At 40.3% G+C, this 144,179-nt stretch overlaps 1 protein-coding gene and 1 non-coding gene across 3 annotated transcripts; both read right to left on the reverse strand.

Moving 5' to 3' along the window:
* Nucleotides 1-34,660: 34,660 nt before the first annotated feature.
* Nucleotides 34,661-34,735, reverse strand: Trnas-uga. Its single transcript has one exon. It is a non-coding gene; the product is annotated as a tRNA-Ser (tRNA).
* A 13,508-nt stretch (nt 34,736-48,243) lies between these two features.
* LOC124612840 (DDB1- and CUL4-associated factor 13) lies at nt 48,244-103,589 on the reverse strand. 2 transcript variants are annotated; one of them, XM_047141267.1, is made up of 9 exons: nt 103,432-103,589; nt 99,971-100,170; nt 84,165-84,362; nt 68,255-68,423; nt 68,032-68,179; nt 63,320-63,473; nt 56,294-56,440; nt 48,541-48,704; nt 48,244-48,384 (listed from the first exon to the last, which is right to left on the reverse strand). In XM_047141267.1, exons 1-9 carry the CDS (start codon nt 103,499-103,501, stop codon nt 48,297-48,299), a joined length of 1,338 nt encoding a protein of 445 aa, XP_046997223.1. In that variant the 5' UTR covers nt 103,502-103,589; the 3' UTR covers nt 48,244-48,296. The 2 variants fall into 2 exon arrangements, with proteins under 2 accessions (XP_046997223.1, XP_046997224.1); XM_047141268.1 differs by lacking the exon at nt 103,432-103,589 and adding an exon at nt 100,375-100,448.
* Nucleotides 103,590-144,179: the final 40,590 nt, after the last annotated feature.

Below are 144,179 nucleotides of genomic sequence, written 5' to 3' on the forward strand. Positions count from 1 at the left end.
CGAACAAACGTCCTCCACCTCTCCAGAATATCTAACTGTCTGTGTGCTCTCTTCTAGCATAATTTCCTTTTATTATTCAATTGAAGATGCCTGCACAATATGGTTCCTATTCGTGGGTGATTTTCCTTTACTTTTAAGTCATTAACCAGGTCCAGATTTGCTGTAAGAGATGGTCCGAGGGCGAAAAGAGACTTCGATCGGCTCTTGTATTTTCCATTTTACGTAGGCCTGGTTTTAAAAAATGCATGTAATTTGAAGATATTGTTAGGCCATGTGATGACCAGAACCACACGCCACACGCAAAACAGGTAGTGCATCTACTGTACGCAAAAAAGTGAGTCACTTACAAGATAGTGATCGACAAGTGATGGAAAATATACTGCTACGATTCATAGATTTAATACAAATGATCCGTTACCAGCAAAGGGTCTTAGACCCACCGATCTTAACAGTTCAGTCTATTGGAAACCATTCAGTGTACCATGGTATCTTCAGCCGTTAATGGAGGAATTCACTGGGTAGCAATTAGCATAGGGAATAGTAGAACATAGTGATAGACCACGAGCTGCAGTGGTAGTCTTTCTCCCCATGAAATCAGTAGGGGGCACTAAAACATGCATATTCTATTGCGACTTACGTTCTCGTGAACACAAAAAAAACCATCACTGACGCATGTGCCATCCCAAATATTACTGAGAAATTTGACAACTTAAGTCAACAATGGACCTGATGAGCGGATGTATCAGCTTGCAGTAGTTCCAGAACACTTCTGCATTCACACTCAAGAAAAAGCCTAAGAAATGTATGGTATACATGGACGACATGGAAGGCAAGCTAGCGCCAGTGACGTTAGCGTAGCTTTTGACTCATTATTGATTTCAGTTGGTGGGCGATTTTTAATGTCGCTGGCCACAACCGCTGAACAGTAGTGTTTCGCTTCGATTCGACAATTGCCGACGGCAGAACGCGGAATTAAGCTTTGTTTACATACTGATGGGGCCGAAGGCAACCGATAACACTCGATACTACACAAAATACGCACGTGGGTCGCCATTGTACAGTCACTTTATTGTCAAAGAGCATCACTACTGCTGTGTATTCTTAGTGTCTGCTGAAATGGACAGTGATCGCGCAAATATGCGTTATCGAGGAGTACGCTCAGACAGAAAAGTCTTTATTAAGAATGTAGTTCATTTCTGACAAGAAGAAAAATGGAAAGGTTTGCTAATACCGTTAGACACAACTGTAGAGAGAGCAGCAGCCACAGTAAGGAAGAGTATAAGGACAGTGCATAATGCTGTGAACGATGTTAAGAAAGATACACGGAGTGTTCAGAAAATTGTGACACCAAGGAAGAAGTGACCGAGGAAGGAAACGAAGTGTCTCGACGACTTTGATAAGTGTTTACTGAAAAGAAATTTCTTGGAATATTACGACGTTAAAAGAGAAATACCCACCCTTCGAAAGCTTCACAGTTGGGTGAAGGAGGATAAAGACATTAATTTCACCGAGAAACGAACCACTTTCTGGAAAATTTTGAAGAATATGTGGTTTCGTTTTAAAAAATATAAAAATAGACGAATACTTCTGGTTGAGAGGGAGGGCATTGCAGCATGGCATGTATGGTTTGATAGAACTTTGAGAGAAAACGAGAAAGGTGCGAAGAAAGCCGTCGTGAATACTGATGAAACGTATGCATACACGCTATATTGAGTATAGACTGGCACCACAGTGACGCACCAGGTGTCCAGAAAAATGAAAGTTCTGGACAAGGAGCAATAGTGGTTCGTGCGGGAGGAGAATTGGGGTTCATTGAGGGTGCAGAGCTCATCTATGATTCGAGATCAACATCGGAAGATTATCGCGATGAAATGAACAGTGAAAATTATATAAAATGAATGCAAGACCACCTAATACCAAATATTGCCCGCCCGGTTAGCAATGCGGTCTAACGCACGGCTTTCCGGGCTGGGAAGGAGCGCCTGGTCCCCGGCACGAATCCGTCCGGTGGAGTTGGTCGGGGTCCGGTGAGCCGGCCAGCCTGTGGATGGTATTTTAGGCGATTTTCCATCTGCCTCGGCGAATGCGGGCTGGTTCCCGTTATTCCCCCTCAGCTATACTATGTCGGCGAGTGCTGCACAAACAGGTTCTCCACGTACGCGTACACCACCATTACTCTACCACGCAAACATAAGGGTTGCACTCGTCTGGTGTGAGACTTTCCCTGGAAGGGAGGAGGAGGGGGGGGGGGGGAGGGGTCCACCGGGGGTCGAACCACACAATAGCCCTGAAAGCGTGGTTCGGTGTGGGGCGGCGGAGGGGTGAAGTGGACTGCGGTAGCCGTCGTGGGGTTGTGGACCACTGCGGCTGCGGCGGGGATGGAGCCTCTCCGTCGTTTCTAGGCCCCCGATTAACATACAACAATACCAAATATTCTTGGTGAAAGTATTGTGGTATTAGACAATGCACCCTAGCATTGTGTTCACATAAATAAAGCGCTTAACACATCTTCTCGTAAAGCAGATACACAATCATGGCTGACTAAGCCTAAAATTCTGTTCGGTGCGGATTTAACACGCAACGCGGTTTTAGAAGGTAAAATGTTACAAGTCCGAGCCGGAATAAGCAGTAGATGGAGTACTGAAAGAATCTGAGAAATTACTTAGTGTTCCAATCTTACAACTACGATTTGAACCCTATCGAACTCATATGGAATTTAATGAAACAGAAAGTTTCATCGAATAATGTCAGCAGTGTTACCCTTTTCCAACTTAAACAAATGACTACGGTTGCAATACAGAGCATTACGAAAGATGACTGGAAGAAGGCACGTGATAAAGCGAAAATTATTTTGGACGAATAATGGCATAGAGACGCACTGTTGGACTGAGTAATTAAGAGCGTTATTAATCAACTTCAGCCAGTGACAGTGAAATTTCGTTACGCGGTTCTGAGGATATATCGGACGATGCAGATTCAGGGTCGACAGAGAGAACTGCTTCGAACATCAGCAACAGCGCTACAGTGTCAGCAGATGAGGCAGAATTGAGTGTTCAGCTCTTCCAATTTTTCAATATTTCACGTTTTTTGTTCCTAGCCTTTTTCCATTGGGAATCCTTGTGTATCCGATATTTTAATTATTTTTATTTATCCATCATCATATTTGAATGTTTGAATATGCTGATTTATTGAGTATAGAATAATCTGTTTCTATGGGTTGTGCAGCGCGGTCAAAAATGTATTTTTCGCTACAAGATTTAATAATATATTGATAAAAGTATTTTCGATACAGATATGAAAATAAAAAAAATGTTACAGCACCTGATAAGACTACCCACAACCTCTTGCACAGTAGGCAGACGTGTTATCCAATGCAGTACTCCAGCTGACAGTATGTGCTCTCTATTTTAATGGTATAGATTCTCGCACGAAATTCCGATTTTTTCTTTTCTTTTTTAGTCCATTACTTGCAAACAAGGGCCACTAGGGTGAATCGCTCCAGCATGTTATACATGGAAACCTAACCTAGACCACTGTACATATCTTTTCTAAAGTCGATGCCTCCATTGGGGACTTCTCTTTGTTAGTTATCAAATTGTACGTCAAACTTTATATTTCATTTTCATTTCTTATGCTTTCCTGTAGAATAATGTATTAACACCAAACATATTTTTATCTGCTGCACACCCAGCTCAAGTTATAAGATCCAAAAACCACATTTTTATTTTTATTTCTCTGTAGAAGAATGTGTTGATGGCAAATGCATTACGCTTCCGTTTCAGTTATTAGATCGTAAGACACTTTTTTACTTTCTTACATTTTACTGTAGAAGAATGCGTTAAAAGCGAATGTACCATTGCCTCCTAAACGCACACATTGCTGCATTCTTTGACCATAAAACAACCATTTCATTGTATTATTGTTCATTTCGATTGTTTTTCTGTACAAGAGTGTGTTAACAGGGTGTGTGTATGTCTCATCTGCTGCACTTATACTAGTACATTTCACGAACCGTGTTACATTTTCATTGAGCGCTCGTTCGTACCAGGACTGTTGATATTTTTAAAAATACCGAGAACCCGATATATCAATATTCATAAAAACGTCACTATCGGTGGTCACTATATGTAAGTCCGTTGTCAATATATCGACGGGAGATCATCGACGTAGCGGCCAAAACAAATATATCGGCTGCACACTGTAAATATACTGCCAGTTTTAGACCTGTATATCTAAATATTGATTTATTATTAGATATTCTGTACATCTACAAGCTAGTAACCTGCTTATCCCCCCTCAGAGCGAGAACCGAAAGTAAAACGATGCACGTTCACGCTTGGCGATAACCACTTGTTAACAATGGTAACTGCAGGTAAGTGGCACAATAAAAATGTCTGATGGGTCCGTCGTTCGGTTTCGTCACATATCGGATTTGTCCGGAACATTTCATGTCGACTACTCTGTCTTTTCGTTTCTGCAAACGCAGCGACCTAGCAGTTGTAGCGTCAAAACTGCGTGGTGAACTTAAACGTTACAATTTCTGTTGGTAGCACCGATCGCCGATTACGTCAGCATTTCCCCTCACTCGTCTCTGCCCACCACAAAGACCAATCTTGTCATTTTTCATCAGTTTCAGCAACTATTTCCGAAGAATGCTCTCGCAGGAGAGCTTCTGTAAAGTTTGGAAGGTAGGAGACGAGGTACTGGCAGAAGTAAAGCTGTGAGTACCGGGTGTGAGTCGTGCTTCGGTAGCTCAGTTGGTAGAGCACTTGCCCGCGAAAGGCAAAGGTCCCGAGTTCGAGTCTCGGTCGGGCACACAGTTTTAATCTGCCAGGAAGTTTCAATATATATCGTTATTTTTTGGGGGAACAATACCGATATTCTATCAATAGCCCTAGCTCGTGGGTCATCCAGTAGCAGCACACGTCAATAGTTCGCAGCGCGCCCAGCTAAAGCTGAAATTGCTTTTGTTGTCATTTGTAATCACTCCACATTCAGGCTACTATTCTTTTTAAAACAGTAATCTATCCTATACGTTGACTGGCGTGAAGAAGCTAAGCGGTGCACAACATAGGTGATCTACTATTGTACGAGGAAAAGAACATGTCGATCAAACTAAAAACAAAGGCATTTTTTTTCTAACTGTGAAATTTTCATCCGGACGATCAGTAGTAATATTTACAGTCAAGTCAATTAAACATGTAGCACCGAGAGAGGTGGCGTAGTGGTTGGCACACTGGACTCGCATTTGGGAGGGCGACGGTTCAAACCTGCGTCCGGCCATCTTGATTTAAGTTTTCCATGATCTTCCTAAATCGCTTTAGGCATATGCCGGAATGGTTCCTTTAAAAGAGCAGGGCCCACTTCCTTTCCCAATCCGCTGGTACCGATGACGTCGCTGTTTGTTCCCCTCCCCGAAATCAACCCACCAACCGCATGTTAATATGTGGCTACACACGCTGAGTAGCACTGTTAACTGCAATAGGCAGAAGAAGTGCTTTGTTGGTGCTGCACATCTATTTAAATTTGACTGAGGTAAACCACGCTGCAGTGTTCTTCTTCGGTACGCCAGTGTACAACTTGGCACAGAAACAGCTAGGAAAAAAAAATCGTGTAATTCGCATGTATATTTACATGCAAAAATCCGAATTCGGAATTTTCCTTTGTGTGAGGCTCCGTGTACAAAATTCGTGTGTCGATTTGAAATTCTAGATTTGCGTATTTTACAGTCGCGTCACTCCTGTATCACTTTCATTGACTGTATCAACACCCATTTGTACTATGATAAAGTGAGATTCGGAACACTCGCGAATACCGCGATCAAGTCCTACTGTTATCAATTCTACGCTAAAACTTATTTGTGCCCTTTCCAAATTTTTGAGAACAGTAGGCCTATCCTCGTTCAAAATAATCGTTCTCTAATTTCACAGTGTAATTACATAAGAAATAGGTTATTTTTTTACGTTTTCGAAGGCTTACAAAACTGTATTTTCGTAAGTTACCCGTAATAGCAGTTTTGGATAAATTATTTCGTAGAATATCAGCGTTTTTGGTTCACAGTTACTGCCAAAGAATACATCACCGCGAATTCCATTGTATATCAACACAAATAAACGTGCATTCTTGAGAAGTTTCAGAAGTTACCGTTGTCCTGTGCATAATCTAATTTGTAGTAAATCGGCGTTTGTGATTTAATTATGGCAGCAGATATTCTAACTAACATATTGTTTTACATCTAGTTTTCCCTTAAGAAGGAGTATATAGGGTGAAGCGAAATTCGCACACTCGGTCTTCGAAGCACGATTCCTCACATACCAGCGATAAAAAAATGTCTTTCACAAAATTTCGTCCGGCGAGTACATCAGCAGAAAAAGGACGTTAAAGAGTAGCAATCTGGCAACACTGTAAACTCATGTATGGTAAGTACCTCTGTCAGAAAACACTAGTTTGCTGTACAATTTGTGCAATGGTTAAAGTTTTGAGTTAGCATGCAGGAGGTCGAGGGTTCAATCCTAGATTGAGGTATATGTTTTTTATTTGGTAAATGTAGTTCAGGTGATACGGTACCTAGTATCTTAATCATTAACAGCGATTGCGGCGGGTCCTCTAGAAAACATTTGCACTTACATACTACAAGCATAGAAATGGAAAATTGGTCAGCTTTGAAAGAAGTGAATTTATTCGCACCACTTCATCTACAAGATGCGAAACCTGTTTTCTTTGTACCCTCCTCCAATGGTCCCATAGATTAGTACCAACTATTAATCTTGCCTCGGTCAGGTCCATTATATTTCGTTAGTGTCTTCGTTACCAGTAGGTCTGGGAACGTGCTTTGTGAACAAACTCGGTTACTATTTGTATGTGTTATCAACATGGTCCCACTAATTTTGCCTTTCAACATTGAGACTGGTAACCACATGCTGTTTAGGATGTATCTCAATGTATTATTATTATTATTTATATTGATGGGATTGTGGAAACATCATGTCTGTTACCGTTAGGAAAACAGTGTAATTCGAAACCGAACATTTCACAATTAGTGGTGTCGGGATGAATCATGCAGAGCAACATTTGTCAAAGGTGTAATGCATGTTAGGTGGAACAGCATGCAGGACTGACGGCGTATTTATACTATATACACTGTCCGCCAGACAGGGACTAGTTGCGAGCGAAGTAATGCGCCTGTGACAGATTCCAATGTACACTCTTTGACATAAAACTCGACCGGCGGCCGGCCGCTGCAGAGGCTAAGTCCGCGCCGGTCGCGACATGGGGGCAAATAAACTGGCCAACTCGCTAATTCTCTAAGTCCAGCAATCTGCACAATCTGGCAACGCTGTAGACCGCGGCACTTCCTGGAGGAAGTCTTGTCCCATATAAGAGGAACTGTACACCGTTTACGGCCGTGGTATAGCGGTACCGTGCGTTGTTTCTGCCTAAAATGTCTGTGGATCAAAGCTAGCTGGCGCAAAAAATTTTTATAGCCTCTTCCAACTGAATGCTGAAGACATGAATGTAATGGTAATGCAGATTCAATCTATTTCACTTTCTATCACACCGATAACAAACTTTTATCCAGTAACCATTTTGCGGCAGATTTCTTGCAGAGTGTCCTCCTCTGGACGTCGCATGCGGCAAAGCTCCGGGATCCATTTGCTGGCTACTGGCAGCGGCCGTGGCGACAGCAGCGGCGCAGCACTCCCCCGTTCTTTATCGAAAGCGCCTGCTACCGCTCATCGCTTTTGATAATTTAAAACGCTTTATTGTTATTAAATGTTGCTCCATAGGAGATTTCTACGATTTCCATTCACGCTCGAAAGCAACATAGATCGACGCCCTACTGTATTACACTCAAAAATGTTCAAATGTGTGTGAAATCTTATGGGACTTAGTTGCTACGGTCATGAGTCCCTAAGCTGACACACTACGTAATCTAAATTATCCTAAGGACAAACACCCACACCCATGCCCTAGGGAGGACTCGAACCTCCGCCGGGACCAGCCGCACAGTCCATGACTGTATTACATTAATCGGCAAGAGCTGCGTATGGTCCGAATTTAATTTGACAGACTTAGACGAAATTAAACCACCTCACTACATTTGATGAATTTATAAATGCTTCATACCCTTTCTTTTCCTTTCAAAGTCCATTATTTCTACATCTACATCTACATCCATAGTCCGCAAGCCACCTGACGGTGTGTGGCGGAGGGTACCCTGAGTACCTCTATCGGTTCTCCTTTCTATTCCAGTCTCGTATTGTTCGTGGAAAGAAGGATTGTCGGTATGCTTCTGTGTCGGCTCTAATCTCTCTGATTTTATCCTCATGGTCTCTTCGCGAGATATACATAGGAGGGAGCAATATACTGCTTGACTCCTCTGTGAAGGTATGTTCTCGAAACTTTAACAAAAGCCCGTACCGAGCTACTGAGCGTCTCTCCTGCAGAGTCTTCCACTGGAGTTTATCTATCATCTCCGTAACGCTTTCGCGATTACTAAATGATCCTGTAACGAAGCGCGCTGCTCTCCGTTGGATCTTCTCTATCTCTTCTATCAACCCTATCTGGTACGGATCCCACACTGCTGAGCAGTATTCAAGCAGTGGGAGAACAAGCGTACTGTAACCTACTTCCTTTGTTTTCGGATTCTTCCAATGAATCTCAGTCTGGCATCTGCTTTACCAACGATCAACTTTATATGATCATTCCATTTTAAATCACTCCTAATGCGTACTCCCAGATAATTTATGGAATTAACTGCTTCCAGTTGCTGACCCGCTATTCTGTAGCTAAATGATAAGGGATCTATCTTTCTATGTATTCGCAGCACATTACACTTGTCTACATTGAGATTCAATTCCCATTCCCTGCACCATGCGTCAATTCGCCGCAGATCCTCCTGCATTTCAGTACAATTTTCCATTGTTACAGCCTCTCAATACACCACAGCATCATCTGCAAAAAGCCTCAGTGAACTTCCGATGTCATCCACAAGGTCATTTATGTATATTGTGATAGCATCGGTCCTATGACACTCTCCTGCGGCACACCTGAAATCACTCTTACTTCGGAAGACTTCTCTCCATTGAGAATGACACGCTGCGTTCTGTTATCTAGGAACTCTTCAATCCAATCGCACAACTGGTCTGATAGTCCATATGCTCTTACTTTGTTCATTAAACGACTGTGGGGAACTGTATCGAACGCCTTGCGAAAGTCAAGAAACACGGCATCTACCTCTGAACCCGTGTCTATGGCCCTCTGAGTCTCGTGGACGAATAGCGCGAACTGGGTTTCACACGACCGTCTTTTTCGAAACCCATGCTGATTCCTACAGAGTAGATTTCTAGTCTCCAGAAAAGTCATTATACTCGAACATAATACGTGTTCCAAAATTCTACAACTGATCGACGTTAGAGATATAGGTCTATAGTTCTGCACATCTGTTCGACGTCTCTTCTTGAAAACGGGGATGACCTGTGTTCTTTTCCAATCCTTTGGAACGCTACGCTCTTCTAGAGACTTACGGTACACCGCTGCAAGAAGGGGGGCAAGTTCCTTCGCGTACTCTGTGTAAAATCGAACTGGTATCCCATCAGGTCCAGCGGCCTTTCCTCTTTTGAGCGATTTTAATTGTTTCTCTATCCCTCTGTCGTCTATTTCGATATCTACCATTTTGTCATCTGTGCAACAATCTAGAGAAGGAACTACAGTGCAGTCTTCCTCTGTGAAACAGCTTTGGAAAAAGACATTTAGTATTTCGGCCTTTAGTCTGTCATCCTCTGTTTCAGTACCATTTTGGTCACAGAGTGTCTGGACATTTTGTTTTGATCCATCTACCGCTTTGACATAAGACCAAAATTCCTTAGGATTTACTGCCAAGTCAGTACATAGAACTTTACTTTCGAATTCATTGAACGCCTCTCGCATAGCCCTCCTCACATTACATTTCGCTTCGCGTAATTTTTGTTTGTCTGCAAGGCTTTGGCTATGTTTATATTTTCTGCGAAGTTCCCTTTGCTTCCGCAGCAGTTTCCTAACTCGGTTGTTGTACCACGGTGGCTCTTTTCCATCTCTTACGATCTTGCTTGGCACATACTCATCTAACGCATATTGTACGATGGTTTTGAACTTTGTCCACTGATCCTCAACACTATCTGTACTTGAGACAAAACTTTTGTGTTGAGCCGTCAGGTACTCTGTAATCTGCTTTTTGTCACTTTTGCTACACAAAAAAATGTTCCTACCTTTTTTAATATTTCTATTTACGGCTGAAATCATCAATGCAGTAACCGCTTTATGATCGCTGATTCCCTGTTCTGCGTTAACTGTTTCAAATGTTCGGGTCTGTTTGTCACCAGAAGGTCTAATATGTTATCGCCACGAGTCGGTTCTCTGTTTAACTGCTCAAGGTAGTTTTCAGATAAAGCACTTAAAAAAATTTCACTGGATTCTTTGTCCCTGCCACCCGTTATGAACGTTTGAGTCTCCCAGTCTATATCCGGCAAATTAAAATCTCTACCCAGAACTATAACATGGTGGGGAAATCTACTTGAAATATTTTCCAAATTATCCTTCAGGTGCTCAGCCACAACAGCTGCTGAGCCAGGGGGCCTATAGAGACATCCAACTACTGTGACCTTGACCCAAATTATTTTACATTTCGGATCTCCATCAATTTCCTTCGATACTACTGCACTTCGTATCGCTGTAAACACGCCTCCCCCTTCACTGTCCAGCCTGTCTCTGCGGTATACATTCCAATCTGAGTTCAAGATTTCATTACTGTTTACGTCTGGTTTCATCCAACTTTCTGTCCCTAGTACTATATGGGCATTGTGACCGTTTATTAAATAGAGCAGTTCTGGGACCTTTCTATAGACGCTCCTGCAGTTTACTATTGTTGTTGTTGTTGTTGTTGTTGTTGTGGTCTTCAGTCCTGAGACTGGTTTGATGCAGCTCTCCATGCTACTCTATCCTGTGCAAGCTTCTTCATCTCCCAGTACCTACTGCAACCTACATCCTTCTGAATCTGCTTAGTGTATTCATCTCTTGGTCTCCCCCTATGATTTTTACCCTCCACACTGCCCTCCAATACTAAATTGGTGATCCCTTGATGCCTCAGAACATGTCCTACCAACCGATCCCTTCTTCTGGTCAAGTTGTGCCACAAACTTCTCTTCTCCCCAATCCTATTCAATACTTCCTCATTAGTTATATGATCTACCCATCTAATCTTCAGCATTCTTCTGTAGCACTACATTTCAAAAGCTTCTATTCTCTTCTTGTCCAAACTATTTACCGTCCATGTTTCACTTCCATACATGGCTACACTCCATACAAATACTTTCAGAAATAACTTCCTGACACTTAAATCTATACTCGATGTTAACAAATGTCTCTTCTTCAGAAACGCTTTCCTTGCCATTGCCAGTCTACATTTTATATCCTCTCTACTTCGTCCATCAACAGTTATTTTGCTCCCCAAATAGCAAAACTCCTTTACTACTTTAAGTGTCTCATTTCCTAATCTAATACCCTCAGCATCACCCGACTTAACTCGACTACATTCCATTATCCTCGTTTTGCTTTTGTTGATGTTCATCTTATATCCTCCCTTCAAGACACCATCCATTCCGTTCAACTGCTCTTCCAAGTCCTTTGCTGTCTCTGACAGAATTACAATGTCATCGGCGAACCTCAAAGTTTTTATTTCTTCTCCATGGATTTTAATACCTACTCCAAATTTTTCTTTTGTTTCCTTTACTGCTTGCTCAATATAGAGATTGAATAACATCGGGGAGAGGCTACAACCCTGTCTTACTCCCTTCCCAACCACTGCTTCCCTTTCATGTCCCTCAACTCTTATAACTGCCATCTGGTTTCTGTACAAGTTGTAAATAGCCTTTCGTTCCCTGTATTTTACCCCTGCCACCTTTAGAATTTGAAAGAGAGTATTCCAGTCAACATTGTCAAAAGCTTTCTCTAGGTCTACAAATGCTAGAAACGTAGGTTTGCCTTTCCTTAATCTTTCTTCTAAGATAAGTCGTAAGGTCAGTATTGCCTCACGTGTTCCAGTATTTCTACGGAATCCAAACTGATCTTCCCCGAGGTCGGCTTCTACTAGTTTTTCCATTCGTCTGTAAAGAATTCGTGTTAGTACTTTGCAGCTGTGGCTTATTAAACTGATTGTTCGGTAATTTTCACATCTGTCAACACCTGCTTTCTTTGGGATTGGAATTATTATATTCTTCTTGAAGTCTGAGGATATTTCGCCTGTTTCATACATCTTGCTCACCAGATGGTAGAGTTTTGTCAGGACTGGCTCTCCCAAGGCCGTCAGTAGTTCCAATGGAATGTTGTCTACTCCGGGGGCCTTGTTTCGACTCAGGTCCTTCAGTGCTCTGTCAAACTCTTCACGCAGTATCGTATCTCCCATTTCATCTTCACCTACATCCTCTTCCATTTCCATAATATTGTCCTCAAGTGCATCGCCCTTGTATAGACACTCTATATACTCCTTCCACCTTTCTGCTTTCCCTTCTTTGCTTAGAACTGGGTTTCCATCTGAGCTCTTGGTGTTCATACATGTGGTTCTCTTATCTCCAAAGGTCTCTTTAATTTTCCTGTAGGCAGTATCTGTCTTACCCCTAGTGAGATAAGCCTCTACATCCTTACATTTGTCTCTAGCCATCCCTGCTTAGCCATTTTGCACTTCCTGTCGATTTCATTTTTGAGACGTTTGTATTCCTTTTTGCCTGCTTCATTTACTGCATTTTTATATTTTCTCCTTTCATCAATTAAATTCAATATTTCTTCTGTTACCCAAGGATTTCTACTAACCCTCTTCTTTTTACCTACTTGATCGTCTGCTGCCTTCACTACTTCATCCCTCAGAGCTACCCATTCTTCTTCTACTGTATTTCTTTCCCCCATTCCTTTCAATTGTTCCCTTATGCTGTCCCTGAAACTCTGTACAACCTTTGGTTCTTTCAGTTTATCCAGGTCCCATCTCCTTAAATTCCCACCTTTTTGCAGTTTCTTCAGTTTTAATCTACAGGTCATAACCAATAGATTGTGGTCAGAGTCCACATCTGCCCCTGGAAATGTCTTACAATTTAAAACCTGGTTCCTAAATCTCTGTCTTACCATTATATAATCTATCTGATACCTTTTAGTATCTCCAGGGTTCTTCCATGTATACAACCTTCTATCATGATTCTTACACCAAGTGTTAGCTATGATTAAGTTGTGCTCTGTGCAAAATTCTATCAGGCGGCTTCCTCTTTCATTTCTTAGCCCCAATCCATATTCACCTACTACGTTTCCTTCTCTCCCTTTTCCTACTACCGAATTCCAGTCACCCATGACTATTAAATTTTCGTCTCCCTTCACTATCTGAATAATTTCTTTTATTTCATCATACATTTCTTTAATTTCTTCGTCATCTGCAGAGCTAGTTGGCATATAAACTTGTACTACTGTAGTAGGTGTGGGCTTCGTATCTATCTTGGCCACAATAATGCGTTCACTATGCTGTTTGTAGTAGCTTACCCGCATTCCTATTTTCCTATTCATTATTAAACCTACTCCTGCATTACCCCTATTTGACTTTGTGTTTATAACCCTGTAGTCACCTGACCAAAAGTCTTGTTCCTCCTGCCACCGAACTTCACTAATTCCCACAATATCTAACTTCAACCTATCCATTTCCCTTTTCAAATTTTCTAACCTACCTGCCCGATTAAGGGATCTGACATTCCACGCTCCGATCCGTAGAACGCCAGTAGTCCCCGCCCGGAGATCCGAATGGGGGACTATTTTACCTCCGGAATATTTTACCCAAGAGGACGCCATCATCATTTAATCATACAGTAAAGCTGCATGCTATTAGCACATTAATATTGTTATTCCCTTTTGAATTTTGCCTACTCCTACCTTGCCGTGTCTCAGGAGGCGTCTTGTTGGGCCTAGGGAGGGAATCCTCTAACCTAAAAAACCCCCATGTGCACTCCACACGTCCTCCGCTTCCCTTGTAGCCGCTTCCGGCGTGTAGTGCAAGCCTGACCTATTCAGGGGGGTATGCTCTATTATATACTAAGTAGCCTGATCATTGTTTCCGTGATGTTATCCTCTTGTTTGGCCCCTAAACGATGAACAGATTCCAAATGCATGTCTCTGCATGAAAGTAGTTGTTCGAATCCTTCCTGAGTTGTTTTTGTGTATTTGCTTGGAATTCATTAAGCAGATCCGCTCGTGGGTTAGGTCTCAAAACTAAACTGTCTTTTATCCACTGGCATAATTTATTGAGACAGCATCAGCACAAGACATCAAACAAAGCCTTTCATTTAAAGATGCAACACTCTTACCAGCAGCTGACGCAAGAGTAATTCACGGTCATGGTCCGAAATTAGCAGTTCTCTGCTAATGTGGCATAGTCTGTACTACATTTTTGATTCCGCCGTACCAGTTTATCTGGTAACACTGTTAAATCAACAGGAGTAGTTGCCGAGTTCTGCCAGCGTATCTGTCCTCCTATTGACATCTTCATGTATCTAACTTCTCCTGAAGCGTTGATCACGAGGTAACGAAGTAAATGAGTGTATTCTGCATGACGTAACATTCATTATTCCCTTCCTTCATAGCCAGTCTTCATGTGCATCGATACCAAATAGGGATGTGAAAACTCTTGCGAATGGGAGAATGACAATAATAATCGTAACAAGAACAAGCAAGAAAAGAATGAAATTTATTGCAATGGAGAACGAGAATAGCTGTGAAAATAAAAATCTATAAAAATAGGCTGATCGTTGAGCTGGCACAATGCAAATATCTTCTTAGTATTTTGTTACTGAATTTAGTTCTGGATATTTGCAGAGAAAAAGGAAAATTCGGTACTTCTCGCTAGTGTAATATAATGTGAACCAGCAACTACCTTTTTCTTAGAACACGACTCAAGCAGGTCCCCAAGTAGTTACCAAGGTACTGCTGCGTTCTGCTCCCTAACACTGTTCTGATGACGATTAATGTAGATAGTTCTGATTATGAAATACAAAACATATTGCAGGTTAGTTCTTAGGATCGTAATATTAAATTTGCGTTGTAGATGGCACTTGAACATGACGACTAACCAGATGACTCATCAATATAAAAAGACAATATTATGACAATTTAGCAGGATTACTCAACATGAATTCTGAAATTGGGTGACTGACCGCAAAGGTGCTAAACGTCGTCAAGAACATACGAAGTCTCAATCGCACTAACAATATGAAGATCGTCTTCGACAGCTCGCCACTTTCACATTGCTATCTCCACCCCACTCCAGACAGCCCTCGGTGGAGCTGCACTAAGTTGCCGATGTAATTGAAGGCCTTCAAACCGACAACAGACCACAGATTGAAAAATACAAGCGAATTCTCTTGCAGCGTAAGCTTATTTTAATTAAACCTCAAATGATTGTCCTATTCAAAAAAGTAAAATGTTACACACTGTTGACGTCAAACGGACATTATCTACGTTCTATCTTGTGTCCTACTCATCTATATTATCAAGTGTACTATCAAAATGATTAGATATAATGGTTGCTAATGTAAAGCGTTGATACCAGATGGTGGGTTCACAACAATATTGATGCAAAAATAAAACACGAGTTCGCAAAAGTGCAGTTGTGCATTTTCGTAAGTTTTCACCTTCAGATCTACTACAGATAATGCATACTAACAAACTTGGTCATAGTCCCTGTAATTTTTGCCCTCCTATTTCGGACCGAGTTGATGAACAAAGTAAAATTCGTGACTCTCATAGATGCTTCGAATCTGTTCAGTAATTTTATCAGTAATTTTGATGTGAGGTCTACGATCATGGCAACTCCTGCCAGTTTGCTAGGACACACTTACATGTGACAGGTAGCACCTGATTTAAAACTTACCGAAAGGAATTGGTAAGACACATCTTTTGCAGCAAACCTGGAACTGCTTTCGGAGGCAACTACCGTTCTATATTGTCTACTTTACAACTATGATGCCAAAGGAATTCCTGCATAAACTCACTCATTGCCATTTAGTCGCGGCCGCAGTAGATAACTGATAACTCACAATGTGAAGGATGAGACAAGGGATAGATTCTGCATGAAATGGCCTTGTACTCACAAAATATTACTAATTCAATAAGATATCATCAGAGGGAATATTCACAGTATTTCATACAGATCACAAGAAAATGTCAGGCGAATTTAGCAGGATGAATCAGTCCCACAGCTGCAAATCATTGTTATGCCAACAGGGTTGCCAAAGGATGCCTACAACATTGCAGTCTGGACCACGCTGACAGCAAGAAGAACGTGTTTTCGTAGCCTGACTATTTCATGACGGGATCCAGACATCCAATCTATCGCGAGAAAGTCTGCTCTCCAAATTTTAGATATGTGGTGTGGCCATGTGCCTACAATTTAGTAATAACCCTCTGACTGTTATTCCCATTTATGTGATTCGGATGACGAGAAAGCTCTACCATGGGTTATCTGTATGTTTACTGAAAGCAAGCGACATAACATAATAGCAGGAAGCCTGTCATATACTTTCAGATAAGGTTTCCTGAGCGTCAGATATATATGATATTAGCATCCTTACCCCATAAAAAGGATTTCTTGTTATTGAATTTTACATACATTTTACTACTGAAGGCCTCAGGTTTCTTGCTTCCCACATAGCAAACAATGGCTGCCACTCTCGCTGCCGCATGTCATAACCTAATTCCTTCAGTATCATCTGGTTTAACTTCGACTACAGTTCGTTATCCTTAAACATATGCCTTTACTTCAAAAACTACAAGTATCATCTCTAGGTAATGTTCACTGCGGGATTACTCAAGAAGCTTTACGAATATAAGCGAAAATCGTTTAGCGGATGAGAATTTTATTTCGTGGTACACCTCAGAACGAAAGAAACAAAATAACAGTAAGAGCAGCAGGCTCATCATATCGATCGTGGGCACCGTCAACGCAGCGCCCTGAATTTGGCCATATTCCTCCGAATTTACTTCCTGATAACCCAAAGGCGCTGTACTTCATAAATATCAGCCTATTCGCACGGGAATCACTATTCACATGTAATTGCTAGAATATCTTGCTACGTCAGGTATCTGTTATCAGACGCTCGATCTGAGCTGTTGATTTTTATTGAACCAACCTGCTGTGTTTAGGAAATTGATCAGAGCAACAGGATGAGTTTATTATTTTGGTATAATGTATGAAAACCCGCTTTTCCCACTTATCTTACCCTAAATAGTCCACGATTTGGTTGAGAGCAAGGTAAATAGTATGCATTGTGGATAGAATGGGAGTGAATATTGAAACGAAATTATTAGAATCATGGGAAGGTAATGATGTATCGATATGCAGTGACATGAGAGTTTTCTGTGTTAAACGTGTGTCTCTTACATTGGAGAGAAGGGGGCTAGGTTTGTCTGTATTCTTACGTTAAGCTCATTGAGTAGAAAAGCGCGGGCAGATTTCATTGTGTGCTGGGAAGAAGACAGCCGGGAATTTCAAATGCTTGAAATTCTGGAGCCTTGATTGGCCTGGGTGCACACCACCCTCGCCGTAGGCAGGGAGAGAGCGGTGGCATGGCAAGAGAAAGGCACTTGCCTGGGGACGACTGAAGCAGCCGGATGGACTGAGGAAGTGGCGGAGCAAAATGCTCTCCACAAAGGGAAAGGAAATGAGTTATTTAAGTCTCTAATGTTCCACCTTACGTGGTAACATTCTCTTTCAGAGTATATTTAATTTAATATAATATTTTGAGGGAACCAAATTGTTTATAGACAGGTAAAAGATTGGCAAATGTGAGAATACTATGTCGCGACCGCGAAGAGTAACTTGAAAGTTAACGGAATTTGATATTTCGATTGAGTAATTCGGTGAACAGTTAAGTGTTAGAATTCAATTGTAAAGCAGCTACGATACAAATAAGATACATGTGACGAGCTATTATAGTCTAAAGACCTGGCACTCACCACATGGGGCTGATGAAGAAAATGATGAAGAGTGGATGACTGAGTGCTAGGAACCATTAGTTTATAAGGAGGAATGTGTTGATTTACCATAATTCTTTTTAGTAATGGTCAATTTAAACTGAGGATTCTGGTTAGTTTGTTTCAAAATCTGATGTGGAAGTGTAGGAAAATATTATCTCGTGGCTTTAACTAATCAAGTTGCTAACAGAAATTCATGGTAGAAAGTAATGCTCTTAGTTTTGATCTGAAAGAATTAGTTTTCAAAGAAGCCATTTGTAGCTTGAGTGTGTTTTATTTGTAATTTGACGAGTGTCTGAAATTCATGGATAAAGGCAAGGTTGCTAATTTAATATGAAAGAATAAGAAGTCACCTTTTGTGGAATGAGTCAGCAGAAATTTACGTGTGAAGCTGATTTTTAGAACAACTGGATTTGAAAGATACGTGAGAATCACTGAAATCGCTTTCCTGAATTAAAAAAAGGGGAAACAGCATAATATTAATTCGTGTTGACATGCTATCCACGCTATACACGAACTGTAAGTACTGTGAAAAGTTCTGTGTGTGTATTTATGTATCTTTTGGAGGGGAGGCTTTGGATGGTATATTATTTCATGGTGCCGATATATAATTAGGAAATAGGTCTAGGTAACCTGTGGAGGGCATTTTTTCAGTTGAAAAAACGTGCCGCGCACGAATATGAAGGAAACGTAAATTTCGGAATCGCGACCGCGTGAACTTTCCAGCCACGCAGGACTTAGTTAACATTCGAGGCACGTCAATAAATGAGAGGTTTGATTGAAGAAGTTAGACTTTTTCTAGTACTGGTCCGCGTAGAGATACGATCATTGCTTTGCCCAATGGTAATCAGAGTGATAGTGTGTTGCTGTCACGTTATGAATCAATCATTGTGGGCTATCCTCCACTCCTTCCCGTGGGTGAGAAACCATAGGGAATAAAATATCTTTATATGTGCTGTTACAAGATCAGCCGTTAGGAAATTTTTTCCTGTATGTTACTGGTAATACCGTTATTATGTTTTGAGAGATGGAAGTAAGACAGAATGAAAAGAAATAGCTTACAGAACGGAAGAGGAATTATTATGCAGGCCCAGTTACGATTTCTGTTACTTACGTATTTTCTTTAAACACAGTCGGGTGATTAACAGTGTACAAAATTTGGGGTTAATACTGAAAAATTAAACATTTATCCGTTGCGCGTGCATTTGTTTATTTATTTCTTTGAGTAAATAATTAAATTAGTAGTTGTTATGTGTAAGAATCACGTAGTGACACATTTAATGAGAATACACATGGACCATTTAGCATTAGTAGGTTTACGGAACACTTTAGGACCTCGCAACTGGTTCAGCTTTTATTTTTCTTTCAGTACCCTACACATCCTCCCTCGTTGTCTATGATTGCTCGAAGGTGTCGGGGAAATGATAAGGCTAAATTCATCGAGAGATTGTGATGATCGTTTATCTCCCACCATGTATACTCTATATTTTTCCACAGAGTTTCTGAATTCCTTGACCCAGGTGGTAACGACCTCGTAACCTCCGCCCACATATTTCCGCCGGCGGTTGTGGCCGAGCGTTCCTAGGCGCTTCAGTCTGGAACCGCGCGACCGCTACGGTCGCAGGTTCGAATCCTGCCTCGGGCATGGGTGTTTGTGATGTCCTTAGGTTAGTTAGGTTTAAGTAGTTCCAAGTTCTAGGGGATTGATGACCTCAGATGTTAAGCCCCATAGTGCTCAGAGCCATTTTTGAACCACACATTTTCAGTGGGGTTGAGGTCTGGTGATTTTGGGGCGAAAGGAAGAAGTTTTATTCTCTGCTGACCTTGGAACCAGTTCTGGACGGCTCTGCTATTATGATTCGGACTATGGTCCTGTAAAGAAATGATCATCCACTAACTTAGAAATTAAATACTTCTGACTAATATTGTGAATTTCCATACTGTGAAAAAATTCGACAACTGCATTGGGTGTGTAGTCTAAGCTACAGTTTTATAAATTATTCGGAGGATTCCACATTGCAAAATCCTTTGCTGATAGCTGTTGACAAAAACCTAGATTGACAATGGTAGGGTGCTGGGACAGAGATCAGAATACAGTTTAAGGCGTGAGTCATAAGACGCAGGTACGACTTCTTTCAGAATATGCCGTCCTCCTATGCTTTGGTAATGATGAGGTGGGGTGTAAGTTGTTCAATACAGTGCAGCAGTCTGTTGAACTCTGTTGCATGGTTGTAAAGCTAATCTGCTTCGCTTATTCAAAACGATTGCTAGCCTTCACTATACAATTCTTTTTTCTATCTTTCCACTGACAAAGATATACAGAAGAAAGAAATCTGTTTTATAGCGAGATATTCTCTGCGGACTTTACACGTGCTCGTTCGCTCAATGTGTTGCATTTACTGTAGGAGACCGTGGCCGCTGACGTCGCCTTCTCACACCTCGTGTCAACGCTGCCCGCGCTCGGAGTAAACGCCTACAGTTGAGATAAACAGCTGATTTCATGAATGTTAGTGAAATAAGTCATCCCTTCACATTAGTGAGAACTAAATACCACTACGAGTACGTATCTTTATGTAATGCTCATTGCTCAAGAACAATTCGTGTATGCAGCGTTGCTGTTATGACTAACGTCATAAAATTTGTAAATCGTAACCCAATTCATATATTTGCATGCGCCTACGGAATATTAAACATGAAAACAATTTGTTTCTTTGTCATATAATTTTTAATCAAGGCAATGCAGGCAGTTGTCAGCTGATATCAAAATTGAATGTAAAGGAGGAATAATGAAAAAGATTTACGAGAAACAAATCTCGTGAACAACTGTGTACTATCTTTGAAACGTGCTGATGCGGTTATCTCACGATTTCAAAGGATGAGAAATCCATCCTGTCCACTTTCCGAGGACGATATTTCCTGACAGAAAGCACACTAGGGTGAACGGCTTTAGGCTGAGACACCAGGAACCACAAACTACCGTCACCAGTACGTTGACTCTCCGATTCCTAGCCCCCTCATCAGTCACTTCCCATGTCAAAGTGGATGGCATAAACAAGCGCGAACGACCTGGCATTAGGTGATACAGACCACGTCTCTCCCGTTTGACAGATTTGCTATCATTCACCCAAGCCAGGACGCGAGGAAATGCACTTACGAAACATTGAACACATTTTAATTTTACATGAGGGCATTACTGCGCAATTATATTCTAAGTTTCGAGAAGTGACCTGGAGAAAAAGAGTGTATACCTTGGGGGATATATTATAGTTCATGATTGCAATGTTAGTAAAGTATATTTTATCTTATGCTTAACTTTAAAAGAAAAATCAGCCAAGGCATTCAACAGTGAAAAGTACATCATGCCTCCAAGAAACATACGAATATCGTACAATTTTAATAAAAGGAAATATAGATCGGTTTATTGGGGCAGGCCTATTAGGGAACAAAATAAGAATAACTAAATCAGTTACAGGTTTGTATGTGCTGCTAGTTAAAAGAGAAGAAATGAACCGATAAAGAAATAATTCCTTCATTGATATAGGAATGGTTCAAAATGGAAGGTATAATTTTACTGTTATAAAAAACTGGCATGGACTGAGTTGATGCAGGCCGGGGTGGCGGAGCAGTTCTAGGCCCTACAGTCTGGAATCGCGCGACCGCTACGGTCGCAGGTTCGAATCCTGCCTCGGGCATGGATGTGTGTGGTGTCCTTAGGTTAGTTAGGTTTAAGTAGTTCTAAGTTCTAGGGGACTGATGACCTCAGATGTTAAGTCCCATAGTGCTCAGAGCCATTTGAACCATTTTGAACTGAACAGATTGGTTCCAATTTTTGAATACATTAGAGCCCAATAACAAATACAAATGGAATAAAATAGGAATATAAAGTCTGGGAATGAGTATGGGCGTCCTTTGTCTACATATCTGCTTCGAATACAGGGTATTAAAACAAGTAATCCACATTTCGAGAGCTGATAGGATGGACAGAAACAAGACAAAAAATCCACTACACAAGAGAAATGAGTCTGAAATCAATATCTTATGAGCAATGAGCACTTCTTCATTTTTCCCACTGTGAAACACATCTGTTGTTCTACTTAAAACACTTATCTTGTACTGAAGAAGTGCGTGTATCTCCTACAATATGCAGGTTGTCTTCTTTTAGTCCATACTACCGACTCGCAAAGTATGGAATACCAGAAGCAATACAAGCAACGGAACAGGAAATATTAACAGTTAAATTCAATTGTGAAAAGATACGCTGAATCACATTTGTTAACAATTTCCTAATAGTTCCAGATTTAGACGGAATAAACAACATTTTGCGGGTATTATCCGAAAATCGAGAAAACAATAACACTCGAATGTGAGAACAACAACAAATGGTAATGGCAATGAGAAAAAGTAATAAACATATGAACACAGCAATAAAAACTGATGGCATTAAAAGTACAGCACTTCAGGACCAGAATGAGAGAGGAATAGATGCTTAACAAAAGTAAAGCGGAGAACAGCGATAGCAAACCATTTATGTTTACGAATAATATTCTTTGAAGTAAACATGCAAGTGATAGAAATATAGAAACACACTGCAAAATGGATGATGTGGAGTACTCTTTTCTTTGGAAGTGATAGATGGAATCTGAAAAAATAAAGTGTGGTCAACCTACAGGTCACAGGATACTGAATGTAGCGGAAAATGACCAAAACAAGGTAGAAGGAGATAGAAACGAATCGCAGGGTCGTATAAGAATTAACTGTGGAGAGAAGCCTAAGAAGAGAAAATGTAATGGCTGGAAGCATTGTCCTCGTGGGCGGTATACCAAACGCTAAAAACATTTGCGTGTTAATGCAAATATTCACAAATTCAAGTGTCACATTTATTTATCAGATGAGGGATGAACTACTAAAATCATGATATTATATTTATCATTTTGTGCCTACTACAAATGTATCTTGTCTCTCTTGAACAGGGGCGTCGCTACAGGAAGAAAATAATTTATCATCCGAAAAGATTACTCTACTCCAGTCAAAGTCGATATATTCTGCTGAAAAAGCCATGCGGTCAGCCCTCTGATAATCGGTTAATTGCTGCTTTATAACAGCTCACCGACAATATAATCTGAAGTCTTTTAGTCTCCTCGTAAGTCTTTCCGCTGCCGGGAAACTGAGATAGCTCTTTCAGGGCACGGCTACTGAGGAATGGATTAGCACGTATATTCGCCAAAACACGCTGATCATCTGCTGCGGTAGACACACGGAGCCGTCCACTTCCTCTTTTCCGCCCCATAGAGCCCCTTTCCTTGTATCCTTTCCAACAGCGTCTAGCTGATCTGGCCGGTACTCCACACTTTTCTCCAGGTTCTGATGCCGAATAGCTGCCATGCTCAATCAGTGCAACCACACGCACCCTGCTGTCTCGATTCCACTGCGACTGCATTGCGACAGTTGCCCTTGTGACGCTACTACACGTTTTATAAAGAGAACCATTTACATCTCAGTGGAGAAAGGAAGACTGACAAAATAAAAGAATATAAACTTCGTTAAAATGCTTTGTCAAGGATCACTATTAAGAAAGAAACGACAGTCATTAGGCAAGATATTAAACGAAGGCTTTTTTTCATAGGCTTGTGCTGATGCTGTCTCAATAAATTATGCCAGTGGATAGAAAACGGTTTAGTTTTGAGACTTAACCCTCGAGAGGGGGAGGCACAGCGGTCTGCATCATGAATTCCAAGCAAATACACAAAAAATAACTCAGGAAGAGTTTGAACAACTACTTACATGCAGAGACGTGCATTTGGAATCTGTTCATCGTTTAGGGGCCAAACAAGAGGATAACATCACGGAAACAATGATCAGGCTACTTAGTATATAATACAGCATACACATTTCAAGGAGGAAACTTATAAAGACAGATTTCCTCGTTGTCCGTATGTGCGGCATATCTTTCGTGTTAACGAAAGTAATATCCTGCTTTACCTTTTCTTAAATCTCAAATGAAATGAATGCCATGTGGAATCGAATATTTTTTGATTGCTTCTCTTCTTACTTCCATCCATACTAACATATTTCCTCATTCTCGTGGTAATCATGACATTCTATATGTATGCTGCAAAAGATTGCACATGGACACATCGACATCGAGGTGCCAAGTGTTTGATATCTTACATTGTATTCAATTAAAATAAGCTTTCGATGTATTTTTAGTTCGTTTGTATTTTTAGTTCGTTTGTATTTTGAAATGATTATGAACGTTACGGAAAATTATCTCACATGTTTTATACTGAATGAGAAACACTGAATCATCCGATTTGCTTTCCCTGCGTTGTAATGATATAATTTCGGCGTCAACAGCCTTCTTCCTCGCCGGAAGCTGAAACTTAATTCATTCTGGATTAATGATAATTGAATGCCTCAAATGTATACATAGCCCACAAGGCGACGTCATAAACTATCAGGGGAGAACGCCGCATGAAAACCAAACGTGCGCGCGCGTCTCCCCTCTGAAGAACCGTATCGGACAATCACGACAAGCATTTCGCTAAAGAGCTGTCTCGTAAGAGAGCTGAGAATTGGCAGCGTCGTAGCAAGTATTTGTCAACACCGTGAGAGTGCATTTACTTCCGGGTGTAGCCCGGCATTACGTCGCTAAATTCATGTGAATTCGTTTTGGAAAGTATATTTAATTTCTGGACTCCCAGAACGGCATTCTTCACATAAGTAACACCTGTTTGTGTGTTTAATGTTGCGTTTTGAGGCTCAGGCAATGTCGCAATGACTATAGTCCGCCTGTTGGCGCCATTGTGTCGTTAGCTCAGCGATTCCCTTATGCGTTGCGATGCTGGTGCTATATGAAATGGCACTTCCAATATCGCTGAAGGCGGCTGAACACAACGTTTTATTTTCCATTTTAACTAATGGAGTTGCAAACTACTAAATCTGAAGAATGCCTTTACACATAAATCTTCTTGCAATTTCGACTTAGTAAATTATGTTAATATGAATGTATGTTTTGCAAATGCCAAGGTGCTTCACTGTAAAATAGTTTGCGAAGAGATTCAAACCTACTGTCAACGATTCGAATTTGAGTTTTATTCGTCATATAGGTCTAACATGTCAGGAGGTTGTTTATGAAGTGAACGTGTAGATAAATATAGTTCCACTCTTCTAAATTTTGCAATAGCGTTTAACTGTAGACGTTTTCTGACGCTGGCGTTAGCAATTCCTTTCCGTTCTCTGAAACCTCCAAAACGATAACTTTTTCTGGTTTAAATCTGATGACCTTAACTATCACTTCTGATCAACGTTAAATACTTCCTGAATCCATTCATGGAACTCCAAATGTGCAGTGTTCCTGGACTGCTACACAGCATGTATTGCAAGGTATTTACACAGTTTATCGCATACACTTACCATAAGGAATGAAACAAAAACTGTAATACACTTTACACCACAGACGCTCACTCTGGCTTGACGAAAACATCCGAGTATTGGCCAAAAGTTGCACAAATGTGGATGTGCGACTGCTGTGTACGGACGCAGGAGGAGCTGGCCACTGTTCGCGAACAGATGAACATGTTGATGGCCGCGGTCAGCCGTCTTCAGGCTGCTGCCTCGGAGTGTAGCGGCAGTGGGGAGTCTGCTGCGTCGCATGGTACACCCCAGGTGTTACATGCTTCACCCACTGTCCCTGCGGTCGAGACATCTTCGCGGGTACCGGGCGCGATTGGGCCCCCCTCTCCCCAAGGGGAGTGGCGGGTTCAGCGGCGTTCGCGGTAAATGTGGAGGCTGGCCGTGTGGCATCGCCCGCTCTGCCTGTGAGTGGACATGTGGCCCCTCCTTCAGCAAGGTCCAAGCAGTCACACGGGGGGAGGGGTTTATTAGTTATTGGGAGCTCCAACGTTAGGTTAGGTTAGGTTAGTTTCCCCTTGCTTTCAGCCGTTCACAGTACCAGCACAGCAAGGCCGTTTTGGTTATTATTACAAGGCCAGATCAATCATCCAGACTGTTGCCCTTGCAACTACTGAAAAGGCTGTTGCCCCTCTTCAGGAACCACACATTTGTCTGGCCTCTCAACAGATACCCCTCCGTTGTGGTTGCACCTACGGTATGGCTATCTGTATCACTGAGGCACGCAAGCCTCCCCACCCACGGCAAGGTCCATGGTTCATGGGGGGAGGTTCCCAAGGATATGATGGATAAATTAGATTAGACTCAATTTTCGTTCCATAGACCCAAAAATGAGACGATACTCGTGTGTTTGGAACAAGTCAGGAAGTATAATATAAAACATTTGAATATAACAACACTATCCTGGTCAATTGTCAGGAGATTGTCAAAAATAGGTGAACACATTACAGTAAACAGAAACTGCTAATATTTACAGAATTATTATGCTGTCAAATGAAACATTGTTACACAATTTAAATAAATTTATCATACATAAAATACCTAATCTTGACTATTGTGACCAAATGGTGTCAAAACTTAAATCTAACAGACATTTTTATTTCAGCTGATCTAACAGCCATTCAACTATAGAGTAGAAGGAACTGACTATCAAAAAGTCTTTCAAACTGAAACCAAGTTTTTGATGGCTGCTGGCAATGTATTGAAAATGTATGTTCTTTCTATACTGGACCCCTTTTTGGACCAAATTAAGTGATTTTAGGTGTTTATGTAGATTGTTCTTATTCCGAGTATTTAAACTATGTATTGAGCTACTGGTTGGAAATAGAGATACATTACTTGCAGCAAATTTCATAAAGGAGTAAATATACTGAGAAGCAATGGTTAGAATACCAAGTTCCTTGAGCAGTTTTTCTACATGATGTTCTTGAATTTACACCACAAATGTGTCTTATTACACACTTTTGCACACTAAAAACTTTTGATCGGTTTGACGAGTTACCCCAGAATATGATCCCATATGACATAACAGAGTGAAAGTAATTTCAGCAAATCTGAATTTATTATCAAGGTGTAATACCAGATATTTAACACTATCAACGTCTTCGATCTGCATGTTTTCATATGTTATACACATGCTGGAAGGAAATCTCTTACAGGTTCTGAATTGCATATGATGGATGTTTTCAAAGTTTAATGACAGTGAATTAGCTTTAAACCATTTATTTACATCAGTGAAAACTTGATTAGCAGCCATTTCTAAAGCTGTACTTGACTTGCTATTTAGTGCAATGTTTGTATCATCTGCAAACAAAACAAACTTAGCATCTGGCAATGTAACAGATGAGGGGTCATTGATGTACACAAGAAAAAGCAATGAACCCAAGGTGGAAACTTGAGGAATGCCTCATGTAATTAATTCCCAATCAGGTGAAGACTGAATGCTTGTTGCACAGGTATTTCACAATACCCTTAGTTTCCTGTTAGTTAGGTAAGTAACCTCCAAATCAGTCAAAGTGGCTGTACAAGGTTATTTACCAAAGGAAAAGTAAAAAAAAAGTGACTGGCTTCTTTAGATTAATGAAACATTTCTTTTACTGCATTTGGTTCAAGAACAGTATTGAGTTCTTTCTAACAAGTATAATGAAAAATACTACTTTGAACTGATTCTTTTTTTAACTATTTGATTTCTCACATTGGAGGAGGTCAGTAGAGGCAATAAGAAACTGTTGTATAGGGTTATCAGAAGTAAAGGAAACCAACGAATACCATAAAAGCACTTGAAGATGAAAATGGAAATCTGGTTATGACAGAAAGTGACATGAGAGAAGTCCTGAAAAACCATTTTGACCACTTATTAAATAGATCAGTTGAAAAACCAAATACAAAACTGGAAATCCACACTTACAATGAGGAAACTCCCATTGCCTGGACAGAAACAGAGACAGAGACAGCCTTAAAATCTATGCTTAAAGGAAAATCTTCAGGTGCAGATTAAGTGAAAGCAGACATGATAAAGGCAGCAGGTATCCAAGGCATACAATGGCTGCACCAAGTACTCAGTGCCACATGGGCAGATAACAAAATACCTGCAGATTGGAGCAAGGATGTAATAATTCCCCTGTTTAAGAAAGGTAGCAGGTGGAAACCCACCAACTATAGAGGAATAATCCTATTGTCATGGGCTGGAAATACTTGAGAAGATCATAGAAAAGAGACTGAGAACTATCATAGAACCACAGCTGGAGGAGGAACAATAAGGTTTCAGAAGTAACAGATCAACAATAGCCTAATTTTTAGCACCTGCATGTTGATGGAAAAGTATCGGGAGAAAGGCAAGAACCTGGTCATTTTATTCCTGGATATAGAAAAAGCCTATGATAGTGTTATAAGAGATAAGATCTTGGAATGCCTGAGGAAAAAGAATGTGCCTGAAGGACTAATGAGAAAAATTCAGATGTTGTACAAAAACTGTACTAGCTGTGTACAAATTGGGGGAGGATGATCATTATTGGTTTGAGACCAAGAGTGGAGTTCAGCAAGGAAGTGCACTGTCTCCACTACTATTCGTCACTGTTATGGATACTATAATGAAGAATCTCAAGGAGAAGTCAGGTGAACTGAATGCATTTGCCTTTTCTGATGACATCATGATATGGGGTGAAACTGAAGAGGAAGTACAGATCAGACTCGATGACTGGAAATTTTAGTTCCAGAAATATAACCTGAACATAAGCAAGACCAAGACAGTGGTGATGGCAGTCAACAGAAGTGGACAACCAGCAAATGTAAAACTAGGATACCACCAACTAGAGTGTGGACAGTTTTCCTTGCCTTGGAAGTGTGATCTCCAGTGATAATTTGGTCAGAAATGAAATCACCGACACAGTGCAAAAAGGATCTGAATTCTTCCAACAAGTAAGATCATCAAGGCTGCAAGCATCAGAGATGAAATTTCTTACATCCACCATCCAGAAGACCATGAAGGACAAGTTAAGGAATGAGGAAGTGAGGAATGAAGCCAGAATAAAGAAATCCATATTAGATCAAATTGGCGCATCTAGACTTCGATGGTATGGGCATGTGATGAGAACGGAGCCAACTAGAACAGTCAAAATATATTTGGAAATACAGGAGGATGGGAGAAGACCTCAAAGAAGACCTCGAACCCGATGGATGGACTTGATTAAGGCTAATCTAGTGACCAGAGGATGGACAGTGAATGATGTTCTCCGTGAACAGGAGCATTTGGACAGAACGAAGTGGGTGAGGCTCATTACCAGTACCTGGAAAACTGGAACTGTTAAATGATGATGAATGTAATCACCTTCAATGATTACACACTATATCTTGTGAGCTTTTTTCTATAAAAAGAGATGAAGTTTGTCAAAAGACTCTGTTGTGAAGGAGATGGCTTAGACATTTGACAAAAAGTTCTTTCACCAAGCCAAATCTTCAAAGCTACATAATAGAGATGAATCAGAAAACTAACAAAGAATCAGTTTGAATTGTGAATGACATTGTGTTGGCTGGAGCACTGTCCTGCTTAAAAGTATGTTCTAGTGTGCCAGTTTGGTTGCTTTTCAACCAGCTGCTATTCCAGAAGATAGATTAATGAAGCACAGTGGGGGTTAGTACTTTTAATAATCCTTCTGCGACCATGTTTAAATTCATTGCTCCATAAATATATCCCCCCCCCCCCCCATGAACCATGGACCTTGCCGTTGGTGGGGAGGCTTGCGTGCCTCAGCAATACAGATAGCCGTACCGTAGGTGCAACCACAACGGAGGGGTATCTGTTGAGAGGCCAGACAAACGTGTGGTTCCTGAAGAGGGTCAGCAGCCTTTTCAGTAGTTGCAGGGGCAACAGTCTGGATGATTAACTGATCTGGCCTTGTAACATTAACCAAAACGGCCTTGCTGTGCTGGTACTGCGAACGGTTCAAAGCAAGGGGAAACTACAGCCGTTATTCTTCCCAAGGGCATGCAGCTTTACTGTATGGTTAATGATAATGGCGTCCTCTTGGGTAAAATATAGTGGGCATTAGTGAAGTTCAGTGGCAGGAGGAACAAGACTTTTGGTCAGGTGAGTACAGGGTTATAAATACAAAATCAAATAGGGGTAATGCAGGAGTAGGTATAATAATGAATAAAAAAATAGGAGCGTGGGTAAGCTACTACAAACAGCATAGTGAACGCATTATTGTGGCTAAGATAGATACGAAGCCCACACCTACTACAGTAGTACAAGTTTATATGCCAACTAGCTCTGCAGATGACGAAGAAATTGAAGAAATGTATGATGAAATAAAATACATTATTCAGATAGTGAAGGGAGACGAAAATTTAATAGTCATGGGTGACTGGAATTCGGTAGTAGGAAAAGGGAGAGAAGGAAACGTAGTAGGTAAATATGGATTGGGGGTAAGAAATGAAAGAGGAAGCCGCCTGGTAGAATTTTGCACAGAGCACAACTTAATCATAGCTAACACTTGGTTCAAGAATCATAAAAGAAGGTTGTATACATGGAAGAATCCTGGAGATACTAAAAGATATCAGATAGATTATATAATGGTTAGACAGAGATTAGGGATCCAGGTTTTAAATTGTAAGACATTTCCAGGGGCAGATGTGGACTCTGACCACAATCTATTGGTTATGAACTGTAGATTAAAACTGAAGAAACTGCAAAAAGGTGGGAATTTAAGGAGATGGGACCTGGATAAACTGACTAAACCAGAGGTTGTACAGAGTTTCAGGGAGAGCGTAAGGGAGCAAATGGCAGGAATGAGGGAAATAAATACAGTAGAACAAGAGTGGGTAGCTTTGAGGGATAAAATAGTGAAGGCAGCAGAGGATCAAGTAGGCAAAAAGACGAGGGCTAGTAGAAATCCTTGGGTAACAGAAGAAATATTGAATTTAATTGATGAAAGGAGAAAATATAAAAATACAGTAAATGAAGCAGGTGAAAAGGAAAACAAACATCTCAAAAATGAGATCAACAGGAAGTGCAAAATTGCTAAGCAGGGATGGCTAGAGGATAAATGTAAGGATGTAGAGTCTTATCTCACTAGGGGTAAGATAGATACTGCCTACAGGAAAATTAAAGAGACCTTTGGAGAAAAGAAAATCACTTGTATGAATATCAAGGGCTCAGATGGAAACCCAGTTCTAAGCAAAGAAGGGAAAGCAGAAAGGTGGAAGGAGTATATAGAGGGTCTATACAAGGGCGATGTACTTGAGGACAATATTATGGAAATGGAAGAGGATGTAGATGAAGATGAAATGGGGGATATGATACTGCGTGAAGAGTTTGACAGAGTACTGAAAGACCTGAGTCGAAACAAGGCCCCGGGAGTAGACAACATTCCATTAGAACAACTGACGGCCTTGGGAGAGCCAGTCCTGACAAAACTCTACCATCTGGTGAGCAAGATGTATGAGACACGTGAAGTACCCTCAGACTTCAAGAAGAATATAATAATTCCAACCCCAAAGAAAGCAGGTGTTGACAGATGTGAAAATTACCGAACTATCAGTTTAATAAGTCACGGCTGCAAAATACTAACACGAATTATTTACAGACGAATGGAAAAACTAGTAGAAGCCGACCTCGGAGAAGATCAGTTTGGTTTCTGTAGAAATGTTGGAACACGTGAGGCAACACTGACCCTACGGCTTATCTTAGAAGGTAGATTAAGGAAAGGCAAACCTACGTTTCTAGCATTTGTAGACTTAGAGAAAGCTTTTGACAATGTTGACTGGAATACTCTCTTTCAAATTCTAAACGTGGCAGGGGTAAAATATAGGGAGCGAAATGCTATTTACAATTTGTATAGAAACCAAATGGCAGTTATAAGAGTTGAGGGACATGAAAGGGAAGCAGTGGTTGAGAAGGGAGTGAGACATGGTTGTAGCCTCTCCCTGATGTTATTCAATCTGTATATTGAGCATGCAGCGAAGGAAACAAAAGAAAAATTCGGAGTACGTATTAAAATCCATGGAGAAGAAATAAAAACTTTGAGGTGCGCAGATGACATTGTAATTCTGTCAGAGACAGCAAAGGACTTGGAAGAGCAGTTGAACGGAATGGATAGTGTCTTGAAGGGAGGATATAAGATGAAAATCAACAAAAGCAAAATGAGGATAACGGAATGTAGTCGAATTAAGTTGGGTAATGCTGAGGGAATTTGATTAGGAAATGAGACACTTAAAGTAGTAAAGGAGTTTTGCTATCTGGGGAGCAAAATAACTGATGATGGTCGAAGTAGAGAGGATATAAAATGTAGACTAGTAATGGCAAGGAAAGCGTTTCTGAAGAAGAGAAATTTGTTAACATCGAGTATAGATTTAAATGTCAGGAAGTCGTTATGAAAGTATTTGTATGCAGTGTAGCCATGTATGGAAGTGAAACATAGACGATAAATAGTTTAGATAAGAAGAGAATAGAAGCTTTCGAAATGTGGTGCTACAGAAGAATGCTGAAAATTAGATGCGTAAATCACATAACTAATGAGGAGGTGTTGAATAGGATTGGGGAGAAGAGAAGTTTGTGGCACAACTTGACTAGAAGAAGGGATCGGTTGGTAGGACATGTTCTGTGGTACCAAGGGATCACCAATTTAGTATTGGAGGGCAGCGTGGAGGGTAAAAATCGTAGAGGGAGACCAAGAGATGAATACACCAAGCAGATTCAGAAGGATGTAGGTTGCAGTAGGTACTGGGAGATGAAGAAGCTTGCACAGGATAGAGTAGCATGGAGAGCTGCATCAAACCAGTCTCAGGACTGAAGACCACCACCACAACAAGAACAACAACAACAACCATAAATATATAGTCTTAAATGTAGTTTAAGGCCCACATTAACTTAATACAATTTGGATTTCATTTGTGCATCTGTTTAACTCTTCTAATGGATAATATTTAATAACATAAAAAATCATGTTTCTTATCTTCTGCACCATACTCTCATCAACCACATAAGATGGTTGAAATTAATAATATTCAAGGCAAAAAATTCATACAATATTAGCTCATACCAAAGAATACTGCAATTCAACACACCAGGTAAATCGTTTCATGCTTGAAGAGTCCAAAGACAGTTTTACTTTGCATGAACTAACAATCCCTGAGATGTGTACACAGAGTATGGTCTTCTATATTTTCCCTTACTTTGCTCCAATTTAAATACTGGACACAGCCAAATCTCTCGCATTTCAATTCTCTTGTACATACTGTGAAACTAGCCACAAATTTACACTAGCATCACGCACAAGAGAGCACAACAATAATATGTCTTTTACTTATGGTTACACTTTTTTGAATGCTTTTTTACACCCTTCTGGTTCTATTTGCTATTTTTATATCTGCATAGTGCTCAGTGAGCCTCCATCAATGGCAGTAGAGATCACTCCCACAAGTGGCAGAGTTGTTCTATATTTGTTAACCAAATATCACGAACTCAATAAACTCCTCTTATAGCCATTCGTAGTAATTTAGAAGGAGATTTTTCCATCAAAATGCACAACAGCATTACATTTCTAGTAAGCTCCCCATTTGTGAGAACAGATATTTGAAAGATCAGTTTCCTGACTATTAACACTTTTCACTTCAATGGCGAGTGGCGCTCAACATCGCGAATTTTGTTTCCCACTCTGACGTTGAGCATCATTTGACATGATTTTTCATAGCACCTGCCCCATTCTTGAATGCGACAGTACTACGCATCAATGCTGCATAGTACTGCCAGAATTAACTTGGTGTCGAACTTTAGCAGTTGCATTGAAAGAAAGATTGTAATAATTAAGTTCAAGTTAGTAGGTGCAAAATGACTAGTTCTTTACACAAAGTCCTTTCTGAGGAAGAGATTGCAGAGCTTTTACAGGAATGTCTAAGTGATAACGAGAATGTCAGTAGTTTTGATGATGACAGTGATTCATACACAAACAATTCAAATGAAATGACTATAGAAACTGCATTTTTTATATCAATGTAAACCCTAAGAATTAGTCAGCAGCCTTAGAAGTTCCACAAAAAAAACTCATGCAATTCTCTGCAATGATTTAAATAAGAATGCAATGACCTGTGTCTGCATTACAGAGTGCAAAGGGTTAATGTTCTCTCAGCTTTCAGATACGTGAACAATTACATCCATAAGGAAACCTCCAAATTAAGTGTCATGCGAGACAGAATAAGGGGGGTCATAATCTCTGATACACAATAAACTGATGTTCAGTTGAATATACACATAACAAGCAGTATGTGGTCCTCACTTTCAAAGTCCAATGACAATCTTACTGTGCCTATGCTATTCTTTGTAGCTTATGAGATGCAATGAGCAAAAGTATGCGCATGTGGGGAAGAAGCTTATGAATCTTGTAGCAAGGAAGTGGTTCTTAATTATATGGCTGCTCACTGGTTATTTTTGTCCAGCAATGAAATGGGGCCAGCGATTTGTTGCACTGAGATCCGCACTTCTGCTGAGGTAATATTGCATCCTGCAGGTTGTGTTCAATTTCACTGGATACGTTTTCTTCAAGAACAGATCAAGTAAATCTGCAGATTATGGGATAAAGTATACAGCTTGCAGGCAATTAATTGATGTGGTAGCTATGTGAGGTCATGAATTGTCTTTGTAAACATTGCCCTACCAGAATGAGATTTTCACTCTGCAGTGGAGTGTGCACTGGTATGAAACTTCCTGGCAGATTAAAACTGTGTGCCGGACCGAGACTCGAACTCGGGACCTTTGCCTTTCACGGGCAAGTGCTCTACCAACTGAGCTACCCAAGCACGACTCACGCCCCGTTCTCACAGCTTACTGGCAGAAGTAAAGCTGTGAGGACGGGGCGTGAGTTGTATTTGGGTAGCTCAGTTGGTAGAGCACTTGCCTGCAAAAGGCAAAGGTCCCGAGTTCGAATCTCGGTCCGGCACACAGTTTTAATCTGCCAGGAAGTTTCATTGCCCTACCAGTCTAAGCATGGCAAAAACAAAAGACTCAAGGACCTCCTTAACATTATAGCACGCTGTTATGGTGCATTGAACAAATATTACTGGAAAATTTGCATTTTAGGCAATTACTTCCTCAAAAGGACAACAAGTCTTCAAGTAGTGGTCACTCGACTAAACGATGTGTCACTTGGTGTTGGCAGATCTGTCTCCACACACAGATGTTACCATCATGTCTAGAGACCCAAAATGTAGCATCTATTCTTTGCAAAATTAACTTTTTTTTTTAATTTAAAGAGTTGTCTTGCTATGTGTCTGAAGATGAAACTGATAATAAAAAAGGGATTGTAATTAAATAATAATACCAGAGAATAAACAGTTTTTATTCCCTATAATAAATTGAATATTTGTTTTTGCAAAAACTTCAACAAATTTTTTCCAAAATGCTCTTTGGTTTACTTCTTCTTTTGGCTCTGTTTAAGCTTTCAACAAATGATTGTTCCTGTTGAGAAGCAGTATTTTCTCCTCAGCCTGGTCGAAACAGATTGACCAGTTTTGTTTTCCAGTTGCTATAAGTGTGGACACTATAACATGGCAGTCAGCCATGTGCGTAAACAAGTGTGCATTTTGGTTGCCTGATGGATAAGGAGTGGTGTGGAGGAACAAACCCTGCCACCATCTCACAGGGCAACTGAACTACACCTATTTTCTGTTTCTGTGAAAGCAGAACTGATAAACGGCTGCCACTTCCTTTTTGTAAGAGTCATACTTCAAATAAGAAATGAAAACAGCAAACACTCCAAAGAAAAGCAGAGTGCACAAAGCGTTTGGTAATGTTTACTTTGTGACTGCTTGCTTTGCTTCCTGCCCCCTTCCCATTCTAAAACTGCCACTTTTTCTTCACACTAGCAAACAAAGAAACGTATTTCTTTGTTCTAAAATGCTATACCTGGATCAGAATAACGAAGTGACAGACAGTTGCTTGTTTACATGACAGCTACTATAGCAACAACCAACCAAGAAACAAGCTTCATCAGGTCATCTGTCTGCCTGTTGTCGCATCACTCTGCGGATGACAATTACAGCCACTAACTTAACTGTTGTGATATGTTTTCAGCATGCACTTTGTTTCTTGTAGCTATTTTTTTTATAAGACACAAAATAATGTATCTAGCTAATTGCAAAAATGAACAACAAAGTTATAAGGCTCTTAAGAATTTGCAAGGCAGAATCATCAATGGATGGATTTATTACTGAACTGCACAACTGTTACTGCCACGGCTATTTTGGCATGCAGGTAGCAGTGAACTGCAACATTGCTCTTTTCCATATCTATCTTAAGAATCTGCAAGGTGGAATCATCAATGGATGGATTTATTACTGAACTGCACAACTGTTACTGCCATGGCTATTTTGGCATGCAGGTAGCAGTGAACTGCAACATTGCTCTTTTCCATATCTATCAGTCACTTTGTCATCCTGATCCAGGCATAGGTCTGATAGCCGAGTCCTACATAGCTATAAGTGGCATGTATCTCATAGACCATTCAATAGTCCACAGTTGATATGATGCCAGAAAGTAACTTATGACCATGCTGATACATCATTACATTTATGCACAGGTTCGCTATTTATTTTGCAAACTTACATATATTCTCTTTCCAAATTGGGCTTCCCCAGATGTGTTGCAATACAAGTAACCAAAAACTGGCCACCTTCTCAATATTTATATGCATAGAATAAAGGTATTTCAAAACCCGTTTATCGCAAATGTGAATTTTTCAGATCCCAATCATGTCCAACTCATCAGAAGTATCACAGCCTCAGCTTGCCAATAATTACGAGGGTTATCTGATAAGTCAGGTAAATTTCCATGAAAGGATGGAACGTTTTTGTTGCACCTTCCTAGTTGGTAAGCTTGGTTATTCCAAGGATACAAAAATTCCACAATGTACAGCAAACAGTTCTTTGTTGACAGCCATCTGAACTGTTCAGTGAATTAACTGCAATTGCAAACGGAAAAACTAAAAAACCAAGTTTCGCACTAATCAAACATTTTCATTTACAAGATTGGACTGCCACACAAATCAAAACAGAATTGGATGAAGTTCCCGAGGACTCTGCACCACCACTAATGACCATCTACCTATGGATTAACGAATTTCAATGTGGTCGGACAAGGGCAAAAACGGAGCACATGCCAATCATTCAAATAAGGTCGCCACAAGGAAACCACTGACAAAAATCCATGATTGGTAATGCAAGACCTCAAATAAAAATTAATGACTGCTGAGACTGTAGGCATCTCAACTGAGCAAGTGCATAATCTCCTGCATGGAGAATTCACTATGAGGAAGCTGTGGGCAAGGTGGACGCCGCAACTGCTTACAGTCTACCATAAGTGCTCTCGACACAACATTACAGCACACTGTTTGAGATTCTTTTAATGGCAATCCGAGAGACTTTTGTGCCAATTTGTGACTGTTGATGAAATCTAGATCCATCATTACACACCACAGTCAAAATGGCAGTCGAAACAATGGACAAAGGCTGGTTAAAGTGTTCCCTGCCATCGTTGGATAAGCAGCAGCCAGTATCAAGTTGTACTCTTAGCTCACTTATTTGTTTCATAGTTTAATTTTTAATTTCTTTGCATGTTGTTCGGTACTTGCATAGTTTAATTCACAAATTTCGCACGTATTATAGTATTTGAGAGTTGTAGCATCGCGTTTTAGTACCCGTGCAGTGTAAATTTGCATAGTCGTCGGTCATCTGTTTGTTTTGAATGGCTTGTGAGATAAAAGGCAGAAAAAGAAATTGTTAGGGATGGATAGGGACTGTGCCTGTTGTGTACGGATTCAGGGGGAATTGGCCAACATCCGTAAACAGCTGGAAGCTCTGTTGGCCATGGTCGACAGGCTCCAGGCTGTTGCCCTCTGCCGTGGTGACACTGGGACACCCGAGGCAAGCGCTTTGACACCTCTGGGAACTGTAGCATTGCCTGGGATCTCTGATGCCACTGCACCCTCAGATTAAGATGTCCCTGCCAGTTGACACTTGCCTGACGGTGATTGGCAAACCGTGGCGGGGTCGCGAGCCCCTGGGCGCAAGGCGAAAGTTGGTGCTGGCCGCAAGACTGTAACCTTATGCCTCCGTAACAGGTTTAAGGTACTGCCCATTGCTGAAAGTACTTCTGAGCCAGCAAGGGTGGCCTTGCCGGTTGCGGCAGTGGCCAGTCTTCCTGAGACGTCCGGACAAGCGCAGAGGGTGGGATTGCTTGTCACTGGGAGTTCCAATGTTAGGTGGGTGATGGAGCCCCTTAGGGATAAGGCAGCTAAGGATGGGAAGAAAGCTAATGTGCACTTAGTCTGCATACTGGGGGGAGTCATCTAAGATGTGGAAAGGGTCCTTCTGGATGCCATGATGCGTACAGGGTGCAGCCAACTGCAGGTGATTGCTCATGTTGGCACTAATGACGTGTGTTGCTATGGATCGGAAGAGATTCTCTCTGGTCTCTGGCGGCTATCTAAGTTGGTGAAGACTGCAAGTCTTGCTAGCAAGATGAAGGCAGGGCTCACCATCTGCAGCATTGTCAACAGGACTGATTGCGGACCTTTGGTACAGAGCCGAGTGGAGGGTCTGAATCACAGGCTCAGACGGTTGCGACCGTGTAGGCTGCAGATTCCTGGACTTGCGTCATTAGGGTGGTGGGGTTTCAGGTTCCGCTAAATAGGTCAGGTGTCCACTACACACAGGTGGCAGCTACACGGATAGCAGGGGCTGTGTGGTGTGGACTGAGCAGTTTTTTAGGTTAGACAGTCTAGGAAAAGATCAAAAAGGGCTCCAGTCTCAAAGGGTACAGGGCAAAGAAACCATGAGAATCAACCACGCAACAGTCGGTATTGTAGTTGTAAATTGTCGTAGCTGTGTTGCAAAAGTACCAGAGCTTCAAGCGCTGATAGAAAGCAATTAAGTTGAAATCATTACAGGAATAGAAAGCTGGCTAAAGCTGGAGATAAATTCTGCCGAAATTTTTACAGAGGCACAAACTGTGTTCAGAAAGGATAGATTGCCGGCCGAAGTGGCCGTGCGGTTAAAGGCGCTGCAGTCTGGAACCGCAAGACCGCTACGGTCGCAGGTTCGAATCCTGCCTCGGGCATGGATGTTTGTGATGTCCTTAGGTTAGTTAGGTTTAACTAGTTCTAAGTTCTAGGGGACTAATGACCACAGCAGTTGAGTCCCATAGTGCTCAGAGCCAAAGGATAGATTAAATAAAGTAGGTGGTGGTGTGTCTGTGCCTGCTGTTGTTGTTGTTGTCGTTGTTGTTCTTGTAGTTGTTGTGGTCTTCAGTCCTGAGACTGGTTTGATGCAGCTCTCCATGCTAATCTATCCTGTGCAAGCTCCTTCATCTCCCAGTATCTACTGCAACCTACATCCTTCTGAATCTGCTTAGTGTATTCATCTCTTGGTCTCCCTCTACGATTTTTACCCTCCACGCTGCCCTCCAATGCTAAATTTGTGATCCCTTGATGCCTCAGGACATGTCCTACCAACCGATCCCTTCTTCTAGTCAAGTTGAGCCACAAACTTCTCTTCTCCCCAATCCTATTCAATACCTCCTCATTAGTTACGTGATCTACCCACCTAATCTTCAACATTCTTCTGCAGCACCACATTTCGAAAGCTTCTATTCTCTTCTTGTCCAAACTATTTATTGTCCATGTTTCACTTCGATAAATGGCTACACGCCATACAAATACTTTCAGAAACGACTTCCTGACACTTAAATATATACTCGATGTTAACAAATTTCTATTCTACAGAAACGCTTTCCTGGCCATTGCCAGTCTACATTTTATATCTTCTCTACTTTGACCATCATCAGTTATTTTGCTCCCCAAATAGCAAAACTCCTTTACTACTTTAAGTGTCTCATTTCCTAATCTAATTCCCTCAGCATCACCCGACTTAATTCGACTACATTCCATTATCCTTGTTTTACTTTTGTTGATGTTCATCTTATATCCTCCTTTCAAGACACTGTCCATTCCAATCAACTGCTTTTCCAAGTCCTTTGCTGTCTCTGACAGAATTACAATGTCATCTGCGAACCTCAAAGTTTTTATTTCTTCTCCATGGATTTTAATACCTACTCCGAATTTTTCTTTTGTTTCCTTTACTGCTTGCTCAATATACAGATTGAATAACATCGGGGAGAGGCTACAACCCTGTCTCACTCCCTTCCCAAGCGCTGCTTCCCCTTTCATGCCCCTCGACTCTTATAACTGCCATTTGGTTTCTGTACAAATTGTAAATAGCCTTTCACTCCCTGTATTTTACCCCGACCACCTTTAGAATTTGAAAGAGAGTATTTCAGTTAACATTGTCAAAAGCTTTCTCTAAGTCTACAAATGATAGAAACGTAGGTTTGCCTTTCCTTAATCTTTCTTCTAAGATAAGTCTTAAGGTCAGTATTGCCTCACGTGTTCCAGTATTTCTACGGAATCCAAACTGATCTTCCCCGAGGTCGGCTTCTACTAGTTTTTCCATTCGTCTGTAAAGAATTCGTGTTAGTACTTTGCAGCTGTGGCTTATTAAACTGATTGTTCGGTAATTTTCACATCTGTCAACACCTGCTTTCTTTGGGATTGGAATTATTATATTCTTCTTGAAGTCTGAGGGTATTTCGCCTGTTTCATACATCTTGCTCACCAGATGGTAGAGTTTTGGCAGGACTGACTCTCCCAAGGCCGTCAGTAGTTCTAATGGAATGTTGACTACTCCCGGGGCCTTGTTTCGACTCAGGTCTTTCAGTGCTCTGTCAAACTCTTCACGCAGTATCGTATCTCCCATTTCATCTTCATCTACATTCTCTTCCATTTCTATAATATTGTCCTCAAGTACATCGCCCTTGTATAGACCCTCTATATACTCCTTCCACCTTTCTGATTTCCCTTCTTTGCTTAGATCTGGGTTTCCATCTGAGCTCTTGATATTCATACTAATGGTTCTCTTTTCTCCAATGGTCTCTTTAATTTTCCTGTAGGCTGTATCTATCTTACCCCTAGTGAGATAAGCCTCTACATCCTTACATTTGTCCTCTAGCCATGCCTGCTTAGCCATTTTGCATATTGTGTCTGTTGGTAGTAGTTTATCTTGTAGTGAAGCTGAAATAGATAGTTCCTGTGAATTACTATGGGTAGAGCTTACACTCAACAGCTGTACCAAAATAATAATTGGCTCCTTCTACCAACCCCCTAGCTCAGATGATATAATAGCTGAGCGGTTCAAAGAAAACTTGAATCTCATTACATATAAGTATCCCACTCATACAGTTATAATTGGTGGCGAAAACACATGTTCAAAGCCAGTGGTAGACACAAAGCATCTTCCGAATTTGTACTAAATGCTTTCTCTGAGAATTACTTTGAACAATTAGTTCATGAGCCCACACAAATTGTAAATGGTTGCAAAAACACACTCGACCACTTAGCCACGAATAATCCTGATCTAATAGAGAGCGTCATGATGGATACAGGGATTAGTGAACACAATTGTAGCGAGGCTAAAAACCGTATCAACCAAAACCACTAAAAATAAATGCAAAATGTATCTATTTAAAACAGTAGATAAAAATTTGCTTGATGCCTTCCTAAGAAAGAGTCTCCATTACTTCCAAGCTAATTATGTAAGTGTGGACCAGATATGGCTCAAATTCAAAGATACAGTGTCGACAGCAATAGATAGATTCATACCACATACGGGACTGATTCACCATTGTACACAAAACACATCAAAACACTGTTGCAGAAGCAACGAAAAAAGCATGCCGAATTCTGAACAACGCGAAATCCTCAAGACTGGCTAAGTTTCACGGAAGCTTGAAATTTAGTGTGGATGTCAATGCGAGATGATTTTAATAGCTTACACAATGAAACATTATCTCAAAATATGGTTGAAAACCCAAAGAGATTCTGGTCGTGTGTAAAGTACACCAGTGGCAAAAAAACAATCAATACCATCACTGCGCGATAGTGATGGAAATGTTACCGATGATGGTGCCACTAAAGCGGAGTTACTAAATACAGTTTTCCGTAACTCCTTCACAAAAGAAGATGAAGTAAATATTCCGGAATTCGAAACCAGAACAGCTGTTAGCACGAGTGACGTAAAAGTAGATATCTTGGGTGTTGCGAAACAACCCAGATCATTTAAGAAAGGCAAGTCTTCTGGTCCAGATGGTATACCAATCAGGTTCCTTTCAGAGTAAGAAGACACAATAGCACCTTTCTTAGCAATCATATACAACAGCTCACTTGACAAAAGGTCTCTTCCTAAAGACTGGAAAGTAGCACAAGTCACACCAATATTCAAGGAAGGAAATAGGAGTAACCCATTGGATTACAGACCTCAATTTGCAGTAGGATTTTGGAGCATATACTGCACTTGAACATTATGAATGACCTTGAAGAAAATGACTTATCGATACATAACCAACACAGATTCAGAAAATATAGTTCTTGTGCAATACAGTTAGCTCTTACTTCCCATGAAGTAATGAGTGCTGTCGACAAGGGATCTCAGATCGATTCCATACTCCTAGATTTCCAGAAGGCTTTTGATACTGTTCCTCACAAGCAACTATTAATAAAATTGTGTGCATATGGAGTATCGTCTCAGTTGTATGACTGGATTCGTGATTTCCTCTCAGAGATGTCACAGTTCGTAGTGACAGATGGTAAATCAGCGAGTAGTACAGATCTGATATCTGGTGTTCCGCAAGATAGTGTCATAGGTCCACTGCTGTTCCTGATTTACATAAATGATCTAGGTGATGATCTGAGCAGCCCCCTTAGGTTGTTTGCAGATGACACTGTATAAACCATCTAGTAAAATCATCAGACGATCAATTCCAATTACAAAATGATCTAGAGAGAATTTCTGTATGGTGCAAAAAGTGGCAATTGGCACTAAACAAAGAAAAGTGCGAGGTCATCCACAAGGGTACTAAAAGAAATCTAATAAATTTTGGGTATATGATATATCGCACAAACCTAAGGGCTGTCAATTCGACGAAATACCTAGGAATTACAATTACGAGCAACTTAAAAGTGGAAATATCACATAGACTGTATTGTGGGGAAGGCAAAACAAAGACTGCACTTTGTTGGCAGAACACTTAGAAGATGCGACAAACCCACGAAAGAGACAGCCTACATTACACTTGTCCGTCCTCCGCTGGAATATTGCTGCACAGTATAGATCCTTACCAGGTAGGATTGACAGAGGACATCGAAAAAGTGCAAAGAAGAGCAGCTTGTTTCGTGTTATCGTGCAATAAGTGTGAGAGTGTCACTGATATGGTACGCGGGTTGGGGTGGCAGTCACTGAAACAAAGGCGGTTGTCTTTGTGGCGGGTCCCGGCAGAGGTTCGAGTCCTCCCTCGGGCATGGGTGTGTGTTTGTCCTTAGGGTAATTTAGGTGAAGTAGTGCGTAAGCTTAGGGACTGATGACCTTAGCAGTTAAGTCCCATAAGATTTCAAACACATTTGAACATTTTCTTTGCGGCGAGATCTATTTGTGAAATTTCAATCACCAACTTTCTCCTCGGAACGCAAAAACATTTTGTTGATGCCGATCTACAAAGGGAGAAACAATTATCATAATAAAATAATGGAATACAGAGCTCGCACGGAAAGATATAGGTGTTCGTTTTTTCCGCACATTGTTCGGGGTTGGAACAAGAGATAATAATGAGAAGGTGTTCAATGAATCCTCTGCCAGGCACTTAAGTGTGACTTGCAGAGAAGGCATGTAGATGTAAATGTACTTTTACAATGTATTTTACAACGATACAATTACAGAATTACTGTGTACAATGTTTCTCATCAATATAATTTATTTAAGCAATATTTTTTAATTATGCTTCATTTTAATAAACCTATTTACAAAATTGGGTAAATCTACGTGCAAAAGAATAAGAGAAAATTAGTATGCAAATGGGGGTGGGAGGGCGAGTGGTGGGTTCAGCTTTGGCAGTTCTGGCAGGGGTGCACGATCACCTTAGTACAGTTGTGATTGGAAGCGTACCATATCTTTTGGGGAAAAAATTCTTTCGGAAGCGTACATTCTTTGTCCTGTCCACACAATGGGAGTTTTCGATAAAGACGAGCGTGCTTTTTGTAGTAGACGAGTCTGTGATGAGTTAACCGGTAGGCTGGGTTGCATTGCGAACGGAGGTAACTAGAAGCAGGAGTGGAACAAAGTTACACTTAATATTAGAGAAGATTTAAATGAAACAAGTATGGAGCGGGAATACTATGAGAGGAAGAAAATTAATTAGAGATCAGAGATAAAAAGCAAGTATGGTGTTACAATGGAAGCGCGCTCTTGAGTCCTACTCCTAAAAACTACGACTAAAACAGCTGTCGAAGTTTCGAGGATTTTATTCGAAATGCCGTGGTTTGAATATGGAGAAGATTTTATTCATTGAGAAGAACAACAGTATCTTAAATAACCGAGTACGGAACCTCATTATATGATTAGTGATGCATACGAGTATTCCAACTTCCACAGTCTGGAGAAGCGTAGTTGCTACGAATAATTCGTCGGAGGACATCGAAAAAATGCAAAGAAGGGCAGCTCGTTTCGTGTTATTGCGCAATATGGGTGAGAGTGTCACTGATATGATACGCGAGTTGGGGTGGCAGTCACTGAAACAAAGGCGGTTTTCATTGCAGCGAGATCTATTTACTAAATTTCAATCACCAACTTTCTCTTCCGAATGTGAAAATATTTTGTTGACACCCACCTATGTAGGGAGAAATGCTCATCATAATAAAATAAGAGAAATCAGAGCTCGAACGGAAAGATTTAGGTGTTCCTTTTTCCCACGTGCCATTCGAGAGTGGAATGGTAGAGAAGTAGTATGAAAATGGTTCGATCAACCCTCTGCCAGGCACTTAAGTGTGAATTGCAGAGTAACCATGTAGATGTAGATAGACGTCAAAGGCCCTTTTTGTCAACTGATATGTGGTGGCCACTGTTTTTTGGGATTCCCAAGGAATAATGCTCACATCTTACTCGAAAAAAGGCAGAACCATGACTGGACCCTACTATGCCTCAATTGTTGGATCATTCGAACCTTGCATTAGCTAAAAAAGACTAAGGTTAGCACACAAAAAAGTGCTCTTTTACCAGAATAGTGCAGCATTCCACACATCAGCATCAATGCTAAAGTGTATGAAGTGGGTTTTGAATTGAACCCTCATCCATCCTATTCATAGACTTAGCCCAAGGAACTTCTTCCTGTTCCCTAACTTGAAACTTTGGTTGGGAAGAAATTTTCATCAAATGAGGACGTGACATTTGCAGTCAACAAGTATTTTACAGAGACTGACAAAACCTGTTTTTTCAATGGGAAGAAAAAGCTGGAGGATAACTGGACCAAACATATATGCCTCGAGAGAGATTGTTGAGAAGTAAGGTGGGGTTGGGTTGGGTGGATTTGGGGGTGGAGACCAAACTCCAAGGTCGTCGGTCTCATCAGATTAGTGAAAGATGGGGAAGGAAGTCAGCCATGTCCTTTCAAAGGAACCATCCCAGCATTTGCCCAAAGCGATTTTCGGGAAATCAAGGAAAACCTAAATCAGGATGGCCGGACGCGGGATTGAACTGTCTTCCTCCCAAATGCAAGTCCAGTATACTACCCACTGCGCCACCTTGCTCGGTGAGAAGTAAGGTGAGTTGTTTATTTGTTTATGACACAGAAATTTTTCTTACTTTTTTACTAGACTTACCAAATCACTCTCATATGGATAAGCAACTGAAACTTGATTTATGCACATCCCAGTCATTCAGGGTTTCTGGAGTGAGATGGACAGCACCAGCAATGTTAATTCGATACTAAATTTTGCAGTTTCCATGTGCTGACAGCAGTCCACTCAATGACATCACTGAACAAAGAGGTGGCACCACATACTCTTTTTGGATGAGTCTAGGCTCTGTACACAACATGATGGGGGTGCATCCATGTGTGGAGTCCCTAGAGAACAAAGGTTGCTGGACTGTATTGACTGTCATCCAACAGGTGCAGCACCTTACATGACAGTATAGGGTGCTGTAAAATTTGAAATTTTCCCAGCGAATCAACTGTTCAAAAACATTTCGGGCTTGCAGCCGGTCGTCGTAAACTTCATTGCATGATATTTCATCTGGACAACTGCCAGCCATCTTCAGGTGAGCTGAATGAGGACTGACGAAGATGTTCTCCACTCTGTCTTATATAGTGCGCTGATGGTACTGCCACGCATGCGTTGCAGTCACGGTGACAGAAGGACCACACCGCCCAGCGACAGTGCGCTCACTGGTGGAACTGCAAGACTCAGCTGCCGTCAGTATTGTCGCAGGCCGCACCTATCGAAGTCTTCTGGTATCTTCATCTCAAGCAAATTTTGGAGATGACGGGATTCCACGCGTCATTCAATTGGTAACCACTGTCACGGTTCATCAGATTTCCCGCGATGCGTATTTCAACGGATTTTTTGATAATGGAGTCCCAAAAAGTTGTTGCTGTGGCCAAAATCAAAGTTTTGTCGTACTTGATTGAATGTCCATTGGAAATACAATGTTCTGCAACTGCAGACTTACTGGGTTGCAGTATGCGAGTGCAACGTTGATGTTCCATACAACGCTCTTTCACTGTACGTGTTGTCTGTCCTATATAGGCTCTACCACATTGACATGGTATTTTGTTAACTCCCATCTTCTGCAGTAACAAATCATCCTTCACCAATCCCAGCAAATCCGAAATCTTAGAAGGTGGACAAAAAACCATTTTCACATGAAAATTATTAAGAATGTTCACTTTTTTGAAGGAGATATTTCCAATGAAGGGAAGAAAAGCTAGGGACTTGGCTGGCGCGTTCTCTTTTTTATACACTTCCCAGTTCTGGCTCTATTTGAGAAGGCCCTCTTAATTTGTCGGGTCAAGTATCCATTGTCTCTGAACACCGTCCTTAAATGTGGAAGTTCCTTAGGCAAATTCTCTGCTTCCAACACCATATGTACCCTGTGCACAAGGGTTTTAAGTACAATCATGGCTTGGGATGGGTGATGACAACTTGAAGAATGCAAGTACAAGTCAGTGTGAGTGGGCTTATGATAAACAGAATGTCCCACCAAGCTGTCACTCTTCTGTTTAACCAAATAATCCAGGAATGGAAGGCAACCATCTTTCTCTAGTTCCATAGTAAATCGAATATTCTCATGGATGGAGTTTAGATTATGAAAAAACTCCATTAACTTTTCTTCTCTGTGGGGCCACACTATGAAAGTACATTGACATATCTCTAAAAAAAACAGTTGGTTTACAAACCACTGATTCAAGTGCTCTCTCCTCAAAATCCTCCATAAAAAGGTTAGCCACCAGAGGAGACAGAGGGCTGCCCATGGCGACACCGTCAGACTGTTCAAAATATTCCTGGTTGTCCAGCCGAAATATCGTGCAATGAAGTTTACGACGACCGGCTTCAAGCCCGAAATCTTTTTGAACAGTATAGGGTGCTATTGGGCACACAACACTATCATCTCTGATTTGTGTACATGGTAATTTGGACAGCAACATTTTCAATTTTGATGTGTTAAGTCTGGTGGGCATACCATATCTTTGAGGTTTCCATGGTGTTACCTTTCAACAAGATAATAAAAGTCCACTTGTTTCCCAACCTGTTTTGACATACTTCAATGCAGAAGTGTATGACTGTTGCCCTGGCCAACACATTTTCTAACATACTAAAATTATCTGACCATAGGTTGCCGAGAAGCTGGCATGCTACCACTCCACCAGATGCTACAATTTATGAACTGTAGCAAAGAGTGAAGCAGCATGGAATGGCATACCCGTGTCTGTTATCCAAGATCAATTTGACTTGTTGTCCAGCTGGGTTAGAGCCATTGCTGTCCCGACTGTGAAACTGCATGTTGCAACCACTGAGCCATAGGACACGGGATGCTTACTCAGCTTTTTAACTGGTATTCATACTTAACACAGACCAAAACATTTTAAGAAAAATTAATAGAGGCTGCAAGTTCATAAGATTTATCATGTGATTGATACTGAAATAACTGCCTGTGAATGACCACACTTTCAGTTGATCTGCATAGTTACACTTCTCCACAGTATTTAGTACAAGGCTCTTGCAAATAAAGTGTGCATAAACACATTTCAAAATTGGATTTCTGCAGATCCTGCACAATCTTGAAAATATTAATCATCACTCACACTAAAAACATTTAAGGCAAACAAAATCCAATAACAAGAAAGATGCCAGGTTATTTACAAGAATAAAGTCATTACCTTCAACAAAAGAAGTTTTATTCTGACATGTAGTATACAAAAATGTAAATTATTCTTGTTCTTTGACAATATGCTTTTTCTTTTCGGAAATGAATGGAACAGATCCAGGTTTGGAGTGTGCTCGTCTGCGGGCTTCCCTGAAAAACAGAAGCAGCATTTTAAGACCATAACTACAATGAAGTGGTGATAACACAGAGCTAAGGAAGAGCTACTGATTGGTAACTAATTCTCCAGACATTCAACATAAATAAATTAAACATGAAAACCTTAGAATGATGTGATATAAAACTCACTTTTTCTTTTCTTTCTCTTTGATGATACGATGTTCCTTCTGAGCATTATAAATGTGCTTTGGTACTTGTCTGTGATGTGCTATGCGACGGATATGTGGGTGTGCTGCAAATTTTGCTTTGAGCGATTCATTGTAGTTGAAAGCTGCTTTTTCTCGAGGTCGAAGCTATCGGTAAATGAAGAAGACAGTTATAATTGTCTCAATAAGCATGAATGGAATAATGTTACCTTCCATAGAGGCTACAGTGAAATGCTCTAATTTTGAGATTCTCACAAATTACAGCACATTTGTTGAGATAGGTATAAGCAAAACAACATGTGCATCAAAGCCTGCAGGATCAGATCATCATTAAAGACCTACACATAATGAAGACGTTTTCCACATAAATAACTTTAATAATATTGAATATTTAACATCTACACAAAAACAACCAAAAATAATTAGGTAATAAGCACAGTTCATAATACAATGCAAATACCAAGGCCACTCTGTTTAGGCAGAGGCATAGATTAATATATTACTTACAGTTTATATCAGTACGTGATAGTAATATCATGCTAACATCTCTCAAATTCATTTTGTTTTTGTTACCCTTAGCATTATACATTTGTTATTATTAAATAAACTTAGATAATATTGTCACCTGTTTTAACCTGTATGTGATGCCTAATGCGAACAAAGTATATCTTTGCTATGTAGTGTCTCCGTGTGCAATCAGTACACATTAAAACACAAAGTGTTCCCGTGACATCAAGTTGGTAAGAGTCCAAATGCACAGAATAGGGTGAAAGTGTATCAATGCCACATTTTACACTACACAATATAATGCAGGTTTTAATAAATAATTTGGACACTTTCACCGCATGTAGACGAGCCATGCAGTTATCCTGTTGTTTTTTAACTTTACCCTTGATTTTCATTCCATTTACAATATTTCTCCATTCTAAATTGTTTTTCATTGCAGGACACTTGAAACATTAAAGAGCTGTAAATGCAATGCAGCTACACTGAAGAGCCAAAGAAACTGGTACACCTGCCAAATATTGTGTAGGGTGCCTGCGAGCACGCAGAAGTGCCACAACACGAAGTGGTATGGTCTTGACAAATGTCTGAAGTAGTGCTGGACCGAACTGACACTGTGAATCCTGCAGAGCTGTCCATAAATCCGTAAAAGTACAAGAGGGTGGAGATCTCTTCTGAACAGACATTGCAAGGCATCCCAGCTTTGTTCAATAATGTTCATGTCAGGGGAGTCTGGTGGCCAGGGGAAGTGTTTAAACTCAGAAGTGTGTTCCTGGAGCCATTCTATAGCAATTCTGGACATGAGGGGTGTAACATTGTCCTGCTAAAAACGCCAAAGTCCATTGGAATTCACAATGGACATGAATGGATACAGGTGATCAGACAGGATGCTTACATATGTGTCACCTGTCAGAGTCGTATCTATATATGTCAGGAGACCCAGATAACTCCAACTGCACACACCCCACACCATTATACAGGGCCTCCTCACCTTGAACAGTCCCCTGCTGACATGCAGGGTCCATGGGTTGATGAGGTTGTCTCCATACCTGTACACGCACATCCACTCAATACAATTCGAAACGAGACTTGTCCAACCAGGCAACACGTTTCCAGTCATAAACAGTACAATGTTGGCGTTGAAGGGCCCAGGCAAGGTGTAAAGCTTTGTGTCATGCAGTCATCAAGAGTACACAAGTGGGCCTTCAGCTCCGAAAGCCCATATTAATGATGTTTTGTTGAATGGTTTGCACGCTGGCACTTGTTGATGGCCCAACATAGAAATCTACAGTAATCTGTGGAAGGGCTGCACTTCTGTCACACTGAATGATTCTCTTCAGTCATTGTTGGTCCTGTTCTTGCAGGATCTTTTCCCAGCCACAGCAATGTCAGAGATTTGATGTATTACCGAATTCCTGATATTCACGGAACACTCGTGAAATGGTCATATGGGAAACTCCCCACTTCATAGCTACCCAGGAGATGCTGTGACCCATTGCTCATGCACCGAATATAACACCACATTCAAATTCACTTAAATCTTGATAACCTGCCATTGTAGCAGCAGTAACCAATCTAACAACTGCGCCACTAGTTATCTTATATAGGTGCTGCTGACCACAGCACTGCATTCTGCATGTTTACATGTCTCTGTATTTGAATACGCATGCCTATACCAGTTTGAGCGAGGTGGCGCAGTGGTTAGCACACTGCACTCGCATTCGGGAGGACGACGGTTCAATCCCGTCTCAAGCCATCCTGATTTAGGTTTTCCGTGATTTCCCTAAATCGTTTCAGGCAAATGCTGGGATGGTGCCTTTGAAAGGGCACGGCCGATTTCCTTCCCAATTCTTCCCTAACCCGAGCTTGCGCTCCGTCTCTAATGACCTCATTGTCAACGGGACGTTAAACACTAACCACCACCACCACCACCAGTTTCTTCGGCACTGCAGTGTGTTAGATGATGAACAAAAGGTTGAAAACTGACAATGGCAAAAAAATAACAAAGTTTTTACAATTGTGTCATCAATTTAGTGCTTGCCAACTGTTTTAATAGGTAGCTCATTAGGAGGATTCCTGAGAAAGGTGGGAGGTACTCAGTTGTTACTGTAATCCAAAATTGAAGTGTCTAGATCCGTCCTCATGAAATAGGGCAGAAAGTAACAGAACACATTGCTCAGGTACCACAACTACCAGTCAAAGATCCAGCTTTCTGGTATAACAGAGTGGGTAGCCGGGAGGCTCAACTGGGACGTAGGTTCCACAAGTGGTGAAGAACACAATACCTCCTCTACATGTAGCAACCAGATTCTGCATTGTCCATAGCACAAATGACATCATTTGGTCGCAATAAGATCCACAACAGCACATTGCAACTTCTTATAGGGAGAAGTAAAGAAATCCTAGCCTATCAGGCTGAAGCACTAAGAAAATGTAGCCACACATGTATTTGTTTTGTATTAACAACCTAATGAAATGAATAGACTGCTACTTAATATAAAGGTGACACACTGAGTTACAGACAGGCATAATGAAAAGACTGCTACATATAAACTTTGTGCCAAAGCTTTCTTTGAATTGCACACACATTCACACAAGCAAGTACAGCAGAGGTGTGGCCAAAAGTTTGTATGCAACAGCCTTTCATCATGCCTGTTTGCAACTCAATGTGTCATCTTTACAGTGAGTAGGAATATCTCCTTTTCATAATATTGTTAATATTTCAAACTGGATTTTCCATTGTTTGTGTTTTGTATTAGTTAGGACTGAAAAGAACCCTGTCTGAAAATTCAGCTATGTTTCCAATCATGTACACTACAGTACCACAAGCACATGCCCTATCCATGTAGAGTTAACTCGGCTTTGGTGCATGTGACAGAAGGTACATACACTTGTCACAGCCTGACAGTAGTTGATCAAGATGTTTGACACTACCTCACCTAATTATAAGGCAGACTGTGTGGCTAGTATAGCCACAAGAATAGCACAAAGATGCACAAAGTCCCCATTGCAGCGTGCACAGGCTTGATGCTCTTCTGTAGGCCTTGCATTGGGTTGTGGCATGGCTGACCACCATCTTTCCTTCGCTGCATGGAAGAGGCCATGTGTCTGTCTGCCCACACTGGGCAAGTACTTGCCTGCTGAAAGTGAGTGATGCCATAAACCACTTGGACAGTGAGTGATGGGAACCAACTGCCACTCACTATACTGTGCTCTGGTGTATACCAACTGCTCAATGCATCAAATACACAGGGAGTGGTTGCCTTTACTACTTGGGTTATTATAAATCCAAATCAACCATTTTACTTATACCTGAGTGACAGGGCAATTTCTCAAAGCACAGATGTAATACTGATGGTATTTTGGTATGAGTGTGTGGCAGCAAGGTCTTTCGTGTCTGTACCAAAATTTTATGAGAAAAGTGTGGATAAAGGGTGCAATGTTATTAAAAACTACAGCTATAAGATAAAAATGCAAACAAACAGGCACGCATATGCACACGCACACATGCCCCTACAATAATCATACATGTTGTCAGATTGAAACCTTGCAGGAAAAAATAATACTGCAGATAGCTGTGGCTGGCTGATTGCTGGAATAACAAGGATGAGCCACGAACTCGGCGACACACTAAAATCTCCAGCCTAAAAGCTTATGCTGGAGGCCAGACACTTCACAAAACTTTAGAACCTTTACCAGTCTTATCTTGTCAAAAGCTAAAATAGAGGGCAGCTCATTACCAAAATTCATTTCCACCTTCTCATCGCAATATAAAATGCATTCCATTAAAATGTTATGTACAGTGAGTTGCACGCCACAGGCATAACGGACTGGGGGATCCTCTTTCCACAGTATGAATCCATGTATTAGGGAATAGTGCCCAATTCAGATGCATGTCAGGCTCATTGCATCTCTTCTGCGTGACTGACATGAGGAATGGCATAACCAGATAGCTGACTTCACCAACTGCAGCTTATTGTACCTCACTGCCAATCACCCCCTTCTCCCCCCCCCCCCCCCCCCCCAATCCTGCTGCCACCAAATTGCTTGGATAACTGAAGCAACAGTGAACTGACAACCTGCAGGCAAATGGCACACTGATCCCGTGTTCCCTGCAGCCTTCCTTGGTGGTTTGGTTCACTTGTTAATTTCCCCAAATTCCCACATGGCCCAGAGAATGATACCTGCCTCTTCTGCTGTTGAAGTACAATTGGTCATGTATTAGATGGACCACTTTCTCTGCTGGGCACATGTGTTGCAATGATTGTAGGGCACTTAGGGAATCATAGCAGATGAGAAATTTTGGCCCTGAAGACCTCTTATCTGCTCAAGAGCCTTAAGGATCATATGGAGCTGTGTGGTAAATACAGTATATTCATGGGGAAGATGAATCCTAAGACATGGTTGAGGGACACTAGTGAACAGACAAGGAAGTCCCCCTTTTTGGAACCAGCAGTGAACATAACTTTAAAACTGTGATACCTATCTAAAATGTTTAAAAAAAGAGATAAAACTATAATATCAGCCACACCCATCTCCAAATGGAAATCCTTTGTGTGATTCCCACAGGGCCTCATTGCTTCTTGTTGTTGATGACAAAAAAAAAACAGTGTGATCAAAGAATGATATGGTATGCAAATGTGTTTGGCATGGACTTTGTTTTGTAGGCCTGTTGCACCATGAGGAGATGTCTTCTGAAGTGAAGTTGCAGCTCACTAGCCTCAGCATCAAAACTTATTATGGGGATGGTTTCAAAGGCCCCAGTGGCCACTGAAACTTTCATGGTACATCATGTCCACCTTGAACCATGTAAGGAGCTCCCAACTGAAGCTTAGGAATGCCATTACATGCCCAAATAGTATCACAGCGTTCCCAGAATCAGTACTCCTGGACTACTCTCAAGACTGAATGGTCACTAGTGGCTTGCATCAACCTCAAAATGCCAATAGCACTTTCTGGAGATTAATATACAACAGGCTACTCGGCATTTTCCCCATGACAGTGAGCAGACCTTCTAAACTATTCAGAGGCATGATATCGACACACAAGGCTTCGAAGAATGTTACACATGTTTATACACACCTTTCTCTCAGCACTTCATGTTTAACTTATTTAGATCCATTTAAAGATATCTATCTGACCACTTTGAACTAGAGAAGACTGTCCCTCAGCTCATAATGTAAAGTGTGGCTGTCTTAGTTATTGCAATTGACAATACAATGTCCACAGTGAGGAATCCTGTCTTGTGCCCTTTTTAGCTTTTCATGTGGTGAATTAATTTTGTTAGATTGAGGATGAAGTACAATGTTTTAATTTTTCGGGTTATTAATGTTTCTGGATCTCACATTTGATTTTAAATTTATAGATTGCCACATCATATTAGGATCCTGAAAGCACAGTCCATAAAAATGTTGAATATTTTAACATGTTTTATCATAGCGATAAAACATAAGCCCATCTGGCCCAGTTTTACAGACTTTATATAATCCTGTCTTGGTTATGAATGCATGAGCTATGGATCTCCCAAACCATCTGGTTTAAAACTGTGAGTTATGGTGCACCTTAGGAAATTAAGCTGGTCACTGGAAGTTTTAAGCTTGATGAGACCTTTTGGGAGATGAGTGATGGGATGCCTTTTAGATACAGCTGTGGCTCATATTGAGAATGAAGCATCTTAAGAGACTCAAAATTACTTTGGATCTGACAAATTCAAAATTGTGAGTGAACACTTAGTGCACAATATTTTAGATACATGGCACTATGAATGTTCAAAGTAAGAGAACGACTCAGCTGTTTACTTGTTTTCCATGACAATGTCTTCATGATCCCCCTTCCCAATAAATTCATTGTTTGTACCACAGAGATTTAAGTATATAAGATCCTGAACACATTCAAGCTGGTGTAATAAGAGTAAAACATTTCTCATGTGCTCCCTGTCTCTTATGGCCCCACAAGCACTACAAGAAATATATCCAGATGATAAAGTGACCAAAAATATTCAAAAGACATTTCCACTGCTTCAACAGCAGAGGAAGAAAATATCACTGTGCTAGGTATCGGAAGGAGGTATTTACTATCAGCTCGGAAAAATAAAGGTACATAATTAATTTTCTGTTTGTTTTCAAGCATGTATTCAGTCTCGGTACACAATGAAATCCCCATGACAGAGTCCCATAGCACACCGCTAGAGCGGCTAAAACAAAATGGCACTGCCCATTTGTACTTTACCAAAGGGCTGTGGGATTTTGTTTTGCAGTGCGTTATGTTGCTGGGTCATGGGCATTTCAGTGTGTAGCAGGACTGCAAACATCTAGCTGCAGAGAAACAAAAAATTAATTACATAACTCTATTTTTTTGAGCTGATAATTGAAAGTTTAGGACCAACCCCCACAGACATGGAATTCTGCGGAAAGGAGACAGCTGTCACATCAGTGACACAGGCCTGCAGGGATCACAATCTGTCATTCCTCCATAGCCTAGGAGAAATGGCTAATTGTCAAGTACAATAAAATGCAACTGTCCCACCAAGGCAAACCCCTCACTTACGTCTCTGACAGAACAAAGTTAATACGAATAGCTTCTGAACTTGGCATTATCTTTTATGCATGGCTTCATATCCCAGTGGAAGCGACTCCTAATGTATGGTACTCCTGGCATATATATCACCAAACACCATATTTTAAATTTCTACAAGACAACAGAAGCTAATTTAGGTGGAAATCTGGCCTCCACTGTAGCTAACAACAATAATCAAGGTAAAGTCTGTGGTGCAAATCCTGACTGGGCTATTGGCCTGACTGTAAGTATAGGGCGGCCTTTCTTCGCCATGGCACTAGGCTGCCTTCTCCCCCCTCTCCCCCTCACAGAGAGGTCCCCAGTACTCATTTAATAGCAGATTAAGTGGAGCTGGAACTGTCCTGAAGGGACTACAACAAAGATAAATCACTGTCTCTATCTGAGACTGAACCTGGGACCTTCACGGCTGGGGTCTAGTGCTCTACCTGCTAGACCATCACAGACCCCCTACAACAAGAACGATGAGGCATGTGTATGCTCTGAGGGGGGATGGATGGATGAATGGATGCCAAGAAGTTAAAATCAAATAATGGAAGTGAAAATGGAGAGAAAGTCAAAATATTTTAATGTTTACCTTACTTACTACTTATATAAAATGAGGCCTTAGCAACAAAAACATATGTACTGTAATATCAATATAGTGCTTCAAAGCTTACCACTCCCAGTTTTTCAGATGCCCGTGCTTTCCATATTCGAATATTCATTTCATCTGAGCCACTTAGAATGTATTTGTTATCAAGAGACCAAGCAACTGATGTCAGTCTTTGCATTCGTTTTGTGTGGTAGATGTCTCTTGAATGCCCCTGAAGAAAAATTGTACAAGCATGTTTATTTGACATACAGAATGATACCATTAAAAAAAATAAAAATACTGAATACAGAATTTTATTTACAGAACCATTCTCAATTACCACACAGGATAAAGTCACAGTTAAAACTTTACACTTTGCCCTCTTAGTTTATGGTCAGTGAGACATCACCTTCAATCACAAATTAGTCCATTATGTAACCTCCAGATTACTTATAAAATCAAACTCATTATACATTCTTCTCAGTCTCAGGAGAAGACACATTCACCAAGATTCTAGAGCTGGTGCCCGTTTGAGAGTTACAAGCACAGCACAGCAGTAGATTGTATGGCATACCTGTCCAGTGCCGCACCATCTCACTTCTGTTTATGACATTATGAGATAAACCATCTGCTCCCTTAACTTTGCTCTTAATTTTTAGTTGTTCTTAGTTTATGTTAGCGAAATGGAGTACGCTTACTTTATGGATAACCTACAATTTCAGACATGAAATGCAAGTAATAATTATCTGGCAGTTTTCTTTCCACTTACACTGGCTCAGCAAATGAATGAACAAACACACAAGTGAAGGTCTAGATTGCAAAAGTGGGGAAATTCATGTTTCTTTAGGACAATGCACCTACCAATGAAGTGGAAAAACTGAGATATTTGAAATACATATTGTTGGGCCAGCCATCCTGTTCATGATTGGTAATACCTAGACCACTGTTACAGAGAAGTTGTTTCCACATGTTTCAGAACACACTCTCTATTTAAGACTGTTATGATGAACATACATGTGTTATAACAGTCATTTGTTATTTCAGTATTCTAGATTAGTACATAGGGACTTCAGGATGTAAGTTACACATCATCCCACACTAAAGTTTGGTTCACAGACATAATTAATGTGATGCCACAATTTTTGGCTTTCAGTAGTGCCACCATGAGCTACCATTCACACAGGATGCCACAAACTTTATGTAGTTCCACTGCTTGCAATATGACGTCAACTGAAATCATACGGGTGAGTGTCAATGTTATAGTGCAGATTATGGCATTAGAACTGTGACAAGAGTTAAATACAAAGCACACGAAACCCATTTGTTGGATCTGAAAATAGATGTGCCCACACAATAACAGTAGAAACATATTTGGTTTCCTAATGTCCCCGATGAAGACACAATGCAAAATGAACAAACTTTGTGAGTACTTCCAACACCCTCTGAGAAGAGAGGGATATTTATTTTTTGAGAAGATGTGCTTTAGACTCTTAGGCCATCTAACTTCATGGTCAATGTTTGATGTGTTTGCAATTTAATTTTGAATGCTGAGTGAGAAAAATGATTTTGGTCTTTTAGTAAAATTTCTTTGTTTTGTCCCAATTTTTATACTTTAATTTAGAACTTTAAAAATTCGCAATTTAATTTATTAGCAAATTAGAATTGGCCTTTAATATATAAATTTTATTACCTCAATCCTTACCACTTACTTGTAATGATGGACATCCCTAAAATGTGTTAAAAGTCACTAAAATGAAAAAGGAGGAACAGAGAATTAAAAAAAAAAAAAAAAAAAAAAAAAATGCTAATTTATGTCCAAATTCCCCACCACATAATTTGCTACTTCAGACAGAGATTTTAAAAAAGACAGCTGTCCAAAATCACCCAAATCCATAGGGTTCCTTCTAACACTAGTTATCTTTCTGGCATAAATTTTCTGTTTTTAGCAACAATTTTGTTGATATTCCTACCTGGAGTTTCCATTGTTTGATATTCTCATTTTAGGCTATTTTATTCATTAAACATATACCCCACTACATTTGTTACACACAATGTACCGTAACAATCCTATCCAAGTTACAATGAAAATAACCTCAAAACAATCTGAAATCACCCCATTTGAAGGTAACTGATGTTTTGAACCTGATGTTGGCATATGACATCATTACTGACATCAGTACTGAGCATTTTGAGTTCACATATTGTTTTTCTCATAAGAGATGTGGACATCAGTTTTGAGTGAGGTTTAATGAAGCTGTTCTACGCCATGTAGTGGTCCTAGTAATTATTACCAGGTCATCAGCAAACATGAAATTTCTGATATTGTTTCATTTACTTTTTGTCCTCATATTTATTCCAGGTACTTCTTTCTGTCAAGTTCTGATAACTGGGTACAGTAACAAATTGAAAATGAGTGGAAGTAATCCATTATCTTGCTTTACACCCATTTTTGTTTCAAAAGATCAAGAGATTGTGTTTCTTCCAGCAGCTGGAGGAGCATTCCAGACAACACCTCCATAAGTTATCCAACTTGCTGACATCCTACTGCTGCCTCAGAGCACCACTATCCAATCCTATCTTACCCACAGTGTTCCTCCTTGTACACCTCTCATAGCAATAAAACCCTGCCTAGCTGACCTTTTCAACTTGCCACATCCCCCAAAACTCCCTATCAACACTCCACCAAATCCAGAACCGAAACATTCCCATAACACTGTTGTTAACCTTTCCACCAAAATCATCAACTCCATACAAGTTTCAGTCCTATCCCAAGGCCGCACCTTTAGACCTACACTGAAATTTAATCATGCTGGAATTGTCGAAAATCTACTCTCCTTCTTCCGATCCCTGCAATGGAAGCATTTCTTTGCCACCAATCTCTCCAACCAAAACCAACCTAACTCCAACACTGAACCCAGCCTCTTCTATTTCATACCACTGTCTAACTGTGATCCTCCCTGGTTCCACCTAACCACCCGCTAGAATTCCTTACCTCAAACTTAGCCTCACCATCCTTCCCCCAGGTCCTTTCCTCTGAACAACTGTCTTTATGCAGAGGAGACAATAACCATACACAAACTCAAAACAAATCTTGACCTAATCATTCTACCTGCAATCAAAAATTCCACCACTGTTGTAGTGAATCGCAGAAGGACTCTGCCACCTATCTGATTCCTCCACCTATAAACTCATCCAGAGTTATCCCATCCAAGAAGTCCACCACAATCTCCAATCCCTCCTTAGAGTCGTAGGCCCTTTCCAGAACCTTTCCCCTGACTCCATTTCCCTACTCACACATATGAAACCTGGAAACCTACCTACATGTTCCTCAAAATCCATGAACCCAACAATCCTGGATGCCCCATTGTGGCTGGTTATTGAAAGAATTTTGGCCCGCATTGACCAAAACCCCCATCAAACTGCCCGTAATCTAGTCTCCCGCGTCAAAAATACCAACCACTTCCTTCATTAACTCTCCACCATCCCCACCCCTTTACCTCCTGGATCCCTACTCATCATTGTTGATGCCACCTCCCTATACAGCAACAAGCCCCATACCAATGGTCTTACCACTACTGAACTCTATCTTTTTTAATGTCCTTCAGATTCCAAACCCACTACCTCATTCCTCATACACTGTACTAACTTTATCCTAACCCATGACTACTTCTGTTTTCAAGGGAATGTCTAGAACCAAATCTGTGGCACAGCTATGGGCACCCGCATTGTACCCCCTTATGCCAACCTGTTTATGGGCCATCTAGGGGAAATCTTCCTAGCCTCCCAAACTGCCAAACCTCTAGTATGGTTCAGGTTCATTGATGGTATCTTCAAGATCTGGACTCAGGACCAAGACACCCTATCTTCATAACTTCATGACCTCAACACCTTCTCTCCCATCCACTTCACCTGCTCCTTGTCAACCCAGCATGCCACCTTCCTTGATGACCACCTCCTCCTCCTCTCTTATGGCTCCGCCCACATCTCTGTCCACATTAAACTCAACAAACACCACAGTACCTGCATTTCGATAGCACACATCAAAAAGTCCCTCCCATACAGCCTGGCCACCCGAGGACTGTGTGTCTGCAGTAAAAAGAACTCCCTTGTCCAGTATGCTGAGGCCTCACCAAGGTCTTCACAGACAGGCACTATCCCCCAGACCTAGTGCACAAACAGATTTCCCATATCATTTGCCCTCACACCTCCAATCCGCCCATCTTTCCCCTCTCCTCTCCTTTCTCGCTCCTTTTCTCATCATCTCCCTGCCCCACAACCTCTTGACACTGTATCTGTAGGCATTCTACTCACTGCAGACTCTGCCAGACAGCAGTTCTCTCTCCCCCTACCTGTGCACTACTATCCCTTCCCCTTCCCCGCCCCCTCCAGATTGCTGTTGCCATCCCATATGATAGATGCATTCTGACCCGAGCTGCTAGAGTTGGTGGTCGTGTGTGTGTGAGGTGTGCTTCCTTGTGTGTATCAATGGTGTGTGTGTGTGGGGGGGGGGGAGGGGGGGGGGGGTTTACTGATGAAGGCTGTGGCCAAAAGCTTTGTGTAAGTGTCTTAATTCTGCCTGTCTGCAACTTAATATGCCATCTTTATGGTAAGTAGAAATCTATCTTTTCCTACTTTGTTGCTTCTTAAAGTCCGTCACATAAAGTGGTACTTTTGTTATCCAACACCATATTAATGTGATACATTGAAGATGATGGTTGGTCAATCAAGTCAGAGCCTTTTTTGAAATCTATAAATGTGACCATTGTGGAAATTCACTCACGGTATCGTATATCTTGAGGTTTCAGATCTGTACTTGAAAAGATCAGCTAGATCAAAATTCCACCTGACATCCAACTACCTTCCTCTTCATCTGTTGCTCTAATCAGTTAAGAATACCATGGGAGGAGTACTTTGTGAGTGACTGGCAGAAAATAAATACCTCGTCCCTCGTGTTGCCTTTTTTTGTGAGACAGTAAATCCAAGCAGTTTTAAAATCAGTATGTATAACTTTGTTCCCCCATTTACTCATAATGATGACATGTAGTCTGTCAATCATGAGTTTTCCTTTGATCTTGAGAGTCTCAGCAATTCTTCCTCCAGTGTGTTATTGTTTTTAAGATATATGCATAGTATGCCTGTGAAGCTGGGTCTTGGTTCAGCATCGATCTGTGATGTTATAATTTTTCTGTAGCAGAGTCACAGCTGTGTAGTTTCTCATATATGTCACAGTTAGCTTGTGTGTTCATCCTCAAGTGTTCCCTCTGTGCAATGGAAACAAATTCTGGGCAATTTCTAATGTGTTTGTTCCTCCGTAAAAGTCGTGCAGAAATTTTTGTCGTTCTGACATCGTCACAAACTTCATCCACTCTATTGAAATGGTATTGCGTTTAATTTAACGAATTGTTTTGGATGTTTTGTTCCTATTTCTATGAAGTCCTGTCAATTATGTGGAATTTTGTGGCTATTCCAATTTTTCTATGCTTGGATGCAGACTTCCAAGGCTCTACAGTACTCTAAGATCAACAAATGCTTATGTCTAGTGGAGGTATACCAAGTTTCCTTGCTGATCCTTGAATGGGCCCAAAAAGTGTATCTCATATTTGTGTGCAGTGACTGTATAAATTCAAATGTATTTCTTTTAAGTATTCTGGGTTAATGTGTAATATTCTAGGTTTGTGACAGTTTTTCTGGTTAGGTCTGAAGCAGACTTTCAGTTGCAAGAAATGATGATATGAACCCTTGATAACCCTTGTATACTAGCAAATGTTTGATTTCCAGAAAGAATTTTATAATGATCGCTACACAGTCAATTTGGTGTTCATACATGTAAGTGATAAGTAATTTCCATGTGGTCACTTTCTGTGGAAGTTTCTTAAAATGTGTGGACATTAGCTAAAGGGTATACCTTTATTAAGCACTGTCCATTAGCATTTGTCTTCTTGCGTGGTGAGAAATTTCTGACGGTGAGGCTGTTTTTCCATTTTCTACCAATTTGTGTATTAAAACCTGCAAATAGGATGTTAACATGGTGTCCAGACATCTTCTACAGTGTTCGTTCAACCTGTGATCAGAACTGCTTTTGTCAGGTTCATTGTTTGCTGGAGCATGTGTGTTCACCAACGTATAGGTCTTGTTAACACATTTAACTGTGAAAAAGAGACTCATGAAGGCAATGTGAAATTTACCATCTACCACTGGACCGTAGTATGCATATGCAGAAGCCAATATATGTAAATTACTGTTTATGTGTTTAACCACAAGTTTTCTTTTGCATATGATGAAGTATAAAAATTCCGAATAGGCTGCAGGTATCCATCAGTATTCTGAGTTTCCAGTTTTGGATAAAGTCTCAATACTGAGGGTGCCAATTAATGTTGTTTTGTGGGGTTTGAGAAGCTTCGGGAACCCTCAGTTCTTTTCAGTGATTTCTTAGTATCCAGAATCCAAATGATCAGGTCTGCATTTGCTGTAACTGACTTAGCCCTTGAGTAATTGCTCTATTGCTTGTCTTTCCATCATGCTGTGTTTACTGCTGTTTTTAGTCAGTGGGCATGAGACTGGGCTGTTGACCCACTCTCATCGTATGGGTTGCTAATCCATATGGAAGGGTCTCAAGGCATTTTCTGGCCATAGGTAGGCATTTCCTCTTACCCCAAATAAGTTTAGCTTTGTAATCAATATTTTGGTGACAGATTGCAGTGGTTTCCTACGAAGCCATAAGACTGCCACAACCTTATGCTCTTATTTTGTTTTTAAACAACTGGTCTTGTTTCAATGACACAGTTGTTTGTCTACAGTGACTTGGAAAACCAGAATTGGGGTGATTGGATTAGGTAAACAAAGCTGAACTCTCTTTGTACCTATAGCACAAAAATTTATAAATATTTCCACAACTTATCATAATTTCTTAAAATGTATTATTAATATCTTACAATTTTCTAGGACTTAAGTACTTACAACAACTTTTCCTGTATTTGCAATACGAAATTCCGCATTTTAGCTGTATATAAATTCACCAGCCTAAAATATGTTATGAAGTCACACACGCATATATGCAGGCACATGCCCCCCCCCCCCCCCCCACACACACACACACAAACATGAAACATACCTTTGCAGCTTCAAAAATTCTTATTGATTTGTCATAGCTTCCACTAACAAACTCCTTTCCTGTAGGAGAATAGTCGACTGTGATCACAGCTGATGTGTGGTCACAATGAACTTGAAATGGTGCATTTAACTTCCTCATGTCAAAACTGTAGAGGCTGTAAAAGACAATTTTTAATTAATCTCAACAATTACTATACAATGAAAATAGCTGTAAATATTATCACACACAGACACTAGCCTAAGCCACTATGGAACGGAGGGAAAATGTGAGTGTAATATGTAACAATAGGTTTTTGATTCTTTCTGACGTCATACACAGGAGTATGTACATACAAATATAGCTTAACACACCTGAACTTTCTTACGTTGTTTAGCTCATTCAGCTGCAAAACAACCAAAATGTTTGTTCCCAGATATGGTGAACACTGTCATAATCAACACTGCACTGCACTTGTGTATCAAGTCAGTAAGATTGTTTTTGAGTTCCTGAGGGATAATCTGTCATTCCTCAAGAAAAGAAATCCTTAACATAACAACTGTCATGGGAGGTACGAATATAGCTGTAATAATACTTCCAAGTGAATTCCAGAGAATTAATGAACAAATAAAATTTATTTTGAAGATTGTGATTTTGATTTCAGAAGCAGACCCTGTATGCCAAGTTCTTGCTAATTACAGGGTGTTTAAAAATTAGTTACATAAAAGCAACCTTTAATTGTGAAAAGAGTAAATAACTTACAGAAATATTTGATTCAACAATGATTAAGTTTTACAATGTTTAACAATGTTTAAGTTTTACTCACACCTAATACTTAGTTACTAAGGTTCCTGCTAGAAGCATGCGCAAATGAGTTATTCCAACAGTTGCCATGGAGTCATACAATGGTGCAGAGCATGTGCAGTGTTGTTTATGGTTTGATGAATCCAAATATGCTACTACAGTTCAGACACAATTCAAGACTAAATATCACACACACACCAACACCTCAAAGATAAACTGTTATTAATTGGTAATCGTTTCACCAAAACTGGCTGTATATCACATAGGATGCCGGGACAGGGTCATCCAGCAGCTTTTGATGCAGCAATTGAAAAAATTTGGCAGTCTTAACACTCATAGTCTGGGTAAATCAAAGAGACATGCCAGCTTAGAATTGAATCTGCCTAGTGTTACAATGTGGAGTGTATTACAGAAATGCCGGTCATTCAAACCTTACAAACTGCAACTGTCGCAAGTTTTAAGAGAAAGTGACAAAGAAAAATGAGCTGAGATTTATGTAGAAATGTTTATGAAAATGCAGAGTGAAGACAATTATCTTAATGGTTTTCAGTGTTGATGGCGCCTTCCATACCTGCAGTAAAGTAAATCAGTATAATGTTCAGATATGGAGTGAGGAGAAACCACGTCACATTATCGAACATGTATGGGACTCACCTAAGGTTGCTTTTCGCACTGGAAGTTGAAACAAGGTTTACGGTCCTTTCTTTTTTGCCAAGTCAACTGTATCTGGCATATCGTACCTGGACATTCTTGAACATTATCTAATGCCTCAATAACAACAAGTTTAGGCACAGAATTTATTTTCCAACAAGGTGACATGCCACCACATCATCATTGTGTAGTTGTCGCATATCTCCATAGGGACGTGCCAGGACACCACAATCACTTGATTTAACTCCAATAGATTTCTATGTATGGTGTTCCATTAAAAACAGTGTGTCTGTTCCTGTGCTGCCAGCAAACATCGACAAACTGTGACAATGGATAACACAAGTAGTTGCCATTGTACTTGCTTCTTAGGATTTGGCAAGAAACTTATTACAGATGTGACATTTGTCATGTTACAAAAGGTAGCCACACAGAACATTTGTAAATAAAACTTGGAAGATAAACTGCATTCAGTGTTGTATCAAACAAAGAGGGTGACAATTATTGAACTATTGCTTTAGAATGTTCAAACTGAATAGTTGGCCATGGGGCATGATGGAAATTATTATGCGCATGTGTACATGCCTTGTCGTCAGCCATTTGCATGTGAAAATGTCATGGTACAGCACGCCTGAGCATCTAGCACTTGTGAAGGCCTACTATACAATCAATAACAGCCCAACTGAGGCTCAAAGGAAGTTTGAGACCGAGTTCAAGCTGAAGACAACTGGTCCAAGTGTGCTCACAATCAAGAATTTGATTTGCAAGTTTGAGAGGATGGGTTGTGTTCATGATGACTGTGTCTTCTAACCAAACTGCGTGCCTATGGAATATCGCTTCAGTTGTGCGATGATTCGTGATGTCCCGTCAGAAGGGTCACAAAGTCATCGAGAAAAACAGAAGTAATATTTGACATTCCCCAAGGAAGTGTTATAGGCCCTCTATTGTTCCTGATCAATATTAACGACATAGGAGACAATCTGAGTAGCCCCCTTGGATTGTCTGCAGATGATGCTGCCATTTACCATCTTGTCAACTTATAAGATGACCAAAATGAATTGCAAAATGATTTAGATGCGATATCTGTATGCTGCAAAAATTGGCAATTGACCCTGAATAAAGTAAAATGTGAAGTTATTTACGAGTACTAAAAGATATCCGCTAAATTTCAAATAAGCGATAAGTCACTCAAACCTAAAGGCTATAAATTCAACTAAATACTTATGGATTACAATTACAAATAACCTAAATTAGAATGATCACACATATAGTGTTGTGGGGAGAGAAAACAAAGACTGTGTGATTCATTGGTAGAACACTCAAACGGTGCAATAGGTCTACTAAAGAGACTGCTTGCACCACGCTTGTCTGCCCTATTCTGGAGTATTGCTGTGTGGTGTGGGATCAGCATCAGGTGGGACTGATGGATGACATCAAAAAAGTTCAAAGAAGGGCAGGTCTTTTTGTATTATCACAAAATAAGGAATATAGTGCCACTGACATGATACATGAATTGGAGTGGCAATCATAAAAACAAAGGTGTTTTTCGTTGTGACAGGATCTTCTCATGAAATTTCAATCACCAATTTTCTCCTCCAATTGCAAAAACATTCTGTTGGTATCTACCTACATAGGGAGAAATTATCACCATGATAAAATAAGAGAAATTAGGGCTCGACAGAAAAATTAAAGTGCTTGTTTTTCCTGCATGCCATTCAAGAGTGGAAAAGTAGAGAGACAGCTTGAAGGTGGTCCACTGAACCCCCTGCCAGGCACTTTACTGTGAATAGCAGAGTAATCACATAGATGTAGATGTAAATGTAGATGTTAGCAATGTCGATTGTCCAAAATGGGTGAGAGCGCCTGAAAACATCGAGAAGACATGCACTGTGTTTCAAACCAGCCCCGGGAAATCAATCAAACGAGCTGCGTAACAGGTGAGAATCAACCGGGAGAAACTGCAACAAATTGTTGTTAAAGACCTGCATCTCTTCCCATACAAAATTCAAACTCATCAGCCATTAAGCCCCAGGATCATGGAGCAACAGTTGTGTTTTGCCAACACTATCATCCACAGAATAGATGAACAGGACTTTGATGTGAATGTGTTTTGGTTTGGCAACGAAGCCCTCTTGCATTTGGATGGGTTCATCAATAAGCAAAATTGGCACATGTGGGGGACTGATAATCCGTATTTTGCGGTCAAGAAATCTCTTCACTCTCAACGGGTGACTGTGTGTTGTGCAATGTCCAGCCATGGAATAATCAGTTCGATATTCCTGGACGGCACGGTGACTGCCGAATGGTACGTGATTGTTTTGGAAGATGATTTCATCCCTATTATCCAAAGTGACCCTGAGTTTGACAAGATGTGATTTGTGCAAGACTGAGCTTGACTCCATCAAAGCACGAGTGTGTTTGATGTCCTAGAGGAACACTTTGAGGACCACATTCTGGGTCTGGGAAACCCTTGAGGCCAATGGCATGCGCCTCGATTGACCGCCACATTCTCCAGATCTGAATACATGCGACTCCTTTTTGTGAGACTATAATAAAGGCAAGGTGTACAGCAACAACCTCAAAACCATTGCTGAGATGAAAACAGCCATTCAGGAGGCCATCGACAGCATCAACGTTCCAGCCCATCAGTGGGTCTTGCAAAATTTTGCTATTCGTCTGCGCCACATCATCACCAATGATGGCAGGCATATTGAACATGTCATAATCTAAATCACAATATCTGAAGTGGCGTTTACATGTTGAATAAAGTGTATGCATGATGTAGTTTGTAACTAATTTATATTTTTTCACTATAGTTCAGTAATTGTCACCCTGTATCAGTAAGCTATTTGCCATTCTCCCAATGACGGTTACTTTTGTATAACTAATTAATAAACACCCTTTAATAAACCTGGATATCATTAACTCAGTGGTTTATATGTATTTAAGATAAAACAAAATTGGGTGGACCATTCCAACACCAGTTTTCACAGGAATTATTCAAAATCTAATTTCATGTGATCAACATAATAACTGCTGCTATGTATACAGAAGATTATTACATAAAATAAACATTAATTATAATGAAAAACAGCTAAGTAAAACCCTTAAAGTGAAACAACAATAGTAAAGCACATAATTATATCACAGGATTGGACTTACAAACAAAACAAGATGAAAACATTTATGTTTTCTTATATGCTTCTGTTTTTCATTTATTTCATTAGTATGAAAAGAAACAGCAACAATAGAATTACTTTGTTAGGTACGAACAGTGCACTCACTTGTAATCCTCATTTGCTGTAGTAAAAACAAATGGCTCCATCGGGTTCCAACTAATTTGATTTGTACGTAAGGTCATAACAAGTTTTCGCATTGGTCCAGTATCACGTGTATCATACAAAATGATACTCCTATCACTTGCACACGTCACTGCAATCATTTCCACTGTTCATGAACATGTCAGGCATCAGAATAGTACTTAGTTTATGTATAAAAATAACTTACCTAACAAGTCACTTTCTACAGGATTAAATGCAATGGTATGTAAGCTGTCAACTCCCCACTGATATGAATGAATGGGCTCATTGCGAGAATGTTCCCAAATCTGGCACAGTTCACCACAAGTAGCAAAGACATCTTTTCTGTAATTATGGCTCACTCCCATAAGTACAGTCTGAAAAATACAAATACATTGTTTTTCACATCTCAGCAATGCAACATATAAAAAGTCATGTATGAGAGGTGTTCAATAAGTAATGCAACAACTTTTTTCTGAAAGCAGGTTGGTTTCACTTAGGATTCCAATACACCATATTATTCCACACTCTTTTGGCTACAAAATTCTGTTTTTCAACATAATCTCTGTTCAGTGGGAGGCATTACACTGCCTTACTGGGAGGACCTGTATGCCTACATGGTACCACTATACCAGTCCACGTTGGAACCAAGATTTTGCTACATCAATAACATCCCCATCATATATATACAGCCTTCCAGTGGAGTGCATCCTTCATCGAGTCAAACAGATGGAAATCTGAAACTGCGAGATGGATGAGGAAGAACAGTCCAATGTAGTTTTGTGAGCTCCTCTCAGGTCCGCAGATTTGTGTAAATCCTTGCATTGTCATGGAGGGGGAGAAGTTCGTTCGCATTTTTGTGATGGCACACTCATTGATGTCATTCTTCAGTTTCCTGACGGTAGCACAGTGCACTTCAGAGTAGACCATTGTATCATGAGGGAGGATATCGAACAGAATAACCCCTTTAGAATCCCTGATGACTGTCACCATGACTTTACCCGCTTAGGGTGTAGCATTGAACTTTTTCTTCAATGGAGAGGTGGTTTGGAGTCACTCCACTGATCGCCGTTTTCTTTCCAGTTCAAAGTGGTGAATCCATGTTTCATGATGACTGATAAAAAACTTGTCACGACCCGCCTCATAATGCACAACCATCTCCATACAGATAGTCATTCGCTGCTCTTTATTGCCTTCTGTTGGATGGCAAGGAACCCATTGGGCATATACCTTTGAGTATTTAAACTGGTGGACAAATGTTTCAGCACTACCAACAGAGATGTCCAGTTGAGCAGCAAGGTGTTTGATTACGATCCATTGATCATCTTGAATGAGTGTCCACACATTCCAACATTGCAGGTGTCACAGCTGTGTGCAGCTGGCCAGGGTATTGGTAGGTTTGTGCAACCTTGTTGTGATTCTGACAGACACTTCACCAATGACTCACTCTTCTTTTGTTCACTGCCGGATCTCTGTAGACATTCTGCAAATGTCTATGAATATCTGCGATGCTCTGGATTTATGGTAGAAGAAACCCAATGATAGCCCTCTGGCTGGAATGCATGTCCATTATAGATGTCATTCTGAGGGCTACATATAGCTTCAAGCAACTACAGTGGTTGAAGCCGGAATATGTGGGTATACCCAAAAAGAACAACAGAATAACATTGCAGTGGGTGGAGTTTGTGTAGTACGCTTTTCTGCTGCTAGGGGTGTATAGCGTAACTCACTGCCAGTTCAGTGCTGCCAGTGTTGCCGACCTGGCTTGTTCTGTTCATCTGCAGCGACTGTTTTTGTTAGTGCTGTTTTGTTCTTTTTTTCATTTTTTATGATTGCAAGTGTAAGTGAACAACTTGCAGCTGCGAAATTTTGTTTTCCACTTGGTAAAAATGCTGCTGAAACTGTTTTAATGTTGGAAACAGCTTACCATGATGATGCTATGGGAAAAACTGAAGTGTATGAGTGGCGTGCTCGATCTAAAAATGGCAACATGTCAACTGATGACAGATCTCACTCTGTACATCCATCAGCTGCCCGAACTGATGAAAATATTGAGAAAATTCGAGAGCTTATGCTCACAGACAATTAATCAACTGTCAGAAATTAGTGTGTTATCTTGGAGCTTGGTTCAGAGAATTTTAACAGACGACTTGGAAATGAAAAGCGCTGCTGACAAGTTTGTTCCTTGGATTCTGACTGACAATAAAATGAACATCAAGTTGAAACATGTCGTGCTTTGAAATAACAGCTTGAAACTGATCCAGGGTTTTCGTCAAAGTCATTACTGGTGATGAGTCATGGTGGTGTAGTTACGACTCAAAAACAAAGCAACAGTCAAGCTAATTGATGACGTCATCGTCAAGCTATCCAAAAAAATGTTGTCAAGTCAAATAAAACATCAGAACAATGCTGATTTGCTTTTTTGATGCCAAGGGGGTGGTTCATTCAGAGTTTTTTCCCTCAGATAAGACCATCAATCAAACCTTTTATTTGGAATTTTGAGAAGATTGTGCAACAGCGTTTGTCAAAAAAGATCGGATTTTTGGCATGTGGGAGACTGGTTCTTCCACCACAACAATTCAACTGCACACAAAGCCATTTCTGTTAGACAGTTTTTGGCAAAAATAGCAGGGTTCAGCTGCCCCATGCAGCTTACTCGCCTGACTTGGTTCCATTCAACTTTTTTTTATTTCCACACATGAAAAGACACTAATTTGAAATGCTGAAGAAGTATAGGAACAAAAAAAAAAAATCCCAACAAACAAACATGGCAGGAGCTGTCAGCCATTTTTAAAGATGGCTACTAAAAATGTTCTGCACAGTGGGGCAAATGTATTAGTTGTAATGGAGAGTATCTTGAAGGGGATAAGGTTGTTTTGTAAACAATTTGAAAATACATAGCTTGTAAAAAATAATTCCAATTTTTTGGGTACCACCTCTTTTTTCATATTCCACAATGTCCCACATAAAATACACATTTTTTTCACCCAAAAAGAAGTGTGGCATTGCTTAGTGAACACCACTTGTATAAAGGAAAATAATACTCAATTAGCTACCCCCCCCCCCCCCTCTCTCCCTCCCTCCATGTGTGTGTACACATTTTTAAGCTTCAAGATAATGGCACAGAATAACCCCACTTTCACATTCCCGGAATTAACATTTTACCACCATTTACGACATTTTTTATAGGTCTCATCATATTTCCTATTCCCACAAAGTTAATTTTCACCTGATTTTGCATCAACATATTTATAATTTTCCCAAGATTTACGCATTACGAAAAAATGTTTGTGGAGAAAAAATGATGCTGGCATGATGTTGCTCATCATTTACAAATATTACGTGGTAAAGTTTCTTGACACCATGGAACTCTGCTTAGCGGATTTGAACCAGTAAACGTGTAAAAGTTGAAACAATTCAATCTCCCGCTGCTGCCAAGCTCTACTTGGCGTGGTGTCTGATGGGAGTAACTAGGTTCGTTCAAATGAAGATATCATGGCCAATCACAACCAGTTCCAAACTGTCCCTACTGCACAAACACAGTTTCGTGTATGTCACCATTGTGACATCTTTCTCGAACCATATTTAGCATGTTTTGGAGAGCTAGTTAATACCGTCATTCACTTTGTGTTGCTCAAATGTTTTTAGTTTAAACACAGCATCGGTTACGTATTTTATTCATGCTGAGCAAAACGTGTTTCAAGAAATTATTCTCATTGTCAAGTGCAGTATTTATGTATGTATTTGTTGTGATGTTACACAAACAAACAATGAGAGTCACAGTTTGGGTGTGTGTGTGGTGAGCTACATATCTGATGATGCACAGTACCTGATAACCTTAAAAAGATGACTACAGTGCAAGAGATGCAGAATAACACATATTCAAACACCACATAATATACTTATGTACATATTTGCACTTGACAATGAGAAAAATTCTTGAAACACGTCACGCTAAGCATGAAAAAATACATAGCTAGTGCAGTATTTCATTATTTAAGTAACAAACGGCAGCTGCAGGCTTTCAAAAACATCGATTATGAAATAGGAAACTGAGTGAAATGTTCCTACTTCCCAGACAGTTATCAGTTCCAGTTACATCAGTAGTTTTTATTAGATAATAAATCTTCATTAGCTAATAAACAAGTGCCTGACAAGTCTTTTGATACCTGTTACATACATATATCATACATAAAGTGCAAGGGGATACCCTACACACAACTTTTACAGCTTTAATGTTATTTCCCTCATTTTACACCATTTTCTGAAGTCCCTTGAAAAGTGTAATAGCGGAGTTTCACTGTATCTTCCAAAACTTGTACTGCACAACCACAATAAGATGATGGCAGTTTAAACAAGAAGCGATAAATAAAAACGTTTACTTTTCAAAACAAAACAAAATAGAATAAGGAACCCCAGACATCATTGTGGCCAGGATTTCTCAAGGAGATTATGACAGGAGGGGAGAAAAGAGGAGAGGAGGACAGAAGGTTGAGCCACTCGTAATTGTGAAAAGTGTATAAAGAAGATTGGAGTAATATATTATTAAGGCAAAAAGAAAAGTAAAACACGAGAAGCTGGTGGCTTTCTGTTATGTGCCTTAATCTTAAGTATCAAATGATTAGTCCTTATTTTCTTTCACTTTTTTTTAGAGTAAGTTATATTGATTATGTGTGGAAAGCATTTATTACTAAAAGTATGAGCATATGGGGTACCAAGCAGCATTTATTACTAAAAGTATGAGCATATGGGGTACCAAGCAAATTTTTTAAACGACTGAGGATTTCTTGTTAGATAAGTTATCTGTTTCATCTTCTATGGACAATCATTGACACTTGTAGAAATAACCTCAAGTGTTTCCCAGGCAAGTGTGTTGGGACCCTTGTTATTCACATTGTATATTAATGACCTAGCACACAATATTAATAGTAACCCTTGACTTCTCACAGATGATGCAGTTATCCATAATGAAGTACTGTCTGGAAAAAGCTGCACAAATATAATATAAAACCGCTAACTTAACAAAACAAAAAAAATGTCGTATCCTATGACTACAATCTCAATGAGTCACAACTACAACCAGACAACACATTCAAATATTTGGCTTAACAGTTTGTAGAAATATGGAATGGAATGAACAGATAGGCTCAGTTGCAAGTAAAGAAGGTGACAGACTTCAGTTCATTGGTATAATAATACGAAAATGCAAGCAGTTTACAAAGTAGACTGTTTACAAAACACTCATGAATATTGCTCAACAATGAAGAACTTGTGCCAAATTGGAATACATGAAATACTGAAATATACAAAGAAAGGCAGCAGGAATGGACACAGCTTCATTTCATCCAAGAAAGGATGTCACAGACATGCTAAAATAAACTGAACTGGTAAATGTTTGACTGTTTACAAAACACTCACGAATATTGCTCAACAATGAAGAACTTCTGCCAAATTGGAATACAAGAAATACTGAAATATACAAAGACAGGCAGCAGGAATGGACACAGCTTCATTTCGTCCAAGAAAGAATGCCACAGAGATGCTAAAATAAACTGAACTGGTAAATGTTTGACGACAGACACAAACCATCCTACAAAGTTCCAGAAACAAGCTTTCAGAGTGGAATATAAGAATATACAACTACCTAATATTTTAGGCCTCATAACTAGAAACAGGCTTGATCTTACCGACAGTACCAGTATAGAAACAGGGATTAGTGATCATGATGTCATCAGAGCAACAATCTGTCCAGAAGGCCAGGAGAGTATTTATGCTAGAAAAAGCAGATAACCAGTTGTTACTGTTCCACTTGCACACAACGAATAGCCATAATTTACCTTCCATATGATGACCATAGAGGGACTAAGGGTAAAGTTTAAATCACACTCTGGAGACTTAAGAGCTAAGAAAGCAGATTGAGGATGGAAAGGATACTTCATGGTTTAATAACCAAATTTGGAAAATGTTGAGGAAACAAAGGTTGTAGTACTCTTGGTTCAAAAATGAGTGCGCAAATGTTACCAGACAAATTGTAGTAGAAATTCATGTGCCCACACAAACACTAATGTGCATAGCACGTAACAACTTCCACCACTCTACCTCAGTCTAACTTTGTCGAGAACCCAAGAAAACTATGATCGTACCTAAAATCACTCAGCAGGTCAAAGTCCTCTATCCACTTACTCGTTGATCAGTCTGGGGTGGCAATAGAAGACAGCTAAAGGACAGCTGATGTTTTAAATTTCATGTTTAAAAAAACATACATGCAGGAGGATTGTACAAACATATCATGGTTTGGCTGTTGTGCAAACTTCCACATCATGGGCATAGAAACTGATATCCATGGCATGCAGAAGTACCTAAAAAAAAGTTGCTAAGTTCAGATGGAATCCCAGTTTGGTTTTACAAAGGGCACTCTGCAGTATTTGCCTCTTGCTTAGCCTGCATTTATCATGAATCTCTCGCACAGCAAAACATCTCAACTGAATGGGAAAAAGTGCAGATGACTCCTGTAAATAGCAAAGGTAAAAGATCTGGTGCCATCACTGATTTATGGCAGTCTGCAAAAGTTAGCTATTCAGGCTGAGTCTCAGCCTGACAGAGAGTTATAACTTCTGCATCTTCGTCTAAATTCTGGACATCACTGTGAAGTGCTTGGCAGAGCGCACTTCCCATTGTACCAGTTATAAGGGCATCTTTGCATTCCATTTACATATGGATCGCAGAAAAAATGGCTGCTTAAACAACTCTGTTCATGCTGTAACTAGTCTGATCTTGTTTTCGCAGTCTCTACAGCAGCAATACATCTACATACATACTCCTCAAAGCATTGTACACAACATGATGGAGGGTATGCTGTGCCACTATTGTCGCATAATTACAGAACAATGTCCTTAACATTGGTTTGCTGCAGAATTCTTGAACACATTCTCAGTTTGAATGTAATAAATTACCTTGAGAAAGAAAAGCTGAGGAAGAAAAGCTAAGAAAGAAAAGCTTTTGTCCACAAATCACCACGGATTTAGAAAGCATCGCTCCTGCATAACTCAGCTTGCCCTTTCCTCATATGATATCCTACAAACCAAGGATGAGGGAAAACAGGCAGATTCCATATTCCTAGATTTTCAGAAAGTATTTGACATGGTGCCCCCCTACAGACTGCTGACAAAAAGTCCAAACATGACATGCTAGTGGTTCAAAGACTCTTTAAGTATTAGAACATGGTCCTTGATGGCAAGTGTTCATCAGACACAAGGATATCATCAGGAGTACCCTAGGGAAGTGTGACAGGACCACTTTTATTCTCTATATACATAAATGCCCTGATGGACAGGGTGAGCAGTAATTTACAGCTGTTCCCAGATGATGCTGCAGTGTGTGATGTATGGGAAGGTGTCGTCACTGAGTGGCTGTAGGATTAACATGAAAACTTAGACAAAAATTCTAGCTGGTGTGATGAATTGCAGCTCGCTCTAAACATAGAAAAATGTAATTTAATGTGGATAAGTAGAAAATCAGTTCTCTAACACTCAAATATAGCATTAGTAGGATGCAGCTTGACATAGTCATGTCAAATATATGTGTGTAACATTGCAAATTGATATGAAATGGAATGAGGACATCAGGTTGGTATTAGGGAAGGTGAATCCCTGGCTTCATGTTATTGAGAGAATTTTGGAAAAATGTAGCTTATCCATCCATGTAGAATACTAATGTTACCCATCTTTGAATACTGTTCCAATTTTTTAGGACCCCACAAGGTCAGATTAAAGGAAGACATCAAACAAATTCAGAGGCATCCTGTTAGATTTGTTACCGGTAGGTTTTTTCGGCACCCAAGTATTACGGAGATGCTTTGTGAACTCAAACAGGATCCCTGGTGAGAAAATGATGCTCTGTCTGAAAGGCGTTATTGCACAAATTTAGAGAGCCAGCATTTGGAGCCAATTGCAGAATAATTCTACTGCCACCAACATACCTTTTGTATAAAGACCATGACGATAAGAAGTGACAAAACAGGGCTTGTATGGAGCTTTTTGGGCTGTTGTTTTTCCCTCACTCTATTTGCGAGTGCAACAGCAAAAGAAATTACTACTAGTGGTACAACATACCTCCATCATGCAGTGTACAGTGCTTTGCTGAGTATGTATGTAGATGTATTGTTGCTGTAGAGACTGCAAAAACAAGATCAGACTAGTTAAAGCATGCACAGAGTTGTTTAAGCTGCCATTGTTTCTGCAATCCATATGTAAATGGAACGCAAAGAACCCCTCTAACTAGCGCAATGGTAAGTGCCCTCCGCCAAGGACTTCACAGTGATATCCAGAGCATAGATGAAGATGCCATTGAGTGCCTCTGAAAGGTAATGTTGGGAAATGGGTGAGCTGACCAAACAAGAAAACTGGAGCAAATGAAATCATTGCTCCCCAACAGCGATCCCTTTCCGCATCAACCTGCTATGAGTTCTGGAGGGGGACTGCTGCTGTTGGAGGGATACTAACCAGCCAGCTCACATATATATTCCTCAAACCACACCTTCATTCTCAGATGTTTGTTATATCCATTAGTATCCACGTGCATATGGTACACTGTGCAATGCAGTGTACACCAACTGATGATTACGAGACAGAAACTACTTGCAGCACAACCGTCTGCCATCCACAGACTCTACTGCCAGTAGCCACTGGTTCCTGCCAGAGCTGCATGCAGTAAACTCCATGCCTCTGCTCCACTGTGTCACCTGTTGGGTGACTATCTACTGTTACCGGTCACCTCCCTGGAGGGCTACTACATTGATCCTGGGCCGGCTTACTTCCCAGCTACAACTTCGCTGTCAACTGGCCTGTAAGGGCCTACATTCTTGCTTACTATCTCATACAATAGGTGCTTGCCATCATCTTCAGTCACACCAGGCACTACAGTTTTATCACTGTCTGTCTACCTTGGCGTGTTGTTGCTGCAGCCATGAAGCAGCAGTGCTATGAAGAACGGCCATTGTCATCCCTCACTGACAGGATGGCAATTGCGTCAAGACTCCACAGCAGGGGGAATGTCAGCAGCAGTGGCCTCTTGCACATGATGCTTGTCATTTGAGTGAAGTGCTCATGCCGGAATACCGTATGCCCACAGCCATCAATGTCAGCAAGGACAATAACCTCCTCTCCGGCTACAGCTATATCCTTGTAAATGACATGAATAAAGGACAGTTACAACAAGGTAAGTTTTACTGATTGTTTGCCGTAAGATTCCAGCTATCAGCCTACCCGTAGCCCACACCAGATGGGGAGACAGCAATCCAACTTAGGTGTCCATACGCCGATCCACCCACTACTGTAGAGGTTATGTCTCAAATTCAACATACAGGTGTCAGAAGTTCTTCATCATCAATGGCTACCATTTATTGAGAGGTTGCTCCAGCTGTGTTGTCATCAGCAGGATCTGGTTTTCATCTCCAATGGTTTGAATGTGGTGAGTGAACTTGTTGCTTCTTTTGCTCCATTGTACAAACATGGTAGGGGAAACTGATTGCCGGATTCTGCAGGTGTGATTTTTGAGAACAGAAGGGCATGCGAATTTGCTTCAGTTTAAAAGTAACACTAGGGAGGATTATTTTGGCCAATGAGATGCTAGATGTGTCAAACTAGTGGGCATGAAGCCCATGAGTGTTCAAACAAAGCCAGCTGGCTGAACATCATCCAGTTAGACCTGCTGACCATCCATTTTGGTGGCTTCTGTCCATGTAATGCTCCTTCCAGAAGCTGGATCCACAATGGAAAGTGGTCATTGGAATGGAGGTCACCACTTACTTCCCACTGAGCAGAGTCTGCAAGGGTTGGAGATGAGCGAGTTCAATGGCTGAGGACAAACTATTAGCAGCCGAGAAATGAGTAGGACTGCCTGTGTTGAGGATGCACAGCTCCAGAGACATCATGAGGTCCTCCAAGACTCAACCCCTAGGACAAGTATAGTTTGAGCCCCATAAGACATTATGGGCACTGAAATCACCCAGTACAAGAAATGGTGGGGGGAGTTGTTCTATAAGGTGTGTGACAGCCTCACTGTCTATCATATCTTGTACATGTAAGTACAGTGAGCAGATAGTGATCTTCTGGCCCATATGAACTGCAATGGCTACGGCTTGTAGGTCAGTAACCAAGGAGAGAGCAGAGGAGTGGTGTGTGCGTTATTGACAAACACAGGAACCCCTCCCTTGGCACTTTCTCCTGTCAAACCATCCTTGCAATGAAGGGTATAGCCCTATAGTACAGAGGCATCAGAGGATTTGAAATGTGTTTCATCCAAACACAAGCACAGAATATGTCTCTATGCTAAGAGTATCTGTTCCTCCACATGTGTACTGAACCCATTAATGTTCCACTGTAGTATGGGAGCTGTTTGCCATGTGTGCTGCAATTTCACTTGGTCTTTCTGGTGGAAAGGAGAGCCCACAGTGGATGGAGGCTCAATCTTGGGGTGAGCTGAGTGCCCTAATTCAACATCAAGGTTCATCGGCTCTGAAGACGAACCATGAGAGATGTCAGAGAGAGCAATGAAATCATGATCAGACTACTTATTTCTCGTCTCCATCAGTGGCTGGTTCTTTGTCTTGCACTTCGGTTTTCTTTGCCTGGGAAGCTGGTAGTGCTATTGCTGGACAGTGAACCAGACTAAATTTTTGGAGGAGCAGAGATCTCCACAACATCAGTATCCAGGCCTTTTCTGATGTTCTGAGAGGAGATAAGGGCATAAAAGTAACTGCAGCAGCACAGGCTCATTGACAAATGCAGGTACTGGTGCTAACACTAGCAACCTCCATCCACGTAGCAGCATCAGTCTTCTGAACTGCTGTTTAAGAACAGAAGCAAAGGAGGTAGCAAAAGTAAGGGACTGCATGCCCTTTTAGATCTTTTTGGGTTCACCATATGGGATGCACTGCACTAGTTTAATTTCCTGTGTCTTTCTTTCTTCAAGGAAGCAGCAGTGTTTAAACAAAGCCAGCTGGTTGAACATCACCCAGTTAGACCTGCTGACCATCCATTTTGGTGGCTTCTGTTCATGTAATGCTCCTTCCAGAAGCTGGATAACGGAAAGTGGTCACTGGAATGGAGGTCCCCACTTGCTTCCCACTGAGAAGAGTCTGCAAGGGCTGGAGATGAGCGAGTTCAATGGCTGAGGACAAACTATTAGCAGCCAAGAAATGAGTGGGACTCCCTGTGTTGAGGATGCACAGCTCCTGAGACATCATGAAGTCATCCAAGACTCAACCACTAGGTCAAGTATAGTTTGAGCCCCACCACACATTATGGGCACTGAAGTCACTACTTCAGACAGGGTGATCCCAAGAGCAATTAACACACTTCAGAGGAGATGAATAACTGACTCTGTTGCGGGCAGCCTGACCACATAAGTGGCTTCTCCCTTACAACCAAGAATAGTGTGCCCAAAGTGCTAGCATTTAAAACAACGCATTGGGTTAGGGACATAAATCTGCCTTGACGTGCTCTGAAAATTTCTTACTGTTGAAAGTCGGTATAAACAAGTCTGAATTCAGTAAATCGCCATCCTCCCTTTTCATAATGTTTTGCACGTCAACAATGCCTTCTTGGATCCACTCAACTTTCAGTTCTTCTCTGGGAATGTTAACTGGATCCCTGCAAGCCACAACATCTTTGCTGTAATTCAGTGTGTTCTGTAGCAGTTCCTATCACATACTCCCCACGGCATTGAGCTTTCTGAAGGCTCTTTACTTGTTGGGAACTAGACATTTCTACCAACAGCATTCCATTGTGCAACTGCTTGATAGATTTTAAACAAGGCTCTTTACTTGTTGGGAACTAGACATTTCTACCAACAACATTCCATTGTGCAACTGTTTGATAGATTTTAAACATACAGTAATTCCCTCTAAACAATTCTGAATGTAAAAAGGGGAGACCTCATAAAGCTGTTGCCTTTCCTTTTAACTGTTACAAACACATTCTGACCAGCAGCATGTGTTCTATTACTATTATCATAAGCACTCCAGCTGAGTCAGGACGACGAGCCCTCTTGTTGGATTGAGTGTTGACACCCACCACTGGCCCACCCATCCTGCTAGGAGGAAGAAGAGGAAATTTTGAGGGTTCCATCTCAGTCCCATGAGCAGCTGGAGAAATAAAAGTCCACCTAGACAGAGCCCCATATGCCTAGGTAAGCCTTACACTACTGAAGTGCAGCATGTCTCCCAGAGGTTGCCCACTGATGAATGTTCCACCTCAGCAGCCATGCACCTCATTAAGTTTTTTTATAGAGGTGTTACCATCCCCACAATCCAGGTGATCAACCCAACATCCCCGTTCCCTGTGACACACAATGTTCCACCACTGAGCTGTGCAGTGGTCATCAAGAATGTCCAGAGCTTATCATGACAGAGCACTGGTGGCACTCAGGAACCTCGGGATTGCCAAGCCCATACCCAGCAAACGAATGGTGAGCCTCCGAGGGCAAGGGTGAGCTGCCCTCAACAAATAGACACAGGAAACCTCCCTTCTCATTGCAATCCTAGCTATTGATCACATTCCTCTGTTTAGTAGTGTTTAAAGCTTTGTACAATAGCTATGGAAAATAGGAAGAAAGCATTTTCAATGAGTCAAAAACTACAAATCACATAGAGGTACCACAAAAACAAGATGCTGCCATAAAAAGAATTTGCACTCTCTCTCTGGATGTCATGTTTGGGATTGTGAGGCATTGTTAATCAATGGAAGGAACTTGAAAAATTGCTTGTAAAGTGGCAACAAACTTCCAGAAAGATTTTGTTGGGAGACAATCTGAGCTGGAAAAAATTTAATTCAGCTAGGGCTGTGTCAGTCTTTCTAAGTGGACTAGTAATTCATGTAACATCTCTCGAAATTGGAAAGAAAATGAAACCAGAAAATGCTGACTTGATAGGTTTAAGCTGGAATTGTTTACCAAAAATCAATGGTGAGGTGAAATCTACAAATGAAATGACATTCTGGCCACGAAAAATTGTGTCTCAGCAGGCTTGACAACATGATTTGAAATGCGTGATTTGGTTAATTCAGATGGATTCAGACTGTTCTTGAAACTCATGTATGACAAGTCTTACAAAATATAAACTGAAACTTGCCAGGATGGGAACCACAGAATAATGGTACTCGCTTGTGCCAATGCTGTTGGGACAGAGAAATTGGCATTGCTCGATACTGGTAAAGCTGCAAATCTCTGTTGCTTCAAGAACATATGACTTCACAAATAAGTGACAAGCCTAGATGTCAGAAATACAATTTGTCACATGGTTAAAATGTCTGATCACAAAACAACCAAAAAAACTGCAAGACTATGCTTCTTATAAACAACTGTATTGCTAAACCAAAAGATGTTTCACTGCAAAACAATGAATTTGTTTTCTTTCCTTTCCTAGTGTTGGTAGACAACCAGCAAACTTCTGTCCATGGATGGAGCATCTCATTCAGTGGTATCAACAACACATTAACATGCCAGACTCTGTGAATCTTCTGCATGCACAGATCTTTATATCAGCTGTGTGGCATAATGTGGCACCTCAAATCATCGGAAACTGTTTCCAGGAGGCCTGCATTATTGAGATGAGTTTATGAAGTTCTTGGAATTTTTAGAGGAATTTTTCTGTAGTCTACAGGAATAACTGGATAAATTTTATGTCACAAACATGTGGAGAGGCAAATGTTGATGTTAAACAATACTAGCAGCATAGAACTGCATGCAGTATGTGAGAAACTCAGCAATGTCCAGTTCCAATACTTTGTATTGGTTGATAATAATGCTCAGTTTCACTCTCAATTAATAATAAAAAAAAAAAAAAAAAAAAAAAAAAAAAAAAAAAAAAAAGACACAACATATTATGTTTTGTAGATCTAGAGGTCCCTATACTAATGATAAGGGTAACATAAAGTGAGAAAATAATAAACAGAGAGGAAGCTTCAGAGTCTTTATTTGTTCATACTGATGAGAATTTAAACTGGAAGAAGCACTTTTGGAACTTCTAAAACAACTTATTTGTAGTGAGAATCATTGCAAATCTTTGGGAGAGACAAATGAGTATGCTGACATATTTTCATTCAATAGTGTCATATGGAATAATGTTCTGGGACAATACATTTTTAAGAAAAAAAGTGTTCATTATTCAAAAACAAGCTGTAAGAAGGATATATGGCGCACACCCAAGATCATCTTGTAGACATTTGTTTCAGGAGTTAGGCATTTTGGCTACTGGTTCACAATGTATTTATTCACTCGTGAAGTTTGTTGTAAAAAATCCATTGCACTTCAAAAGAGGCAACGATGTACGTAATTACAATGACATAGGAAAAAATTATATTCATTATGCCACATTAAGGTTGTCTTTAGCACAAAAAGGAATATAAAATGTGTAGCAAACAGCAACGTACAATTTGAAAACAAACTGGATAAGTTTCTCCTTAGCAATTCCTATTCTACAGCAAAATTTCTATTATTGTAATGTGCAAAGGTGGTGGGTAGAAATTATTAACTCAAATCTGCAATTTTTTTTCAAAAAAAGGTTAGCATCTAGACATATTTACAAAGTTATTTATTATTTGAATGTAAAATGACTCATTCCACGTCATTATAATTTATCATGCAAATGATCCATGGAACATTAGAACTAGCTACCCAACCAACCCAAGAAAGCATTTTGTACTTTACTGCATGGGTTAATTAAATTTAGATTATAATACTGCAAATATTTTTATAACATCTGGAATCACTTTTGTACGTACATATTTATGTTAAGTTCTCAAAGAAGCAGCTGCTATGGAATTTTCCATTTAAGATATTTTCCTGTTTGATGCATGCTTTACCTTTGGACCCATGGAGAGTGTCTTCATGAGATTTTAGTGTACAATTCTCTTTCTATCCTACTAATGTTCAAGGCTTCACGGTTGCCTCAGAAACACTGAGTCTTGTCAGTCCCTCGTCAAGCATTTGAACCTAATTATCTCTGCTGTACCTAACCTACTCAGTATTCTATGACTGTTCATGTCTTGACACAGCACGAGTCTTCATAAGTCCCTGAGTGTTACCACTGTTCTAATCCCACTATTAAATTCTACATATTATTTGTATACCACTGAAAAAAAAAGAAAAAAACTGACCAAATGCATCCTGATAATATCCAAATATGAACTAACATATACCACTGCACAAAGGTCAAGCAAGAAGGAAGTTACAAAGCTCTAGATGCTCTGTGTGCAGTTGTGTCCACTGATGAACATAATTCTGGGTCCCTCAGAAGGTTATAGAAATCTTCAGATGGTATGTACTGCCTAACATATGCCATAAGTGGAAAAAATTAATGCCATGTCCTCAGGAGACTTATCTATCCACAGTAACACATTGCTGGGTGCACATTCTGAATTTTAAACAAATATTGCGGGTAGGGACTACAAACACTTGTGAACGTCCATAACCTCACTTTGCTTTAATTCATTCAATTTTAGTAGTTCATAAATACCAGGTAATACACCATGAACACATTTAGTTTTCTGTACATCTGTCTTATTTATGCTGCCTTTTCTTTATCTTCCACAGTTTTATACTGCATTTGTCAAGAGATTCTGCACCCTGCAATTTCATAGCCCCTGTTTATGGTTCTCACCATAGCCTGTATAAAGCTGACATACGCCCCACAGTTACATCAACCAGAAATACTCCAAGAATAAGGACTTTAGCTGGTGTAGTTCTGAAAATCCTGATGAGACTTTGGTGTACACTACATGGTGCTCACCTCAGGATGTTTCTGTAGATTTTTAGTCACTATCAGTGTGATATACATTCAACCCATAGATAACTATTGCACTCAAGATGGTATTGTGACTGACACACACACACACACACACACACACACACACACACACACACACACACACCGCGCAGAAGTAACTTTTTTTATTTTATTTTTTTATTTGGAGTACTTGCATGGACCTCTTGCAGAGCAACAGAATGCTGATAAATAGTATAGTCATTCTCATAACTGCAATGCACTTTTGCTCTGAAAATAAGAAACCAGTGAAAAACTGCCAGCCTGACTTTGACAGTTCAGCATGAGAGTAACTCACCCTACTAAGGATAGTATTCAGAGGCTCCACATCTGCTCCAAGTTTTGGGGCATTTGACGGCCACATCTTTATCGTTTTGTCATCACCAACTGTAATAAGTTTTTGCCCATCAGAGTGGAAGGTAATTCCTCGCAAGAACCCATCATGAGCTTGGAAAGAGTGAATGCAGGCCTGCTGCGGCAGATCCCAAATGCGAACCTGCAATCAAACACAGTATGTTTCACTACAATTCTAAAGCAAAAATAACAAGTACATTGATCCAATATTAAAATGCTACCCTTTTTTTAAAAAACTTTCACGTAAAAACAGTACGCAGTGGAATAAAAAACATTTTTTCACCAGTACTCCCAAAAACTATACAAGCAGGAGTAGGATATCCTGCATCCTAATTTCTTGGCAATAGCCTATTTGGTTGAACTGCATGCCAATGTTCACAATTCACTGACATTAGTTTCAGTCACTCGGCTGATAGTTTAGGTAGCCAATGAAAACGGCTGACTCTTACGACTTCTTATGGTGGCATATACAAATTGAATGCATCTGTTTTCCATATAGAGTATGGGAAGAAAACTAGATGTGCTGACAGACTAGGTTGTAGAGAAGCCTGAGGCCTACATAATGTTGGGCAGTGACAATTTGGTTGAGAGTCAGCAAAGCTAACAAATGTGAATGGAAGAAAACTTGATGTGCTAATAGACTTACATGTACTGAAGCCTGAAGTCTACATTAGGCTGGAGTGTCACAATCTGGTCAAGAGTTGGTGAAGCTAACAAATCTCAACACAAAAATATGATTGCAGTAATAGACTGATGTGTCACAGAGTCCCAGATACACAGTCATCATCACAATAACCTACTTGTATGTCTTATTTCCCATTTTGCTGAAAATTATGACAATGTGATTAAACGCTAACTTAATAGAACAAAATTACAGTCACCTTTATTTACAATCCATGGGAAATTATGAATGGGCATTTTGACTGGTACTGACAATTGTCTCAAATTCGTCATATTCAATTCCCATTGTTCAACATGCAAGTTGTTTGCAACATCAGTATACAAAGCAACAAGCCTCTGTGTGTGTGTGTGTGTGTGTGTGTGTGTGTGTGTGTGTGTGTGTGTGTGTGTGTGAGTGTGCACGCGCGCGCACACATGTGTGGAGGGGGAGGGGAGGTTTTAGGTGCACTCGCACTCAATCATGAGGTCATCAGCACCCTTATGAAATTAGTAGAAACAAATTTGGTTAAAATGCAGAAAATATGAAAAAAGAGATAAAAAGAAATCTGAGATAAACTCACAATCACACGAGCTCACATCATGGAAGATAAAATTAAAGGAGCTCATATGTTCTAAAACAGTTAAGTAAATCTAAGAGAGGCAAGAGGAAAACTAAAACAGACTCACAGGAGTATATGGCTGACTTATCACTTATCAAAAACATGGATGACCCAGCCAGCATAACAACATACGAGGCATGTTCAGAAAGTAATTGTGCTGTGACCATAATGGGCTGTGGTTTCTTTGTTTTTTGAGTGTTGGCAACACCTAGTGGTAAAGGGGGATCCTCTGACCAGAGCGAGCACTGCAGGAACAGTGGTACATAAACTCACACTGTAGTGTCCAGTTGCGTGAAAGATGACAGTAAGAAATTCCCCCCCCCCCCCCCCCCACCACAACTACCCCCACCCCTCAAGTCTGAGCTACGTGCTATGATCTGCTTTCTATTTGTGTAAGAAATAACACCACTAAAATTTTTCCATGAATCAAATGGTGTACAGTGAAGGTGTTATGAACAGAAGGAGTGTGTTTAAGTGGTGTACGGAGTTTAGTGGAGGCAGAAACAACGTTCACGAGGAACAGAGGAGTCCAAGATCTTTTATTTTTAATGATGAGTTGGTGTAAAACATCGACATAACTGTCTGTGGAGGCCACCGATTGAGAGTAGATGAAATTTCTATGATGTTTCTACAACTCCCCAAAACTGTCTTATACAGAACACTTACAGAAACAAACCAGCACATGGTGGAAGAATGCCCAGATAGAACTTACATGGGAACCTTTGTCGATTTCCTGGCTGCAACAGAGGAGGTCATAGATCATATTCAGTGTCTGGATGTCAATTTGTAATTAAATTGTATATTAAGTGTGTAAGAATAGCAATGTATGCCATATGATAAATAAAATTAAAATAAAACCTCAAAGAAACATTGGGATACCAGAAAATGTGTGGAAGATTGGTCCCAAAAAAAGCTGACCGAGCAGCATAAAGAAAATCGGATCAATAGCGCATGCGAGTCAAGGCACTCTTGGACTCATCTGGTTGTGATGTTTTTAACCACCCCCATATTCTCATGACTTAGCACTTTCAGATTATCATTTTTTTCAACCCTCTGAAGGCACGCATGAGTTGAATTAAATTTTACACTGACAAGCAAGTGCAGGTAGAGATTTTCAAGTGGGGAGAGGAGTTGGCAGAAGACTTATTTGAGGAGTGTATAAAGGAGCTTGTGCCACAGCTCACCACATTCATTGAATGGGATGGCAAATGTATGGAAAAACAGTCAACTATTTCCTGTCATTTTTTCAAATACACTTTTCCTAAAAAAATTATTAAAATCTAGTACACTTACTATCTGAGCATGCCTTATATTAAAAACATCATCCTAAAATTGTAACGAACAAGTTGGACAATTCATAAAGCCATATCATATTTTTCTGGTTGTCAACTAAACTAGACGGTACACCTGTTGGCAAATGAGCTGCTGCCCTCTGCCTGGAAAATAAAATACAGTCTAGTAAAATGTGGCATACTGTGCTCTTTATGCGAAGGGCACCACACACTCAAGGATCCTCTCACTGGAGCATGAAGCTATGTATGTGCCTTATGACTGTGGCTTATGTGTAGATGTGTAAGGAGGACCTCATCACACCTGCATGGCTGGAAGGGGGTACGCCATGGCCGTATTGTGGACTTTGCTAGATGCAGCTTATTATCTGTTCAGTTCCATTCTTATTCCCAATGATGCACAACTCTGTTCAACAGCAACACAATAGCTTGCAGGAGGATGGCACACTGAACTAAGATCATGACACACTTACTTAGTCACTACATGTGCCCTTTTGTTCCCTGCAATACCCGTGTGCCCTGCCATTCAGCAGAAAGACATCTCATCCCCAGTCTTTGTTGTTGGAGGAGGGCGTCCTGGATATGCTAGATTACTTTATATGCTGGGTACAAGCATTGTAGAGTGTGAAGGGCATTCAGGGCATCTGAACAGACATGTCTCATCTGCTACAGTTCTAGCTAGATTGCATAAATTTTGCATTGAAGATAGTAAAGTCCTTAGGCATTCAAATCTTGGGGACACAATGAGGGAAAACAACAGAGCAACCAATGGCATTTGTTTAGACCCATGCATAAATAGAGCTACAGAGTTTGGTGCATAGTTAAAATGTTATAAAACAATGCATTAAAAACATATGCAGGAGTGCAATCTCTCCTGTACTACACCAAATCTAAAATTACTGTGGGCTTCTGTAATAACCATGGTGGCATGGAGTTAAAAGCCTGGATTTAGGATTGTACATGCTCCGGCACACACTGCACGCAGATCCCAAACAGCATCATTGCTTGTGGACAATTGGAAAAAAGGCATTGCAGAAGTGGACAAGAAGAAGTACGGTATGCAGATCTTGGAGCGGCAAGAAACTTAACACGCCTGACACTCCATGAGAAGCTGCCACCAGAGTAGCGGTTCTACAGCAACAGCACCAAGACAATATCGGGCCGGTCCTGTAATCACACATGGCCAGTCTAATCCCATCATGTAGTGGAAGCCCATCATTTTCACAAGTGTAGAACAGCAGCTACATAGCATGCTTTCCTGTGCTATCACCACCTAACGGATGTATGTTTGGACATCAAGAAAGCCTAAAATGCTATTTGGAGCCACAATATCTTAAGAAGTTCCATCAACTGATGACTTCTCTGTCTTCTGTTCCTCCTTAGGCCTCACAATTATAACTAATCAGTTGCAAATGGAGGAATTTATGAGACGAGCAGTTTTAAATTCTAAAACATGAAATGTGTGTGTGTTTTTCTTTTTAACTGTTCACATACTGTTTTGAATTTCCCTGAGTTGAGGATGGTGGACGTAGTTCTTATTTTTAAGTACACAGTGAGATTTCTAGGCCTCACATCTGACTCTAGTTGCCACACCTTAAGGAGCTGAAAAAACAGTCCCTCAACACACTCAGTATTTTAAAATACATGAGATTTCAGCTTGATTGTAAGTGCACAATGTATGGACTTGCAAGACCCCCTGATTTTAAAACATCAGACACGGAGCAGCATGAAGGAAATAGACTGGTCAGTGGGGCCTTTAGAATGAGCCCTGCATTGAGCTTCTATGCTGTGACTTGTGAGCTGCTGCTCCATGTTAGAGGTGAGTGTGGCTGATTTTAAAGTTTTACACTAAGCTTGGAACAGAACCCAATCTTGGCTCCTAAAGAGGCCCAGAATTATTTTAGACTATATGAATCACAGGAAAGATTGTGCCTTTCGGTCTCTGCTTTTTAACATTTTAAATAAGTTTTAAAGTTGTCTGCACTGCTGGTTCCAAACAAGGCAACTCTCGTGGCTGTTCAGTGGTTTTCCCCAGTGATGTCTTCAGGATTCACCTTCTGTGTGAATATACTGTAGTCCCTACTCAACGCAAAGCTCCATGTAATCCTGAAGGCACTCAGGCAGATAAGACATCTACAAGGCAAGCGGTTTCTCATCTGCTCTGATTCCCTTACTGTCCCACAATCATTGCAAGACATGTAGCCTACAGAGAAAATGGTTCAGGTAATATATGACCCAACATACTTTCTTCAACAGAGGGGGAAACAGGCATCATTCTGCTGGATACTGGAACATATAAGAATCAAGGGAAATGAATAAGCAGACCAAGCCACCACGCAGCCCTGCAGGGAACATGAGGTGATACAATGTGGCATTTCCCTGCAGTCTGTCAATTTGCTTCCATGCAGTTGTAGCAGAAGATCAGCTGGCAGTGAGGGACAATAACCTGAAGTTGGTAAAACCAACTATATGACAGTGCCATTTCTCATACTGATCAGTCAGGTAGGATGAAGTGACCCTGATCTGCCATGAATTGGGCACTGTTCCCTAAGGCCGGTATTACACTATCAAATTTCTTTGTCAAATATCTTTGTCCAATATCTTTGTCAAGGATATTTGATGGTGTAATAGGGAACTTTGTCAAATATTTGATCAAATCTAGGGCCTCACTGTAGATTTGATCAAAGAAGTCGCTTGTCTTCTGTTCACCGCGATGTGACATGTTACCACATGGAGCACTAGCATCGCTGCATTCTGTCGTCTGTAGTGTTTTTATAAACATTGCTGGTAAATATAATTGGTGTTTGCCGACAACTACAAAATTAATAGAGATGTGTGAAGCTGATGAGGTGCTTTACAACGTGAGGCACGCTGAATACAAAAATAGATTCCGAAGATTGGAGACCTGACCTGACCTGACCTGACCTGACCTGACCTGACCTGACCTAACCTAACCTAACCTAACCTAACCTGACCTAACCTAACCTAACCCTCTCCTGTAGCAAGGAATCGGAGTGTTACAATGAGCCTGTCTTCTGCAGATGTAGCAGTTCTTAAGTGAATATTTTGCTTTGTGATATGAGGATACACTTCACTGAGCACATACAGAAATGTATGCTCATCCATTCTTAAGCAATTGATGTACAACTTGACGTCCTCCACTATAAGCTCACGTAACAAGCTTTGTTGAATGCTTTTATCGTGTCATCGTAAAACCCACGGCTTCACCCAGGTATGTTTCCTTTTTTCCCCCCGCTTCTCTTCCGCATGTGCACACAGTACAACTGTGGTACATGCAACTACTGTGGTTAATAACAAGTTGTTGTTGTCAGCCATCTTGAACTTTGACAAAAAATTTGATGACAGTGTAATATCCCTTCTAGCACAACATCAAAGATATTTGTCAAATATATTTGACAGAATATTTGATCACATCTTTGATCAAATCTTTGACAAAGAAATTTGATAAGTGTAATACCGGCCTAATAAGTGGCTTCTTACTCAAGGAAGAGAGAGCCTCCCACCTCCACAGTCTGTGGAACCTGTGGCATGCAAATCACTGTACGTCACATATTAACTTAGCACATTTTATATTATTATAAGCAGGCAGAAACGAATTTATGTTTTTCTTTTCAATTCTCATTTTAATAATTTTGCATCCTATAGTCACATTGGTCTTATAGAATTTTGTGCTGCAGCTGCGCGTCTGGCTGGCCTGTCGAGCACGCCCTTGAGGTCACATAATGCGTTTACCTGCACTGGTAGCCATCTCCACGGACTACTGCCTGTGCCTGAGCTCTTCCCTCATTTTACCTCGCCCTTTGTTGAGTTTTTCGGGAGCCAGGGTGGTCGCAACTGTCTGGCAGTCTGAATGTGATTTACAACGTTACAAATAAACACTGTGTATCTGGATACTTATTCTTTAGCTTTGAAACTGGAGACGGATTGCTCAACAGATATAATGTTCACTGAAACTGCTGATTCTGCTAACTTCTCATCAAGGGCTTCCTTCATTTGCAGAGTTTTATTTCACATACTGATACTTAATTATCAGCTTTTTGTACGTAACTTACGATGTAAATGCTGGAGAATCCATAACAATCAGGCGTTGGCTTTCATTTGTACTCGCACAATAATTTGCCCGCAAACAACTTTTGAGCAAAGCGTCTGGATGCCGACACATACTTTCAAAGATAATCAATATACTGTATTTTGACCTCATTGACCCAACAAATTATCACCAGGGAAACTTCAAAATCAAAAAGTTTACAATTCTGAGTTCATTTTATACAGCACACAAATGTTATTATACAGCATAAATAAATTATGATGCATTTGTTTAAGAATTCAATAAAGAAATGCTAAAGTTTCTTTGTTACCTAATTAAATGTCACTTTTAATTCGTAATGACCTCTTGTGCCTCAGAAACGGGCGAGTATGTGCAACTGACCATCATCTAATGTATTTAACCTTAATTTATGTACATATTGTACATAATATCTCTATATACAAAAATGAAATGCTGTGTGTTAGTCCCACTAAAACACAATAATGGCTTAACCGATGTGGGTGATGCTTTTTTTGTTGAATTTTGTATGAAAGAAAAGTTTGGAAAACTCTGGAAATACTGGAAGAGCTTTTTTCTATGGGATTTTCATGATTTTCGTCATTCACGACTGAAATAATCAATATGAATAATTAATTTTTTTTGTTTTGTTCATTATGGTCTTGGACTTGGAAGCATCCAGTCTGTGTGTCAGCACGGACTGGATGTTTCACACGTTCATACATAATGTGTTTGTTAGAACAGTAATTCATCTGGAGAGCTGCTTCCAGCTCAGATAAGTCTGTGTTTGTATTCATTTATTTTTATTTTGCACTGTTATATTTCCATCCTTCTCCTCATCTACGCCTTGGACCAGCAATGGTAAAGTTAATAATATTTTTTATAATTTTTGTACAATTTCATTTTTTTTATTTTTATTTTTTAAATAATTTTGTCAGAAGTTAGGGCTTAATTTCATCCTCCAAATGTAGAAACTTGGCTAAAAGTTGTTCTTAGTGTGGTACGTTTCAAAACATGGTACAGCACACAAGGATACAGTGCATATTTTGCATTCATATTTCTCTGCGCTCATTCTGTTTCAAGTAGACTGTATGTCTACGCCACAGTCTGCGTTTCTTGAACCAATCACTTGGGATGACATTCGGAAAGCGCCATCCAGTAAAGTGCACAGGATTCACATCATCAAGCATCTTCCTTTCCTATCTCTTCTCCGTTCTGAAGCAAATTTTTCCAAGAATTTCTCATACCAGACATGAATGAAAATCTGCTAATGGTATTTTTCCCCATGTCAACGATCTGTGAAGAGTGTGAGCATTCAAAACACAAGATCCACACCACGAAAAAAAAAAAAATAAAAAAAAAAAAAATAAACCTTTTTGTGTCATTTAACAGATTTACGTATAGATCCAACTGAGCTTAATAGCATGTCATGGCGGTCTACTGCACCCATACTTGCACTGTACTCATAGTCGACAACTCACTGCGGCTTCATTACTTTCTTGCCAGCCTTCCAGTTTGTCTTTCCCGGGTCACACGATTCTGTAGTGTTACAGAACAGTCAACATCAACACTTCTCTCTTGTTGCAGAACTTGATGACAAGCACTTTGACAGTTGACATAAAATCAACTTCTCCTCATTTAAATTTCCTCTGTAGATTCGGAAAATTGCGCCTGTTGCTACATGCAGTACCACATGCTGCTGTTCTATGGCTGTGAAGCCAGAGGAACAGATCTGGACTTGTACACCAATTGTCAACATACAGGTTATGTCCACATTCACAGTATGGTTCATTAGTGTTGCCACTATATTGCCAGATTTCCCCAAATTATGGATTTCAACTTCTGTTGTTGTGCCTGCATATACAATGAAATCAAAGACATTTTCACTTTTACAAATCATACAACACAAATGTCTTGATTCTAAATCTACTTCATTTCGAAGGAATGAATTGTTTAAAAGATAAGCAACCTTTGAACAATAATGGAGTTTCATCGACGCAGAGCTTTTTGTATGGATTAAATGCACTGCAAAACGAACAGTATCAATTATTTTGCTAATTTCAAACAAACTGTCATCTCTATGATTCAGACATAACTTCATTGAAAAATGGAGTGCTCAGAAGTACATCTCTGGACCAATATTCCTTATTCTCAACTTTTTAATGCGGGCCATGAGAAGCCACATACCAATGAATCAATACAGTTCCTCAAGACCAGTATCTTTCCAGGTGGATGGTCGAGAATGATTCTAACGTATTTGCAATGGTCAAAGTGTAAGATCAGTTCATTTCAAATGCTATAAATTTCATCTAATTTTCTGACTGAAATAGCACGAAAAAGGATAGAACACTTGAATCAGGTGCTAGTTGGCAATTATGTCCTGCAGATGAGTAATAAAATGCATGCAGTGCTGGACTGAAATCATGCTTTTGCCAATCAAATCTGTCAATAAGGCATGGCCTTTTACAGATCGATTGGTCTTCACTTTCAGAATCTGAAGAGGGTCGGGGGTTGATTTGAGTGGAAGAGACCGGACTGCGAGGTCATCGGTCTCATCAGATTAGGGAAGACTGGGTAAGGAAGTCAGCCATGTCCTTTCAAAGGAACCATCCCAGCATTTGCCTGAAGCGATTTAGGGGAATCACGGAAAACCTAAATCAGTATCGCCGGATGCGGGATTGAAACATTGTCCTCCCGAATGAGAGTCTAGTGTGCTAAACCACTGCGCCACCTCGCTCAGTCAGAATCTGGAGAAGAGCTATCCTGGTGAGCTCTATTAGGTGAAGTATGTAGATTCATTACAACAGGTTTCTTCTGAAGAATCATCATCATCACTACAGTTATTGAAAATGCCTCACAGACTGTCACTATCATTCCTCATGAGTATCTCTTCGTCAGTGCATCCATGCCAATTTGCCATTTGTTTGCACAACAAAAAAGTGATAGCACTCTAAAAATCAAGATGAATAGGCAGAAAGCTAAAAGACACCACAGAAGCAGAATGCGGATGATCACACAAATCAGCTACCATGAATGTCGAACAGCAATTGTGAAATCTGATGGAAATACTGCTGATAGTGGAACCGGCTGATGGTAAAAGCCATCATTAGGACTCAGGTACTAGCCAGGCTGCAATGGTGAATGCCATCTGCAGTGCCCACGGGAAATACCACTGCAGCGGCTAATGAAGTCCACAGCCCCCAAGGAAAGGTGGAGTGTGGCCGGATATCACATCTGCAGCATTCAAAGGGTTAATGACCTTGCTCCTGTGTGCCCACACCACCATTTTATCATGTCCTCAAGATTACAATGTCTGTTGGATTCTACTCACTGTCTCCAACTTCTGTTTGCTGAATATAGTCCTCCTTTACCATATTGCCTGTCCCCTACCAGTTTTCATTCCTACCTAACCACTATCTGACTCAGTACGAATAAACGTATGATTGCCACTCCAAAATTCCCTCCCCCCCCCCTTCCTCTCTGATTCCTAAACTCTCTACCTACATATATGCATCCTTTCCATTTATAGCTCCCCACACAGCCTTAGCACCCAACATTCCACATGTTCACCCTGATTAGCATTTTATTTTTGTCTAATAACTCTTTCTAAATAAATTCACCTACAGATGCAAATGGGGCTATTGTACCTTCAGGATACTTTACCCATGAGGAAGCCTTCATAATATCTTTAGCTGAGAGGTGCATGTACTACATAAAGATAATGGGATTCCGCTTTCAGTACTGTGTCCTATTAAGTTGTCCTGACCATGACTGCAGGTAGCATCACAGTTGTTATACCAATCACTTCGGTTTTTGCAGACGGGTTGGAGCTTCTCCAAGTACCAACTCAACAGAGAGGACTGTCACTTCTGCTCTGTGAGCTAACACCCAAACCTCCAGATGTCAGACACTCAGATCAGTACCAAACGTTATACATCATTAGAGTATCGACTCATAGCCTGATTCAGTTCATATTATGTGCAGTTGTCCAGTGGAATGGGCATAAACGTTAATTTAAAGTAATATCAGAACTATGGAGCACAGAAAAAGCATAATTTTGAGTAACTATTACATATAGCTTCCTCTTTACAAGAAGGGAGATAAGGAGATACAATCAAACTATCAACCAATCTCACTTTTGCTGGCTTTCTCAAAAATATTTGAAATGGTTGTGTTCAAGCTTCTCCTTAAGCATCTCACTGCAAATAACATATTGTCCAAGTCACTGTTTGGATTTCTTAAGGGTTCTGATACAGATAAAGCTATTTGCACTTACAGTGAGAATGTACTTAATTCGTTAGATAATAAATTAGAGGCTACTGGCATTTTCTACGACCTGTCAAAAGCCTTTGACTATGTGAATCACAGCATTCTCGTAAGTAAATTAGAATATTATGGTGTCACCAGCAATGCTGCGAAATGGTTTGAGTTTTTTCTTTCTAACAGGAAGCAAAGAGTGTCATTCCAAAATACCTGTGCAGTAAGCAGTCAGTCTTCATCTGATTGGGAATCAATTACACGTGGTGTTGCTCAAGGCTCCACCTAGAGTCCATTGCTTTTCCCTGTGTACATTAATGAGCTCTCATCTGTTACATTGCCAGATGCTAATGATGTTTTGTTTGCAGATGATACAAAAACATTGCAATAAGTAGCAAGTCAAGTACAGATTTAGAAATAGCTGCTAATCAAACTTTCACTGACATTAATAAATGGTTTAAAGCTAATTCATTGTCATTAAACTTTGAGAAGACCCACAATATGCAGTTCAGAACCTATAAGAGATTTCCTTCCAGCATGTGTATAACATATGAAAACATGCAGATCGAAGATGTTAACCGTGTTAAATTTCTGGGATTACAACTAGATAATAAATTCAGTTGGGAAGGACATACCACAGAATTGCTCAAGTGCCTAAACAAGCTTGTATTTGCAGTGAGAATGATGTCAGATGTAGGAGATATAAATGTAAAAAAACTTGCACACTTTGCTTACTTTCATTCTATTATGACATACAGGATCATATTCTGGGGTAAATCATCAAACCAAGCAAAAGTTTTTAGGGTGCAAAAGCATATGATAAAAATCATTTGTGGTGTAAATTCCAGTACATCCTATAGAAACCTGTTCAAGGAACTTGTATTCTCACCACTGTTTCTCAGTATATTTATTCCTTAACGAAATTTGTTGCAAGTAATACATCTCCATATCCAACCAGTAGCTCAATACATAGTTTCAATACTCAGAATAAGAACAATCAACATAAACACCTAAAGTCACTCACCTTGGTCCAAAACGGGGTCCAATAGTCAGGAATACACATTTTCAATAAATTTCCAGTAGCCATTAAAAACTTGTTGTTTCAGAAAAAGCAAGGTTTAAAGAGAGTTCGAAAGACTTTTTGATAGGCAACTCCTTCTACTCTATAGAAGAATTTCTTAACAGACACCGTTAAGCCAACTTAAGTAAAAATGTCTGTTAGATTTCAGTTTTGACAGCACTCAGTCACAACAGTCAAGATTAGGTATTTCTGTATGATAAATTTATTAATAGTGCACAACAATGTTTCATTCTGGCAGCATGTTAATTCTGTAACTATTAGCTGTTCCAGTTTACCGCATTGTACTCACCTATTTCGACAATCTCCTGACAAATGATCAGGGTAGTAAGTATTATATTCAAATGTTTTATGTTTTTATGTTATACTTTATGACATGTTCCACACCCACAAAAATCATCTCATTTTTTGGGTCTATAGAACAAAAACTGAATTTAATCCTATCTAATTTCGCAGGGAAATTGGTAGAGCATTAGATTGTTGTACCTAGGGTCATAGATTCATATCCCAATGACGACAAATTTTTACTGCATTATGCACGAAAGTGTTATATGGGACTATTAATACTTCTGCACGTGGGATGCAATTGTTTCTTTATTCTACTATTCAGATTGTTTATGTTTATTCAGTGAAACTACAAATACATTAGCTGCTTCATCACGAGCGGTGCCTGTTCTAACGGACATGAGCAACAGAACACAATACCTATCTATACAAATGTACTCTATAGGTTTGCTACTTTCACCCTAACAAAGCAAAAGCAGACTGCCAAAAGAATATTGCTACAGACTCCGAAAAGTCCTTTTACATGTCAGAAAAATGTTCTCCCCTGTGACAGTTTCACACATAAACAGTTACAACAAAGTCATCAGTTAGATCTGAACACAGGACGTTTAGTACGACGGTCTCACACTCTACCAACTTACGCACATGAGATTTACAAAACCACCGTTCATGCATACACCTTTCACGTGCTTTGTAGTTCTGGTGTCACTTTCAATCACCGTTTACGCATGTTCTACTGGGCAACAGAACATAGCATGAACAAAATCGGTGTTTTGGTTGATACTCTATCGATATACATTTGGCACTGATCTGAGTGTACAACATCTGTAGGTTTTGGTGTAAGATACTTTACAATAAAGAAAGTCTTAATAAGACTTTCATTACAGTTGCAAAAGACATTGATTAACCAATACAACTTGCATATCTCCAATGGCAAAAAAAAGACAACATGTAATACATTTCTGTTTGGTCACATTAACAACTATAAACAGTGAGAATTCAGTAAGTAATATTTTTTTCCTTCAAAGAACTGAAATGTATCCAAATGGCAATGACACGGTACACAAATGGAAAATGGGGTCAGGTGAACATTGTGAACCGTCTGTATTTTTTTGAAGTATGACTTCAAATGTCATGTAGATGACATTTGTGATGTATCTGTTTGTGTCAATAGCAGATGCCATTGGTGTGTTTTGTTCATTTGGTTCTTGTATCAGGTTATTTACTATACCATGTTGAACTTGTGTAGATAATGAGCGAATTGAAGAGCACAATACTGTCATTCTGTTTTGACCAGTAACGGTCATATTACTGGAGCCCAACCGAAGACGAAGGTATCACGTGTCTGTTTTGACCTATGACGTAACTGTGTGGTGTGACATATTTGAAATGGATCGTATCTGTAGAGGGTGTGTTGCAGTATATGGCGGTGAGCTGTAGTGTGGGATGTTTGTTTCTAAATTTTTTGTGAGTGCTGTCAGTGATTCATTGGACTTCTTGAGTGCTGTTTGCGAAAATAATACTGGACGAGTTTGCAGCAGTTTGTTAGTGAGTTATTTTAATGCTGGTGGTTTGGGCAATACATTTATTTTTAGGTTTAGAATTATTAGTGCTGTCTGTTGTTTATATTTGGAGACTTAAATTTATGTTTCATCTTTTGATAGTTATGGATATGAGAATTAAGTACACAAGTATGTCCCTGCATGCCACAATGGGGACAACATGTTGACCATGATAAAATTCCTACAGTTATTTGGTTTAACTGCCGAGTATGTGAAGTGTTACATTTGTGGAGGAGGTACGAGACTGACCGAAGCTGGTATATGTGGTGCTGTCAGCATTCTATGTGGAGGGGTTCCTAGTTTGAGAAGTTTAGATTGGCCATTTTAGAGATTGTATTGATGATATATTACTTTTGCTACCATTGGTTTTCTAGATTTACATGTTGGCTGATTTGGATGGTTTGCCGTCTTATTTTTATTGAAGTATGTGTCAGATGTGTGTTCATGTGCATTTACTGTGTTAACAAAATTGGTGTATTGTGTTGTTAGCTGCTTGTAACTATGTTTGATTGTGATTGGGAGGTATTGTGGAGTTGATTTTATGTACATTACTGGTCTAAAACTTTCAGTTTTAATTATGTGAGTGAGTTTCGGTTTTGTGGCATTGTGGACTTCGCTTTAGCTATATAAGCCAACTGACCTACCTACATAGCCAGACAGTTAATGTCATAGGCTTCGGTGCGAAAGGACCTGATTTCAATTCCTGATACCTCCTCAGATTTTTTCTGAGATGTAAGAAGGTCTGGTACAGAGTCTACTCAGATCTTCTGAGGTCAAATTTGGAGCTGCTTGACTAAAGAAGCACCAACATTATCAGGATTAATCTATTTGTAATAATGGCTGTAGGGATTGCAACATGCTGATCACGTCACACAATCATGGAACTGCTTTGGAGGCACAGTCAGCCAGTCAGAACAGGCCTAAGACACAACCCATCAGTGGTGTTTACTTACTTTACTAGACCAACTGAAGTGTTAGATAACAGACTTGTCAAACTGTGTAGGGTTTTGTGAGTTCATGGATTTCTTTGGAGCTACTATATAAGTCAAGCAAAATTACCGACACCAGTTTTTGTTCAGGTTTTTTCATTGTAGTTTTGTTGATTGCTGAGGATTTTATTTGCTTAATCTTTGAGTTAGTATTTGTTTTGGTATGTTTTTATTATTAGGACTGTCATATATTTAGTTTATCCACACCCAAAACCACCCAATTCCTGTGGTTGTTCCATTAGTTTAATGATTTTTCTGCAATTAAATACTGTTTGTATTATATGTTCAAACGGCTCTAAGCACTATGGGTCTTAACATCTGAGGTCATCAATCCCCTAGAATTAGAACGTCGCACACATCCATGCCTGAGGCAGGAATCAAACCTGCAACCGTAGCAGCAGCACGGTTCCGGACTGAAGTGCCTAGAACCTCTTGGCCACAGCAGTCAGCATATTATTTGTGTCTGCTTGTATGTGTAACGAGCAACATCATGGTCATCATATTGTATAAGCTCAAAATAGAGGTTTCAACCATCTTTATCAAGGGTTAAAGCCGACAGGTGGTACTGCATTCTCCAGTTTGGCCTTTTATAGTTACACTGACGCCCACAATGAAAACCTTTATTTTCAAAGTGTGGTCTGACATTTTCTGCTTTTTAATATGTTGGAAGGCATCAACAACAAGAAAATCACTTAAAACCTCGCATTTCCAATGAGGTCTTGTTAGTTCACTGGTTTTCGTTATGTTTTCGTGTTGATCATTTCTTGAGGCTCATATTTTCACCAGGCTGAGTGTGTCATATCTACATAGGCGCAATGTTGCATTGTTTACTACTTATAGAAAATGAACCTAAACCGAGTTCATTAAGGTTCTATGGGCAGATGCTTGGGAATGTAAACATTTTAATCACCATAAATCACAAAAAGTGATATACTGAAACTTACCTCTCCATCATACGAACCACTAGCTACTGATGAAAGACGAGCAGGATGTTTTACAATGCAACTGACTCCTTCTTTATGACCTTCTAAATTTCCAATAAATGGTTTTGCAAAGACTCGCTCAAGCTTCACTGCATTGAGTGCACGTATATATTCTCGAGGTGCTTCAAATGGATGAAGATTTGGATCATAGTTTCTAGGAACTGAAATCAAACAGACAAAGCATTGCAGGCAATGATAAGTTTGTCGCAGTCCAACATTTCTGAAAATGTAGAAAAAATATTAGTTTGTCAAATATGCCCATTTTTACAGCCATTCTGATAACAACTTATTACATGTTACACACTATTAATCTCACTTATAGTAAAATGGGTTTGACTGACAATGAAAGACATTACAATATTTACCTTTCAAACTTTTCATTCCATTAGAGGCTTAATTGGATTGGCATTGGAGTATTTGCAGTAGGCCTAATAGACAAGAATTTTAAATCAACTGAGATAGAAACTGAGTCTGTATGTGAAATAACTGTGGCATTAACTGGAACAACTGGAATCGAAGTTACAGAAGCAAATAATTACTAAAAAAGTAAAAAATGAATTATGTTCCCTAGTACATAAGTATACAAGCCATGTTATACTGGTTGGAGGAGATTTCCATAAGCCCACACTTGACAGGCAGCATTGATACTTCACAGGTGGCAGACAATATAAAACTTCCTGCAAAACAGTCCTAAAAGATTTCTCAGAAAATTATTGACATCAGATGGGTTAGCATTCAATCCGTGATGGAAATATATACGACTTGTTGGTGACAAATAGATCTTACTCCTTTGACTGTGTCCACAGAGAGATAGGAGTCAGTGATCACAAAGAAATTGTAGCAACAATGAACACCAATATAAAAAGTACTAGAAAAGCCTATATGTGCAGTAAAATTCATAAGGAGGTGTGTATCTTACTTCTCAGGCATGTGTAAATGGCAGTCAAACGAAAACTCAAGATCCGATACAATGGGAACATGGAATGGTCGGGTTAACCGCAGCTGATGATACCAAAACACCAATACCTACGCATAAAACTACGAAAATTAGAATCCGTCATTTACCTTGACCTACCAACACCCACAACTACGAAAAATGAAACCAAAACCACAACACCTCAAAAATTCAAAAGGCAAATATCCCTACGTAAATTAAAATACATTCAAAGCACAATAAATACACAAAGCATTACATAAACTCCACGCCTTAATGACATCACACACCATGACACCCTTAAGTCATGAGTCAAAGCAGACGGGTGGAATCGGACGCTTCATTGACCTGACTCGGAAGTGTCCAATTCCACCAATCTGCTTTGACCCATGACTTAAGGGTGCCATGGTGTGTGACGTCATTAACGCATGGAGTTTATGAGTTGGTTGTTGCTTTTGACGGCGCCGTGTGTGTGTGTGTGTGTATGTGTGTGTTTGGGATGACCGACATACTCTGCAGCGCCCAAATTTGTTGGTGGTAAGTAATTGTTTTGTAGTGTCTTTTTTTATCGAGTTGTAATGTTTTGTGTATTTATTGTGCATTGAATGCATTTCAATTTAAGTAGGGATATTTGACTTTTGAATTTTTGAGGTGGTGTTGTTTTGGCTTCGTTTTACGTAGTTGTGGGTGTTGGTAGGTCAAGGGAAATGACAAATTCTAATTTTCGTAGTTTTATGTATAGGTATTGGTGTTTTGGAATCTTCAGCAGTGGTTGACCTATATAGATCAAGGTAAGTGTCCGATTCATGTAGATTTTGTAATTTTTTTTCTTTTGTTCGTCATTTTGTGTGTTTTGGGATCATGGTGGTGGTTTTTTTTTCTTTTTTTTTTCTATTATATTTAGCTTGTCCCCTCCCTAAAGTCACATTGCACAGTAATCCTGTTGAACAGAATCTTACTGTTGCAGGATAATGCCCTCCCCTACACTGCCAATTGGACAAAGGCTACAACATTTTGGTTGGGAAACACTGCAAAACCCCTATATAGCCCAGATCTTTCACCATATGGTTTTCACATCTTTGGCGACGTAAAGAAACACGAGTGGGTGTCGGTTTTAGTCAGATGAAGAAGTGCAAGAAAGAGCGTGGTTTTGGATTTGTCAGCAGTCACTGGAATTCAACGAAACAGGAATTGCTCATCTCGTCTCCCTGTGGGATAATGTCTTAATGAACGATGAAATTACTTATTAATGGAACCATTCTATGGTCTCACTATGGTGAGTGTTCAGTTTATATTTGACTGCCCCTCATAAATGAGTTGTCTGAAGTTACAACAAACAGTCAACCAAGCTCTAGAAAACATGCACAAAGCAGAACAATCAGAGAGCTACAACAGCAAAATATTATCACATGAGCTGTAACAAAACTAAAAAAAAAAATACAATCATGTGATAAGGCTGCCAATGTCACATAACAGTGCCCAGACACCTGAAAGAATCTCTATTAAGTTCTGCTCCACGCTAGATCCATTGAGTAGAGACACGTTACTTGTCACTGGCAAAGAGCACAAGTCACATCTACACAAAAAGGAAGCAGAACTGAATGACAGAACTAAAATTTAATATTACTTATTCATTTGCAGCAGATTCCTAGAATAGGCCTATATCTTGATGTCAAACATTATAACCTATTTCATTCAAAACAGCCTTCTCCATGGAAACCAATGGGGGTCAGGAAACTTATTAAGATACTAAGCTTGACTCTTCCCACGATACCATTGGTGCTATGGATATAGTAATCCAAGTTGAGTCGTCGTTTCTACGCTTTTGATTAAATGCAACAATAGCTTTTGAAGAAAAAGAAAACCTTGATGTAGGGTAACTAACCAGCTTTGTGACTGAAGCAAAAGTCCTGTCAGGCAGGATACAGCACACTACCCTGGATGGAGATTCACCTATATTGAAGCAGTTACCTGATGTACCCCAGTGGAAGGTAATAGGGCTGTTAATGTTCATGTAACACATCAACGATTTAAAAATTTAGAACATTGCATTTGTTGCAATCGCAGGCTTTAAAATGAGGAAAATTCTATCTGACAAAATTGTAGTAAACAGTCAAGTTGGATATCGACAGGACAGTAGCCTGGTGGAAAGACTGGCCACTTGCTCTTAATACAAGGCTGTGCACTTCACGAAAAGTAAAAGGCCATAGCTCTAACAGTTGACTTCAAATCGCTTCATTCAGGGTTGATCATGGAACTCACCTTCTGCTACCATCCATTGTTATGATACTGTGTACTTAGGGGAGAGCATAAATTATATTATAGTCTTCTAAATGATTGCATGTCAAGTACGATTTTCAGTTAAAATTAACTGTAAAATCCACATGCCGTATGACTGATTGCGTCTCAGTTGGCGTTTGTGTCACAGCAACCCTCAGCGCAAATCACATCACACAAATTTGCCACAAAACAAGAATAATAAACTCACCTTTGTACAAATCACGTTTCGTTTCACGCAGATAATCGTCTGGATTCCGACAGAGAACTTTAACTTTCATTGTCACTTACAAACAAACTCTACACAAACACAAACACATCTCAAGTAAACATTACAACCACGCTTTACTATCCGTATTGCAAAGACATTTGCTACTTTACACCAAAGTACACATTGTCATTTTGAAGTGATCACCACAGTCTTATGTCAGTTGTTGTGACCACTACATAAAATTCTCGGCAAGTAATAATTTAGTAATTGTTTTTGTGTACAAGATATTTAAAAAACAGCACATATTTATATAGGACGTAGTGTTGGTTAGAAATAGAAGAAAAGATCCCCAAACTTATGTCTGACAACCAGATGTGAGTCGTTTTGTTTGTAATGAGTAACTGGTGGTTGAAGTCATTGTGCGATAAATTACTAGCACTATCGAAAAATTTTACTCTTGTTGGTAGTCAGTGACTATGATTTATGAACGATGGGACATCAGCCCATCGTGCGACAGTACCTCGTCGCAACATTATAAGGGCGATGAAATGGTCGGGGAGATCCAATACCATGAGCTCCCCCCCCCCCCCCCTCCCCCCACAATAATCTGCTTTGCTTTGGTAGTTTAGTTTTTCAGTTTCTTTGTGTCAATTTTATATTTACTAGACACAGTTTCTCGCGTTTTCGTTTGTGTCAGAAAGTAACCAAACTCGTGACATTTTACAAGTTCCTAACCAGGGGCGAATTATTTAGTCTGACCTGTGTGCTTTGTTAGGTTACTTTTTGAATTTCTGCATGTTAATTTAATTTACTAGACACTGCTCTTTCCGTCAGTGTTTACAGTAAAGTTCTGCCGCACATATTTGTCCATATAGTGTAGTTTTCCACCGTCTTTAGTATGGATAGGTACTGTGACTGCTGTGTGTGGATGCGAACTGAGTTGGTGACATTTTGCTCTCAGGCTCAGGCTGTGTTGGATTCGGCTACATAGCTAGAGGCTGCAGTGGATGGGATTCAGCAGACGTATAGCACGAATCATGAGTCTGCCGATTGGTCGGCACCATTGGCCAGACAACTTACTGCTTGTATTGTGATTGATCACTCACCCATGGTCGAGTGGGAGGTCGCCTCGGGACATGGCAGGCTGTGAAAGATTTTCCATGAGGCAGAATGTAAGGCCTCCCCAGTTAGTCTGACATGCAGGTTCCAAGTGCTAACTGTAGCTGACAATGTCACTCAGCCACATGCAATCACTTGTCCTGTTTCAGAGGAAACCTCTCAGCCTGCAATATCTGGGCAGACAGAGAGGGTGAGTTTGTTAGTAGTTCGGAGCTCCAATGTAAGGCAGGCTATGAGTCCCCTTAGGGACTTGGTTGCCAAGGAGGAGAAGAAAGCTAGTGTGCACTTCTGTGTGTGTTGCTTTGGACTGGAAAAGATTCTCTCTGGTTTTGTCCAGCTATCTGAAGTGGTGAAGACTGCCACTCATGCTTGCAAGATGAAAGCAGAGCTCATCACTTGCAGCGCAATCAACAGGACTGACTGAAGACCTCTGGTACAGAGCCAAGTGGAGGATCTGAATCTGAGGCTCAAGTGGTTCTGTAACTTTGTGGGTTGCAAGTTCCTCGACTTGTGACACAGAATGGTGGAGTTTCAGGATCTTCTAAATCAGTCAGGAGCCCATTACATGCAGGAGGCAGCTACACAGGTAACAGGGGCTGTGTGGGATGGACTGGGCAGTTCTTTAGGATAGAAGGTCTTGGGGAGACACAAAAAGGACTTCAGTCTCAAAGGGTGTAGTCGAACATATGAAGAATGTAGATCTAGGAATCATCTGTACAACAGCCGTAAATTGTCATACCGGTGTTGGGAAAGCATGAGAGCTCCAAGCACTGATAGAAAGCATTGATGCTCAAATCGTTGTAGGCACTGAAAGCTGGCTAAAGCCATACATAAGTTCAGCGGAAATATTTGTGAATGACCTAATGGTGTTCAGAAAGAATAACATAAGTACATTGGACAGTGACGTGTTTGTTGCTGTTAGAAGTAGTTCATCGTGTAGCAAAACTGAAATAGACATTTCCTGTGAGATGGTATGGGCAGAGATCATTCTTGACTACCAGAATAAAATAATATTTGGATCCTATTATCGCCCTCCCAACTCAGATGATACAGTTGCTGAAAGGTTCAAAGAAAAGATTTAAAATACTTACAAGACTCATACAATTATAGTTGGTGGTATATTCAATTTACCTTCAATATGTTGGCGATAATATATGTTTAAATCTGAAGGTATGATAAAACATCATCCAAAACTGTGTTGAACGCATTCTCTGAAAATTATTTCAAGCAGTTAGTTCATGAGCCCACTTGAATAGTAAACGGTTGTGGAAACGCACATGACCTCTTAGCAGCAAATAACCCTAGCTAATAATGGGCATCAAAATGGGTAAAGAGATTAGTGAACACAGGGTGGTCATAGTGTGACTGAATACAATAATTCCCAAATTCAACAAAAATAAACGAAAAATATATCTATTCAAAATAACACATAAAAATTCGCTTGATACCTTGCTGAAAGACAATCTCCACTCTTTCCAACTTCATAATGTAACTGTAGACTAGATGTGGCTTGATTTCAGAGACATAGTATCGACAGCAATCGAGAGATTTATACTAAATAAATTAACAAAAAGCGGCGCTGAGCCCCTATGGTACACAAAATAGGTCAGAACATTGTTGCATAAACAATGAAAAAAGCATGCCAAATTTAAGTGAACACAAAATCGCCAAGAATAGTGATCTTTTACAGAACCTAGAAATTTAGCATGGACTTCAATACAAGATGGTTATTATAGTTCCCACAACGAAACTTTGTCTCGAAAACTGGTTGTATGTAAAGCATACTAGTGTCAATACACAATCAGTGCCTTCTCTGCATGATAGCAATGGAAATACTATCGATGACAGTATTGCTAAAGCAGTGTTACTAAACACAGCCTTCCAAAATTCCTTCACCAAAGAAGATGAAGCAAATTTTTCAGAATTTGAATCACGAGCAGCTGCTAATCTGAGTAACTTATAAGTAGATATCCTCAGATTAGTGAACCAACCCAAATCACTTAGTAAAAGCTAGTCTTCGGGTCCAAATTGTATACCAGTTAGGCTCCTTTCATGGTACACTGATGCAATAGCTTCATACTTAACGATCATATACAGCCACCAACACGATGATGGATCTAGTTCAAAGACTGCAAAGTTGCGCAGATCATACCAGTGTTCAAGAAAGGCAGTAGGATTCATCCAGTAAATTACGTGTCCTTTTCATTAATGACAATATGCAGCAGGATTTTGTAACACATATTGTGTTTGAACATTATGAATGACCTCAAAGAGAATGGTCTATTGACATACAGACAACACTGATCTAGAAAACGTCATTCTTGTGAAACACAACTCACTATATACTCAAATGAGGTGTTGAGTGCCATCGACAAGGAATTTCAAATTGTATTTGTAGATTTCCAAAATGGTTCAAATGGCTCTGAGCACTATGCGACTTAACTTCTAAGGTCATCTGTTGCCTAGAACTTCGAACTAATTAAACCGAACCAACCTAAGGACATGACCCACATCCATGCCCGAGGCAGGATTCGAACCTGCGACCGTTGCGGTCGCTCGGCTCCAGACTGTAGCGCCCAGAACTGCACGGCCACTCCGCCCGGCTGTAGATTTCCAGAAGGCTTTTGATACAATACCTCATAAGTGCCTTGTAACCAACTTGTGTGCTTATAGAATATCATCTCAGTTATTTGATTGGATTCATGATTTCCTGTCAGAGAAGTCACAGTTCGTAGTAACCGATAGAAATTCGTTGAATAAAACACAAGTGATTTCTTTCAATACCCAAGGTAGTGTTATAGTCCCTCTGCTGTTCCTTAGCTGTATAAACCATTTAGGAGACAGTCTGAGCAACAGTCTTACATTTTTTGCAGATCATATTGTCGTTTATCGTCTAGTAAACTCATCAGAAGATCAAAATCAATTGAAAAACAATTTAAATAAGATATCTGTATGGTCAAAAATTAACATTTGATCCTAAAAAATGAAAATTTTCAGGTTATCCACATGAGTATTAACAGAAATCCATTAAACTTCAGTTACATGATAAATCAATAAAATATAAAGGGTTTAAATTCAAATAAGCACCTGGAAATTACAATTACAAACAACTTAAATTAAGAAGAATGTTGGGCAGTAGACAAACCAAAGACTGCATTTTATTACTGTAACACTTAGAGGATCTGCTAAAGAGACTACCCACACTATGATTGTCTGTCTTCTTTTGTGGTACCGTTGTACGGTGTGGGATCCTTACCAGATAAGATTAACAGAGTACATTGAGAAAGTTGAAAGGAGGCCTGAACGTTTTATATTACTGAGAAATAGAGGAGAGAGTGTCATGGACGTGATACAGGATTTGAGGTGGAAACCATTAAAACAAAGGCGTTTTTCATTGCAGCAGGATCTTGTCACAAAATTTAAATCACCAACTTTCGCCTCCAAATGCGAAAATATTTAGTTGATACCGACTTACATGGGGAGGAACATTCATCATAATGCGATAACAGAAATCAGAGCTCTTGTGGAAGGATATAGGTGTTTTCTGTGGGCTGTTTGACTGTGGAATAATGGAAAATTTATGTAAAGGTGGTTCAACGAACCCTGTGCCAGGCCCATAAGCATGATATGCAGAGTATCCATGTACATGTAGATATCGATGCTGTAATAGTGGGACGTTTGGTGAGCTATATTCTTCTGAATATGTTACTTTACCTTTTTATTAACATAACTTATGATTATCTTCTGTTTAGAATGTTATTTTAAATTGTGGGCAACTGCAGCCAAATTATCAAATTTTCAATGAAATGATCCACACTGGCTGTAAAATACATTTTATTAAAACTTATGATTGGTTTCATGCCTTCAATTGATACAAAACTAGACGTGACTTTTAATAAAAAATATGTTACAGGCAGCATGGATCATTTCATTTTAAATCTATTTATAAGGTTAATGTTTACTGTAATGCACTCATCAAAAAAAGTTTTGCATCACCTCGGTTCCAAGAGTTCCGGAATCTGTACAGAAAATTGGAATAGAGATCAACATAAACATCATTTCCACCTTTTTTATTGCTCATGAAAATCACACATACATGTTGTACCACCCTACAGTGAGACCTTCAGAGGTGGTGGTCCAGATTGCTGTACACACCAGTACCTCTAATACACAGTACCACATCCTCTTGCATCGATGCATGCCTGTAATCGTCGTGGCATACTATCCACAAGTTCATCAAGGCACTGTTGGCCCACATTGTCCCACTCCTCAACGGCGTTTCGAGTGGTTGGTGGGTCACATCGTCCATAAACGGCCCTTTCCAATCTAACCCAGCCATGTTCGACAGGGTTCATGTCTGGAGAACATGCTGGTCACTCTAGTCGGGCGATGTCGTTATTCTGAAGGAAGTCATTCACAAGATGTGCACGATGGCGACGCAAATTGTTGTCCATGAAGACGAGTGCCTCGCCAATAAGCTGTCGATATGGTTACACTATCGGTCAGAGGATGGAATTCACATATCGTATAGCCATTATGGCGCCTTCCATGTCCACCAGTGGCGTACGTCGGCTCCACATAATGTCACCCCAAAAAGTAGGGTATCTCCACGTTGCTCCACTCGCTGGACAGTGCGTCTAAGGCGTTCAGCGTAGCCAGGTTGCCTCCAAACACATCTCCAACGATTGTCTGGCTGAAGGCATATGCAACACTCATTGGTGAAGAGAACTTGATGCCAATCCTGAGTGATCCATTCAGCATGTTGTTGGGCCCATCTGTACTGCACTGTACGGTGTTGTGGTTGCAAGGATGGACCCCACCATGGACGTCGGTAGTAAGGTTTCGTCTCATGCAGCCTATTGTGCATACTTTGAGTCGTAACACGACGTCCTGAGGCTGCATGAAAAGCGTTATTCAACATGGTGGTGTTGCTGTCAGGGTTCCTCCGAGCCATAATCCGTAGGTAGCGGTCATCCACTGCAGTAGTAGCCATTGGGCTGCCTGAGCGAGGCATGTCATCGACAGTTCCTGTCTCTCTGTATCTCCTCCATGTCTGAACAACATCGCTTTGGTTCACTCCTAGATGCCTGGAGATTTCCTTGGCTCAGAGCCCTTCCTGGCACAAAGTAAAAATGCGGACTCGATCGAACAGCGGTATTGACCATCTAGGCATGGGTGAACTAAAGACAACACGAGCCGTGTACCTCCTTCCTTGTAGAAAGACTGAAACTGATCAGCTGTCGGACGCCCTTCGTCTAATAGGCGCTGCTCATGCACGGTTGTTTACATCTTTTGGGAGGTTTAATGACATCTCTGAACAGTCAAAGGGACTGTGTCTGTGATACAATATCCACAGTCAACGTCTATCTTCAGGAGTTCTGGGAACCAGGGTGACGCAAAACATTTTTTGATGTGTGTACATACAGCCAAGATGAATATGTTACAGTATTTTACATCAAATACGCATATTTAACTATACACTGGCCATATTCAGTTATTTAGATATGTGGATTAAAAATCATAACTAATTTTTTTAGTTTATGGTGTCTTTAGTACACAGTGGAACACTTGTATACAGAACTCAATGAAACAGTGTATAGACTTCTGGATGCCGAGAAAGTTGGGCCTACAGCAATTCATTAAGATTGGTAATGTGTTGGCGAAAGCTTTCCTAAGACAGTGACACAAATTATGTAACTTGGTTCTAGAAAACGTGGAATGTATCCATTTTACGTCAGCATCTTCAAAGAGTCGGATTTCTTTGTGTCGGCACTTTCAGACATTCTACATTGTTGTGTGGCTAATCCAGTAGAACTTTTGCATTCAGATAGACGTGTGACCCCTCAAAACGCTATGGAAGATAATATACAAAATGTTGAGGCAGCCAGTTGCAGTCTATACACTGATAACACTGTCTATACACTGATAACATAGCACCAGCAAATCATATATCGCACCAAAGGAGTTTTGTGATTTCCCAAAACTTCCTCCTAGAAAAGGGAGAAGCATCATACTGACTACAACATTAGAGAAAGAGGCTACTGAAGAAAAAATATTTGAGGAAAGAGCCAAGAACAAAAAAAGTAATCAATGTAAAAATAAAATAGCTCTAAGCGAAAGTCATCACAAACAAAGCGATAAAGATATGTGCCATCTAATGAATCAGAGGGGTTTCATCTTTAGATATTTTTACTTTGAACTGTGATACTGTGATTGGCTATTATATTTTGGTAAAGTATCCAAGTGATATCTTTTTGTAGCATAAGTATTGAAGCTGTCAGATGGTGATGATGCAGACGAGATGTCATATATTCGTAAACGTAAAATACACTCCTGGAAATGGAAAAAAGAACATATTGACACCGGTGTGTCAGACCCACCATACTTGCTCCGGACACTGCGAGAGGGCTGCACAAGCAATGATCACACGCACGGCACAGCGGACACACCAGGAACCGCGGTGTTGGCCGTCGAATGGCGCTAGCTGCGCAGCATTTGTGCACCGCCGCCGTCAGTGTCAGCCAGTTTGCCGTGGCATACGGATCTCCATCGCAGTCTTTAACACTGGTAGCATGCCGCGACAGCGTGGACGTGAACCGTATGTGCAGTTGACGGACTTTGAGCGAGGGCGTATAGTGGGCATGCGGGAGGTCGGGTGGACGTACCGCCGAATTGCTCAACACGTGGGGCGTGAGGTCTCCACAGTACATCGATGTTGTCGCCAGTGGTCGGCGGAAGGTGCACGTGCCCGTCGACCTGGGACCGGACCGCAGCGACGCACGGATGCACGCCAAGACCGTAGGATCCTACGCAGTGCCGTAGGGGACCGCACCGCCACTTCCCAGCAAATTAGGGACACTGTTGCTGCTGGGGTATCGGCAAGGACCATTCGCAACCGTCTCCATGAAGCTGGGCTACGGTCCCGCACACCGTTAGGCCGTCTTCCGCTCACGCCCCAACATCGTGCAGCCCGCCTCCAGTGGTGTCGCGACAGGCGTGAATGGAGGGACGAATGGAGACGTGTCGTCTTCAGCGATGAGAGTCGCTTCTGCCTTGGTGCCAATGATGGTCGTATGCGTGTTTGGCGCCGTGCAGGTGAGCGCCACAATCAGGACTGCATACGACCGAGGCACACAGGGCCAACACCCGGCATCATGGTGTGGGGAGCGATCTCCTACACTGGCCGTACACCACTGGTGGTCGTCGAGGGGACACTGAATAGTGCACGGTACATCCAAACCGTCATCGAACCCATCGTTCTACCATTCCTAGACCGGCAAGGGAACTTGCTGTTCCAACAGGACAATGCGCGTCCGCATGTATCCCGTGCCACCCAACGTGCTCTAGAAGGTGTAAGTCAACTACCCTGGCCAGCAAGATCTCCGGATCTGTCCCCCATTGAGCATGTTTGGGACTGGATGAAGCGTCGTCTCACGCGGTCTGCACGTCCAGCACGAACGCTGGTCCAACTGAGGCGCCAGGTGGAAATAGCATGGCAAGCCGTTCCACAGGACTACATCCAGCATCTCTACGATCGTCTCCATGGGAGAACAGCAGCCTGCATTGCAGCGAAAGGTGGATATACGCTGTACTAGTGCCGACATTGTGCATGCTCTGTTGCATGTGTCTATGTGCCTGTGGTTCTGTCATTGTGATCATGTGATGTGTCTGACCCCAGGAATGTGTCAATAAAGTTTCCCCTTCCTGGGACAATGAATTCACGGTGTTCTTATTTCAGTTTCCAGGAGTGTAAAAATAGGTTTTGTATTCAAAGAAGTGGAAGACAGTTTGTATATCACATAAGGATATCATGATGATTATGTGTTGCCTGAGGCTACTAAGAGGCTGCCAAATTATGCTCTATGTTCAATCAGTTTTGGTAGACCTGATGTTCATTGAGCAAAGCCTATGGTATGTCAATGATGTAATTGTATTTAACTTATATAATAATTTTTTCTGTGATCTAAGCTGGTCAGGCATTAATAATGTAAAAAATCATAGCTGCATCACTATGTACTATAAATGACATGTCTATATATGATACTAGTTGATAACATACCACTTTGGAGAGAGTGGTGTGTTACTCCCACTGTCTCTCTAGCCGATGAAGGATAGTAGCATGCATTTATTTATTTTAGTAAGTAAGTGTTTGTTTTTCGACTGCATAAGATACACGAAATTTTTTACTTCTTTTGTGGATGTCTTGAGACCAAAAGAGGACACAGTGTATCTGCAAGGCAGGAGCGAATAGCACCTGAACTCCTATGCATGGAGACACTGCAGTTTTTTCATTAAAACGTCGTCTCACATCAGATATTTGCTGGTGACAACACAACGAGGACATACGGAGTGAAAATGACAAGGGTAATATGTGTTTTGACTTTGTTAAAGTCATATGCTGTAGCATGAAATGTAATAACAGAGGTGAAATACACGTGCAATAAAGAAGCAGCACGCTAATTTATTTTGTAGTGATTAGTGTTTGACATTTACAGCTGTCATAAACTTGGCATCATCGAGAAAGCTGTCTGCTGCCTCGAGATATGGCAACACAGTTCCGTCAAACAGTTGATACAGATAAGTAATGGTCACCACAAAGTACTTTTATGTAATCCACCTCCATACAACGGCTGAAAAATGGTGGGTACGTTATCTTCCATTCTGGTGCACTTTGAAACAAGGTGTCTGGACGCGTTTGTGCCAGCAAATAGGCAGATTTAATTGAGAAAAAGAAATAAGTTTAATTTAAAGTATAAATATAGCGAAGGCCTTAAATATGCTATCAATACAGCTGCTGTGTAGATGGTCAGACTTTCACAATGGACGTCTAATTGCCCATTAATAACAAAGGCTTTACTCTCTAGTAGGTGCTGCTGTACTTTTAACACTGGCATCTTCCCATTTTATTACCCACAATGGAATTTTAACAAGTGTTATAAATTATGGATCACGAAAACAGAACATTCTGCAGAAGTCAAGTACATGGCACTATGTGTCATATGCAAACATTTAAGCACTGTACTACAATTAACACATTTGTACAAGAACGAAACAGTAATATTATTTCTATTCAGCAGTTCAAGAACGCAATTTCAAGAAATGACAGAAGCTACAATACATGAAAATAACACATTGTGTAACTGTCAAGCATTGGACGACTCATATGGTATGCACATACATAACGCTTTAAAATTTTGTGTATGTGCAGTTCAGATACACACCATAGACTTTTCATGAAAACGTCAGTATTAAATCACATCAAGTGTTTCATATTAATATATAAGTTAATTATCAATCTCCTTAAGGGGAGCCGGAACGATCCATTTCCTCCATGTTAATTTTAGCAAATAGAAGGAACATTTTTTTCTAAATCCATTAAACATATTACTCTGAAATTTGGACTGCATGTTCAGTGAGCATTTCTCTACAAAGTTATAATGTCATGTTAAGAAATATTGATTGGTTTTTGTTTTACAATTTTTTAAAACATATGCTCACTTTTCTATCCAAAATTTTGCACTTTTCTTTCATAACTCTTGAATCATACAATATTTTTTTTACAATTTGTTATAAAAATGAAGGAGAAGAAGTAAACAATATTGTATACAAATGTCATAGATATACTATTAGCAGTTTTTGAGGAAATGTTCCTCAAAGATGAAAATTTTAAAGTTACTGGAAATGGCTTCCAAAGTTTTTTAGTACGTTCCTGCCCTATATGATGGATTAACAGCACTCTCTTCTTTTTTTCCAGTATTGGTTTCCTTTCCACTGGTCTTTTCTTCCCTTTTGCTGCATATTGTAGGCTTTTTTCTCTTCCTACTGCACCTCTTAGTCTTTCTTCATCAATTAGGCGCATTGTGGAAATGGTGTTGTGTCCTGGTTGGAAACCTAAACGTTTCAGCACATCACATTTGATAATGTTTCCTTCATTGTACTTTGCCACTGCATCATACACTCCAAAATACAATGTTTTTATCTTTACAAACACACTTTTGGGAATCCTAGTCCAAATTAAATTATTTACACTTTTATTTGGATTTTGTGTTTTCCCATGTAAACACTTTTCCAGTAAACTTGGCTGTGATAAATCTCTGAATATGGGCTTCATTACATCAATTACAGCATTTGGCAAACTATTTTTATGGGCATATTCCTTTCCTGATTGGTACTTACACCGTGAGTCATCACCTGTGGGGCACAGTGCATGTTGTAGGTGCTCATTTGTTGATGCAGTATGAAAAAATAATGCCCATACTGCTCTCCTCATATGCTGAATGCTTCTTGTATTTTGCCTAATTGCACACCCATAATACCTCTGCAATCTGTCAATTGCTTCATCTGTCAATCTTCCTCTTCCTCCAAGGGTGTTACCACCACTAAGTTTCTGGGATCCTAATGTCTGCTTTAGTTTGTGCAAGCGAGCCCCCATGCGTTTCTGCACATGTCCAGTGCACTCCTGTTTGTTAATGTGAATTTCAGTGCCATTTGGTTTGAGTTCCTCTACAGCTTTATATCCCTTAGAATCACCATCTCCTAGATTGTTATTGTATCATACTTTATACTACTCCAGTGATCTGGAAAAAATTGCTTTCATTCTCACTACTTCCGTCACTCCACGCATGCCATGAAAATTTTCTTCACAACTTTCACTATGTTCGTCCTTGGTATTACCCTTACATTCACAATGTTTTAGAGAGAATAGCAACATCAATTACTTTGCAACTGTCTCCACTGGTAGCTATCACAACTCCATTTATAGATTTATGACCTCTACGTTGCCATGATCCATCTAAAGAGATAGTTAAATCTATACAATTCTCATTATCTGTTACAGCTTCTTCAACTGCTTGCTTCATTGTTGCTTGAGCAATATCTTCAGCAGAAGATCCCACCAATTCATTATAAAATCCAAACTTGGTTGGCAGTTTTGGCAACCTCATAATTCTACATAACATTGTCCCTGCAGCACTGCCTTTGCCAATGCAATGCAAGGCATACACTAGCCTAACATTTATCTTCTTTCCACTATTACGAGGAATACTTTTAGAATTAGAAAACGAAATTTCTGAAGCAAATTTGTTACACTTCAATAACATTTTACCTGCCAAACTAATGTGTGAAGTTATTTTCAATTCCAGTCCTCTTTCTTTGCAAACTTGGCATAATACGTTATGTTTCAAAATATTAGTGAGCAAAGAAATGTTAATTATTTCATTCACATCATTACTGTCACTTTCATAATTTTCAAATTTTTCTTTGCCATCACAAATTTTTTTGATGGAAGAAGTTCTATCACATTAATTTGGAGTGGTCGGTGAAGCAGTTTGAGCAGCATCTCCCTTCGAAACAACAAAAGATTTCTTCTTCCAGTCATTGTGCCTTTTCTTAAACATTCGATTGCTGAAACGGGGCATATTGATACCACAAGCCAAATATGTAAAACAGGTACAAGCAAAATTCGTCAACTACGCAAAATTGAACACCTAAACAATACAAAGCAAACTCCACAAGTCAACACACACGGTATAGCATTTATGTTTACCGATATGAACAGTCACTTGTCACAGTGATAAAACCAAACAACGTTGGAAAACAAAACACTGTCTAATTCCGCAAAGATACCCTGCTTGCAGCCAGCGAGCGGCGACGTCAGAGGTGACACACCAAGTTGCTGCAACCGTTTATGCAGTGTGTCAACTTTGCAGCGATAAAAAATACACTTAGAATTCACTTAGAAGGATGAAACTTGATTTGTTTTATTCAGAAAACTCCAAACAATTTTATAATGAAAAAAACCAAAAAACGTTAATTTTGTCATTTTCATCGTTCTGGCTGCCCTTAATACAGTGGTTACACAGGGTAGTACAACGGTTTCAGAAAAAATAACTGTCAAGTACACACTGTTGCTGATCTCTGTATGCCCGATAGGCCAGCTACATGATGGTATTGTATCATTTTTGCATTTCTTTTCTGACACTGTCGTAGGCCTTGCATTTACTGAGTAATGGAATTTATCGCGTTTATTTCTTTCGACATTAGCTTTCCTCTGACAGGCACTTTCTATGAATCTGAGCATATCCGACAGTTTTATGAGATGACAAATTTCATTATTTTGTAATTTTCAGTTTTACACAGTTTTCCTCTTATATCCTGGTGGCATGCATATCCTATAATTCTGAGCATATCTGTCAGCCAAATGAGATGACAACTTTAATTCTTTTGCAATTTTCAGTTTTATACAGTTTTTCACTTACATTCTAGTGAGTACTTTTATTGTCTCATTTGCGTCCTAGTAGTGATGCACAAGCTCTTCATAATGACGCACAAATCAATGTCCTAGTTTAATTCTGAATTTCTGCATATATTTGCCAAATTCATAAAATGACATCTTTCATTATTTTGTAATTTTCAGTTTCATACCATTTTACACTCATATTCTGGCGAATATTTTTATTGTCTCACTTTGAAGCCTAGTAGTGCACCACACACTCTTCACAATGACACCTGAATCAATGTCTTAGTTTAAAAATATGTTTCCACACTATACTAACAAATAACTTTACCATAAGCTAATACATAACAATCATGCACATGTGTGTACAATAAGATGATACCATAGGCAAAACAAAACTGTGCAACAAACATGTACAGACATGATTTAGTCATTGTGGGCTCAACTACTGTTTACGCATTACTAACCTCATAGTTATTAGTGTTTCAAATCTGATAGTATGTTGTCATGCAATAAAGTTCAACTGATGTATGAACAAACATTTTCACATCAAAAGCCATTGTTCCATAGCAACAAATGGAGAACATAATGGCAACTTGTTATCATTTATTAAATATAAGATGCACCAAGTGGTTTGTGATGTTATTGTACGTTTACGTAACTTCATGTATCCAAAAGCAATTACACAAGGGGATAACTGAAAAATTAGGGAAACCAGGAAAGAACATACTTTGTGAACAGAGCTCTCATTTAGATACTGTTTTCAAAGTTTGTGGTGGAATAAGGTTTTTTGCAGTATTGTCTGAAAGTGCTATTTTCCTTACTAGATTTACAACCACAGTTTCTTAATCAGAAAAACTGTTAAAACCACAATTTCTTAATCATAAAAACCAAAAGGTAAACTTGATTCAAACATAAGAAAACATCTTATGAGATTACTTGGATATTGGTTTATTTGACTTATTTTTAGCTGAACAGTGTAAGGAGCTGTAAGTTTATAACTAGCAATGTTTCCCTACTTATAGAAACATACAGCTTGTCATTTCCTACAATAACACACAATGTTCCAAACTTATTTTTACTGCTAGTATACATCACCTAGTATTAATTAATGTCTTCAACCACAGCAGCTGCTTAAGACTCAGAATCATATTGTAGGATGCGTTTCTGCTTTTCATTTATTTAATGTTACAGAACACGAATTTACTCTGTCTTCTTCTGTCTATTGGGTATCAGCATTATGCATATTAGAGCTAGGTGGTAAGTGTGATTGCTGTGATAATTATTGCACATAGATCTCATATTCAGTGACACATAGCAACATTCTGATCTATACATATACACTCAGTGGCTTTGCAACTGGCATATTTTGATGTCAAGGACAAATATTTACTCAATAAAAGTATTTAACGTAACTAATATTCCAGCATTCATTATATGTGTTATTATACCTTCACACCACATTATTCATTGTTGTACTCTGCCCAGTATGTGCTTAAGATAGTGCCCACTCAATTTTATTGTGTTGATGTCTGATTTATATGAAGAAAAAGTGAGAATGCTACAAGGTAGACGATTTCTTTCCTCACTGATCATCATGAATAACATTAAGAGAGAGAACCAGCTGCAGATGGTCACAATTGATATTACATTACATTTCGCTGAAATACTTACAGTACTTTGTGAGTTTCATTAATATTAATTTTAACACTGCATGTATTAAATTCTAGCCATTGCATATTTAAATGTCTGTGAACACCACACTGGTGACACATTTTTAGGACTTTCTTTGCTGTCTATTAATACACAATTTTCAGTTTTGTTCATCAAGTGTAATTATAATCGACTGCAGTGCATATAAACCAAACCATATGAAAAACAGATAATTCCGCAGAAATACTGAGGATGACTGTTTCTGTTGCTGGAAAAAGAATTAAAGTCAGAGTTTCCCTTTCTATTAAAAGCCAGAAACCTACACAAGGTAGTGCATAGCTATAATTTATTCACCCAGGAATGATGGTCTGATGTGTCATTTCATTTCATTGCAGGAGTCCTTTGGTTGTCATGCACAACTCTCTTACAGCACAGCAGTATGTCGACGATATTATATGCCACATTATGATGCCCTTCATGGCGGGCCATCCTCAGCTAACATTTCAGCAAGATAATGTCCATCCAAACACGGCGAGAGAGAGAGAGAGACAGAGAGAGCCAAATCTCTCCCCAGTCGCCAGCCGCAATGGTCAAGCGGTTCTAGGCGCTTCAGTCTGGAACCACACTACTGCTACGGTCACAGGTTCGAATCCTGCCTCGGACATGGATGTGTGTGATGTCCTTAGGTTAGTTGGATTTAAGTAGTTCTAAGTTCTAGGGGACTGATGACCTCAGATGTTAAGTCTCATAGTGCTTAGAGCCATTTGAACCATCTCCCCAGTCGAGAATGTTTGGAGAATTATGGGCAGGGCTCTCCAAACAGCTTGGGACTGTGATGATCTAATGCATGAATTGGACAGAATTTGGCACGGTATCCCTCAGGAGGACATTCAACAACTCTGTCAATCAATGCCAAGCTGAAAAACTGCTTGCATAAGAGCCAGAGGTGGACAATACGTTATTGACTTGCTGAATTTGTGAAGCTCTTTCTCTTGAATGGATAATCAGATTTTTCTGAAATTGTAATCATTTGTTTGACTGCACATGTACATCACATCTACTGATTTGCGTCCTATTTGGGTAATTCGTTCGTGATACGTCGTTCTTTTTCTTATAGTGTATATACAGATGAAAACTTTTCTTGTTCAGTATAATGTATGCACAAAAGATGACAGTGTAGAACACACAACACTCATGAGGTGATAATTTAACACCATCCAACAGTCCTTAGGTCCAAGTTTAAAAATAAAAATCAGCAGAGCAGTACTGTTCTAATGCGCTGTAGGCGCACTTAGACTAAGGTGACAGAGCTCATGGGGTACCTCCTAACATCGTGATGGGCTTCCTTTTGCCTTGCGTAGAGAGAAATTCAATGTGGTATGGACTCAACAAGTCACTGGAAGTCCCCTGAAGAAATATTGATACATATTGCCTCTGTAGCCATCTACAATTTCGAAAGTGTTACCGGTGCAGGATTTTGTATATGATCTCTCAATTATGCCCCATAAATGTTCTATGGGATTCATGTCGGGCAGTCTGAGTGGTCAGACCTCTCGCTCAACTTTCCAGAAAGTTCTTCAAAGCAATAGTGGATAACTGTGGCCCAGTGAAACAGCACACTGTCAGCCACAAAAATTCCATTATTTTTCGGGAACAAGACGTCCACGAATGGCTGCAAATGGTCTCCAAGTAGCCAAACATCCAAACGACCTAGTCCACTCCATGTAAAAGCCGCCCACGTAATTATGGAGCCACCACCAGCGTGCACAATGCCTTGTTGACAACTTGGGTCCATGATTTTGTGGGATCTGCGCCACACTCGAACATTACCACCAGCTCATACTAACTGAAATCGGGACTCATCTGACCAGGCGACGGGTTTCCAGTCGTCTAGGGTCCAACCGATATGATCATGAGCCCAGGAGAGGTGCTGCAGGCGATATCATGTTGTTAACAATGGCACTCACAATGGTCGTCTGCTGCCATAGCTCATTAACCCCAAATTTCGCCACACAGTCCTCATGTATGCATTCATGGTACATCCCAGATTGACTTTTGCAGTTCTTTCACGCGGTATTGCTTGTCTGTTAGCACTGACCACTCCACGAAAACTCTGCTGCTCTCGGTCGTTAATTGAAGGCCATCGGCCACCGGATCGTCCGTGGTGTGAGGTAATGCCTGAAATTTGGAATTCTCAAAACATCGTTGATGCTGTGGGTCTCGGAATAGTGAGTCCCACAACGACATCCGAAATGGAATGTCCCACACGTCTAGCTCCAACTACCTTCCTGCGTTCGAAGTCTATTAATTCCCGTTGTGATGCCATAATCTGGTCGAAACCTTTTCACATGAATCACCTAAGTACAAATGACAGCTCCATCAATACATTGCCATTTTGTATATTGTGTATGCAATACCACCGCCATCTGAATATGCGCATATCGCTTTCTGTGACTTTTGTCATCTCAGTGTATAAGTTCTGTAAGGCACCAGACATTTTTCTCACAGCATAGACGAAGTTACTTGACAGAAAACATTTAATGTACGAAAGGACGCGATCGCTCTCTAATAGCACCATTTGCGCGTGAAATAGGAAAGGGAATGACCAGTAGTGACGTAATATACATTATAAAATGCGCTGTATGTAGGTTTTTAGAGTATACCTGTACACTCCAGTTTTGGAATGAGAAGTGGTAGTGACACACCTTAAAACATAGGTCAGAGCACTTTAAGGAAGAAACTAAGTCAGATATCGAAATATCTCGTGCAAAGCGAAATCTCTTGCACAGAAATCCGAAAACCCACATTCAGTCAACGACACTCAGAAAAATGTAAGAAATTGCGTTATCATTCTAAACACATGAGCGAAATAGAAAAAAAAGCCTCTGCACAAGCGGGAGTAGGACTGGCAATCTCAGGGTTCTGTACAAATTTAATTATGTTTATAGATAGTTCATGTACAGGTTTTGATGAGTGTGTTCGCCAGCATCAATATATGTGACATAAACGGGCGTCACATATTTCAACTTGATACCTCTCTCCATTGCTGAGAGAAGGGGTCTTAACTGATGGATGGACAGATGGACAATTAAATAATCTTATAAGGATTCCATTCTTACCAATTGAGGTACAGAACACTAAAAATGGTTGTGAAACCACACATGCAGAAGAACTAAATACTTATGGGAATAGCTTGGAATAATATAGCAATTTAACATGTTTAGTGGTATGGTAATCTCCAGTCATAACTGCTATAAGCGGGAAGCTGTCTAATATTCAGGCTAGAATCGTAATTTTTAAGCGGTTTCTTAGACAAATTGTAAGTGTTTTACATTGTATACACCATATCTAACATATTCAACGGATTTCTAATAGTACTATCTTCTAAGGTTGAACATCGGTTGGACTGGTGACCATGGAACTCTATATCACCTTAAGCAAAATGAACGTAAGTACTTTACAGACAGTCCTCATGAGAGTATATCTGTTGTAGCATCTTGTTTATAACAGTGGTAACATTGAAATAGAATGCACTATTCGTGATTTTGGTCACTAGATTTTCTATGATCACCGTTTGTAGCTTAACAGAAGTAGCATGAAAGTCTTGCACCAAAAACGCTACAACTCAAGAAAGATACTATGCACAGTGCCCACACATTTCAAACCTGCTATTGGTTTTAACCTGTGTCTATGGTGGGACGCCAGTTTTTCACAGTTTGTCATCAGTCATACTTACAAAAAAACGATTATTATCAATATGTATCTCACCCTCCAATGTAATAAAAATGAACTCCTTCGCGGAAACCGACAATTACAAGATTTGAGGACCAAACTTAACAGATATCTATTGATACGTACTAATGTTGTGAACAAGAACAGTGCAGAACACCAGATCACATCAATCTCTTTGACACACACTGTAACTGTCAAGCAAATATTAAGAGAAATGTGCACATAGTGCTGACATAAACTTACCAGTTGGTGTCATTGTTTCAGAATCGATTTACTTATGGAACTGAATGACTCAATTTATATCCATTTATATATGGTATATCAGATATAGTATATGTATAGTATACTAGATACAACAGAGAACCGTAATGAAGTTCAACACATATTTACAATGAAGATTGGTGTTATTACTTTGGTCTGCTGGATATACATCTATAAGTGCAGTATAGACATAGCATATTTCCACAAAACGTCTGAATAATTACTGAAGAATGAAGGTGTGTTTCCTCAGAAAAGATGCTTTTATGGGAAATCTTTTGCTGACTAAAGTTTCAGATGATGGTGATGATAGAGGGGCTGCTGTTATAACTTACCCCACACTCCACATGCAGTCTTACAGTTGTCAGCAGATCGAGCATGCAGAAAAATCAGTTCTACAACAGTTTCTTCGAGATGTATCGCGTTTTTACACACAACTTCAGTAAATTGTGAGTGTAGAGTTGACAACCAAAACCGTTCAGGATGGATTCAGACCAGACGAATCTGATGGCTAAAACACCAACACGAGTGTTCCTCAGAGCACAGTGGTATGATTGAGTATTATAACCACAGTCAATTATAGAGGTACTTGTTTGGGAAATTTCACTGTAATAAATCTTAAGGATGTATTGTCAGTGTGATGCAGTTGGTGGAGCTGATTGTTGTTGTAGTAGCAGATCCACTCCATAGATTCAAATAGTAGGTCCCATATCGAATTCAGTATGGGAGTAGCAGTAGATTCATGCTATAGATTCAGATAGGTTCCCAACTAGCTGCAGTAATAGTAGATTCATACCATAGATTCTCAACTACCGGTAATGCAACGACAATACTCGTTATAATAGATGAATGTGTTGTTCTTTAACTAACACTAACTTTTTATTTGATGGAAATTTGATATTGATGTCGGTGGAACTCCACTCATTTCTATTATAGACAGAAAATGTTTTAATTTCCTGGCTAGTACTACATCTTTAGTAATTTTTAAGCCTGTCTTCACATGAATTGTAAGCTTTTTACTTTATACATTAGAGTCATAACATTTACAGAGGATTTCTAAATGGTGACAGTTGGGGAATCTAAAGGAGTATGTGATATGTGAAACTTTTTTATGATCGCAATCAGCTGTTGGGAAAGTCGGATTCTATTTGTGAATTTAAATGCTTCCATACGCTTTCTAAACAATTTTGAAAATAGCACAGGTATAATTCTTTCAACAATGCTACTTGTGCAGGAGGTCTTTTTCTGTTCGTGATACCAGGTGTCAAAAGATGTGATGTGGTAAGACACTGTCTGTGGACTTGGTGAAATACTAGAAACCTGTTAGGTATAGGAAATTGAGATACTTACAGCTGTGATGAAATATTTCTGGCAGTCGTCGAACTTGGAGTTATTCAAGGTTGTCTGTTTTTATAAAGGCTACTCTGAAATATTTTGTGCGAAATTTGGATTTTGATTGTTTTATATGAAGTGGGAATATTACACGGAAATTAAACAAGTCATACACTGTACAGTGGAGGCTACATAAATCTTCACCCCATACATATACATGTTATAGCAAAATTCTGACAAAATACCCCCAAAACTGTAACAGTTTGCCCCTAAACTGTAACAAATTACCCAATCTTTCAGCAAAAATTGTAACAAAATGCCCTCAAAACTAAAAAATTGTCCCAAAACTGTAAGAGTGCTACTCATGAATGGCAGTCTTCCTCACTCTCACAGACATCTTTTATGGTTCACCTGTTCATATTTTATTTTTTGAGCAATCACATTCCACACATTCTTTGTCTGTTCTAGTAATGAACATTGCTTCAGTTGAATTGATAAGTTTAATTTTATGTAATATGTGCTAATTCCCATCACCATAACAACAGCTTGGACTGTGAAGTCCCTTTCTACACATACTCTTAAGCTATTACATCTATTATGCAAGAATTATCTGAGGTAATCAGTTATGAGAGTTATCTACAAAAATATTTTTGTGTATAGGGGCAAAATATTTCTGCTGTAACATAGACCATTTTGCTATAACTTTAACACAGACTATTTTTTTTATACAACTGTTAAGTCTCTCCCACACTCTGACACTGCAACAGCTGAACTACAAAGTTTCATCTCATGTAAAAAAAAAAAAAGTCTATTCAGCACAGCAATAACTGGACTTTAAAGTCATGGTCCCTCACATCAAGAACTGTTTCTTTACATATGTATATATCAAGTGTGTGAACAGCTATTTGTTTGAACTTGCGCTACAGTTCTTCTACATGCTGGTGCCCATAGGTGAGTGTTTCCAATTTCTCCTTGAGATGTGTCTGCCCAGTCTCTTTATTTAGATTACTGAACATGTGAATCATTCTAGTTGTTATTTGTACTTTAGTAATCTTAACTGCATATTTTTTCAACTTATTTGAAGTTTTCGATGAAATGAAACACAGTTCAGGGAGACAAATGCTCATTTATTTTCACTAGAATGTACAGAACACGTCTGTCGAATTCACTTGATGAGTGGATGTGTGAGGGAGGAAGCGACTGTGGCACCATGGAACTTGTAATGATTATTTTGGGCTGTGCCCATATCTTCAGGTCTGCCATCATTGATCGCCATCTTGGATCGTTGTCATAGACTGTGACATCATAGATATGCCATCTCGGATTGTATGTAAGGTTGTTTTGCGTAATCTCTAGTGACATTCGCTGTTGTAAGCACCAAAAGACCCTCCACATAAGTGCCCTTCTTGGAGGAATTATACCAATATTACTCTGAAAATGATTTGCAAATCCTGTTGAAGCATCTAACCTCACAAGTAGAAGTCTCTCTTTCCCACCATTCGGATATGGTTATGAAAAACTTTCAGATAGCGCTCATACCTTTAGATTCCTCAATGGTCACAATTTTGAAACCTGTCAGAATTATTAGATGAGCTATTTTCAAAGTAAAACACTTTCATTTTATGTGTACTAGATTCAAGTCGTGCTACAGTAGTTCGAGGAACACTCATGTTGATTTGTCTGCTCTGACAGCATCATAGATACTATTGGACGTCAGTTCTATACTCATGACTTACAGGAACTGTGTGTAAATGGCATTTAATTTGGGTAATGATTTGTAGAATAAAACTGTGAATGCTACAGATTTATTGCAGTCAGTTTACTCTCTCAGTGACAAATACTGAATCGAAATTTGTGTATGTACATTTACGATTCTCAGTGAACATGTTTTCTCTGACTGCATTTCATACTTGGTTTGAAAAATGATCTTTAACCTAATTAACTGAGTGTGAAAGATAATAGACAGAGTTATTTAGACACTTTTGTTCAATGGAAAGGCTTATCAGAAATATTATCATTATAGATATACACTCCTGGAAATGGAAAAAAGAACACATTGACACCGGTGTGTCAGACCCACCATACTTGCTCCGGACACTGCGAGAGGGCTGTACAAGCAATGATCACACGCACGGCACAGCGGACACACCAGGAACCGCGGTGTTGGCCGTCGAATGGCGCTAGCTGCGCAGCATTTGTGCACCGCCGCCGTCAGTGTCAGCCAGTTTGCCGTGGCATACGGAGCTCCATCGCAGTCTTTAACACTGGTAGCATGCCGCGACAGTGTGGACGTGAACCGTATGTGCAGTTGACGGACTTTGAGCGAGGGCGTATAGTGGGCATGCGGGAGGCCGGATGGACGTACCGCCGAATTGCTCAACACGTGGGGCGTGAGGTCTCTACAGTACATCGATGTTGTCGCCAGTGGTCGGCGGAAGGTGCACGTGCCCGTCGACCTGGGACCGGACCGCAGCGACGCACGGATGCACGCCAAGACCGTAGGATCCTACGCAGTGCCGTAGGGGACCGCACCGCCAATTCCCAGCAAATTAGGGACACTGTTGCTCCTGGGGTATCGGCGAGGACCATTCGCAACCGTCTCCATGAAGCTGGTCTACGGTCCCGCACACCATTAGGCCGTCTTCCGCTCACGCCCCAACATCGTGCAGCCCGCCTCCAGTGGTGTCGCGACAGGCGTGAATGGAGGCACGAATGGAGACGTGTCGTCTTCAGCGATGAGAGTCGCTTCTGCCTTGGTGCCAATGATGGTCGTATGCGTGTTTGGCGCCGTGCAGGTGAGCGCCACAATCAGGACTGCATACGACCGAGGCACCCGGCATCATGGTGTGGGGAGCGATCTCCTACACTGGCCGTACACCACTGGTGATCGTCGAGGGGACACTGAATAGTGCACGGTACATCCAAACCGTCATCGAACCCATCGTTCTACCATTCCTAGACTGGCAAGGGAACTTGCTGTTCCAACAGGACAATGCACGTCCGCATGTATCCCGTGCCACCCAACGTGCTCTAGAAGGTGTAAGTCAACTACCCTGGCCAGCAAGATATCCGGATCTGTCCCCCATTGAGCATGTTTGGGACTGGATGAAGCGTCGTCTCACGCGGTCTGCACGTCCAGCACGAACGCTGGTCCAACTGAGGCGCCAGGTGGAAATGGCATGGCAAGCCGTTCCTCAGGACTACATCCAGCATCTCTACGATCGTCTCCATGGGAGAATAGCAGCCTGCATTGCTGCGAAAGGTGGATATACACTGTACTAGTGCCGACATTGTGCATGCTCTGTTGCCTGTGGCTATGTGCCTGTGGTTCTGTCAGTGTGATCATGTGATGTATCTGACCCCAGGAATGTGTCAATAAAGTTTCCCCTTCCTGGGACAATGAATTCACGGTGTTCTTATTTCAATTTCCAGGAGTGTATATTAAAGATGAAATTGCAAGCAGAGCTTAACAAACTGTTTGGCTATTAATTTATTGGGACTCCATTTGTTTCACAAAATTGCAGATTTGTTGCTCTTGAACGGAACTCGGAATTCTATGTCCAAAATACTTCTGGTGCTACGTCTTGTTAGCAAAAAGGGTCTGCTATTCAAGAACTAAAGTTAATAGAAGGAGACTTGATTGCAAGAAGATAAATGGAGGTTCATTTTGTTCCTGGTTCGACTACACTTGTGCACCTAAGCTGTATGATCACAACATTAACTACATAAGAAATAAAAATTCCCTATCCATTAAAGAATTTTGTGGTGTAGCTGACATCAGGAACAAGTCGGAACTGTGCAGATGGGCCTGGTGAAAGAGTTTCTTTATATCACATGCACCGATGGCTATTAAACTGAACTATATACCTGAGCTAATCTGTGCACTATATCCTGTATGTATAGGGAACTATATACAGCGATTGTTCTGCAATGATAGAAGCTACTCAAAATAAACAGCATTTAATTTTTCACCTGTAGCAGCAGTCTCTCTCAGTCCAACATCACTCATCCTGCTTAGCTATATAAGATGTCTCTTTTATCTATTTTATGGCACGGATATTTCAGTTACTTGGTAACTTCGCCCAAAATTGTTCAAGACTTCTTCTGATATTCATCTTTTATGCACAGTAGTCAAATAAATTAGTATGCTGTGTGCTACTAATGGCTGCTACACATGTAGCATTCCCCATCTTCAAACTGCTCAAAATTCACACACTTATTGTTCAAAAAATTTCTTACTATTTAGTTACAGGCATGACTCCTTATCAGTTTCAAATTCATTGTAATTTCATTAAACTTCTGTCTGTACTTCTGGGCCACAGCGTGATCATCATCCTTGACGAGTGGACATCCACTGACTCATTCCAACACCTTGAAAGTGCCCGGGGTCTGTCTGTGATTCTCCACCGACTGGCCCAAAACTGTAACTTAAAAAACTTGTAGAACATAAGCTATAACGCAGCCACTGAAAATACAACACGTTGGGGTCTGAATAGGGTTGCCAGCCATCCCATGATGCATGTCTGGGGGATGCTAATTTGCCCACTCATTATGGTAAATCTGGTCTGCGTTAGAGGGAAACCCCTTTCAAATGAAGTACGGGCGGAGTGTTGCACACATGAAATGGCGATGGGCGCGGAGACAATGACAGCGACCTCTGGCACCCGTGCCGCCCTTGGGAAGATACAAATAAACGTCGTTGCGTTTGGTTGCTCACTCACTCGCCCGCTCTCTCGCTCCCTTCCCCCACTGCTTTGCTGCCTTGTGTTACATTGGCGCTATTCAGTTAGTACTCATACTTGTCACAGAGTTTTGGTTTTTATGCAATTCATAAAGTAAATAGTGTTTGATGTGTTGTTTACACTTTGCTATTGTTATTTTTGAACAGTTTGTTTGGATTTGAGTCATGACTAATGCAGAAACGATTGACAGTGACAGGGAAAAAGTAAAACACAAAAAGTGTAAACTGATGTGTTGACGTGTTCTGCCAGGAGGAATAGAAGAATTGATAGTATTTTTTGAAAAAAGTTGATACAAATGTGTATAAGACTTTGCAACCTGTGTATGAAATCATTTATGACATCCCATGGAGATCTGAATGATGTTAAATGGCGTTTAGCGTCTCGGAACACTAGCTGGGTGAAAGAGCTCGGAAGAGTACTCAGACTTTACAACAGTTTTCAAAGTACGATGTGTTGACGCAAACAAGGAAAAAACAATAGCTACAGAGTTTATAAAAGTTTATCATGGCATAAAACATAACATGCCATACAGTTCTATGGACTCGGATTCAAAGTTGTGCCCTGTAAACTTCAATGATTTCTAAATCACATCAAAAATATTGCTTGGTAGAACTAAGGTATCCTCTTTAATTTATAATGTTCTGGCCCCAGCATCAATCGAAGATAGTGTTGAAAAATTAAGGTGAAGCATGTTTTATAGCTTTTCAATGGATGTGACAAATCAAAAAAATGGTTCAAATGGCTCTGAGCACTATGAGACTCAACTGCTGCGGTCATCAGTCCCCTAGAACTTAGAACTACTTAAACCTAACTAACCTAAGGACATCACACACATCCATGCCCGAGGCAGGATTCTAACCTGCGACCGTAGCAGTCGCACGGTTCCTGACTGCGCGCCTAGAACCGCGAGACCACCGCAGCCGGCTGATGTGACAAATCACAGACATATAAAACTATTTCCAATAATTAACAGATTTTACTATTCAGAGAACGGAATCTGCACCCACCTGCTTAATTTTTATGAGGACCTGGTTAAAAAATCGATCGATATTTATGATACTATAAAAAAAGCGCTGGATTTAGATTTCACAAATGTATCTGCCCATTCAGATAACAATCTCAATGTTAATTCTGGTGAAAATAATTCAGTTTACAAACTAATTTCTCAAGTTAATGCCAACATCTTGCTGCAAGGTGTTCAGCGCACATGGTATGCAGTGATGTCTGTCATACTACGGAGAAGTGCGAGTTTGATATGGAGAATTTGTGTGGGCACTTATCCCATTACCCCCAGAGAGTCCAAACCTTAAAAGAATACTTTGCTGGTTTTAGAACAGAATATGAAAATATTATAAGAACATCGAAACATGGGGGCTGTCATTGGATCCCATTATTAGGAAAATACTATGTCGGTTTCCAGTGTTGAAGTATTATTTTATGACTCTTATAGATAACTGTCCTGTTGTATTAAGAAAATATTTTGATGAGAGACATGCAAATAAAAGAGAATGTTTTCTTGGGTTTCTACATAATACTCTACAAATGTTTCAGAACGCCATCATGTTTTTTGAACAAGATAATGTTTTATCCTATGAAGCCTACAACATCCTAACACATCTACACCTAAAAATAGAGCAACGGATTAATGGCAGATTCTTTACATTTATTTGCTTAAATGCCCTCACCAGTTTCACAATTGATGAACAAGAGTGTATGTAAATTGTTTTGATTACATGGTACAAAAATGCATTGAAGTACCTGAACAACCACTTTGATTTTTCCAGGAGATAATAAGTTGGCTTTTTTCGCCTGCAGCCATTAGCCCTTTGCAATTGAAAGCTTGCAACAGCACTATGGGCTGTCACAGATCTTGAGTATAGCTCACCTCTGTGAATCATGTGCTACCACCTCAATTTCCAGGTATTCTTACGCCAGTTCGCTGTAGAGGACACTAGCCGACCACTCTCCAGCAAGTCGACAGTGGCAATTCGCAGCTATAGTTCTCTGGCCTCAATGCCGATTGCATAACACACATTGACAAGAGCTTACGTCCTCGCATCATATCCAAGTTCCCACATCATCGTGGATGTATCAACATGGACTTTATTACATCAGTGATACCCTATTAGCATTGACAGTGCACTTAACTCAGTGACTATATTAGCATAACAATGCTGTTTGTACTTTCAAGAAACTGTCATTGTATTTGGTGTGAAACTCTTATCAGATCAGGACGATGTTTTAGCTGTATTAATTTGGAAGCTGGTTTCTGATATACTTGCTTAAGGCTTGGTGTTAATAAAGTTCCACTGTTGTTTGGCTGCCTGGACAAATTAGCAGTGTTCATCACTTACAAAATGGATTTAACAGTGGCACTGAGAGTAAACTTGTTTTCTTTTTCTTTTCTCTTTTTTCCAATGTATATTTTGGTTCCAGGATTTTGTTCCTAGTGTCTTTGTGCTCAAACAGGTAGCCTCCTTCTCTGCATCCACGTGCACCCCGCACAGTGTTTTCACTGTTCTGACCAACATTCAGACAGCGACCATTTGTTGTTAGAAATATAGTAAGGAGAGTTCAGCACGAAGTAGTTGACATGACATCACTGGTGAGACATGGGTTTTCCTCATCTCCTACCCCACTGCCCTCTGACAAAGGCCAAGTGATCTATGTATAAAATGGCGAGAAATTAAAATTTTCTAAGGAAATTAAAAAATATAGTCGAATAGTGCTAGTGTGCTTCATGTGGAAATAGGGCTGTTGTTCTAACTATGAACTGGGGGAAATGCAAGATGGTGCATTGTCATGCTGGCTGACTTCGTATACTGGCCATGACCCCATGACATCAGAATCCGTGGTCTGGAATATGGGCACCAGCCTAACTTTGAAGTCAGAATCCAAGATGGTTGGCCTGGAATACAAGATGGCGACCGAGCATAGCGACCAGGGCATACTGGCGCAGCTCCATGACATCACAATACGGCTCAGACCTATCGGGTTATTCACAACGGTGTAGAATTCTGGCATACTGGCCCAGTCATGAGATACAGGAGCAAGTTCTGTGATGTCAGAATCCATGTTCCAGAATACTGGCACAATGAAGTCCAAGACAAAGGATAGGTGTGTGGGTTTTTCCTGGCTACTACTCACTCAGAGGTGTATGGTCGCTCTTTCTCCCAACATTAAGTTCTAATCCCTCAACATTCATTATTTAAAAAAAAATTCAGAAGGGCAGACCTTCTGGAAATGATCACCCTCAATTTAGTCCCGTAAGTTAAAATTCAAACTAAACATCATTTAGTAGGAACACTTGTGTCTTCATTCAAACAACTACCGCTTCCATGGCCAAGAAGTCTGCCAACACGTTATTATATCTCTTAAAAAAAATAATGTAACTATTTATTTAGAGGAAACACTCTCCTAGTAAATTTGTTTGGCCTTTGATTTATCGTGATCTGTTACTGATTTTTAGTGGAGTTTGTTTTTACTTTTAGCTTTCAAAAAAATACAAAAGAGATATAATAAGCAAAATAATGAATTTCGTAGGTTGCCAATTACGTATTACATATGGTTTTATCGAGCGCCAGGCTCCCTACAAATTACTGTAAATGCAATATCGTAGTATTACTCAGCTCCAGTTCACTATCATAGAAAATGGACAAGTTTTAATAAAATTATTTCACTGGATTACTTCAATTAATCTCACTGAATATTTTTACATAATTTCTTCCGCTCCGGCTATCAGACATTGTGCTGTGAAAAAATAATTTTAAATGTACCACGTAATGGCGGCTAATTGTTAACAATCAGAGATCACTGTTACTCGCTCCGCAGCAGCTGGAAACATGCTAAATAATTTTCATTAAATATTCTTTTCATAAGATAAATGTGGCGTGTGTTCTTGAAATAACACATGGAGATCACTTTATACTAATATATTCTTACTAGGACACAGTTAACACCATTAAATATTTGCAATTACGTTACGACAGAAACAAATGCTAGCGCAGCACAATAGCTTGCGTACCTTATTCCAGCTAACACCAGAACGAACAGAACAAAACAGACTAGACAGAAGAATGAACATTGCATTGTGTTTTATACCCTTACAGAGATGATAATACTTCTTTTAATTACTTACACATTGTAATCTCATACACTAAAAATAATGTCTTTTCTGCATTTATCGATATATATATATATATATATATATATATATATATATATATATATATATTGTATATTTTTACAGTTAAATCAATGTTTGCAATTCATTTTGAGTCACATACAGTCATTTTTATTTATGTTTCATCTCGATAATGGTGAATATTGCAAAAGGGACACTACAATGTACCACTGATGCTCCCAAAAATTTGGCCTGAGCTATCAACCGCTGAGCTTGCTTGTCGCCTGAGACATCAGAGCCCATCACCCGGTAGTCAGCTCTATGTCTGTCAGTGAAAACTCAGGACAGAGAAAGAGACACCATATGCGTAGTACCGATTCGATAACCTGACACCAAATGGAGCATAGAACCCCTGAAGTAAAAACAAAATACATGTTAAGGTGCCACGATCGTAAAATACACCACAAAAACAAAGTTTGGGTGGAATGGACGGTGGCTACTTACCATCAGTAACATAAACAACGTCACAGAGCCACGAAACACGTATAATTGTATGTATCAGGCATGTAGCAACAGCATTTGAGAATGAAACATGCTTATACTTATTTACAACTCTGTGGCGATAAAAAAACGGCAAATAGATATGAAGGCAAGTGTTATATTTTCTACGAGAATATTGATCAATACCGTACTTGCACATGACATTTCAAGATGACAACTGAACTACAGTTATGGACAGAGTCAGTCGTCACCCAGGATATTGCCTCACTATAACGGAAAATGTTGTTACCATACACAAAATGTGACTAAAGATACGTGATTCACAGAGTTCGACACGCAGTCAGTCGGTGGTGGATGGCTGCTGCTGGCAGCTCTCACTCCATCAGCCACAGCAGGATACGCTAACATCTTCTTTGTTACTCCCTTTACAGCACGTAACAGCGCAAAACTCCACATTAGACAGGAAGACATCAAAACGAACTGTAAGCACCGAATATAGTACCGAAATCAATGAAAATTTATACCTACATAAGTGTAAACACTCTGTCCAGATGTTTATGAAACGAATACTGTACCCACAACACTGAATTTTCTACATCTAAATCTAAATCCATACTCCGTAAGCCACCTGACGGTGTGTGGCAGAGGGGACTTTGAGTACCTCTATCGGTTCCCACAGTCTCGTATTGTTCGTGGAAAGAAAGATTGCCGGTATGCCTCTGTGTGGGCTCTAATCTCTCTGATTTTATGCTCATGGTCTCTTCGCGAGATATACGTAGGAGGGATCAATATACTGCTTGACTCCTCGGTGAACATATGTTCTCGAAACTTCAACAAAAGCCCATACCGAGCTACTAACCGTCTCTCCTGCAGAGTCTTCCACTGGAGTTATCATCTCCGTAACGCTTTCACGATTACTAAATGATCCTGTAACGAAGCGCGCTGTTCTCCGTTGGATCTTCTCTCTCTCTTCCATCAACCGTGTTTGGTATGGATCCCACACTGGTGAGCAACATTCAAGCAGTGGGCGAACAAGTGTACTGTAACCTACTTCCTTTGGTTTCGGATTGCATTTCCTTAGGATTCTTCCAATGAATCTCAGTCTGGCATCTGCTTTACTGACGATCAACTTCATATGATCATTCCATTTTAAATCACTCCTAATGCCTACTCCCAGATAATTTATGGAATTAACTGCTTCCAGTTGCTGACCTGCTATATTGTAGCTAAATGACAAAGGATCTTTCCTTCTTTGTATTTGCAGCACATTACACTTGTCTACATTGAGATTCAATTGCCATTCCCTGCACCATGCGTCAATTCGTTGCAGATCCTCCTGTATTTCAGTGCAATTTTCCATTGTTACATCCTCTTGATATACTACAGCATCATCCGCAAAAAGCCTCAGTGAACTTACGATGTGATCCAGACGGTCATTTATGTGTATTGTGAATAGCAACGTTCTTACGACACTCCCCTGCGGCACACCTGAAATCACTCTTACTTTGGAAGACTTCCCTCCATTGAGAATGACATGCTGCGTTCTATTATCTAGGAACTCCTCAATCCAATCACACAATTAGTCTGATAGTTCATATGCTCTTACTTTGTTCATTAAACGACTGTGGGGAATTGTATCGAACGCCTTACTGAAGTCAAGAAACACGGCATCCACCTGGGAACCCGTGTCTATGGCCCTCTGAGTCTCGTGGACGAATAGCGCGAGCTGGGTTTCACACGATCGTCTTTTTCGAAACCCATGCTGATTCCTACAGAGCAGATTTTTAGTCTTCAGAAAAGTCATTATACTCGAACACAATACGTGTTCCAAAATTCTACAATTGATCGTCGTTAGAGATATAGGTCTATAGTTCTGCACATCTGTTCGACGTCCCTTCTTGAGCGATTTTAATTGTTTTTCTGTCCCTCTGTCATGTATTTCGATATCTACCATTTTCTCATCTGTGCGACAATCTAGAGAAGGAACTACAGTGTAGTCTTCCTCTGTGAAACAGCTTTGGAAAAAGACATTTAGTATTTCGGCCTTTAGTCTGTCATCCTCTGTTTCAGTACCATTTTGGTCACAGAGTGTCTGGACATTTTGTTTTGATCCACCTACCACTTTGACATAAGACCAAAATTTCTTAGGATTTTCTGCCAAGTCCTTACATAGAACTTTACTTTCGAATTCATTGAGCGCTTCTCGCGTAGCTCTCCTCACACTACATTTCGCTTCGCGTAATTTTTGTTTGTCTGCAAGGCTTTGGCTATGCTTATGTTTGCTGTGAAGTTCCCTTTGCTTCCGCAGCAGTTTTCTAACTCGGTAGTTGTATCACGGTGGCTCTTTTCCATCTCTTAGGATCTTGCTTGGCACATACTCATCCAATGCGTATTGTACGATGGTTTTGAACTTTGTCCACTGATCCTCAACACTATCTGTGCTTGGGACAAAACTTTTTTGTTGAGCCGTCAGGTATTCTGAAATCTGCTTTTTGTCACTTTTTCTAGACAGAAAAATCTTCCTACCTTTTTTAATATTTCTATTTCTGGCTGAAATCATCGATAGTAGATAGTGTCGGAAGTTCCATGCGGCTTTTCGCGGATGATGCTGTAGTATACAGAGAAGTTGCAGCATTAGAAAATTGTAGCGAAATGCAGGAAGATCTGCAGCGGATAGGCACTTGGTGCAGGGAGTGGCAATTGACCTTTAACATAGACAAATGTAATGTATTGCGAATACATAGAAAGAAGGATCCTTTATTGTATGATTATACGATAGCGGAACAAACACTGGTAGCAGTTACTTCTGTAAAATATCTGGGAGAATGCGTGCGGAACGATTTGAAGTGGAATGATCATATAAAATTAATTGTTGGTAAGGCGGGTATCAGGTTGAGATTCATTGGGAGTGTGCTTAGAAAATGTAGTCCATCAACAAAGGAGGTGGCTTACAAAACACTCGTTCGACCTATACTTGAGTATTGCTCATCAGTGTGGGATCCGTACCAGATCGGTCTGACGGAGGAGATAGAGAAGATCCAAAGAAGAGCGGCGCGTTTCGTCACAGGGTTATTTGGTAACCGTGATAGCGTTACAAAGATGTTTAATAAACTCAAGTGGCAGACTCTGCAAGAGAGGCGCTCTGCATCGCGGTGTAGCTTGCTCGCCAGGTTTCGAGAGGGTGCGTTTCTGGATGAGGTATCGAATATATTGCTTCCCCCTACTTATACCTCCCGAGGAGATCACGAATGTAAAATTAGAGAGATTAGAGCGCGCACGGAGGCTTTCAGACAGTCGTTCTTCCCGCGAACCATACGCGACTGGAACAGGAAAGGGAGGTAATGACAGTGGCACCACACACCGTTGGGTGGCTTGCAGAGTATAAATGTAAATGTAGATGCAGATGAAGTAACCGCTTTATGATCGCCGATTCCCTGTTTTGTGTTAACCGTTTCAAATAGTTCGGGTCTGTTTGTCACCAGAAGGTCTAATATGTTATCGCCGTGAGTTGGTTCTCTGTTTAACTGCTCAAGGTAGTTTTCAGATAATAATACACTTTAAAAAATTTCACTGCATTCTTTGTCCCTGTCACCCGTTATAAACGTTTGAGTCTCCCAGTCTATATGTGGCAAATTAAAATCTCCACCCAGAACTATAACATGGTCGGGAAATCTACTCGAAATATTTTCCAAATTTTCCTTCAGGTGCTCTGCCACAACAGCTGCTGCGCCAGAGGGCCTATAGAGACTTCCAATTACCATGTTTGAGCCTGCTTTAACCGTGACCTTCACCCAAATTATTTCACATTTCGGATCTCCATCAATTTCCTTCGATACTATTGCACTTTTTATCGCTATAAACACACTTCCCCCTTCACTGTCCAACCTGTCTCTGCGGTGTACATTCCAATCTGAGTTTAGAATTTCATTACTGTTTACATCTGGTTTCAGCCAACTTTCTGTTCCTAGTACTATGTGGGCATTGTGACCGTTTATTAATGAGAACAGTTCTGGTACCTTTCTATAGACGCTCATGCAATTCACTATTACCACATTAATATTTTTATTCCCTGTTGCGTTTTGCCTACTACTACCTTGTCGCGTCTCAGGAGGCGTCTTGTCAGGCTTAGGGAGGGAATTCTCTAACCTAAAAAATCCACATGTGCACTCCACACGTACTCCACTACCCTTATAGCCGCTTCCTGCATGTAGTGCACGCCTGACCTATTCAGGGGGACCCTACATGTCTCCACCCGATAGCAGAGGTCGAGAAATTTGCACCCCAGATCTCCGCAGAATCGTCTGAGCCTCTGGTTTAAGCCTTCCACTCGGCTCCAAACCAGAGGACCGTGATCGGTTCTGGGAACGATACTACAAATAGTTAGCTCAGATTCCACCCCACGAGCGAGGCTTTCCGCCTTCACCAACTCCGCCAACCGCCTGTATTAACAGAGGATGACCTCTGAATCCAGATGGCAAGAGTAATTGGTGCCGACATGAGCAACAATTTGCAGTCGGGTGCACCCAGTGCTCACTATCGCCGCCGGCAGGGCCTCCTCCACATCTCGGATGAGACCCCCGGCAAGCAGACAGAGTGAACACTGGCCTTCTTCCCCGACCTTTCCGCTATTTCCCTAAGGGGCTCCATCACCCGCCTAACGTTGGAGCTCCCAATCACTAATAAACCCCTCCCCCCATGTGCCTGCTCGGACCTTGCTGAAGGAGCGGCCACACGGCCAGCCTCCACATTGACCCTCCGCCTCGTGCGCCGCGAACGCCACTGAACCCGTCACTCCCCTTGGGGAGAGGGTGGCCCAACCGCGCCTGGTACCCGCGAAGATGTCTCGACAGCAGGGACCTGTGGTGTACCATGCGACGCACCAGACTCCCCATTGCTACTACACTCCGAGGCAGCAGCCTGAAGACGGCTGACCGCAGCCATCAACACGTTCAGCTGTTCGCGAACAGTGGCCAGCTCCTCCTGCGTTTGTACACAGCAGTCACACATCATATCCATCCTAAGAAATCAACAATTTACTGTAGAGAGTTAATCAACTTTTAACTAGACTGCTAATTCACTAAAGGCTGCTGATAGCTGACTAAACTGTAGTTACTAGACACTTCTTGTGGAAAACAATGAAATAAGCACTACCTGTCTCTAGATTGTATTCAAAACAAACACTAGCACTACTGGCACTACAGCTGACTAAAGGGACTCTCTCTGACTGTATTCAAAACAAACACGAAATCTATGGAACACTATTACTAGTACTCGAAAATTAAAGCTTCCTAAAAGCAAAAACACACGGAAGAAGAAGTGACAAGTAAGAAAAATAGAGTTAATACTTAAATTAACGCAGCCCGCTGCACAGCAGATGTGAAGCAGACGGCAGTTACGACGACACTTACGTTGCAAACAGCGAATATAGTGCCAAAATCAACAAAAATGATTTAATACTTGCTATCGAGTGTGTGAGTCACTTGCTTTGCCTGGAGGTGGCAGATCTTTGATGATGCTTCATGATGATGGCGATCGACCTCTCACTATGGAATCCAGAGCACAAGTGGTGGGTCAACTTGATGGTCAGTAAGCCTGTACTGAGGATGAGTGGTGGGGTTAATTGAACACAGAGCCACAGGAACTGGAACGACTATTTTGTACAGTTTTCATATCTATAGATCACCCATCTGAGGTTCTGATGTCATCAAAGTTGTAATGGATTCTAAACTTAGAATCATGGAGGTTAGTATCTGTAGGGTCATGTCAAAGACATCTCGTTACCTTCCGAAAGCTTTGCAGTGACGTCACTCTTGATGGTAGAAGTCTGGTTGCTAAAGATAAGTAATGGATAGAAATCTTCTGGAAGTCTTAGAAGTCCTATGTGCAACGTAAATCACTTATAATTTATATGAGGAATCACTTAAAAATGCCATGCCAGCTCTGACATTAGATCACATTCTGTTTATAGGAAGGATGGTTGGAGTTTAATTTTTTACCTACATTGATATCAAATTTCCATCACAGCAAGTCATGTCTACAGTGAAAATCGGTGTTAGTTAAAAAAGTTACAGTGTGCAATGTCTCCATTTGGTACAATTTATTTTATCCTAATTAGGATGTAATAATTGCTTTATGAACTGCGTGTGGCAATCGGACTCGTCAATTATGGGAGCCAGTCATATGTAGTAAATGCTTAGCTATGTGATGGCTGACCACTCTCTTTTGTCTGTGAGAGTTTGCCGTCTACTGCACAAATTAGGCTAAATAATAGCAAACAGATGTTAACAGCAAATGATCATAGAGAAAACCTAGTAATTTTAATGTCAACTCCCTTTGAGGTGACGATCATACAGGATGTTAGTTCAACAAGGAGCACTTAAATTCACAGGAATACCTAATATTAATGTGGCTATATGCACACAGATGTAATTGCTTTAAAAAGCACAAAACATTTCATCAAAATTAACATAACAAACTTTTTATGAATAACTTGATAAGCATTGAAGATATTTATTTACTGTGTTGTTAAATATTTAATGTTAATATCATAAAAATATTTCAGACAAGATTTCATAAACTTTAAGTCACTTAACAATATATGATCTAAAACTACATAACGGGTCTCAATTACTATCTATACCTGAACTTAATTAATACAAGCTCAGTTTTCGTCACACACCACTGGTTTTAATCTGAAAAGCACTCAAGCCACCACAGTTTCTTGAGGAAAAGGAACAGAAGTGTCACTTCATCATGCGATGTCTTCTTCTCAACAGTAACAGCGATACACAGCATCCATTACGAAATTTGGCTAGTTTATACTTTATGTATGAAATCTCACTGTAAGTCCGTGAACAATTTGTATTCAAATAAATTCCAGCTTTTATCACTGTAAAAATCTACAGTCCAAATCATTGAAACTATAAGGAAATTGATTTTTACATACCTAAATGAACATACACGATATGTGTTTGATTTATAAATAACCAGTAAATTATTTTTCAGTTTAAAGTTACAATTATGTCATGGCTTTTACACGTTTCGCTAGCATGGCTTCCATATTAGAAGTCCACTGTAAGTTCTAACACAGACAAAATAAGACTGTTGCGTGTTGTAGCACAGAACAAATAAAACTGTTGCATTTCACACGATAACAAGCTATGTTCAAATCTCTTTAACAAATGCTACTGAAATGTGAAGTGGCAGTTTACTATTTGTGGTTCTGAATCTACAGCATCTTCAGTTGTAAATACAGCAGCAAAATGTCTCTTGCAGCTTGCAGAGACCCATTATCCACAATACAACTGGCTTTTTACTCCACAATATGTCAGAGCAAACCTCTTCTGCCATAACACACAGTTTATCTGCACTTTTTAGAAAATAGTAGCGGCATTCAGCAAACATCCAAGGCTAATTTTGCCAGTGCCTGGTTTGCAACTCGCAAACGCCATACACATGCACTGTGCTCACACTACTGATGACTCCTTAGATAATCTTTGTTTGAGAATTATCTCTTCCCAAAAAGGGCGAGATAGGCTACCACCACTCAGATGAATGTACAGGAATTCACTTAACAATATTACATATTCCTAAAGCTATGAGGTGTTTGTAATACACAAAACATAATTTTAGTCATTTTATGACTCTAAGCTTTTTAATGAAATAAACAGAACATAATATATTTAATTATTTCTTAATAGAGTTTAGTAACTGTGTAACTTAGGTTGTTTGTCATTTCTGTCACAAGGTGGCAACACATTACAGTAATTCATAAACCACCTGTTTTTTCCAGCAAATTGCGTCATTGCAACCGCTAGTTGGCATAAGTGTCTGCGGGCGTGTATCATACAGCGCCTCTTTCAGTGCCAGCGGACCACTGCTTCAGTGGTGCCAAATGTTACTTTTCAAATTTATGATGGACCAAGATGAACAATTTACTTGATCGTCGTTTAGTAATACTGTTAAAAACGATATTGTTTAGTGTTGTAATGACACATGTATCTTTACAACTGTCACCCCGTGATGACTAGGTGTTGTGTGCTGTCCTTAGGTTAGTTAGGTTTAAGTAGTTCTAAGTTCTAGGGTACTGATGACCATAGATGTTAAGTCCCATAGTGCTCAGAGCCATTTTTTTGAACTGTCACTCACCAAAATAATGTGTGGGCAGTTGTTTATCGTATTGAAACATTATGGATCTGAAGGAAACAGGCTATTACTCTCGTAAGATGTTGCTGTTTCGTCACATACATTTACCATCGCTGACAATCATTCTATATGAATGATGCGAAAATACCATAAATTTCGAACCATAATCGGACATGAATTGCGTAAAACATAGACATACGCTTCCAAAAATTGCACTACTCGTCAGAAATGTGCACGGAACATTCAGCTTGCAAGTTTGCTGATCTCGGCTCTGTGGTGCAAATGCGAATAGCTTAATGAGAGTTCAGAGTCATAGCAGAAATGTAAATTGTATTATGTGAAATATCACTGAGTTGACGCACACAACCAGTGGTCTAAATCTCTAGTTGGCGCTCAGTTTTGAAAATCGTTCTATGCCCTTTCTGGGGGCAGAAAAACAACACTTATTCCAAAAACATTGATTGTGTGGATCCCAGCTACTCTATTTGTTCACGAGACCCAGAAGATGATAGATATACAAGTGCAGTACTGCTCTACTGATTTTACTTTAACATAGCTATGGTGACGTTTCCTTCAACTCTATGTATATGTTTCTCTAACGATTTGCTTGACAGCCATTTGTGTGTGTGTGTGTGTGTGTGTGTGTGTGTGTGAGAGAGAGAGAGAGAGAGAGAGAGGGAGAGAAGATATTGTGGTGACCTGCTGTTCTGTTCACGACGTTAGTGAATCGTGATGTTTAAGCTTGAACATAAAACGCCAAATTTTACAAACAATTGAAAGGCATAATAATGGCTAAATACGTAAACATCATGTACTTGAAAAACGTAGTAACGTCTTCGTCTGTAAGACAGAATCTACACTGTAATGTACACTGAAGCGCCAAAAAAAAATAGTACAGGCATGCATATTCAAATACAGTAGGCAGAATTCGGCGCTGCGGTTGGCAATGGCTATATAAGGTAACAAGTGTCTGGCGCAGTTATTAGATCGGGTACTTCTACAACAGCAGATTATCAAGATTTAAGTGTACAGGTGCTGACAGATTGAGTACGGGAGTCCTTTATTTTCAATAAAAGAAAAGGGAAATTTTTTAAATGCGTGAGCTATGCATGGCAATGGATCTTCACAAAGCCGTGCCCGGGCCCTGGGTTGGCGACACATCAGATTTTTCCAGTATGTGCCGCTATCCCACTGCTTGTTCACGTGCTCGACGAACAAACAACCTTTCTGCTGACGGGGTGACGCTTAGGGAAGCGCCGCTTGCCTAGGCAGAGCTCCTACAGCAGCCAGTCAGAAAGGTCCAGGAGATCACGTGTGAGCGCCCACCGCACCGAGCTGCGCGAACGAGGCGTGCGGATCGCCCTCTTTTATTGACAGGCCCACGACGAGATCAGGTCTATCAGTAAATGTTTTCTCAATAAACGGGAGGCAGTTTGCCTACCGGAGTTGAAAAATTAACATCTGTTCTTTTTTACACCCCACTTCCACCTCAGCCACACCCTGATATGCACATGAGTGACTTTGAACGTGGTGTTATAGTAGCACGAGCAATGGGACACAGCATCTCCGAGGTAGCGATGAAATGAGGATTTTCCCGTACGACCATTCCACGAGTGTACCGTAAATACCGGGAATCTAGTAAAATATCAAATTTCCGACATCGCTGCGGCCGGAAAAAGATCCTGCAAGAACTGGACCAATGACGACTGAAGAGAATCGTTCAACGCGACAGAGTGCAATACTTCGGCAAATTGCTGCAGATTTCAGTGCTGGACCATCAACAAGTGTCAGCGTGCAAACCATTCAACGAAACGTCATCGATATGGGCATTCAGAGCCGAAGGACCACTTGTGTACCCTTGATGACTACATAACACGAACCTTTGGCCTCACCTGGGTCCATTAACACCGACATTGGACTGTTGATGACTGGAAAATTGTTGCCTGGTCGGACGAGTCTAGTTTCAGATTGTATCAAGCAGATGGACGTGTACTAATATGGAGACAACCTCATGAATCCATGGACCCTGCATGTCAGCAGGGTACTGTTGAAGCTGGTGAAGGATCTGTAATGGTGTGGGGCGTGTGCAGTTGGAGTAATATGGGACCCCTGGTACGTCTAGATACGACGCTGACGGATGACACGTACGTAAGCAGCCTGTCTGATCACCTGCATCCATTCATGTCCATTGTGCATTCCGACACACTAGGATAATTCCAGCAGGACAATGCGAAACCGCACACGTCCAGAACTGCTACAGAGTGGCTCCAGGAATACTCTTCCAAGTTTAAACACTTCGATGGCCACCAACCTCCCCAGACATTACTTATGGACAGTCCTGCAGCATTCATTGTGTCTGTTCCCTCCAGCACTACTTCAGACATTAGTCAGCTCCATGCCACGTCGAGTTGCGGCACTTCTGTGTGCTCGCGAGGGCCTTACACGATATTAGGCAGGTGTGCCACTCTTTGGCTTTTCAGTGTACATCGATACGCTGTTCAAAAGCTATTCCCATACTTCACTATCTCGCATTAAATTTCACACGTTTTCTGACATCTGTAGAATCGATGCCGCTTTTCTCTCGCTATTTCGACCTCCAGTTAGAAATTCAGTGGAAACGTCTGCTGTCATTATACATCGCATAAGACATATCAAACCATGGACTAATGATGCTTTAGTGAGGTCTTTATGGGAGATATGAATCATTCTGCTACCTGTCTCGACTGTGGATTCCGTAAAGTTTAGCATTAATGTTTCATGAAGTAAATTGCCATGTCGGAATAGAGTGAGGTGAATGTAGGATCGTGCATGCTTGTCAAAAGACCCTGAATATTTTACATATGCATCTGAAATACAACCATTCAAAAACATACCCTGCTGTCAAACACAAGTCCCACCTCCAGTCAAA

This window comes from Schistocerca americana, chromosome 4, assembly GCF_021461395.2.
Source record: "Schistocerca americana isolate TAMUIC-IGC-003095 chromosome 4, iqSchAmer2.1, whole genome shotgun sequence".
NCBI classification, from domain to species: domain Eukaryota; kingdom Metazoa; phylum Arthropoda; class Insecta; order Orthoptera; family Acrididae; genus Schistocerca; species Schistocerca americana.

Excerpts from the sequence above, each read along its gene's own strand:
- LOC124612840 (XM_047141267.1), bottom strand. The coding sequence starts at position 103,501 with ATGAAAGTTAAAGTTCTCTGTCGGAATCCAGACGATTATCTGCGTGAA. Across the intron at positions 100,171-103,431 it reads GAAACGTGATTTGTACAAAG|TTCCTAGAAACTATGATCCA; the intron begins GTGAGTTTATTA and ends GTTTGATTTCAG. Across the intron at positions 68,180-68,254 it reads TGTAGAAAGTGACTTGTTAG|TGACGTGTGCAAGTGATAGG; the intron begins GTAAGTTATTTT and ends AAATGATTGCAG.